The sequence below is a fragment of the Hesperophylax consimilis genome, chromosome 28 (genome assembly GCF_061612785.1).
Source record: "Hesperophylax consimilis isolate HC1 chromosome 28, BYU_Hcon_1.0, whole genome shotgun sequence".
NCBI lineage: Eukaryota > Metazoa > Arthropoda > Insecta > Trichoptera > Limnephilidae > Hesperophylax > Hesperophylax consimilis.
Genome location: NC_142863.1, coordinates 18,213,783 through 18,325,699, shown reverse-complemented (window position 1 = coordinate 18,325,699; position 111,917 = coordinate 18,213,783). Strand labels below are relative to the sequence as shown.

General features: G+C 35.8%; 2 protein-coding genes across 2 annotated transcripts; one reads left to right on the top strand and one right to left on the bottom strand.

The window, feature by feature from the left end:
* Positions 1-406: 406 nt before the first annotated feature.
* LOC149410294 (uncharacterized) lies at positions 407-57,585 on the top strand. The gene is made up of 16 exons (XM_089649026.1): positions 407-945; positions 1,905-2,048; positions 29,435-29,555; positions 31,415-31,522; positions 32,289-32,375; positions 33,622-33,788; positions 34,281-34,379; positions 35,596-35,718; positions 37,748-37,916; positions 38,647-38,825; positions 39,034-39,189; positions 39,755-39,934; positions 40,707-40,831; positions 44,529-44,657; positions 52,434-52,530; positions 53,237-57,585. Exons 2-16 carry the CDS (start codon positions 1,923-1,925, stop codon positions 53,318-53,320), a joined length of 1,950 nt encoding a protein of 649 aa, XP_089505152.1. The 5' UTR covers positions 407-945; positions 1,905-1,922; the 3' UTR covers positions 53,321-57,585.
* A 20,965-nt stretch (positions 57,586-78,550) lies between these two features.
* Positions 78,551-83,491, bottom strand: Sys1 (Sys1 golgi trafficking protein). Its single transcript, XM_089648894.1, has 3 exons — positions 83,063-83,491; positions 80,502-80,623; positions 78,551-79,880 (listed from the first exon to the last, which is right to left on the bottom strand). Exons 1-3 carry the CDS (start codon positions 83,231-83,233, stop codon positions 79,697-79,699), a joined length of 477 nt encoding a protein of 158 aa, XP_089505020.1. The 5' UTR covers positions 83,234-83,491; the 3' UTR covers positions 78,551-79,696.
* Between the last annotated feature and the right edge of the window lie 28,426 nt (positions 83,492-111,917).

Sequence of the window (111,917 nt, the reverse complement as noted above, 5' to 3'; positions counted from 1 at the left end):
CTTGAAAATGAACGTTGAAATTTGATGAATTGTTCAGATTCTCCGAAACAACCCGTCCTTATATTTATCCAATGCATTGAATTCTTCAAACCTAGATGACAAAGTAGAGGGAGAGACTGGCAATGAGTAAATACTGCTAAATACAATCAAAGGAGAGTGGCGATCATTAAATGGAGGGGGCGGAATTTTTTAATTCTAATAAATAAAAGGGATCATGATCATGGTGCATAAAATAATGACTAAAATTTCCATAAAAACAAGAACACAATAAAATTTATATAAGTACTTAGTACGTAACCAGAAAGTCTCTGTGAAACGATTTTTCTGATATGGGAAGTAAACTATATTCATATATATGGTAACACTATGTCTGTGTGGTAACATTATTTTTTGAATGACAGCGGCATTGTCAAATTCTCGCAATATAAATTTATTTTCGCTATTAGTGCAAATACTGCAAATTTGAGTGCGGGCGCTTGAATTTGAGAAAAAAGTTATATTTTTGAATAAGTATACGGCCGCTGTCAGTTTTTAATTATCTCGCAAGTGATAGAGATTGCGAGAAAACAAGTGATTTTAAATTTTTTGACGTTTTGATGTTCTAATTTTGTTTGTCCTTGTTCCAATTGCGCTTTGAAGGTTATGGATTAGCTACCTGAAAAGCAGAGTATTATGAAGGGTTGGATGAAGTAACGCGGGCTGATTATAATCTCAATTGGTCTGGGAAGCTCTGTACGTGTTTAAAACGCCGCGGCGAACGCGAATCATTAAATATACATCAGGTTGTACCCTAATTAAATTCAGTGTCGCAGTTCATCGTTTTACAACGTCTGTGTGATCGATACAAGCAACAAAAATCGAATAAAGTTTTTTTTAACGTTATTTACATACATTTTACATGAGTTTTGTGCAGTTATATAAATAAAACAGTGACTTTGTTTCAAGGTGAGTTCAAAATATAGTTTTTAATTGATTTCTTTAGGTTACTTTAAACGCCCCAATGAGTAAAAATTATTCTTATCTTTTACGGAAATTGTTGAGTTAAATTTTATATTTTTGTTCGGTTTATCAATGAAATACATAGTTTTGGCAATGTCACTTCGCTTGGTCCATTGGAAACAAATGTTATTTCTTTCGCATGAAATAATATTCCAGAATGTTTCAGAAAACTTGATAACTTTATTATTAAATATATTTATCTACAAAAAATATTCCTATGGTAATATATAAAGATTCGCTTTATGTTTTGTTTGAAGTTATTGTTCTTTTGCGGCTAAAAATGTTTATTTAGGCCTTAATTTAATTTGTTAGTAATCATTATCAACGCTATATCATGCAATTTTGACTAATAATGTCATTTTAACATTTAACATACTACACATTTTGATCATTTTAATTAAATTTTTTTTTTTGCAAATAATGCAATTTAGCGTGTTACTAAGGTTTCACTAATTATTGTTCCCAGAAGTAGTTAATAAATATCAAAAATAATAAATTAAACACTAAATTATTATCCCTTCCAAAATAAAATTAATACATGCTTACCACCTATTGACATGATAAACATTATATTTTGTAATCTTAATTTTTATAAATCACTCTATTGAAATTCTTTGTGTTTATAGAAATAACAACGTTTTAATAAGACAGCAGCAATATAATAAAAAATATGTTTGTGTTTGTATTTGAAAAGTATAAAAAAAATTTCTACATCTGAATAAAATTACAATGTAATAAAATATTATTAATTATTTTGATAAAATACTGGTAAAACAGAATTTCTGTATTTGAAAACAGTGTTTATATTATTTGAAACATAGAACACAAATCCTATATTTGAATATCTGAATTTCTATATATCAGTGTTCATATTTGAAAAAAGAAAAATATGATTTTCCTCGCAGTGTTGCCAGTCTTAAAAAATGGCGGGTTTTGCTGCCCAGGCGGCCATTCGCTCCAAATGGACTGATCTAATCGAGTCTTCCAGTATCGATGTGCCAGGAGAGGTTTCCGAGGGAGTCAGATCCGTCGTCGGATGGCTGAAGCAGGCAGGCCTAACCGTATCTTGATGTTGTCCCTTCTCTAGATTAAATACGCTATAATACATGTTAGCTTACACTTCTAAAGTATATAAGGCACCTACCTTCCTGCTTCATTTAAAAAAATTGTATGGCTGTCCATTATTATATTAGAGTTGGAGTGGGGTGTTTCCAACTACCTAACCTAACCATAATATCTTGATGTTGTCCCACCTCTAGATTAAAATACACTATAATATGTTATCTTACACGTGTAAAGTATTTGAGGCACCTACCTACCTGCTTCATTTAAAACAAAGTAATTGGTTTCATAACAAAATAGAACAGTGACAAACGAACATAAAAGAAAATTGTTAAATTGAATGAATTCCTCTTCATGCTTTATACATACAAATTATTAAAATAACAACAAGGTTTTCAATTTAATTACTACAAGAAACAACTATTTACATTGGGGGAGATGGTAAAAAGTTGCATTAAAGTAAAAAAATAAATTTCAATCAAAGTTCAAAATTAACTTACTTAACTATTAAACCTAACATAACTTACCCTAACTTAACCTAACCTCACTCAACCTAACCTAACTTAACCCCATTTAACCTTACCTATTCAATCATGTACTGACATTATTTAATCATGTGCTGATATTCTGCTTTGTCACACTGTTCTGTTTTATCTGGCCATCCAATTTATTCTACTAGAATTAGGTTAGTGTGTTTACAACTCAAGTCACATTTTATGACCATCGAATCGGCGATCAGCACCATTTTAATTTTTGATATTTGAACAGTTGCCTTTAAATGCTGATTTTCAACTCATTTTAGCTTTTTATTCAATTTTGGTCATCTGACAAGGACTACAACATATCTGTTAAGCTTGAAATCAGATCAAAATTTGATCAAAAGATGAAATGGGCCGAGAATCGGAGTTTAACCGGATCGTCATCTCAGCCACCGACCGGTCGGTTTTAATTTTCTCGTAAAATTATTTTGATAGCTAGTATGGAGGGTGTCATTAATACACTATAATAAATGTTAGCTTACATGTCAAAAGCATGTCTCGGATTAATTTTTATTTATTTTTTGAGTTTTTTACAGTTTATATTAATTATTGTGAATGCTAGAGCAGGGTGGATTATAATATAACATAGGGTTTTCCAATAAGAGGTGTTATTTTGAATAGCCCGCTATTTCGGTAGATGTTACTTTTGAAGCTGTCATTTTTTGACATTTGACAAGTAGAAACTACGCCTAAAGAACGATACACGCTTCAACAACGCATTGAAATTATTAAAATTCTCTTGAGTGAATCAAATGCAAATCATCTTGAGTGATGAGGCCCATTTTCACCTTGGTGGCTTCATCAACAAGCAAAATTGACGCATCTGGGGCTCGGAAAACCCAAGAGTTATTGTTGAAAAGCCTCTCTATCCTCAACGTGTGACTGTTTGGTGCGGTTTATAGTCCGGCGGAGTCTTTGGACCTTACTTTTTCGAAAATGAAACTGGAGCAACAGTTACGGTGATTGGATTGCGCTATCGAGATGATTAATGATTTTTATGGCTGGAATTGAATGGTATTGATCTGGAAAACGTTTACTTTCAACAAGACGGCACTATGTGCCACACAAGCAACTAAACCATTGATCTTTTACGATTGAATATCAAAATAACACCTCTTATTGGAAAACCCTGTATATTGATATTGTTCTCGCCGCTGAATGGAAAATCCCTAGAAGTGTTATCAACGCCGATTTGAACTTTGAAGGCCTGTCGATTCCTAGGCTCCAGAAAAAAGCCAATAACATTGATTATCGGTTTCAGAAAGAAATTCAGTATTTGAAAATCTTTGATCAATTTCACCTTGAATAAGAGAAAATCGACCTTACTTTAGGCATGTAGACATGCCCACAACACACTTCTATCGGTTAATCTCTTCAGTTGTGTTTTGCACTCAAAGTTAGATTAGTTTTATGTGCTTTTAGATTTATTTTATTTTTTATTACTGTGGATTATTGTGAGACTACAAATTAGGTATTTTATTACTGTGGATTATTGTGAGACTACAAATTAGGTATTTTATTACTGTGGATTATTTTGAGACTACAAATTAGGTATTTTATTACTGTGGATATTGTGAGACTACAAATTAGGTACGATATCAATCCATTTTATGTAATGTCTAAAATATATAATTACTAGCTTTTACCTGCGGCTTCGCTGGTGTGGTATTGGGGAGAAGTTACTGTATAAAGAATATTCCCACGGGAATAAAATGTTTTTCAAGGATGAAAAATAACCTACGTCACTTCCCAATTCCTTAATTATTTATTTATTTATTACACGCCCTAGTGGGCTTTTCTTTAAAAAAAAAATACAACCATTTTGTATCAGAGTAAACACTTAAAAATTAATACAATAAAGAAGAATGTAAACATAATGGCAAAAATGAATCCTCACGCATATAATTGAATTTAAAAGATTCAACAAAACAAAATAGTAGAAGCGGAGAAGTTATATGGGTACATAGGTCTATTTGTGTCTAGAAGAATAAAAGTGATAGAATATACAACATTTATACTGATTAGTTTTCAAATGAAATATATCACCCAGATCAGAATATTTGTTTCCGAGATTGTGAAGTCTCGGAATCGGAGAATTTCGTTAAGCTAGTGTCTTGGTGTTATTGAAGTAAAAAGGTAAGAAATGTCGGCATGATTTTTTGGGAACATGGATATTGATACATTGAAGTAATTCGGGACAGTATATTTTAAAATGTAGTATTCTTTGTAACAGTATTAAATCTGTGCTTATTCTTCTTTCTGAAAGTTTCAATATAAGAGACATTTTATTCAAGAGGTAGTTTTGTATAGGAATATGCAATTTATAATTTATAAACCTTAGAAACTTCCGTTGACACTTTTCAATGTTATCTGAATGAATATTGAAAAATGGAGACCATAACGTAGAGTTATACTCAATTTGGCATCTGACAAGGGTTTAATATAACATAATAAATGTTCCTAATTTATTGAAATCTTTTGCAGCTCTCAAAACAAAGCCAAGAGTCTTTAATTATCCCCATGCAAAAAATCTCTCGGTCACTCTCTGTTGCGACGTGAAATAAGAACAAACAAACAAACACTCCTTTGCATTTATAATATTACTTGGGGTTATACCCTGGCACTCCTGTTTATTATTATTTTTTTATGACTTTCATAATGTATGTTATGCTGAAGTTTGTGCACTCCGCCATTGTGAGATTAACCGCTGTGGAAAAAGGATTTCACTGTTGGCCGTCTTTTCGTGGTTATGACATTTTACAATTATTCATTAATACTGTTTACAATTTGGGAGGCGGTTTTGGGTACCACTGATTCCTAGATTCCTACCCAATCCTCATACCTTTTACCTTCCCAGAACTTCCTCTCCTTCCTTTCCTCAAAAAAGACACTCCACACAGCATCCCAAAAGATGACACAGGCCCTGAGGGAAATTATTTTCCTCGGGCCTTCCTGTGTGGGGTTAATGTAAATAAAAATGAGATTGGTTTGATGAATTTATTAAGAAAGCACTTTTGAGTAGGCCTATAATAATATTAAAATAAAATTAAAAATTTACTTAAAAAATTCACATACACACTTGACAAAATTGACAATTCACACAAATAACCATGTAAAATGTGACCTTAGAATGGGGTACCCCAGTAAGATCACATTCTTTTCAACAGTTTCAAAAACATCGAAATGTCACCTATTATTACCCAGTTTTATTAGCATAATTAATGATTTATTTAAATTTGTTTTAACCTTTCTCCCTATCTTTAATTGTACTGTTAAGTTTGTTCATAGCGACATTGTTGGGAAACAAACAGTTTTACAATTTTATATAAATATGTAATTATATTTTACAAGTTGCATTAACCAGCGAAGTTTCCACATAAAATTTATGTTACATATACAGAAAAAAACAAATAGACAGAAAATATAAAATCATCTCAATGAAAATAACTGAGATATCATAGATATCTTACACACCTTAATAAAAATAACTGAGAATCCTTAGATATCTTACACACCTTAATGATAATAACTGAGATATCTTAGATATCTTACACACCTCAATGAAAATAATAAGAAATAACTTCTTTGAAACATAATCAGGTAGAAATGCTAAGAACTTTTTTCCATAGGAAAGCTCATAGCTCAGAAATGCACAAAATAATTTGCAAGGCAGATATAAATATTACACCTTTAAATTTATACGATGAGAATGCCAACATTTTTATAAATCCCAACCAGGAATTATTAGATTCCTGGTCAAATAAAATTTTACACGCAAAACACTTCAATTATCTCAACCAAACGTATGTTGACAAAATTTCGTCAAACAAATGGTTGAGTATTGGAGAGTTGAGCCCAGAAATAGAAGGATTTATGCTTGCCATTCAGGATAGAGTCATTAATACTAAAAATTATAGAAAGCATATAATCAAAGATACAAATCAAATTGATGATTTATGTAGAAAATGTTTGGCTTTTCCGGAAACTATAGAACATATTATATCGGGATGTTCTATATTAGCACCGTCCGAGTATACATTTAGGCACAATCAAGTTTTAAAAATAATTCACCAAAATTTGGTAATTAAACATAACTTGATTGACTGCCGTAATATAGTACCATATTATGAATACGAACCAAATTCATTTTTAGAAAACGAATTTTATAAAATATGTTATGATAAAACTATACTAACAGACCGAGCGATTAATCATAATAGACCCGATATAGTTTTACATGACAAAATTAAAAAAATAACTTATATCATTGATGTCGCTATTCCAAATTCCTGTAATATTCAAAAATCTGTTAGTGAAAAAATAAGAAAATACACAGATTTAGGAAATGAAATAAAAAGAATTTGGCATTCTCAGACTATAAAAATATTACCATTCGTTATTTCGGCTACTGGCATTATACCTAGCTCTCTAATTAAAAATTTAGGCGTATTAGATCTATCAAAAAAATTATATATAAAGATGCAAAAGTCGGTCATTTTGAATACATGTAGGATAACAAAAGATTTTTTAAATATCTATGTTGAGGGATCAGTAGGATTTATAGGCCCTATTAGAAGTTCTACCGAGCCGAACCCTCTGATATGAAAATATCTGGAGTCGGTGAATTATTTTCCCATTTGATCTCTGGTGAGTTGACGTGTTGTTCTTGTATTGTTTTGTATTTATTTTGCTTATATAATGCACTTACATAATGTTGATTGACTAGATGATCATTTGTGGAAAAGTGAGTGGAAGGGTTAAGTTTTTCCTTTGGGGAAGATTTAACCCGGACAACTAAATCGGAAGTTTAAAAAAATAAGAAATCTTAGATATTTTACACACCTTAATAAAAATAACTGAGAAATCTTAGATATCTTACACACCTTAATGAAAATAACTGAGATATCTTAGATATCTTACACACCTTAATGAAAATAACTGAGATATCTTAGATATCTTACACACCTTAATGAAAATACCTAAGAAATCTTAGATATTTTACACACCTTAATGAAAATAACTGACCCTACTGTCGAATTTGGCAGCCATCTCTGGTCCGGAGCCCCTAAATACCTGGAAAAAACCCTTGACTCTGTGCAAAAACGGGCGGTCCGTTTGATAGATTCCCCAATCTTAACAAACGGACTGCAATCTTTAGAGCACAGGCGTCAGGTAGGTATGCTGTCCTTGTTCTATCGGTATTACAATGGAAGATGCTCTGAGGAACTAGCGTCATTGATCCCTTCGGCACCGGTGCGTAGTCGGGATACACGCCAAACGCGCGCCCAATATTTGTACACGGTTGACATTTGTCACATGAGAACGGGTCACTTCTACGATTCGTTCTTAAGTTCAACAGCTCGGCTGTGGAACGAGCTTCCGGCCTCTGTGTTTCCTCCCTCCTACAACATGGGACTCTTCAAGACCCATGTTCACTCCTTCCTCTCAACAAAAAGACCCTCCACACAGCATCCCCAAAGATGACATAGGCCCTGAGGGAAATTATTTTCTTCAGGGCCTCCTGTATGGAGTTAATATAAAAAAATAAAAAAAAGATATCTTACATACCTTAATGAAAATACCTAAGAAATCTTAGATATCTTACACACCTTAATGAAAATAACTGAGATATCTTAGATATCTTACACACCTTAATGAAAATACCTAAGAAATCTTAGATATCTTACACACCTTAATGAAAATAACTGAGATATCTTAGATATCTTACACACCTTAATGAAAATACCTAAGAAATCTTAGATATCTTACACACCTTAATGAAAATAACTGAGATATCTTAGATATCTTACACACCTTAATGAAAATACCTAAGAAATCTTAGATATCTTACACACCTTAATGAAAATAACTGAGATATCTTAGATATCTTACACACCTTAATGAAAATAACTGAGATATCTTAGATATCTTACACACCTTAATGAAAATACCTAAGAAATCTTAGATATCTTACACACCTTAATGAAAATACCTAAGAAATCTTAGATATCTTACACACCTTAATGAAAATAACTGAGATATCTTAGATATCTTACACACCTTAATGAAAATAACTGAGATATCTTAGATATCTTACACACCTTAATGAAAATACCTAAGAAATCTTAGATATCTTACACACCTTAATGAAAATAACTGAGATATCTTAGATATCTTACACACCTTAATGAAAATAACTGAGATATCTTAGATATCTTACACACCTTAATGAAAATACCTAAGAAATCTTAGATATCTTACACACCTTAATGAAAATAACTGAGATATCTTAGATATCTTACACACCTTAATGAAAATAACTGAGATATCTTAGATATCTTACACACCTTAATGAAAATACCTAAGAAATCTTAGATATCTTACACACCTTAATGAAAATACCTAAGAAATCTTAGATATCTTACACACCTTAATGAAAATAACTGAGATATCTTAGATATCTTACACACCTTAATGAAAATAACTGAGATATCTTAGATATCTTACACACCTTAATGAAAATACCTAAGAAATCTTAGATATTTTACACACCTTAATGAAAATAACTGACCCTACTGTCGAATTTGGCAGCCATCTCTGGTCCGGAGCCCCTAAATACCTGGAAAAAACCCTTGACTCTGTGCAAAAACGGGCGGTCCGTTTGATAGATTCCCCAATCTTAACAAACGGACTGCAATCTTTAGAGCACAGGCGTCAGGTAGGTATGCTGTCCTTGTTCTATCGGTATTACAATGGAAGATGCTCTGAGGAACTAGCGTCATTGATCCCTTCGGCACCGGTGCGTAGTCGGGATACACGCCAAACGCGCGCCCAATATTTGTACACGGTTGACATTTGTCACATGAGAACGGGTCACTTCTACGATTCGTTCTTAAGTTCAACAGCTCGGCTGTGGAACGAGCTTCCGGCCTCTGTGTTTCCTCCCTCCTACAACATGGGACTCTTCAAGACCCATGTTCACTCCTTCCTCTCAACAAAAAGACCCTCCACACAGCATCCCCAAAGATGACATAGGCCCTGAGGGAAATTATTTTCTTCAGGGCCTCCTGTATGGAGTTAATATAAAAAAATAAAAAAAAGATATCTTACATACCTTAATGAAAATACCTAAGAAATCTTAGATATCTTACACACCTTAATGAAAATAACTGAGATATCTTAGATATCTTACACACCTTAATGAAAATACCTAAGAAATCTTAGATATCTTACACACCTTAATGAAAATAACTGAGATATCTTAGATATCTTACACACCTTAATGAAAATACCTAAGAAATCTTAGATATCTTACACACCTTAATGAAAATAACTGAGATATCTTAGATATCTTACACACCTTAATGAAAATACCTAAGAAATCTTAGATATCTTACACACCTTAATGAAAATAACTGAGATATCTTAGATATCTTACACACCTTAATGAAAATAACTGAGATATCTTAGATATCTTACACACCTTAATGAAAATACCTAAGAAATCTTAGATATCTTACACACCTTAATGAAAATACCTAAGAAATCTTAGATATCTTACACACCTTAATGAAAATAACTGAGATATCTTAGATATCTTACACACCTTAATGAAAATAACTGAGATATCTTAGATATCTTACACACCTTAATGAAAATACCTAAGAAATCTTAGATATCTTACACACCTTAATGAAAATAACTGAGATATCTTAGATATCTTACACACCTTAATGAAAATAACTGAGATATCTTAGATATCTTACACACCTTAATGAAAATACCTAAGAAATCTTAGATATCTTACACACCTTAATGAAAATAACTGAGATATCTTAGATATCTTACACACCTTAATGAAAATAACTGAGATATCTTAGATATCTTACACACCTTAATGAAAATACCTAAGAAATCTTAGATATCTTACACACCTTAATGAAAATACCTAAGAAATCTTAGATATCTTACACACCTTAATGAAAATAACTGAGATATCTTAGATATCTTACACACCTTAATGAAAATAACTGAGATATCTTAGATATCTTACACACCTTAATGAAAATACCTAAGAAATCTTAGATATCTTACACACCTTAATGAAAATAACTGAGATATCTTAGATATCTTACACACCTTAATGAAAATAACTGAGATATCTTAGATATCTTACACACCTTAATGAAAATAACTGAGATATCTTAGATATCTTACACACCTTAATGAAAATACCTAAGAAATCTTAGATATCTTACACACCTTAATGAAAATAACTGAGATATCTTACACACCTTAATAAAAATACCTAAGAAATCTTAGATATCTTACACACTTAAATGAAAATAACTCAGATATCTAACACACAACAGTAATGCAAATGTTGTCATAAGTTATTATATTAGAGTTAAAACCTTCCTCAACCTCCCTCTTTCCCATCTCCTTCTCCTCCTATCCACTCTCTTCAGCCTCACAATATACCCCAATCGGTGATCCCATAGTCCCACTGGAACCGGGCAGTAGGGATTATTGTGTGGTATTCATATATTTTATTTAAGAAACAATCAGTTGTAAACATTGTTTGAAATAACATATTTTTAACCGATTAAGTTGCGTTAATCACTTTGCTAGAAGTAGTGGCTTTAGTTGCGTTTAGTGATCAGGTCTGAATAGAAGTGTACTTTTCAACCTTATCAACCCCACTTATCATTCCCCTCTTCACTCCCTTAAGCTTCACAACTTACCCCAATTGGTGATCCCCAATCCCACAATAGCCTCTGCATAGTAGATTATATGAAAAAGATAAAATTATTAAATTGTGCACTTGTAATAAGTAGTGAACTCAATGCTATTGACCTTCAGTTGTTTACCAATAAAAGATGAGCCAAGGGAACTCGGAAAGCCGTTGTCGTTGTCAATATCTATTTTTATGCCCTTTCCGGACCAACAACTCTGCCGAATGCCGAATGTCTGTTGTAACTGCCAAGTTATTCCGTCTGACGTGCCCTCATTGTGCTCGAATTTTTGGGTCAAGTTTAAATATGCTTCAATCTCGCAGCTGGACTGTTGTATGTCAAAACATTTCAAATGGACCCGTACGTTCTGCATTTTCGCTACAAATACTTTTAATTATTATTTTTTAAAGTTTTTATTTAACGTTAACTCCACACTGTAGGCCGTGAAGCAAATATTTACCCTCAGGGCCTATATCATCTTTGGGATGCTGCTGTGTGAGGGTCTCTTTAAGTAACGGAAAGAGAGGAAGTTCTCGGAAGGAAAATGGTGCGAGGGATGGTTGTGAATCTGGGGGTCAGTGTGTCCAGGAGTTTACAAGACAATTGGGTCCAGAGAGTCAGGCTGCAGAGGTAAAAGGGTCTCTCTCAATAGGCTTCTCCCGATCTGGCCCGCCACACAGCAGGAAAAACCTCGCCCCATGAACCCGAACGCCCCTGCTAAGTCACAAAACGTAGCGAACCACCTGGGGTAACCTATGGCAGAGATGTTGTCAATACTAAACAAGAGTCCCAATTGCTCCCGACTGTCCGGAGCCAGTGTGTCTATGGCACCCCCAATTGGGGCATATAAGAGGAAGGTTGGGAAGTGTCTAGGTATTCAGATATGGTCACCAAACATTTCAGCCACATTTATATCAGTTTCTGGGCAGTTAAGAGATCCTTGATTATGATTTGCTCTATCAATAAATATTTGATAACATTTCAATAAACATGCAACATTTATTGGTTATCGGCAATTAGATTGGCTGGGCCAAGGTCAAATAGATTACTTCTCCGTTGGTTCATTGACTCGCATGTAATGTGCTACACATTTTGATTGCCTATTAATTGGGCATTTATATTTGTCCGCTCATAAAATTCCCATGTGTAGGGAGTGGTGAAGGTCACCCGTGGTTAGGTCGTTACAACGACGAGATCAATTACAATATCAGTCTCCTCCGCACGGACCGCGCTTCAGTGGGGGGACCCAGAATATATTTAATGCCATGCATATCAATCTGTGACATTGTGTAACTTTTAACACCTAGAACAGCAGAGTAACACCCGCAAGCCTTTTAATACTGCCCACTTGCCTAAATAAAATATTGTGGGACTACTTTATTTCATCCCACATGTGGCAACACTAACTTAAATTAATCCGCCGCTAGACGCAAGCGGGCACCAGAAGAGAAATCTTCATTCCGGTTTCAACCTTCGATTCTACCGCCACTATCTCTACTTTGTCTGTCACCGTCTCCGCGTTCTATAAAATTGTAAATTCATCCTCACGAATAAATTTAATTAATATTGCAGATACTCATTTTTAATCTCCCATCTCCTGAACACGATTTACGGTTCCGGCAGCCACCTTAAATTACAAATACACACACACACACATTGCTGCCACAATATCAAAGAATTTGCAGATGTTTGCAGAAGACGGCCTCCATGGATGAGGGGTAAGGCTCTCGACTAGCAAGCTGTAAGTCGCAGCGTGCCGAAGTAAATTTTATTTGATTAAATTGTATTCAAATAAATAAATTGTAAAATTCACAATTTACTCAAATAAAATTAATGGAAGACACTCTTAGTATCGCCCTGGTTGCTTGAAATGTCTCTAGCCGTGTTTGTTGATCAGATCTGAATAGGAAGGCACTTCCCTACCTTCCTCTCCCCATCTCCTTCCCCTCGCTTACCACCTTCAGCCTCATAACAAACCCCAATTGGGGATGCTAAAGTCTTACTGGCTCCAAACGTTTGGGAGCAGTTGAGACTGCTGTGCCGTTTCACACATAAAAAAAAGATGTACAACGATTTGACCGGTCGGTAGCCGAGTTGACATCGCGTTTGGGTCCCACCCAGGCGTAGTGTGTTCAATTCCTTGGCTGGCTAAGTCCTCCATCACAACACAAGCAACATTTTCAGCTTACTGTGGTGGTAGTAGGAGATTTTCAAATATTGTCAGGTTATTCGTAACCCGGGAATGTTTGTCTTTCTTTTTAAAAAAAATTAAAATTTCTGTTCTGTTTTGCAAAAGGGTATAGCAGAAAACTTTAGTCTTTCTTCAATGTTTTGAATTAGCCTCTCAAAATATTAAGCTTTTTCTTACATATTCTTAAAAAAACATATTTTCGTATTTCAACCATAATCATAGAAAAAGTTTCACCTTCGCAACGGGTCGCTTTTTTTTAGCGTGCTGTGATTGATATTTTGCGTGGGATATGTTATTAATTATTTTTTTAAAGTATGACTCTACGTTATGTTTTGTACTATTTTTTTATTATTTTTATTATAGCGACTATTCAAACATTGTACATAAAAAATATGATGTTAAATATATGTATATTAAATTGTATTTCTTAGTCCTCCTCACTAGGGTGACCTGTGCTGAGGAAAACTAAAGTTATTCATTTCTGTTTTATTAGTTTTCTATGTCGTTTTTAATGTTTTTATTATTATAATGGCCTCATTATCGGTAAACTCAGTTCAGTTCGCAGCCTACTGTTATTATAATGTTTAATTGTATGTTCGTGATTTATTTTGTAACTATCTTCGAATACTTTATTTTTTTTTTCATTTATTCATAATATATGTACATGCTGGTAAATAATCATTTTTCTGTAATTAAATATTTTTTTCAGAAATTTTATAAAGTAATAACACATTCGAGAGAACTCGAATAAATGTTATCTGACGTACATTGTTTGCGTATAAAAAAGTTCAATAAATATATATATATATATATAATATTTTTTACCTGGGTTCCGTAAACTTTTATGTTTATTCTGGACAAAAAGTTTGGGCCCGATGTGTCTCAATTAAGCAGAATTGACAGTATTTAAAACTGCTTACGTAATCAATTTCATCAGTGGTAATTCTAAATTGGGCTTACTTCCAGCACATGGACACGCCCACAGCACATTTCTATCGGTTTATCTCTTCAGTGTCTCCCGCTGACTCGTGTAGGTAGATTTTAGTTTATGCAATGTCATTGTCACTTTCTTACGAGCTGTTTTAAAGGTACAGTATTACCCCGAATTTAGGTCAAAATGATGTCATTTGACACGAATAAAGTAATTGAGTGTGCCAATGTTAGTTCTTGGCGAAAAAAAAGCTAATGATTACGTAGGCCGGGATTTCAAGGGTTCTTTCGTCACTTATCCCATATTCGGATGTATTTTAAATCACGTTTGAATTCGTTGCGGTTAAGTTTTTTATTTTCTCTTATTATGGTTTCACGGGATTCTCGCTGTTTTTACAACCTCCATTATAAAGTCAATACGACAATTTTTTTTTTTTTTAATGAATACCGCACAGGAGTCTTAAACTGCTCCCAACCGTCTAGAGCCAGTGAGACTATGGCATCCCCAATTGGGGTATGTTGTGAGGCTGACGGTAGTGGGAAGGGAAAGGAGATGTGGGATAGGAAGGTGGGGGAGTACCTGGCTTTTTAGATCTGGTCACCGAACATGGCTAAAGCCATTTCAATTCTGAATGGTGGTCTTACACCAGGGCGATACTGAGAATATCTTCCACTCTGGAACGTGCCACAAGTGTACTGTATATTATTAAACTGAATAAATAGTGAAATAACACAAATTAATCAAATAAAATTTACTTGCGTATGTCGGGATTTGAACCTGTGACTTTCGGCTTGCTACTTGAGAGCCTTACCCCTCATCCACGGAGGCCAATAGGAAGAAGATGATACATTTGCACCTCATTACAGAGTTGAAGATGCTCTAGTGGAACCCTACCACTCAGAATCAAAATGCTTCTTGAAATGTCTCAATATTGCTATTTAGCAACTAGATCTTTTTAAATTTTTTTTAAATTATTTTTATGTTTTTTATTAAATAATTAATCAATTTACAGAGTATAATCATTAATGTTAACTAAAATAATTCATAAAATTAGTTTTCACTGCTTTTGATTTTTTACTGTTTCTCTTCTATAGAAGCTGGCGCTTGTGTCTAGAAGAGTGGTGAGCATCAAGATTAAGAATATTTAGTGTTTGTAATTATGAATATTAAAATTTATAATTAATTACAAAGATAGTTTCATCATTTTGGTATATTTACATTGAACTTCTCTTTAATTGCTTTTCGTAGGTGTTTATCGTTTTCTATTGTTCTGATATTTTCGGGTAGGCTGTTAAAGTATTTTTCCCTAGATATATGTAATGATGTTGAGCAAAAGTGCTGTTACATTTTTGTGTTGGAAATATATGTTTTTGACGAGTACGACTTTCAGTTAAAAAGCTTAATAGTCAGGTACTTCCCAATCTTCCCCGCATCTATCATCCTCACAACATTCTCCAAATGAAGATGCCGTAGTTCCACAGACTCCGAGCAGCGCAGTATAGCGTAAAATATTCTTGTAAACGCCATTGTTTGTTTGCACACCTACTAAAAGTGAATTCATTGTGTAACATCTGAAATGAAACACTAATATTTAAAAATAAATTACAAACATGTGTCGTTTTGTTCTAGATGCCAAACTGCATATTAATCAACTCTCTGCACCTCCGCTAGTCAATTACTCCGACAATATTTTCAAAATTGTTATTTTTGAGTACGAAAATGACTGGCCATATCAACAAGTGTAATATAATATTCCATTAACTCTATCTGTCAATTACGAGAGGTTATATTTTAATTTAAAACGAAAACTATTTCACGTGCAGCAGTAAACCAGGCGTCCCTGAACTTTGGAATGAAATTTTTACAATTTTTTTGCCTCAGCAAGTCAACGTTCAAGGTTTGGGCATGCCTTTGTTGGTCATTACATCACGGATCACGGATTCTCAAACTTTTCGATATTAAATCATTATTAATTTGCAGCGATACAACCCAATGACCATGTGTTTATAATGATATATATTTTTTAATTTTGCAATAATATTATTAATAATAATTTATTATTCTTGGTGGAATTTCATTATAATATAAATGAGTTCAGAAGAGAGAAAACATTACAATACAATAGTGGTATTGTCTTGTAAATGATGTTACATATTCACTGTTTTTTAGATTTTTATTTATTTTTTTTTTTTTTTTTCGCCAACTAAAGTTCTAAAAATAACTCTTAACCTGTTGAAAATTATTCTAACAAGGATAATATTAGAATTAAGATATCTCATGTTTCCACAAAATGGTATTTAACTCACCATTTTTGTAAGTTATATTTATGTTTTTTTTTTTATTCAGGGCGACACAGCCGTCACTTTATAATATATTAATATAAGCATTTTTCAGAGTGGTTTTATTCACAAAATGGGTGCTTTGGAATCTCATTACATAAAAATGTTCATAATAATTATTACTATGGCGAAACCAATCTATGCATTAATGGTTTTATCATGGTATTTTTATGCACTATATGTCCATCTCTCACTGAAAACCCATTAATAATAAACTTCATTCCATTGTTTTGGGTGATGGTGTACTCTTACTAATAATAATGTATAATTTTATCTTAAAATATGTATTTTTTTATTAAAGTTTTTAACTAATTTTAATAAATGTATTTTTAGTCACTTTGCAAAATTAATCATATTTTGGATGAATAATTCCACTGGCTTTGGGCATTTGGGTCTCTTGAGCAAGATTGCATCAAATAAATAATAAAAAAAATATGTGTTTCTTTAACTAACTTTGAAAATGATCAAATAAGTAATTTGGCAGGTACCGAAAATAATGCTTATTTGGAATTACCGTGTAGTTTGTTGCAGGTTCAATCTTCTGACCATATTTGAATAGGTAGGTGCTTCCCAACCTTCCTATTCCCCATCTCCTTCTCCTCCTCACTCACTTCAGCCTCGCAACATACCCCAATTGGGGATGCCATAGTCCCACTGGCTCTGTGCAGTTTTGTCGCTAGATCGGTATTGACATAATATTTACTATTAAGACATACCCTTAATATGCATAATTACTAAAAATAATTCTTTATTTCCAGTTAGGGGCCGTTCAAGTATTACGTAAGCAGATTTATTACAATTATTTACCCCCTCTTCCCCCTTGTCACCAAAAGTAAGCAAAGCTCTTACCCCCCCCCTACCATGCTTACGTAAAAATTGGTACCTATATGCATTTTTCTGTTAATGTATTCTGTTTTTTAAGCGAGTACCTAAACATATTAATTATTTGTGGGAATCCCCGAATATGTATTCGGTTTTCAAACATAAACAATGTGTGGGTTGCCAATGTGTAAAAAAAAAAAACTAGTGCTGAAGTAATCACTATCTCGACCCCCCCACCCCCCATGTCATCAAAAATAAGCAAAGCAAAGACCCCCCTGCCCCCCTATAGTGCTTACATAATACTTGAACGGCCCCTTAATTACTGTAAGAAAAAAATATTAAAATTACCGGAAATGGAAATTAATGGACTTCTACAAACAATCCATTATTATCTATTATTTTGAACTTTTCTTTACAATTTCATTCTATTTGACAGGATGTAATAGTTCTATGAATATTCAAAATGGCTGCAAATTAGATGTAAAATTAGCCACATAAATTTGAACGAAATTGCTATTTAAATGCATTATTTTCCATCCCTGGTAATATAAATATTTTTTCTTACTTACAGTAATTTAGTAGATTTGAAGTATTTTTTTTTTATTACTATATTTTTTTAAAGTATATTTTATTTTATATTTTATATCTATTCTAAAAATACTATAATAATATTCTACTACCTACTTATTAATATTTGAACTTCAAAAAATGCAAATTAAGAGTGTCAAAACAGTAAATATTAATTACTTTTCTCCGTTAAAAATATTATTGATAAGTCAATAAGTCAAAAATTTAGCAAGATAAAATGATCACAGTATAATTTTTTAATAGCCAAATCAAATCAATACATTTTGAGAAACACAGGCAAGCAATTTTCTCAGCTTACTATGTATGTATTGGTGGTGTGGATTTGAGAAAACTCTTCAGTCTGACATTGTGACAAGTTAGTTGGGTTCTACAGGAGAGGTGTCAACAACTGGGTCAGTTCTGTCACATTATGTGCCATGTTTTTAAAAAATCTTTAAAATAAAAATTATTATCTTTTTATCAATGAATTATACTGCGCATCTCTAAATAGTATAAAATAAAGTCGCTGTCTGCGTCTGTCTGTTTGTGCGCTTAGTTCTTCTAAACTACGGAAAGGATTTTGATAGGGTTTTCACTATCATTTAGAGATTTTTTTCCTGAAGGTTGACATATAGAATACATGCTTTTTTTATTTACAGAAAGTAGAAAGAAGTCGATGTTTTATAATAAAGTCGTAAAAATATATTTTCGGACATTACATTGTTAACGCTGGCTAAACCTTATAAGATACATCAAAATAATGTACTACGGAATTGTATATCTTAAAAAGGCCAACAGAAAAGTCTGCTATGGTATATGTCTATGTCTTAAGAATAACCCTCAGCAATGCCGGGTACACGTCAGCTAGTTATTAATATAAGTTATTGAAATGTTCACAGACATAGGAATTAATAGACGAGAAGATAATGGCGAGGGGTAAAATCAACTGTTGAAGAACGAAGGGAGTAAGGCTGACTGTGATTCGTCAATAAATCAATCTGACAGTAAATAGGCATCTCGCATTATAATATCACCATTTACTTCTTAAAAGTAAAATCTGCTTTTGAATGAATAGACATTTTTACATGGGAGCGCAAATTACTCGCCACGTTATGAACAAATTTGCGAAGTCCAAATTCGGCAAAAAAATTCGGTTCTATTTTCAGAGTCGAATATTTCATTTAAGTATTTAGTTAAGACACTTTTATAAATGTTCATAATTTACTTCCCAGCAACCAACCAGCTTTGTGTTTCGCGTCCAGACGTTTCTCGATGTGATAGTAACAACTGATTCATATTATACGATGTGAATATGCTTAAAATAAAGTAAAATAATGCTTATATATGGAATGTAATACGAAAATTGGGTTTATTCTCTTTTTCACATCTATTTTTACAAGTTTTCATAGTACAAGTCAACATTTTGCCGTGTTATTTCGTAAAATGAACCGATGATGCCTCGACCATAGTTCGCACAAGAATGATGACGTCACGTTTTCAAATTTCACTTGAGGCCATACGCGAGCACAGCCGGCTCCAATGGAACCGGTATGGGGAGTGGGGATAATACGCTTTTAATCACTTAGGGCAGGTCTACTAATATTCATATTCATCGTAACAATAATCGCAGTGACAGCAGTTCGTGTTTACACTTTGCTCTTGCAAAAAAACTAAAAAAAACCTCCGAATTCGTGTGTAAACAGTATTTATATGGAAAATTTAAGTGCCAAAAAAGTTTATTTGATAAAACAGTAATAAAATAATACTATTCTAGCGGATTCTAAACATTTTTATCGAAAGTTTTAAAACAACCTAAGATTGTGTGTTTGTTCTCATTGAAATGTCCATCCCACCGATGCCTGATGAATGCTGCCATCGGCGTAAAAAAAGAATGCTGGATAAGATGACGTCCCCATCACAAAAAAAGGCCTCGGAAATGATTTCTCCAGTGGTTGAAGATGAGGAATCTGACGGAGCATCGGACTATTCCGACGTGTCTGAAAATGAGAGTGAAATCCCAGTGTCCTCAGTCCAGATACTGAACGACACTGAAGCAAGTCTAAGAGCACTCCAAGATGTCCTTGCTGAAAAGCAGTCAAGAGTCTCAAAGGATCAACAACTGCGGATAAGCGCATATGTATCCGCTGTATTCAGATCAGTTTCACAGCTGTTATTGGAACGAGAGGGCTTCAAAGCTGATCTGGCAACAGTCAATGCCAAATTAATAGTGGCAAAGGGAGAGATCGCGATTGAAAAAGCAGAAAACCAACACAGGTTAGAAAAAATATTGCAGTTGGAGTCAGATCTAGGACCAGTGATGCGTAGAGTAGCCGATGCCACGGAAGCAAGCCTATCGTTTGCCGATATTGTGAAAAATGGCCCACAGAAGATGATACCATCAATCAACCGCTCAGGACTTAACGTTGGGACCCCCAAACCTGCTGTATGCATCTTCCCAAAGCTGGATTCTACAAAAGATAGCGACGATACGAAACAGCTACTAAAAGATACATTACGACCATCAGAACTTGGAATCCGTGTGACGGGCATTAGGAGTATCCGAAACAAAGGCGTTGTAATCCATACTGCAACACAAGAAGATCAGGATAAAATACTGAAAACCCCATGTCTAGCAAACTCGGACACTCTAAGCGCTCGATTACCAACAAAACGGCTTCCAAGGGTGATTTTCTTCAACGTTCCTCGTAACCTAACGGACGAGTGCTTCCTAAAAAATGCCTTAGCAGGAGCCCAGGACAAAGCAGGCCTAGATTTCGCAGTAAAAAGTTGCAAGCTAAGTCACCTTGCTGGCGCTCGAACTGGATCAACTTGCCACCGGGTCTTCGAGGTTCCTGCCCACATTCGTCACGTGCTGGTGGAGCAGGGGAAAGTCTTTGTGGACTGGAATGTGTGCCGTGTTCGTGACTTCATTGGACTTACAGTGTGCTCCAAGTGCCAAATGATCGGACATTCCTTCAAGTTTTGCAAGGACCAGCAAAGATGTGGACACTGCGCAGGCGAAGGTCACGCCCGGATAAACTGCCCAAATCCGCCGCCGAGCCTGTCTGCGCCACCTGTACAAGATTTGGGAAGCCCGCTGCACATCCGACTGGAGACAAGGACTCCTGCCCGGCCTACAAGGCTGCCCTTGCCAAGGACTTTGCAACCATTGATTATGGCGTCTAATTACATTGAAGAAGATGACGAGGTAGATTACGAAAATACTCATAATTTCTGTGATTGGCTAAAGTTTCATAGCAACTACAATATGGAAAATATTAATATTGTTCAGTTGAATGTTAGATCGATTTATAAATACTGGGATACTTTGAATGTCTACTTAAATACTTGTTGGAAGCATATTCATGTGTTAATGTTATGTGAAACGGCTATAACACCGAATCTTGTCTGTCTGTATAATATTCCTGGATTTAATTGTTACAACTATTGCCGAACTAAAAAATCTGGAGGAGGTATATTGCTATATGTTCGAAATGAATTCACATTTCAACAGAAAACAATAGAAACAAATCATTTTGAATGTGTGCTTGGCTCTATGACACTTCCAAACAAGAGTATTTTAAACATCATAGCAATATACCGCCCCCCCAACTCTAGCCAACCACAATTTCTTAATGAAATATCTGCCATTCTGCATACTATAAGCCCCAAAGAAAATGTTTTACTTATAGGAGATATTAATCTAGACTTGTTAAATTGTCAAAACCCTATTATTATGGCATATGAAAATATAATGTCGGATAATTATTTAATCAAATGTATTTGTGACGTAACTAGAGAAGCAGTTTTAGCAGGAAAAGTTACTCGTACTTGTTTAGACCACATATTTGTCCGATTTAACAGTGGATGTAAACAAAGCGATTCTCTTTCCTCATGTGTATGTAATAATATTACTATAGCGGATCACTTTTTAACTGCAGTTAATATTAAATATAGTGCAAGGAAAGAAGCCCCAGAACACGGGGAAAGAATTTCGTTTTTATCGCAAAACAAAATCGACAAAAACATTCATAATTTTAAGTGGCACTCCTTGCTTGAGGAACAAGATTGCAATATACTATATAGTAAAATTAAAAACAACTTTAAGAATTTGTATGAACAGAGTAAAATCGTTATGAATTATAAACCCAAAAAAAGACCTCTGTCAATAAAACCTTGGATAACTTCTAATATCTTAGAAAACATAAAAAAAAAGATTCATTGTACAGAAGGTGGAAGAATTTTCCTAGCAATCAATTCTTTGAATTGGAATATAAAACTTTCAGAAATAAGGTGACAAAAGAAATTATTAAATGTAAGTCTACCTTTTTTAACAATAAATTCAAAAATTATTTTGGAAATACAAAAAAAACTTGGGATGAAATAAATAAATTATTAGGACGCAAGTCCAAAAGTAGTTGTGACGAAATAATCTCGAAATATATGTTAAATACGAATAATGAAGAAACCGTAGCAGATAAGTTTGTTGAATATTTTACAAAATAAATAGTGTTAGCTCTATGATACATAAATGTGATTATTTAGCATCGACCGTCAGGCCGAATGAAGTGCAACATAGTATGTACCTACCCAGAGCTACCTGCCAAGAAATCAATATTATTGTTAGCAAATTAAACAATTCAAAGTCACCAGGGATTGACAACATTCGAATGTTTGACATTAAGACACATATTAATATTTTAGGGCCTGTTATAACGCACTTTATCAATTTAATTTTATCGCAAGCAGTAATACCAGATGAACTAAAAAGTAGCATCATTAGGCCAATTTACAAAGGGGGCAAACATACAGATATTCAAAATTATAGGCCAATAAGCATATTGCCAGCCCTAGAAAAAATACTTGAAAAATACATTTCCATAAAACTTAATAAATATCTAGAATCTTTCTCTTTGTTGGATCCCAACCAATATGGATTTCAAAAGAAAAAAAGTACGGAAATGCTGCTTCAGGAATTTTCAAATCACATAAATTATGAATTAAATCTAAAAAAACAAGTTTTGGTTTTATTCATAGATAACTCTAAGGCATTTGATACCATTGATACAAATAAACTATTAGAAACACTGGAGGCAATAGGAATTAGAGGAAAGCTGCTAGTTTTATTAAAAAATTTACTAACTGATCGACAAATAAGAGTAAAAATTCTTAAAAAATTTAGCAAAAGAAAATATATCTCAACAGGTGTTGCACAGGGGTCAATTCTAGGGCCAACCCTTTATATTATTTATGTCTCAATTATGAGAAAATTGTTTTCATTTGTTAAACATTTTGTATATGCAGACGATACGGCGCTCGTAATATCGCACGAAGATCTGGTTACTGCAATGAACCTTATGCAACATGATTTTATTGCCCTACTGAAATGGTCGCATGATGCAGGCCTCTTTATAAACGCCAAAAAAACTAAAATTATGCACATCAGATCTCCACACGCCAGATGTAATGTAATTCCTTCATTATATACACACACATTTGACTGCATACATAAAAATGTTGCACAGCCCTGTTCATGTGAAACCATTGATTTTGTCAAAAGTTATGTATATTTGGGTGTTACTATTGACTGCTACATGAAATGGGATGTACACATTGCTAATGTTTGTAAACGTCTACGAGCTATTGTGGGTAGGATTTATAAAATAAAATATTTCGTGCCTATAAGTACTTTAAAGTTAATCTACTTATCTCTGGCTGAATCCACTATACGTTATGGAATTACTTCTTGGGGACATTCTTGTAAAACTAATATAAGCTATATACAAACATTACAAAACTCCATTATAAAATTGTTAATCCATAAATATGACAATCAACACAGAAGTAACATTAAATTAATATACAAGTCTCTGAATATTTTACCTGTCAGAGGATTATTGTTTTATAATATTGTAAGTCAACATGTTATATTGTCTGATTCATTGTATAGGGAAAGAGTTTGCCATAAACATAACACAAGATTCACTCAAAATGAAGGACTGGTAGTTCCGAAATGTACTAATAAATATGGTGAAAGAACTTTAAACTATATAGTACCCAAAATGTTTAACTTATTACCAATGACAATTAAAAATAATAACATGTATACTGCTAATGTTAAATATAATCTAAGGAAATGGTTATTGGATAATAATGATCTATACTGATGCCCCTGAAATGGAATTCATATTCTTAGAAAATGGAAAAACAATTATTTTGTAATACCTGACTACCTACCTCTATTTATGAAACTATTGATGTACTTGTTGAAAATACTAATTTGTTCATACATTTATTTTTACTTGCTTATTTTATAAGGCTTTTATGTTTTATGTTGATAATACTAATTTGTTCATACATTTATTTTTACTTGCTTATTATATAAGGCTTTTATGCTGCTATTTAAACTTTTCTGCAATGTAACCAATTTATGTAATTATGTACCGTTCAAATTGTATCTTATGAATGTATAAATGTTGTCTCTATGTCCCTGCTGACAAACTACATAAGTAGTTTAGTGGGTTTAAATGTTAATAAATAAATAAAAAAAAAAATATGTCTATGGAAATGTTGTATTATTATTTTCTCTTTTATTATATATATTTGTGTTCGTAGGTTAACCTTTTTGACCTCTAACGTTTCAGTAAGAATAAATTTAAATATTTACAAATGCATTTATTTTGGTGTTAAGTTATTATCGAGGATTTTTGTTGTTGTTTTGTTTAATGATGTTCCTTTTGTCTTTTAAACATCAATTTGAATTATGAACATTTGCACCGACACAATTTTTTGTTTTTGTTTTTAATATGGATTGCTCGAGGCTTAGCAAAGTCAAGGTTAAGAGGGCGTTCAGTTTTTTTTGGTTTAATTAGTATGTAACATATCATATATAATAACCATAGACTAACTTACATCAATGATAATAACAGATCTGTGGTCAGTATAGCAAAATTCCTTTAAAAAGGTCAGGTAGTTTTGATTTTTGATATATATCATTTAGGTTGGCACATTGATGTAAAAACCAATTTTTCGACCTCGGCACACCCCGCAAAAACAGCAATATTTATGGACTTATTTTTGCCGTATATTTAAAAAAATAAATATCTGTCGTAATAGTAAATTTGCTACAGTGCACAATACAAGCTATAATTTCCGAGATAATTTTTTTTAATGATTAACTAATGTTTATAAGACAAGGTTTTTTTATGCAAAGCGCAAAGGATAACAAATTATTATAAGCAATAATTCCCGTCGGCGGCATTTATTTTTACTTTGGAGATATTTTTAATTTGTATTGATATTTCAGGCGACTAATTATTGCTTATAATTATTTGTAAATTTTTAAAAATTATCTATTTAAAAAAAAAATGCCAAAAAATTATCAAAGCCCATGAACTATGTTAAATATCTCTTAAACCAAGAGTTGTACATAAAATTTCATTATAATCACATTTAAATTACATCAAATTGGCAATACTTTGAACATATGATGACCTTTCTATGTCAAACCACTCCTGAGATATATAAAATTTCCCTGGCCGATAAGCGTGTGACGTCACATTAAATAAATGACTGGCTTGGCAGTATGCGTACTTCCATTCAATTTGTGAATTGTATCTTGTGACATCACTGGTATTTTGAGTTGTCATTTTACCTAAGTTCACTATGAAAGCTCATAACTTCGTCATTGTGTCTCGTGACATCACTGGTATTTTGAGCTGTCATTTTACCCAAGTTCACTTTGAAAGGTTCGAAATAACTTCATCATTGTGTCTCGTGACATCACTGGTATTTTAAGCTGTCATTTTACCTAAGTTCACTATGAAAGCTCATAACTTCGTCATTGTGTCTCATGACATCACTGGTATTTTGAGCTGTCATTTTACCCAACTTCACTTTGAAAGCTCATAACTTCGTCATTTTGGAGATATCGAAAAACTAATTTTAGCGTTGTTAATAACTCTTCAAATATAATACATTTTACAATAAGAGTTACCCTTATTAGATACTTAAATACTTAAAATTAACATTTTTGCACTTGACGTAAAAATTGACCAAAGACTACAGAGATAATCTCTAGATGTATTATAAATATCAATTAGAAAAAAGTAGTCGCCAGGGCCAGTGGTAAGGCTCTCAGAGAAACTTACTGTTGCAGATTACAATTAGCCAGCTTCTAGTTAGGTCGACTATCGAGTCACCATTATAATACGCGGAGTATTAATAAATCCCTGATTAATCTAAAAGAACCACTTATTTATTAACTCCTTCCAAGACGAGTTGGAGACCTGTTTGTACCAACACAACAGTATATGATGGCCTCCATGGTCAAGAGGTAAGGCTCACGACTGACAATTCGGAGGTCTTAAATTTTTTTTGATTAGTTATATTATTTCTCAATTAAATCATTAGAAATAATGTAAGCTTTATTTGCGGCACGTTCCAAAGTGGAAATACTTTCAGTATCGCCCTGGTGTAATACCATTCAGTATTGAAATGTTGCTTGAAATGGCTTTAGCCGGGTTTGGTGACCAAATCTGTATAGCCAGGTACTTCCCAACCCTTTTCTTTCCCATCTCCTTGCGCTCCCCAATACCTTCAGTCGCACAACATACCCCAATTGGGGATGTCATAGTCTCACTGGCTCCAGACGGTTGGGAGCAGTTGGGACTCTTATGTGGTATTCACATTAAAAAAAAATACATCACACTTCCGGGAATTTTCTGTTCAGTGTTGTGTACGCATTTGTTTTGCGGGTGGCGCTGGGGCCGAGGAGTTTATCATTACGTCCCTGCATTTGTACAAGACAATATTCTACAATATCTCTAAATAGTATAAAACAATATCGATATCCGCGTCTGTCTGTTTGTGCGTTTAGCTCTTCTAAAATACTCGACGGATTTTCACTATCATTTAGAGAATTTGTTCTGGAAAATTTATATACAGGGTGTATCGGCACGTACCCGACAAACTTTAACCAGCTATTCCTTAGCACATTTGGAGTAAAAAATGTTATTGGCACTTTGCTGTCCGGTAGCATTTTTTTTTCAATTAAAAACAAAAAAAATAAAAATTTCCACACTACATCACTGTCATTGGCATTGCTTTTCGTGTTCAACAGCTGTTATAAGCAAGTATGTCGAAAAGCGTCTTTGCTCTTTCGCACACACTAAATAATAATAGTTGAAAATGAGACGAATGGTGCCGTGCCATTTCGTTGTGATTGTAAAAGCGCGCCAATATAGGTACACACGTACATTATTCAACGGAATTCGAATAAAATATTGCCAGATGGGTTTTCAAACTTTGACAAAGGATAAAACAGTGGTGACATGTGGTGAAAATATGATTTTTTACTCCAAATATGCTAAGGAATAGCTGGTTAAAGTTTGTCGGGTACGTGCCGATACACCCTGTATATAATACATGCATATTATATTTATAGAAAATAGAGAAAAGTCGAACAACGTCGGGTACACGTCAGCTAGTGTTAATATAATATTTATTTTTGAAATATCTTATTTTATCATTACACATTGTGGATATCACCAAATCGTATTCATTATGTAGTTGCTTGATCAGCATGTGTATTGTGTAATGTGTGTACAGCAGAGCCCCGATTATCCTACCTTGGATTATCCAACCATTGTCAAAATGCAAAGAAATCGGTAATAACAACCGGTATATATAATGCAAAGTAAGAGATAAACGGGACACTATTGTTTTAGTTTTAGCAGCAATAAATTATTGTATTGTTTTATAATATGTACATTGATTTGTATTTGTCATACATTCTTCAAATTTGCTTTAATTTTACTGATTACTTACAATATTTTATTATCCCGGCTTTAGTGTTATAAGCAAATATCTCGGAGATCGTTTGAATGTTTTTTAAATTTGGTACAATTTTTAATTTAAATTTTAAAAAAATTACTAATGAATAATGTACAAGACAGTTATACGTCTGTACAGATACTGTATACTATAGGGGGGTGGACACAACTTGTCACGAAATCAGCCTCGGGGAGTGTGGTGAAAAATGGAGTGAGGCTACGTCAAAGTACAGAGAAGAATTTATTTCTAAATCTGTTTTGACATGAATCTACTAATTCTCTTCACTTATTATGTATGGCATATTATTTGATAGAGTTAATTATTTGAATTAAAAGATCTTATATGTGTCGGCGACACAATATCTGAAGATTTCGGAGTCAGAGTGTTCTTTCAATTTTACATAAATATGAATATGATTGAAAATGCAGTAAAAATAACATACAGCACTTTAGCACTAGTGCTGTATGTTTTCAGAATTAAAAAAAATTAATTCTTTAGAAAGTTTACAAGATTTGTCCATACTAATCACGTATACTTCCTACCCTCCATTGGTGCACTTGTATTTTGAATGTATACATGCCAAAAACGCACCATGTTTTTAAATGCTGTGTCTCAGAGTGTTTTGTATAGGGCTGTAATTAGCTGTAATTTACGGCGCCTGCCCAAACCGTAAATTGTGTTCAGGAGATGGGAGATTGAAACGAGTGTCTGCACAATTGATTTAGTTTATTCGTGAGGGCGAATATTATAATTTATACAGAACACAGTGACGGTGTCAGAAAGAGTGGTAGTACTGGCGGTTGGATCGAACGCTAAAACAGGAATGAAGATTCCTCTTCTCTTGCTCGCTTGCGTATAGCAGCGGATTAATTCGCGTTAGTATTGCCACATATGGGGGGAAATAAAATAGTCCCACAGCTGTATGGTTTTTATACACTCTGCGTTATAACACAATATACTTAAAAAATACAAAAAACATAATACGAATAAATTAACAGCCTTAGAACCTCGTTTTTGTTAAATAAAAACTAGTTTTTTAATTTGGGTTTATTTTTTTATGATATGTATTAATTATTATAATTAAATAAAAACTAGATTCTTAACCTTTTATCGTATGTTCTTAGAAAATATACACAATTGCCACCACAGTATGCTTGCCAACACTGCGACGTGCGATTTTAATGTTTTTACGATTTGTTCGAACGCACTTCTGTGTACTTTCAAAAGACGCAACCTCACCAATGGCGTCGGATTTTTTTAACCTTAATAATAAAACTTTAAATTATTATCACAGCTCCAATGTTTAGTCTTGACACTGTACAGTTGTACAGTCCAAGAAAATAATTTTGCTAGATTACACAATCTGTGATTGCACTCCACTAAGTAAAGATTTTAATGGATTTTTTGTGTATTAGGCATCTTTGGAGGTACGTCAGGCTGGCAGGCGTGCAGTTTCTTCCCTCGGCGGTAATATGACGCGTGACAAGGTTGTGATTCTCCACTTCAACGATGTGTACAACATTGAACAGGTCACACGTAAGTACAAACCTTCAAGTTATTTATTAATTCAATTTATTTTAACGATTTTGTGCTGATCTTATGCTTTATTGACTTTTGTAATGTCACTTAAATATCCATATGATTATTTTTAAGACATCCTTAAAGATGTAGTGTCACTTAGCGTACTGTTTTATTGTTGTGGACACTTCATTTTCACACGTTAAACTTGCGTACAAAGATCCGGAGATTGCAGGTTTGAATCCCGGCACACACAAACAAATTTATTTTTATTTAGGTTTGTTTTCGCATTTCATCAATATAATACATATGTAACAATTATTTTACAAGCAATAATTATTCGCCTGAAATACTCATCCACATTGAAAAATTTCCTGATAAAAGATACATGACGCCAACGGGACTCGAACCCGTGTCCCTTCGATTTCCGGTCGACAGCTCTGACCACTGAGCTATGGCGGCTTATCTCTTATCCGTGAAATAATTCAATATATACTAGTGTTTCATTCAACAATTACTGCTTGTTACATTTTTTCACCTGAAAACAACCAACTTTTATTTTACCTATTTATTATATTTATTTATCTTCACCAAAAATGTAGACAATTTGTCTCGACGCCATCTAGTGAGAGAGTTAGCACTGTGGTTATCGAGGTGTATAAATGAAAGAACTCTCCAACTCAGGTATAGCGTTTATTGATTAGTTGAAAGCTGATTTACAATCACAATATTTCACGTTTATTTATGCACAAATACTATGGAATGCTCGCGAAACTGGGTCGTAGTACAATAGGTAGGTGCAGCCGACGATAGTAAATACTGAACACTAATAATATGCTCGCTGCGTCGGGCTTATTTATATTGTTCGGTCGGTGGCAACAGCAGGTAGTTAAATTTCAACTAAATCGAGACCACTCGCTCGGTCTGGCCCTTTCCCGAAGTTTCGACGGCGTGGCAATTATGCCTAGGCCGTAGACGCGAACCTTCTGGCGAGTTCTCGTAATGTGTAAGACCGACTTGCGATATTATTGTCGTCGTTAGACAAGTAGGTGCTTGTAGTACGTAGATTACTTTGTTTACGATGCGATTTGGACTGCAGGTACATAATTCGGGAGTAGGTACTAAGTAGGTCGAGCGGTTTATTATTAATTAGTTAATCTAGATTTTTCTCGACGCTACAGCACTTACAATGCCTTTCTCATATAATAAATAAAATAATATTTATATCTTTGTAATACCTGCATCAACTGTAAAGCGCCCCTGAGGTGATATCTCACAAAAGCGGCGCTATAAAAATTGTCCAATAAATTCATAAATAAATATGCATAAAAAATCTTGTCTTAAACATTAGTTTACCAAAAAAAATAATAATTAATATAATATGTAGTATATTTGCGACACATTTCCAACGAAATACCACCATTCAGAATCAAAACGTTGTTTGATGTGGTTTTAGCCATGTTTAGTGACCATATCTGACTAGCCAGGTACATCCCAGCCTTCTTCTCCCATCTCCTTCCTCTCCCCACTTCCTTCAGCCTCACAACTTATTCAATTGGGAATCCTATAGACCCACTAGCTCAACGTATCGAAAACACGATGACACAATGTAATTTAAGATTTAACAAATAAGTGGTTTATATTTGACCGGTCGGTGGCTGAGTTGACATCACGTTTGGGTCCCACCCAGGCGTAGTGTGTTCAATTCCTCGGCTGGCTAAGTCCTCCATCACAACACAAGCAACATTTTCAGCTTACTGTGGTGGTAGTAGGAGATTTTCAAATATTGTCAAGTTATTCGTAACCCGGGAATGTTTGTCTTTCTTTTTAAAAAAATAAGTAAGCAAGTATATTAATGAAAAATAATAACATTTCAGAAACGGAACCAATTGGCGGCGCGGCGAGATTTTCAACAGCCGTCAAAAGTTTTGCTCACTTAAATCCTCTCGTCCTGTTCAGTGGGGATATTTTCTCCCCCAGCATGCGTAAGTACCATTCAAAAATATTACACACCATAAATGTTCTCTCTAATCGTCCACACACATGTTCACATCTACCGCACATATCTCGAAAAAAGGAGCTTGTCACCAGATCAAACATAATCGATAGTTTATGATAGATTCTCAGGATTCACACGATATGTTACGTATTTTGAACCAACCGTTTTTAAATTATACCTTGTTAGGTCTTTGTGTTATTTTATGTTTAAATTTTTTTACTTAAAAATAAGTATAAACAGAGGTACTCTCTTTTTTAATATAATAATGCATATCTCTAGTTAACAGATTACAAATTGGAAAGAAAAGAAAAATGTACTTTTCTCTGTGTATATGGTGTTGTTTTAATTGAATCTCGAGTCTAAATTTAAACGTAATTGATAAATGTCGCTACGCAACTTGTATCTTTGAGCATTTTAGGGGTAAGAAAGGACTGCGGGCGGATGTTCCAAACTTTCGATACTATCCGTGTGCACAAAGACATTAAAACGTGTTAAAATGATTTACTGTACATACATTTTTTATTTTTTTAATTTTTTTTTTTATTTTTTTATTTATTTTTTATTTTTTTTTTTATTTTTTTTATTTTTATTTTTTTTTAATTTTTTTTTTTTTTTTTTTTTTTTTTTTTTTTTTTTTTTTTTTTTTATTTTTTTTTTTTTTTTTTAGTAAAAGATTATACATTATGAAATGTTTTGACTGCCAAACTTGGAGGATTCCCGTTTTAGGACAGTAACATATATTTTGTTTTCAGTAAGTACATATACCAAAGGAGAACAGATGGTTCCCGTTTTGAATGAAGTTGGAACACATTGTGCCGTATTTGGAAATCATGATTTTGGTAAGCAATTATTTTTATTATGACATCAGCTTTTATTTTGTATATCTTCGTGGTTGTTTGGTATCTAAAACAAAAACATAGCCATCAAAAGAACTAGAGTTTTTAAAAAATATTGTCAGTTAAGACTCTTAGGATGGGTGGGTTCGGAGAATTTGAACAATTCATCGAATTTCAATGTTCATTTTCGGGTTCTGTGAAAGTCCTATTCAAGTTCTGTTATTATATCATTATAGGCCAGTTACTTGACAGAACTGAAATAAAAGCAGAACTTGAAAAAGTCTTTCAGAGAACTTGAAAATGAACGTTGAAATTTGATGAATTGTTCAAATTCTCCGAAACAACCTGTCCTTAAGAATGATTAGTCTATTTCACTTTTATCATTCTGAGATATTAAATTAAATCAAAACATAAATGTTATAAAGACTTGTGCCATGTCTTCCTGAGGCATCCCCGACTCATCCTACTATTCACTTTCACGTCTTATCATATTCTCCTTACACTCCTTTCTCCGTTGATCCGCTCTACATGTTTAACTCTTATATTAACCCCTTTAGCTTCAGAGCGCCGATTTATGGGCGCACTTAGACTGCACTAAAAGCCTCACAGTGCCGCAGGCACTAACTTTGACGTGTTACCCATTATCTTCGAATTAAACCAATGAAAATCGTTAGGATGTAGGCGAAGTCTCTATATATTCTCTATATATCTCTAATTCGTCGCTCTCAATATAAACATACATATTTTTATATGTTTAGATATTTATTAAGAGAGTCAAAAAATTAAATAATTGTTTCGCTAATGGGATAGAAAAAATGCACAATTAAAACCTTGTTATTGAAACTAAATAACAAAATGTATAAGAATCCGACAAAAAAAAAACTGTTGGCTCTACTAAAAAAATTCCAAATATGAGATACGCCTGATTGTATTGAGAGCGATGAATAATTAATTTCTTGTATTGTTTATTACTGTCTATGTGTGTTTCTCTTGAATGATTAACCCATCGGCATTATCCAGCGCCAAGATTGGGCGGCTGCATTTCTTTCGCATCGGCATATTGAGGCTGCTAAAACTCCTCCCTCTTATTTGCGTAGATCATGGTAAATTTATAATTTTTATGAAATCTATAAGTACATAAAGTGTTTTGCTTGGTATTCAATACTGCACAGTTAGAATCCTTCTAAAGTATGCACAGATGTCACAAATAAATATCAGTACGCCGATTTAGTTTTGATGTTGATTACAGACCACGGTCTGGAGATCCTGTCCAAGTGGGTGTCGCAGAGCAACTTCCCGTGGCTGATGTCCAACGTGATCGACAACGAGACGGGTCGCCCGCTCGGCGACGGTAAAATCACGCACGTGGTGGACTGGGGCGGCCGGAGAATCGGACTGCTGGGATTGGTGGAACAGGTGAGATGGTTTCCATTTGATTGATTATAAATATGGTGTAGCCAGAGTAAATCTAGAGAAATATGAGTGTCCCATAATAAATTTAGAGAAATGTAAATGTAGGTGTCCCGGGGTAAATTCCCATGATTGATAAGAAATATGGGTGATACAGAGAAAATTCCCGTGATTGTTTCGAATTATGGTTGCGTCACAGTAAATTCCCACAATTGTTTTGAATTATGGTTGTTTCAAGGTAAATTCTCATGATTGATAGGAAATATGGGTGTTCCGGGGTAAATTCCCATGATTGATTAGAAATATGTGTGATACAGAGAAAATTCCCATGATTGTTTCGAATTATGGCTGTGTCAAGGTAAATTCCCATGATTGGTTAGATTAAATGTGGGTATTACATACAGCCAGAGAAAGTAACCTTCTCTACCAATCTAACAATCCATAACAATGCTTAAATTAATATATTTTGTATAAAGTACTTATTTATACTATTTGCAGGAATGGCTGGAGACCTTGGCTACCATAAACCCTGAAGAAGTGACATTCCTAGACTATGTGCAGGCCGGTACCAAACTTGGAGCACAACTCAAAGCTGAGGTAAGACTATACACATTACACTTTCTATAATAATATATTTCTACATTTGTGAAAAGATTAATGATAATATATTTGGATATGTCCCAAACTGTTACCTATGCGATATGTTGTGTTGAAAATTCATCACAATTGTTGTGTTCCCACAAACAGTTCTCCAACTCGTTGTGGAAGGATTTTATTAAGAATAAGTTCTTAATCTTAATCAGTTCTGTGTTAAATCAGGGATTTATTATATACTTCGCGTATTACAAGGTGACTTGATAGTCGACCTAACTAGGAGCTGGCTAAATGAGATCTGAAAACACCAAGTTTGTCTGGCAGCATTCTAACTGGCCCTGGCGACTACTGGCTACTAACTGCCATCTTGCGAACATCCAAGCAAGCTCTTTGCACTGCCCTCTATGAGTGCAACTGTGAAGCTTTTAGCTAACTCACTTCCCAACAACAATGATAAACCAATAGATGTGTTTTTTGGGCGTGTTTGTGTTCCCGAAGTAAGCTAAATTTTAGTCAAAATTGATCAAATTTACTTAAGGTGATGATTGATATTATTTCTTGAATATTATCAATCATAATTCAATGATCAATGATCAGCCGAAAGATCTCTCATATATTTGCAATACGTCACAGGCAGGCCAGATTTGGAGAGACTGGTTGAGGAAGATTTTTTTTATCTCTAGCAGACCCATCTCCTTGCACCAAAGTGGGAGGGATGAATTCAAACCACCGTCACTCCTGATCACAATGACCCCCAGATTCCTACGCACCCTCATACATTTTTCCTTCTCAGATCTTCATCTCCTTCCTTTTATTAAAAAAAACCTTTACACATAATCCTTAAAGATGACATAGGCTCTGATAGGCAAAGATAACATGTGGAGCTAATGTAAAAAACTAAATTGTTTTCTTTCTATTGATTTCCGGTTTATTAATTCCATACATTTAGACAGCCACAAAATGTAATCTATCTATATAAATAAAAATGTAAATGTTCATTTGCTCAAAATCTTAAATCTCCAAAAGTTCTTCACCGATTGCTTTGAAATTTTGACACAACTTTGCGTTCAAATACTCATGTGTTTCAAAAATACAGGCTTTTTTTTGAAAAACAGCTCCATCTGTTGGACATAAAAGCAAAACGCGCTATTGTTTCACAGACAGACTGAGTTACAGCAATGCGTATAGTAAATAAATATATACGTCGTTAATGTTCTAGGGCTGCGATTACGTCATAGCTCTGACGCACATGAGGACTCCAAATGACATGAAACTAGCGGAACAGTGTGAGGAGATAGACCTCATCCTGGGCGGGCACGACCATGTCTACGAAACCATCCTGGTAAGTCACCGCAACACCTGAATTTATCCACTGTTACTAACAATCACTGAAGTATACATACACTGTCTGCCATCCATGTATATAAATGGAAACTTTTAATAAATGTAGGTACAATCTACTACTTGTCACCTAAGTTGGACAGGGTTCTGAGATATGAGATGTCAAAGTGTGCAAAGACAATTTCTCATAATCTATTTACCTAATTTTGATTTTGAGGTTGAATACAAGTGGTGGACTTGATCTGAGGATCGACACTGCATTGGTGGATGTAGTCAGTGGCAAATCCTCCAGGTCGATGGTCAACACCAGATGAAGCGGAGATGAACAGAGTGGAGAGGTCGAGGCGTTGAAGTTGGTGGAGATCTGACGTGTTCAGCACTGGGGAAGATGTTGAGTCTTCCTGGTACCAGTGTGATGTAAGAGAGCCGAAGATGCTGTGGATCTTGACAGCTTGATGCGAGCGAGAATGGGCTCGCTGTGGCAAGGGCAACTACGGCAGTGTACCCGTGGCCCGAGAGACGCGATGCGGGGGGCGGTGTGGAGAGGCAGAGCGCGGTGCCAGAGCCAGCTTATCGGCCGCCCGCCTCAGTGTCGGCTGGAAAGTTGCAGAGGAAACGCTCCCTGGCTGTTTAAAGGCTGCCCTAGGTACCGCGACGTAGCCACTTTATATAGGTTACACTCGTTCGAGAACAAACCGGAAAATCGCGAGTAGAAGCAGCGTACATTCGCTGTATTACTAGTAGTTTCCAATGCCATGCGGGTTGCATGCATCGATGTTCTAAAACCTTGTAGCTGCTGCTACAGTTTGATGAATAACACATAAGGACGGGTTGTTTCACAGAATTTTAACAATTCATCAACTTTCATTGTCAAATTGTAGTTTTGTGAAAATTCAAGTTTCGTCAAAATTCAAGTTTTGTGAAAATTCAAGTTTTGTGAAAACACAAGTTTTGTGAAAAATGTGTTATTATTTCACTATGAGCCGGTTGTTTCACAGTACTTGATTAGGACTTTCACGGAACTTGAATATTAACTTTGAAATTTAATTAGTTTTTTCAAATTCTGTGAAACATCCTAGGATGCTCCAAAAGTAAAAGAGTGTAACATTTATATTTTTGCATGCAAGTATATTATGTAGGTACACACTGTGTCCGGAAATTAGTGGTACTTTCCGAAAATTATGCATTGTATTGTTCAAATTCTATGAAACAATCCGTCCTTAGATAAGAACTAAATATACAAACTAACGCTGTGTAAGATAAAAAATAATTGCATGATTATTTTTTTGTGTTTTTGAAAAGAAAGTAATGTCTGAGAAGCAATGTATTAGATTTTAAATCAAAATAAATAAAAAAAATGGAACGGACCTGCACTTTTAAAGATAGAAACATAAAAAATGGAACGGACCTACACTTTTAAAAATAGAAACATAAAAAATGGAACGGACATATACTTTTAAAAATAGAAACATATAAAAAATGGAACAGACCTACACTTTTAAAAATAGAAACATATAAAAAATGGAACAGACCTGCACTTTTAAAAATAGAAACATATAAAAAATGGAACAGACCTACACTTTTAAAAATAGAAACATATAAAAAATGGAACAGACCTACACTTTTAAAAATAGAAACATATAAAAAATGGAACGGACCTGCACTTTTAAAAATAGAAACATAAAAAATGGAACAGACCTACACTTTTAAAAATAGAAACATATAAAAAATGGAACGGACCTGCACTTTTAAAAGTAGAAACATTTTCCTGAAAGAGTTCCTGTCAAATTCTGGAGTTAAACATATCCTCTTTAATTTGTTTCAAAACCACTATCACTTGATGTTTATAGGTTGCCATCGTAAGCAAAAATGCAACTGAAAATTTTCTATGGTCACATTCTGATGTACGAGACCTTTTATGTTTATCAACTTTTATAATAAATAGTATATCTGAATGTGACCATTTTATTGTCTTGGAAAGAAGTATCGGATTGACCATGAAATAAATAGGTAAAATTATTGTTCTCCAGCTAAACGGAAAGTACATCATAAAGAGTGGCAGTGACTTCCGCAACCTGTCCAAGATCACCCTGAACTTCGACAAGAACAACCGCGTGGATCTGGACATCGAGGAGATCCAGGTCACTTCCGCCTACGCCGAGGATCCGGTGCTCAAGGAGAAGCTGGAACATTACTCCTGTTCGTATATACTATTTGTATTAACTCCATCGTCCTATGCCTCTGATATGACATAAGATTTTCACTGCCTCTTTTTGACGACTAGCAAGCCGAAGGTCGCGGGTTCAAATCAGGCGTGAGCGAGTAAATTTTATTTGATTAATTTGTGTTATTTCACAATTTTTACATTTAAAATAATATATAGTATACTTGCGGCACTTTCCAGAGTGGAAGATATTCTCAGTATTGCCATGGTGTAATTGAATTGAAACGAGTTGCTTGAAATGGCTTTAGCTGTTTTTGGTGACCAGATCTGACTATGGCGGGGCCTTCACATAGATGACAGAAACTAGGGAGATGGGTCATGAACCGTTATTAGTGTGAAAGGCGTGTCGTCAATATCCTTCACTCACAGTACTGCAAAATAGAACTTTGTACAGCGGCATCCCGCCTTTATTTCTACCTGTCTAGGTACCGTTTGGTGTGTATCAAACGCGTAACTTTCATTAACTCCGTGCAGTTTACTCGGCGACAGTCAGCCCGCTTCCATGCCATTATTGCTATTCTGGGGTGTGAGTTATATATTAAGACAATAACATTATGTAAAGTGTTCAGTTATAAATATGTATATCATAAATCGAAGCTGGAATTATCAATTTACTTGATAAGTCAAGGATGTCACACTATAATCTATTCCATCCCTTTGTTTCTATTGTCTATGGTCCTTCATGTGCGAAATTTGCATTTAAAGCCGTTGTGGAAGGAAAGATGGACGAGGTGCTGGGCACGTTCACCGTGCCGCTAGAGGGGCGCTTTACGGCCATCCGCACCAGTGAATCTAACCTCGGAAACTGGATCTGCGACGTGGTGCTGGCTGCCACCAGCGCCGATTTGGTCATCATCAACTCCGGCACCTTCAGGAGTGACCAGGTAACAAACAACGCTCTACTTCATACCATGATAACTTACAAATTAATCTGATTACCGTAGTAATCGGGAACGAACCAAACCTGGCCCCTGTTCTGGAACCCCTTCAAGTCGTTGCTCATTATATGATAATTTATTAGTAAATAACTGATTCTATGATAATTTGCTATCATAATGTAACTGATTCTATGGTGATTTAATGGCAACACAGGTTCACGCAGCAGGAGACTTTACGATGCGCGACCTGTCCAGCATAATCCCCATGCAGGATCCCCTGGTGGTCATTTCCTGCAGCGGAGAAACAGTGCTGGCTGCCCTGGAGAACGGGGTCAGCAACTATCCCAAGCTTGAAGGTCGCTTCCCCCAGGTAATAATAATATGATATGTTGGCACTGTTGAATACATAATCCCAACAATTCTGAACTCTGATTTACTTACAACCTTTTGACCCCCAGGCCTCAGATAGCCAAATTAAATTGATTGCCTGCTCAAGAAAGAATGTCGATATTTGAAAATCTTGTTTTATCAATTTTGTGTTATCCTAGATGGTATTTAAGAGTTTATTCATAGATGGCACTGGTAACAGTAGAGCTGTCTGATAATGCAGGGATTGGTACATAGATAAATACGATTTCTAGCCCAAGGCAGGGCCCAGAATCATTCTTGCTGCCTGCTAAAATGAATTGGACAGGCAGCCTACTTCAGATTTCAATTATCTACCTTCTCTAGTTCTCTGTCTCGAGAAGGTGATACTCGGTCTACAAACTTTATACATCTATGGTTGCTCGCCACACGATCGAATCTTTTTTGAAAAAGTGACCCTATAGATCGCTGGCGATTCATGATAAGGTCAAAATGATTGACCCGATCATGATTGACCCAGGACTTGTTTGAGCGATGTTTACTTAAGTGGTTATGTATTTGGTTCCCAGGTGGCAGGCGTGTCATTTGCCTTCGACCCGTCGCAGCCAAGCGGGCGCCGCGTGCACTTGCAGACGGTACGCGTGGGAGATGAGTACCTGCAGCCGCAGCAGATGTACCGCCTGGCTGTCAAGAAGTACCTTTTCCAGGGGCGGGACGGATACACCATGTTCAATGGCTGCCAAGTGCTGGTATTAAACTCGTTATTTTATATATTGTATAGAGAGTGAGAGACAGGAGAAGCAGAGGAAGATCACCGATGCATAGAACTCGTGAAGTTTCAGAGGCTTTGATAATGTCGGTATCCTGGGCTTTCCATGCAGCGCAGGACCGTGAGGAGCGGAGGAGTCTGGTTCACCATGGAAATTGGAGTGAGAATCACGATCTTCAGCAATAAGGAATCGACTCAAGAAGATTATAAATTTCATTTTCCCGCCCTGAGCACACCTCTGTTAGCATGGGATATTTCAAAGTCCATCACATTTGATGACCATCAATTTAACAATCACCATTTTGAGTTTTGTTATTGAATAGGTTGTTTCACAAGTGGATTCATTTTGATGCCAAAAAGTTTCTCTCATGGAACTTTCCGTGTTACCATATTTCCTGTGCCGTTGTCTGTTACATATATATCATCATTCGGCATGCAATACTATGAATGTGACATAAAGACATAAATTAAAAATTAAAAACCATAACACATATTGTCCTTGAAAGTGGCGTTATATATTGTTAAAAAAAAAATTTACATTCTGTAGATAAAGATGCTACGAGAAAATGGTTATGAATCAAATGACATTAAAATTTCACTTTTTGAAACCTCGTCCCTTTCGCAGTATTGAATGCCGAACGATGTAAACATAATATACGTTTAAATAAGGGTCAGAGAGGGGTGCTGTGAGGCATTTAGCACATTTTATGTATACCTATTTGTTACACAATACAATTTTTGTAACGTTTCAGTTGGACGACGACATGTGCCCCGAGATTGGCATGGCCGTGCAGAACCACTTCAATGCTATCAACATGCGAACCGGCAAGGCCAAGCACTCCAAGCATCGCCAGTCCCTCATCACCCTCAGCCGGAGGTAAGTTTAACGACGACATGTGCCCCGAGATCGGCACGGCCGTGCAGAAGTTAGCTGCACTCAACAGTTACAATGCTATCTCTAAAAAAAATTGAACTGCATTTGAATATGCTTGTACTGGACACTCACACCAGTGACATCGTAAATTATTGGCTCCCTCTTGAGGGGATTTGCAAATGAAACACGGACTTCACGAATGTCGTCAACGACTGACTGTTTGGGCCAATTGCTTCCCTATTTATTGGGCTAAAATTATACAGTATCTACACGTGTTGAAAAGGAATACAAGGGTCATAGCGCCGAAAATTAATTACTCAAGTTACACGATTGCGGGTAACAGCACACGTGTAGGGTTATAAGAATAATTTCAATGGTGAGTTATCTTATAAATATGTGACATTACACAGTTATTTTTTGTAAAAATCCTTGCTGCCCGATACAATGCTTACACCATTTTATTTAAAATTATGATCAATTTTATAACGTTAACGAAAACGTAAAAAATCACAACTTACTCTGGACAAAAGTAATATCTACGCAGTATTTATGTGTAAATGGGCAAACAGAACCAATGGAAACATTCATTTACTCTTCTTAACTCCAATGCCTATATATTATACAATCATTTTTGTGTTAATTAATTCCAATCAAAATGGTACACACTGAGGACGGGTGGTTTCACAGAATTTTGAACAATTCAAGTTCCGTGATGAAATAATATACAGGACTAAGATACTTCATGTTGGGTACCTATGATATGTTTCCTTGTAAAGTCTGCTAAGTGGTATGTTTATTCCTTAATTACCAGGTGACGTGTGTAGTATATAGGTGTGTGTGTGACGTGTGTAATGTATGTGTGAGTGTTTGTGTGTGTGTGTGTCTGTATGTATGCGCATTGAACAGTTTATATTATTGACATGATGCTACATTTGAATTTGGGCAGTGAATCTGAAAAAATGTCAATGTTAGAGTTTAGACAAATATTATTTAGAGTATGAAGAGCTCGGTTAGTCCTCTAATAGTCCTATTAAAGTTCTGTTACTATCCAAGTAGTGTAAAACAACCAGCACACGATTAAATAATAACAGAACTTGAATTTTTACTTCTAAGTCGCTCCTAAATTTTATATTGACATTGCTTATTCAAAATTTCGCTGTGATCAAGTTATTTTCAGTTTATTCCATTCAAAGAGATCAAAATTTCAGCTTGAGCAAAAATACCAACAAAAAACTATATAGAAATCTATATAAATAAAATTGTAAATGTTTGTTTTTTCAAAAGTTCTTCACAGATTGCTTTGAAATTTTGACACAACGTTGCATTCGAATACGTGTGTGTTTTTATATACCTATATTATATAGATGTCACCTGTGACAGGTAAAAACACAATAAAAAAAATAAAAAAAAACAGCGCCATCTGTTGGACATAAAAGCAACATGCGCTATTGTTTCTCTATCTGCACAGACAAACTAAGCCACAGCAACGCATGGTGGGGTACAGCAAGTAGTTGTATAAATCTCCACTACACCTTGTCGTTGAATAGCTTATCATTCCGAGCACTTCTCGATCTTTTCTCATCTTTCTCCTCCCATTTATTTTTCATCTCAACATTTCCCCATAAATCACGGTCAAACACAATATAGTAAATTTTTTTATTTTTTATTCCACCCCTAAAATGCAGATACTGTGTGAACAGCTTCATGCCGTACATAAAGTTTTTCTCATGCAATGCCAACATAGCACCATCTACTGGCACTTTGGAGAACCTGTGTTGCTTAACTCGGGGATCGAACCCTCGTCCCCACACTCCCACCCTCCCCTGGACGCTAACCAGGATGTTCAGACCCAGTCGGTAATAAAACTATAATGTATTATAGTGAATGTTGTTTCAATGTTGTAATAACAAACATCATCCTTTTTGGCAGCTTTCAAATCGTTTTCGTGGTGTTCATCAGTAAAAATTTATAATCCTCAAAATGTGTATATATTTTTGCAATTAAATTTAAATCTAATCCACCATCTGTAGAACCAAGTCATGCATCGTTACAGCACAATACAGAAACCAGTTAATTTATAAAAAAAACTCTAAAGCATTCATACCTTTTCCTACCGGTATTTCAATTGAAGATACTCTGAGGAACTAGCATCATTGATTACTTCGGCACAGGAAAACATGCCAAATGCTCGCCCGACATTTGTATGATTTGACCTCAGCTATGGCACGATTTGCCAGTCTCTGGGTTTCTTCCCTCCTACAACATGGGTCACTTTAAGACTCCTTCCTCTCCTCTCAAAATCCCTCCTCACAGCATCCCCAAAGTCCCTGGGGGAAATTGTTTTCCCCAGAACGTCCTGTGTAGAGTTAATGTAAAAAAATAAAAAAAACGTATAATACAAGGATAATATATGAAATACTAGGTTTCCTTAAATATGTTTTTAAAATATATTAAAAGTGTTTCAATCAATGTATTCATTTTTACTGATTACGTATGACTGACTTTAAAATTAAAAATCCTAACACAAGTTTTTAAATTTGTAAAAAAATGGAAAATACATCCAAAATGCGGTCATACAATAACTACATTTTGTAAGCAGTGGCGGCTCTTGGGTGACTTTTGGGTGCACTAGAGTGCTAATATTACAATAAAACTGCATTATCGATGTTGTTGTAGCTGAAAACGTCTTTTTTTTTTTTTTAGAAAATTCGTTATTTTGTATGAAAATTTTCAGGAAAACCGTGCGACCAAACTGAAACTTCCTGAAAATCTTCATGCAAAAAATCAATTTTCGAAAAAAAAAAAAATAGTTTTTGACTAAAAAAATCAATAATGTTGAATTTTTCAAACCTGGCACTCTAATCACATGTCACAATCAAGTTGGTGTCATAATACTTTTTTTTTAAATGAAAATGATCACGGGGGGAAAACAAGGAATGTCAATTTAAGACAACTTTGGATAAATTAAAGTCTATTTTTGTCTACTTGTGCGCGAACCCTCATGGTTCTTGCCTGCCATAAATAACCAAAAAAACTGACCTAGTTTTTGACGGCGATGGTTGTTGATAGAAAAAAATTGCTATGTAAAAGATACACAATAATGCCACTAGATGGCATTGTTACTTCAAATTGAGAAAAACATTTTTAACCTCATCAGAAGCAAGTAATATTCTTTAGTATATACCTCATGAAACATTGTTCATGAAACATGTAGAGGTTATATATATTGAAGTGATGTAAACAAAGTTATTCAAATTGAGATTTTAACTGATATTCCTTGTTTTTTCCCTGTGGTCTTCATTTGCAGAAGGTGTGTTACAAACTAACAACGCATGATTTTTGATATTATAAGTTCATCTGACAGTGAATAACTTTTTTAAGATAAGATTTTATTTTACAATGTACACTTATTTTTTATAATTTATGATACGGACATAATAAAAAACATATCAATAAAGTCTATTTAACAAATCAAATATCTACTTGAGTTGATATAACAGCAGATTATATTATATATGCAGTATAAAAACAATCATTTTGTTTTGAATGTACATTTGAAAAGCTTCCGTTTACGTCCAGAGATGGCAGCCTTCAATTTGAGTATATAGTTGAGCAGTATGAGTTGATTTTTCACAAAAACCACGCTATACAATTCATCCAAATGTTATTATTATTGAAATGATTTATTTTATATCCATAGACACAGCCTAGTCAAGATGCTTGATGGTAGCGAACTGGACGGGCCGCCCCCGCTCCGTCGATCTTCTTCCATAGACACCGCCCCCCTCCTGTCACCACACGCTGCCCCGCCCACATCCGGCCACCACAGGTAAACAAACTTATCCCACAATACCGTTGATACCTCCCTGGTAACCAACCTGTCCCTTTTTTCATTAACAAAGCACGTAGAAAGAGAGTTTACGAACATACTCTGTTGTAACCAACATATCCCTCTATCTCATGAATAAAGCACGTAACAGAAAGGGAATTTACAAACATATATGTTTGTGTGTTCCACGGTACTGCTGATAACTGCGTTGTAACCAACATAACCGTAATCTAATTAACAAAGCACGTAACAGAAAGGGAGTTTACAAACATATATGTAATACTCTCCTATTTTCCTATGTATTTATTATGCACGGTATTTTTTAGATCCATCGATCATTTAACCTCTCAGACAAAGACATTTATTTACTATGTGTTCCTTTGAGAACTGTCAAAACGTGATAATTTTTGTGTTATTTACGAGTTTTGCTAAAAGCTTCATAACTCACGTTTTGGGAAACGTAGCCTCATTCTAAAAAATGTTTTGGAAAGATTATGAAATCCACTATCGCATTGTGTTGTTATAAGTAAATATTTGCGTTTCTAAATATACATTTTATGAAAACGTCAAAAATATGTAAGAATCGCTTACATTATTTCAAAGCCGTGAAAAATGTACTTTTTTCTGAGTATCATAAAGAAATAACACTTTACATATTGAAGAAATATAATTAAAAACTATTAGTCACCTCAAAATATTAACCGTCCAAACAAAAATATTTTTAATAAATTATTTAGAAACGCAATAAATTATGAACGAACAAGATGACAGATCCAATCAGCTTAGATAATGCACCTCTACGTTCCATAGATATTCTTGAATATAGACGCGTAGCGTTATTCATTATCGATACTCGGTTTTTTAAATCATGGCAATCCGTATACTAGTGATGGAAATAAATCGATTTTTGTAAAATCTCGCGCGTTTACTTGAAAAGACGTTCTAATGTCTTGACCGCTATTATCATATTTACGTCTTTTGACGTTCTAATGTTCTGAGTGGTTAAATACATCGTGTTATGTGGAACATATCCCCGTGTAAAACAGAATGAAGTGTAATGGTTACAACGGAGCTCTCAGCATCAGGGGCGTATCTTCCATCGCATCGTAATAAGATTAGTTAGTTTGTCCATTGACATAAATCTTAAGCCCCAAGTAGTCACATTTATTTAAGATACACGATTTTACCTGACACCCACCACTGTATGTACAACGCTAGTTAGACGAAATGTAATAGTAAGGCACTTATTTCACAGGGATACGCAAGTATCCGATTCTTGTTCTTGCACAGGCACACGTCGTCAACATTTTGTAAACTCGTCTGTGATGCCAGTCTCCCACGAACAGCCCGCAAGATCTCTGTACCTCGCGTCGTCGAGACTTTAAACATGGCGTCACTTGCGTCCCGACGTTTTGTAACAGTGCTTTAGACCGATGCTAAAACCAAAACAGTCGACAAAGAATGACAGAATATAAAATTGACGGCTACAGTAGTTTTGATGTTTCGAAAATTCAACAATGATTGCGATGCGTGTCTCGTGATTACAATATCGGGTACTTGCGCATCTCTATCGAAGAAGGACCTTAATTGCGCAACTAGAAAGGACCGGTTATAATTAGTATTTAGAATAATGTTTTTTTCTTTTTAATGTGAAGCTTAATGCTAAATCACTATTTTGATTAATCTTTATAACAAATTGGTGTACATTATGAATACCAAAAAATATGCTTTAGATAAATTGAAGATTTTCCTATCTTTTCGTTTGAGTAGAATACAAATAAAATAATAAATTACTCAATAAAAAATATAAATGTAAACTACTAAAAAATATTTTTTTTCAATAGAAATGTATGAACGCGTAAAGGAAACAACTTTAAAAAAATACAGTATTATAGCTAAGATTATCTGTGACAGTTTCATTTGATCAACTTTTTTTGCTTTCTAATAAAATTATTTACAAAATAAATAAAAACTAGTTTTGTGCTTGAAATCGAACATTTCTTGACTCCGTTTGTCAAGCGATTTTAATGCCTATTACCTACAATGTAAGGTATACCAAGATTATACACATTTTTGGCTTTTAGCTTCCTCTTAAATCACTGCATCTTTGAAAATACAATGAAAAAGTTTTAAACATTATACTGAATACCATAGAAATCCTTTCTGAACCGATTTTTTTTAAACATGCAAGCATTCATTAACTCTCTAACTTGAAGTAGATTCTAGAGTTACAAAAACACATACATATTGCACTTCCCTCACTAAAGCACGCGCCCCATTGAACAGGTAACCCTTAGAAGTGTGATCTATGTATATAGATTTAAAAGAAAACTTATGTCGCCAATTTACATTAGAAACTTTCTAGTCCTAGGCCCCAGACAGGCTGAAGAAATTGATCTGACCACATATGACCAGATCTGAATAGTCAGGCACTTCCCCACCTTCATCTTACTGTCTCCTTCATCTCTCCACCCCTTTCAACCTGACATACCCCGATTGGGGATGCCTTAATCTCACTTGCTCCAGACATTTGAGAATCTTTGTGAAAAATTGAGCTTACTTTGGTCACACTTCTATCGGTTTATCTCTTCATTGTGAGGTCCACATCCCTGCATAGTGGCTCATCACCTCGCCATTTTGTGTTTGTTTCCCCCAATCAGACACAGTGTCTCCAAGATGGACGGCACGCCGCCCTTGCGCCGTTCCTCTTCGGTGGATGTCACCCCGCATCCCCCCCCTTCCAGCCAGCCGCTCGGGAATTCTACGAGACACAGGTAAGGATGCCGCCGTTGTTTCGCTGTTGTAACATCACAACAGTGAAACTCTCTTATAAAGTTTTCTAAGGCACACAAAAAACTTCTTATGCAGGAAAACTTTATATGTTGGATAAATCGGGTTATTTTTAATTTCAGTCTTCAAGGGACCTAAAAATTACTTACTAATCAATGTAAACGCAGAATCAAGTTACGCAACAAACAAACTGACTATTTAGCCACTTTCTATTGGCTTATTCATGAGTTGTTTTTTCTGCCGACAAAATGAAAATGCTACAAAAAGCGTTTTAAATAAATATGTGGCGTCGAGAAGAATCCAGATTAACTAATTAATAATAAACCGCTCGACCTACTTAGTACCTACTACCGAGTACCTACCTTCAGCCCGGATCGTAAACAACGCGGCCTACCTATGACAAATACGTCGCAGTCGGTCTGGCACACTACGAGAACTCGTCAGAAGGTTCAAGTCTGCCGCCTATGCATAATTGCCGCGCGGCCGAAGATTCCCGAAACACACAGACTGTGCGAGTGTCTCGGATTTAGTTACAATATCACCTACCTACTACCGTCGTTAGCTGTACTATATAAACAAGCCCGACGCAGGGAGCAGCCAGTATTCAGTCTCTGTTACCGCCGGCTACTACTACGTACAACCGTACTACGGAAACTTTGACCCAGTTTCGCGAGCATTCCATAGTATTGTGAATAATAAACGTTTAATATCGCTACTGTAAAATCACTTTTAATTTATCAATAAACGCTGTACCTGAGTTGGGAAGATCTTTTATTTGTACACCTCGATAACCACAAATATATGTGTACGTATATAATTATAAATCAAACCCATCAATTTTTTTTAAATCTTGTGAATATCACTGTAAGAAAATTAGGTATGTATCTTATTTGTTATGTTCTTTTTTATTTATTTTTAACATAGCAACCGCTTTTCACGGCCACAAGTATTATAGTGATTTATTTTTGGGGTATTAATCTAATACCCCAAAAATCTAGTGCTGCGCACTTGTTGTGATCTTTCTGCAGTATCAAGGTTGTTGAAAAATTTATAGAGAGCCTTGTATTATGTGAGCAGCGTCCTCGATCGTGACTTCCAGAAGCCTCCAGTCAGGTTGTAAGGCTGATCGGCTTCCTTCATTTTCACGCCAAGGATTGGCTTGCCGTTTTGAGAGAGATTGAGGTGTTGAGAGGTTCTCTTTCTAAGTAAAACACTTGTGTTTTGGCTTGATATGGTTGCTACTTAGTTTATTCAAGGAATAATTCACAAACAAGAGGGTAGACTTAAAACTCAGAAAGAGAAGCGAGAGTTGATTGATAATGAATGATAATGTAGAATTGAATCCTAATTTGGAATCACCACGCTATTTATAAACAAAACAATATTTGAAGTGACCACAGACACAAGATATTATAGACGCGAAATTCATGACAATAGTACACTATGACGTGCCATAGACAAAAATATTTAATATAAAAGGTGGCATAGACAGAAAAAGATAATGTAAAAGGCTCTACTTATTGAGATTATAACATGATAAAGTGAAAGAGTTTAGGCTTGACTGAATTTGAATATAAAACAGGACAATCACAAGATACAACACGCAACACTATGTACAAAACTGTTTTACTGATATCATTTTTACTTTCACTATATAATAACTGTGCCAAATCCAAAAACCTTTCTTATACATTATTTTTTAAATTAATTTTTGTGCAACATTTAAAGGCTCTAGGGTAGTCTTGTGACAAGAACCACAACATACAACATTAAATGAAAGCATTGATTGAACAAGCGCATAGTATACAGTTTTTGATGTAACTATGTCCAATATATTTCTTAGAGTCTTGTTTGTTAATATAGTAACTGATGATGGACACTGTAATGCTGTCCGAAACGTTGGCTAAAGAAGGATGTAGCACAACATGACATAATACCACGAAAATAAATCATTATAATAGCAACACTGGATCGAAACTTGAACTCACAACTTTAGCAATAACAATTTATAGCAAATAATATATAAACAATAACAATTTTAACTTCCGTTCATTTATTTCTACAATCTTGAACCCTCTGATTGTTAGTAAAAGTCATGTCATTACATCATGCTCGTGATACTAGAACCAAAGGACATAATCTCTTACAAATCCCTTTCGCTAAAACAACTTTTGGCCAGAGAAATTTTAGATATTTTGCAACAAGGCTATATGATGCTCTCCCACTAGAAATTAGACTGAACGAATTTTTTTTGAAATATAAAACAGACATCAAGTCTTGGATCATCAGCCAAGACAGATCCAAGATAAATTTTGTAAAAATCCCCTCGTAAGTATGTACTAGATGCTGATTAACCAATTTATCATTTATTATTATTTTTTTTTATCATTTTCACATTGTCATTTAATGTTATGAAATATTATATGTATCAAATAATATGTAAACATTAATTTATGTACTCAATAAGTCTGTCTCGACACAGGTTTATCCTAGTGAGACAGACATTGAAAAAAAACCTGTAAAAAAACTTTATATTGTTAATAAAAAAATAAAAAAATATTCTAAATTATTCATATCTTTAAAATGGCTGTTCAAATTCCAATAAAGGTTACTTTTATTTATTTATTATTGGACAATTTGTATAGCGCCGCTTTTGTGAGATATCACCTCAGGGGCGCTTTACAGTTGATGGAGGTATTACAAAACTTATAAATATAACAAAAATAAAGTGAAGTTAAGTTAAGTAAAATGAAGTACAGGAACAGGTGGCAAGAAGATAGAAGATGGATCATTTGGAAAATGCTGATTAATTTATGTATTAACTATTTATTATTATTATGTAGTTACTAGAAAAAATTTTAGAAAAATATATTTCGATAAATTTAGATAAATATTTGAATAATTTGAATATTATAGATGAATGCCAGTACGGGTTCCAGAAAAAAAAAAGTTGTGATAAATTGCTGGAAAAATTTTCTGATTTTATAAATTCTCAACTTAATTCTAAAAAACATGTACTGGTGCTTTTTATTGACTACTCAAAAGCTTTTGACACTCTCAGCCATATACAATTAATTAAGGTTCTTGAAAACATTGGAATCCGGGGTAAACTCCTCTCATTCTTTAAAAACTACTTAACTAATAGAAAAATGAACGTAAAGATTTTAAATGATATGAGTAAAGGAAGACATATTAAATCAGGAGTACCGCAAGGATCAATTTTAGGTCCAAAATTGTACATTATATATGTTATTGTTATGTCAAAACTCTTTAAAAAGGCCTTTAGATTCATTTTTGCTGACGATACTGCACTTGTAGTATCCAATGAAAATCCTATCATAGCTATTCAACAATTGCAAAGTGACTTTAACGAGCTACTTAAATGGGCTCATGATGTTGGTTTAATTATTAATGTTAAAAAAACAAAATGTATGTATGTAAAATCACCAAGCCTGGGAATATGGAATATACCCAAAATAATTGCTCATAATTCTGAATGTATTCATAGAAAAATTGAAAATATTTGCCACTGTGAAACAATTGACTTTACTAACGAATATACTTATCTGGGACTAATAGTAGACAATAAATTTAAATGGGATAAACAAGTGGCTAAAATCTGTAACCAGCTCCGATCTTTTGCAAGTAATTTTTATAAACTGAAATTTGTTTTGCCTCATTGTACTCTTAAAATAATTTATTTTTCTATGGTCGAATCCATACTCAGATATGGCATACGAACTTGGGGGCACTCAAGCAATATTTATATTAAATATATACAAAACTTACAAATTGCTATAATAAAAAAAATTGTACCACCGAATATCTACAGACAAAGAAGTAATCTAAAACTACTGTATGGTTCTGAGGGCCTACTTCCAATAAAGGGTCTTCTTTGGTACATTATTATAATGGATAATGAGGGAGATAGCAAATATAAAAAGCAACCGGTGCATAATCACACAACAAGATTCACTGAAAATAAGGGCCTCATTATTCCAAGAGTAACAAATAAGTATGGAAGCCGAACGCTTAAATATTTAATACCAGAGATTTTCAATAAATTTAATAATTATTTTAAACCTCAGAATAATGAGAGACCCTGCCCCAAAAACACTAAGCGTTGGCTAATAAGCGACGAATCAATGTATCTCTGAACATTATTATTGATGTATTCCTGAACATCTCAACGTACCTGCCTAAATAATTTGTATATAGGTAGGTACTTTGATATATATTATTTTGTGATATTGTTTATTGTATAATTTTGTGTCATACATGTATTAAAAATTAAAAATGTTTTATATATATTATTTGTAGAACCTACAGACAAGCCGTCATGTGTGACAGCTTTGTGGGACTGCATATACCTGTATCTTTAAAAATTTATAATAAATAAAAAAAAAAAAAAAAAAAAAAATAAAAAATGTAATGAGCAGGCAGCATTCTGCTGATGCGCTCATATCTGATTTCACAACAAGTTTGCCAGTAATTGAGTTGTTTTAAGTTTGAACTAAGTCCTTTCTTCTCTCCAAATGTGAATCCAATAGAGCTTTGAATTGATTTATATTTGTTGCATCAATGACATGTTGTGGGAGTTTGTTCCAAGCATCCACTACTCTATTTGCAAGGAAGTGTTTTCTAGGATTAGATGCAAAAGGCGTTTTGGTAATTTTTTTTGAGTGTCCACGGAGATTTATATTTTTATTAGTAGTGAAGATTTCTTGGATGCTAGGGCAACTGTAATGTCCAGATAAAAGTCTCGATCAAGTCACCCCTTTCTCTTCTTTCTTGTAAGGTTGGTAATCTTAGTTCCTTGAGTCTATCTTCGTATCGTAGATCTTTCAGAGCTCTTGGTATTTTAGTGAAACGTCTCTGTACTCTCTCTAACAGATTTATATCCATTTGTATAATATGTCACGTATATTGGTGAGTTTGGCAAGGTGTGTGATGTATAACTTATCTTCTGTGTTTGGTGTCTATCAGGTTAACGAGGCGGGCGTCTCTGGATGATCTGGAGCAGCAGTCGTGTCAGCTGACCCCCAAAATCGAACAGCGGATCATCATCATCAATTCCCCTCAGGTCTTTTTCTACCCACTGTTTAGTAGACTCGGTTTATCTGAGGATATTGTTAAATCTGGTATAATGGCAATATAAAAACAAAAGGTTTGTGGCACTGTCCATTTAAAAAGTTTTATTTTTATTTTTTAATCCATGGCTAATATATATTTATAACTGGGCTATTGACTATGTGCCAATGTCACTTAGGACTATATTTTTGCCGAATGCCGATTTAGTAGCTCTTAACTCTTTGTGTGCGAACACTAAATTTTCGTGGTGCGCCAGCTGATTCCAATTATTTTTTTTTGTAAATTGTACTGTCTTACCAGATATTTTTTTTTACATAATCTACCATAAGTAGTTACCCCAAAATAGCTGCATACTTAAATTCAAAGAAATGATTTTTTTACTGTCTATCAGCAAAAGCGGCGCATGAGCGGTTAAGGATGTTAGATAAGATGTCATTTTATGTTGATTGGCACTTAAGACTGTCGTCGTCAGTGGCAAGCTTATTTGCAATGGAACTTTAACTTATTGAGATCAGTTGTAACTATAGTTTCAATGCCGCCGAGAAGTTTATGTCAAAACATGATTTACTCCGTATATGTATCACTTACGACGGTGGAGACCAAAAGCCAACATATTTCCAATCGCACTTAAGTCTTGTGCTAATTTGTTAAATTTCACAAGTTGGCATTACTTAATAAAGTTGAATTCCTGTTTCCAGAAACTAAACGATCTCCTGGCGCAGCGGAGTCGCTGGGAATCGGACACCATCATCAAGGAAGTGGACGATGAAACATCACCTTAGTCACCAGGACCATTATACAACATCCCTACCACTACTCCACCACATGAAATTACAATCACAGCCGTCTCCTGGCGTGATGGAGTCACTGGGAATCGGACAACTTCATCAAAGAAATGGACGATGAAACATCGCCTTCATCACATGGATTCACATTACGCCACATCTCTACTCCAAAACATGACATTGCATACTCAGCCGTCTTGCGTACGACACAGCAAGGCGTGCCAGGCACAGGTTGTGTCAACTCCAAAGACGTGTCACATGACATTACATTAACAACAGATTTGTTGTAATTTTTTTTTTATCGCTTTTTCGATTAAAATTCAGCTGACTTGTTATCTATTTAAAATGATTATTAATTATGTATAGAAAACAGTATTAGTTGCATTTTATCAATACTCAAACGACGATTAAGCAGCGAAGCTAATTTATAAACAATAAGTATTCTGCCATACATGTTACTCTTAAGCAAAAATGTTTAGATTTGAAGAAAAAAAAATATTTTTCTTTCTTGTTCGGAGTATCCTATTCTTTAAACCTCTTAGTCTCCAAGCACCAATCTATCGGCGCACCTTTACTTAGACTGTGCTGCTGATGGTCTATCACGAAAACTTTGATGTATCTTGTTAAAGACAATGACGTCAGAAACAATGTGAAAATAAGAAATTCCATTAAAGAAATCTTTTTTTCATCTGAATAAATTCATTTGTGAAACATTATTCTTAGAAATTTTAGTTAAAATGTGGCTGAGACCAAATGGGTTAAAGAATGTTGGCAAATATCCTGTTACACTTCTCCCTGTCGTCAGCCAATTGGAAAAGCTTCTTATAACTTGAATATTATACATTTCCAATGACGGAAGCCCCCTAACTGTAAAAATCACCTTAGTTCTACACCTTTCGGTCTTCCACTACTTTTCTCACAATCAATTTGTAAATATGGCACTTGTTGTCTCGTAGCACTTGTGCTATGCCTTTTTTGTCTCCTAGTTATGTTATCTTGACACCTCTACTCATTTGTGAATTCCTGAGGATCATGACCTCACTCAAATAGATGAACCAGGCCCCTTCGCCCCTCACGTCGACACGGTCCTGTGCCACATAGACAGCCGTGGGCACAGACATTACAGACGCCTGTGCTGTAATGCTGTCCGCTATCAGTAATGCATCTGTCCGTGTCTGTTTTGTCATGCTGTCCACCGTTAGTCATGCTTCCGTTCATGTCTGTTCAATCATGCTGTCCACTGTCCATGATATATTCAGCAATCTCCGAACATATTTATAAAGCTTCGCTCTTTTTCATAGAGCTTGCTTCAATGTCCAAAATTTGCTAGCGTACGGAAGAAAATCAAAACACAATGTAATGGATTTTAGTTGTTTAAGACAGAGTTGATTAATATCTTGTCCAGATAATTTAACGAAACATTTTATGTATAATTTCTTGAGTCCTTATTGTTATATAATCATAACGTGATCGAGCTCATGCTATTAGCGTAAGACACTGATATGTGTTACAAAAATTGATCAGTGTCTTCTTCAGATAATTAGACGAGACATATATGTATAATTTCGTCGAGTCCTTATAGTAATATAATCGTAACATGACCAGGGCTGGCCCCAGATGAGTTGGCATGACTAAGCTCATGCGTCAGATACTGACACAACTGATACGTGTTAGAAAATATGTGGATGTGAAAGAAACGAAACGGGTTTTTAAACAACTGCTTAACTTATTTTGTATTTGTTCCGGTTATAATTTTGAATTAACGAATTTCCTCACTGGATTGCATTTAGTATCCTACGTAGTTTTAACGTATTATTATTTTATGGCTCAGCGATATTCAATATCAAATGATAGATTTCTTCGTTACTTTAGATTATATAGTGTACATATTAATTGACATCCAGAGGTCTTTATTCTGAATATAAATGACGCCGTATTAATATGATTCTTTGTAACTTTGTTCTACTTATTAATTTCTGAACGGACGGGTTTCACCGTGCTACAACCATCTACAGACGAGATCAGAAGTTCTTAAGCGTTTCAATTATAATATTATAATAAGAAATTCCACCACGAATTTAAATTTTATAAACTGTTACCTTTTATTTAATCATTCATTGTGGTATTTACACTCTCTTCATTTTAACGAATCTGTAACTTCCAGAATTAAAGTCTCGAGAATATATACGATCTTATTCTAATATAACAAAGCAGCAGGTGTTTAAGGCCCAGTTGTTTCGCAGAAATTCAAATGTAACATTGTCATCAAATGGCCATTCGGCGCCATTTTGTATTATTGACATTTGAAAGATCCGTTATACGCTGATTCTAGATGCGTTTCAGCTTTCTTTCAAATTGTAATAAGCTGACAAGCTTTACAACATGATAGTTATCCTCTTCTACTGATCTCAATTTGTTCAATAGCTGAAACAGACTTAGAATTGGGGTTTAACGGGAACCTTTCAACTGTCGAACAAACAATTTGATGACTTTATCACACGTGGATTTCTGAGAAACAACTGGGCCTTAAAGTATGTCTTATTTGCCAGTAACCTTTAACTGACAATACTATTGTCATATTCACTTTTGATTGAAAACTTTATTTGGGACTAGAACACCAGGGACTAAGGACTAGGGACCTGATAAATTTTGCAATGTTTGTTGATGATCCACGCCTTATTTTTGGCAAAATTCGCATTAATATGTGTGTTTTTTTTTTAAATTTAATTTTTTTAGATATGTAGCGATGCTACTAGAATATTCCGGAACGTTCGCCCATTCAAAACGCATTGTAACTAGAACTCTCTAGATACGATGCTAGCATTCAGCTCACCTACCTACAAGTCTGAATATTCTTGACACGCCGGGCAGTTATAAAATGGGGCGCATCACGTCGGGGTCACCTTTGGTTAATGTGAATACTGCACAAGAATCCCAACCTTCTGAAGCGAGTGAGACTATGGCATCTCCAATTATGAGGGTATGTTGTGAGGCAGGGAGGGGATTGATATGGGGAAGAGGAAGGTGGGAAAGCACCTAGATTCAGATCAGGTCACCAAACATGGCTAAGTTTCATTTCTGAATGGTGATCTTACATCAGGACGATACTGAGAGTATATTCCACGTCACTACTAATGACTTATCGGTTGTTGATCTTTCTAGGTATAGAAAAAGATAAGCAACATTAAAAAAGACTTGTTTGTATTCAGTTTAAAACCCCTGCAATTGTGTGATAGTATAATGTTTAATCATTAAATGATTATATTTTTACGAATGTTCGCTATTTGATAACGCAGCAATATGAATGTTGTTTAATGTCCTTGTAAAATATATATTACACGTGGATTGTGAAGTCCTAAACGAAAATATCTGTAAAAATAATATTTATTTATATTATATGTTATGACACTCGAGCCAGAGGGTCTTGTAATAAAATTGACTCATTTTTCAGCCGAGCGTTTATGTCTTGTATTATGAAGTCATTATGTTAAATCCTTGTTATATGTTGTTTAGCTTAAAGCTTTTTGAAAAGTGAGATATTTATTTAAACATAAATTTTAAATACATATAATTAATATTGTTGGCTTGAAAAGCATATTTTTTAAGGTAGATACAATTGTATTTTTTTTTTGCTTAATTTTTCCTTATCAATAATAATCAATGTGTGCTATATAAAATGACTAAGGACGGGTTATTTCACAGAATTTGAACAATTCATCAATTTTCAAAGTTGATTTTCAAGTTCTGTGAAGGTTTTATTCAAGTTCTGTTATTATTTTAGTTTTTTAAAGCAACTGGCCAATCTCTGAATAGTATAAAACAAAGTCACGTGGCTGTCTGTTTGTGCGCTTAGTTCTTCTAAACTATGCAACTGAGTTTGATAGAGAAATTATATATAATACATGGATATTACATTTATTAAAAGTAGAGAAAAGTTGAACAACGTCGGGTACACATCAGCTCGTAATGATATAATAACAGAACTTGAATAGAACCTTTTCACAGAACTTGAAAATCAACTTTGAAATTTGATTCATTGTTCAAATATGTACTGTGAAAAACCGTCCTAAGCCATCCAAAGCTATCTAAAAAATAATTTTTTTCATGTTTTAGTTATTCCTTTTATGTGAATACTATCTTAACCCCTTAGGCCTCTATCATATTAACCGTTATATTTCTTAAAGATGCTGTCAGAAGGTCGGAGAATTTGTGTGCACTTCTGCTTTGCAATAAAATTCAAATAATTTGAATATTCATGAATGTATCTGAAAACTGCTTTTGGAAGTTAAAGAAATGTGCTTTAAAGTTTTATTATTAGAAATAAACATTTAATTTTTGAAATATCAAAGTTTTTAATGCAAACATAAAAAAGGTCACCTTTTTTTTTGTCTCAACATTGACCTAAAAAAAACACATATTAGACAAACTAATGTATTATAAACATTAGTTACTGCCACCTCACTTAAAAAAAAAATCACAAAGTTTCATTAATTAGAGATGTAAATTTCAATTATTTTGTGGTTAGCTTCTAGATTTGAATATAAAGCGTAATGTTTTCTCTTTCTAACACCGTTTAGATGATATTTCTCACCATGATAATAAGGGAGACACAATAATGTCTTTGCCCTGTTCCCAAAAGCAAACAAATTAACTCCACGGGTAGTAAATGTTTGTTCGCAAAACTGAATAAATATTCGTGAGGGGTAAAAGTCAAGATCATTTTCTTCTAATATTGTTAAAAAATCTCCTAAAATCATTTATTTACATGACCTATATATGAAACATGGGCGTTGTCATTTGGATTTCTCATATGTGATTCATGATGTTTCACTAAAATTCTTTCTTTCATTGTGTCAAAACGTGTCGCGTGACAGGATAGATTGCTTTGAAAAGTCCAGCTTTGTATCGCTTAACATTGTTTCGATTATAAAAAGAATTTCGTACATGCGTATATACAGGGTGTCCGGAAACTCGTAGTACAAACGGGAAACTGGTGAATCTACATCACATTTGGAGTCGATTTTGTAGTATATTTTTTTTTGATTTGAGCTTTCGTTATCGAGTAAATCGAGTTAGAAGTTGATTTTTTATTTTTTTTTTTTCAAATTCTTATAAATTATTACTGAAGATCAAAGTACCCAACTAATTAAAACTATTTGAAAGTAAAACAAATGAAGAAACTCGGATTTGAAGCATTATTTTGAAATCACCCTTCATTTAATCCGGTGTAATCATAAAATATTTCTGCTCTGCAGGGTTAAAACATCTGTTGTTCAACCCTAAACACCAGAAAAAACTTTAACCCTAAAATAGCAGAAAAATATTTTTTTTTGGTTTTTTTTTTTTTTTTTGTGAAAATGTTCAAAAAAAAAAACTTTATGTTTTTTTGGGTTCCCCATGTGGTGTAGATTCTCCAGTTTCCCGCTTGTACTACGAGTTTCCGGACACCGTGTATATATATAATACATGGATATTACATTTACTGAAAGTAGAGAAAAGTCGAACAACGCCGGGTACACATCAGCTAGTAATGATATAATAACAGAACTTGAATAGAACCTTTTCACAGAACTTGAAAATCAACTTTGAAATTTGATTCATTGTTCAAATATGTGCTGTGAAAAACCGTCCTGAGCCATCCAAAGCTATCTAAAAAATAATTTTCTTCATGTTTTAGTTATTCCTTTTATGTGAATACTATCTTAACCCCTATCTTAAGCCTCTGGCATATTAACCGTTTTATTTTTTTAAAGATGCTGTCAGAAGGTCGGAGAATTTGTGTGCACTTCTGCTTTGAAATAAAATTCATATAATTTAAATATTCATGAATGTATCTGAAAACTGTTTTTGGAAGTTAAAGCAATGCGCTTTAAAATTTTATTATTAGAAATAAACATTTAATATTTGAAATATCAAAATTTTTAATGCAAACATAAAAAAAGTCACCTTTTTTTTTTGTCTCAACATTGACCTAAAAAAAACACATTTTGGACAAACTAATGTAACGGGTGATTTTTTAAGAGCTTGATAACTTTTTTTTAAAAAAAAACGCATAAAATTTGCAAAATCTCATCGGTTCTTTATTTGAAACGTTAGATTGGTCCATGACATTTACTTTTTGAAGATAATTTCATTTAAATGTTGACCGCGGCTGCGTCTTAGGTGGTCCATTCGGAAAGTCCAATTTTGGGCAACTTTTTCGAGCATTTCGGCCGGAATAGCCCGAATTTCTTCGGAAATGTTGTCTTCCAAAGCTGGAATAGTTGCTGGCTTATTTCTGTAGACTTTAGACTTGACGTAGCCCCACAAAAAATAGTCTAAAGGCGTCAAATCGCATGATCTTGGTGGCCAACTTACCGGTCCATTTCTTGAGATGAATTGTTCTCCGAAGTTTTCCCTCAAAATGGCCATAGAATCGCGAGCTGTGTGGCATGTAGCGCCATCTTGTTGAAACCACATGTCAACCAAGTTCAGTTCTCCCATTTTTGGTAACAAAAAGTTTGTTAGCATCGAACGATAGCGATCGCCATTCACCGTAACGTTGCGTCCAACAGCATCTTTGAAAAAATACGGTCCAATGATTCCACCAGCGTACAAACCACACCAAACAGTGCATTTTTCGGGATGCATGGGCAGTTCTTGAACGGCTTCTGGTTGCTCTTCACTCCAAATGCGGCAATTTTGCTTATTTACGTAGCCATTCAACCAGAAATGAGCCTCATCGCTGAACAAAATTTGTCGATAAAAAAGCGGATTTTCTGCCAACTTTTCTAGGGCCCATTCACTGAAAATTCGACGTTGTGGCAGATCGTTCGGCTTCAGTTCTTGCACGAGCTGTATTTTATACGGTTTTACACCAAGATCTTTGCGTAAAATCTTCCATGTGGTCGAATAACACAAACCCAATTGCTGCGAACGGCGACGAATCGACATTTCACGGTCTTCAGCAACACTCTCAGAAACAGACGCAATATTCTCTTCTGTACGCACTGTACGCATTCGTGTGGTTGGTTTAATGTCCAATAAAGTAAACTGAGTGCGAAACTTGGTCACAATCGTATTAATTGTTTGCTCACTTGGTCGATTATGTAGACCATAAATCGGACGTAAAGCGCGAAACACATTTCGAACCGAACACTGATTTTGGTAATAAAATTCAATGATTTGCAAGCGTTGCTCGTTAGTAAGTCTATTCATGATGAAATGTCAAAGCATACTGAGCATCTTTCTCTTTGACACCATGTCTGAAATCCCACGTGATCTGTCAAATACTAATGCATGAAAATCCTAACCTCAAAAAAATCACGCGTTATTATAAACATTAGTTACTATCACCTCACTTTAAAAAAAAAAAAATAGATTGCTTTGAAAAGTCCAGCTTTGTATCGCTTAACATTGTTTCGATTATAAAAAGAGTTTCGTACATGCGTATATATAGATAGATATACATTTTTTTTTACAAAATATTTCAAACTAATGAAAATTTTGATTTAACATGTCGAACGATGGCTACCCATATTTAGGTCTCATCGCTCCAAGTCTTGAGCGATGGCTGCCTAAATATAGGTAGACGATTTTATTTGAATTTATTTCTAAATTCCCGCAAAAGGCTCAGTTATAAAATCTCACAGATATGGAATAATCAATGAAATGTAGGTGGATTAATTAGCTTCAAACCACAGTAAATCAATTCATATGTTTTCATATGAATCGAACCCCATCGCTTGAGTGGTTAATAGTATGTTTTTAGTGCTTGACTTAGTCATTATTTTGTTTATTTTTTAATGATGAACTAATGTTTATAAGACAAGGTTTTTTATGCATGGCACAAAGGATAACAAATTATTATAAGCAATAAAAAAAAAATCGTAAAAACATAAAATTGGTTGTTTACAGGTGAAAAAAATATAATAAGCATTAATTGTTGATTAAAGTACTAGTACATATTGAATGATTTGGCGGGTTGCGAATAAGTTGACGTGGCTCAGTGGCCCAGAGCACCTGACCGGACATCAGAAGGCGCAGGTTCAATTCCATATATTTATAGATATTTTCAATTTGTATGGATATTTCAGGTGACTAATTATTGCGTATAATAATTTGTTATTATTTTGTTTGATTAATTTCAAGCTTCTAAAGTATTATATGTACAGTACCGATCACCTTCGTAAAATCTCGATGAAATTATTTTAGCGTAATTTAATTAATTAATTAATTAACAATTAATTATCACGAGCTTATGCGAATCTGCCACTGGGTAAATGCCTCGTTGCGACGCTTGATAAATTATATAATATTGTTAAGTACCTACCTTTAAATTTACCAAACGGAAATAATATTTTTGATATTTGGAAAATATGTACCAAATATTTCAGAAAGTTAAAATTATAATTTTTAGCTTTTTTTATATTTGTTCATTTAACAGTATTAAATTTAACAATCGAAAATTTTTATTTCTAGTGAAACAAATTCTGCTACCCTATTGAATTAGAAAAAACCGAAATCAAGAATCAAGCAATCGAATAGTTAATAACGTAATATGCATTCCTTTTTAGGTTGTTTAGGACTGTGTGTATTGGTGCATATTTATGATCCACAATGACGTCTTCGAAGCATCACTGAGCAACAGCCTTCTGTTTTGCTTATATGCCTACTTATATTGATTTAGGTGAAAAAGGGACAACAAATTTGAATATTTAAATTTTTACCGTGTGTTCTTTTTGTTATGTAAAAAATGAAATTGTTCAATAATACGTTTGACGCGTGCTGTACGCAAGCAATGCATCTGTGTAGGTACTGTGTTTTCATCAGCATTCTCTTCGATACTTGTGATTCCTACGAATCGTTGAATTTTTACTACGTTATAATTTCTTAACCTTGCGCGTATTTGTACAAATATTTCTGCAGCAACAAATAATTTCAAAGCAACACTTATCACCATCTCTCTTTCTCACAATTTGAGTTTACTCTCAAGTTAAATATTATAAAATAAATAATACTGTATTTGCTATCTGGGTTGTGATATTTTTTATTTTAAAACATCTGCACGGTTTCACGAAATCATGACAAAATTAACTAGAATATATTTGAAAAGTTCATATCAATTTAATCCTCTTAAAATTAACAACAATTAGATTTTATTTATTTATCGTTAAAGATCTATGTGGTTTCAATTCTTCGTTTTCAAAATATTGTCAATGCGAATCCATCTCTTCATAAACAATGCCGCCTCTAATGAAAGATGCGCAGAAATCTTGTTTAAATTTTATAAACTTCGCTGCAATTGTATTAGACCATACAGCTGCGATGAAGAGAGTTTGAGCTTTTTTGAAGTAGATGGGGAAGAGGAATGTAGGAAGTTATCTGGACATTAAACACGGCTATTGCTGTTTCAAGCTGTGTTGATTCCGAATGACGGTGATCTTGGGAATCTAAGGGGGTATTTCACTATGTCGGGCTAAATATCTGACTAGCTAGCCGTTGGCTGGCTTTAAAGATCAGAATAACTTCGTTATTCAACGGCGACCGTTTCACCATTGTTGCCGAGCTTCCGGATAGATAACACTCGAAATAGTCTGGCAACATCGCAAAATGTTTGCAGTTACCCAATCTACTACAACGGCTGTCATGTTTTGCCGCAATGTCTATGGAATGCTAACGTTAACGCCAATTGACAAGTTTCCCGCCACAGTCCGCACACCGCAAAGTGTGCATTTTTTTGGTTATTTTATGTTGATTATCAGGTCATTTTAGATAGATTCGTGTCGAATTAATACATTGTTTCTTATTTTGAACACAATCAAATAATTCAGGATGGATCATACAAGCATTCAAATTCATTCGAGCTCTTAAAACTCGCGGCCTTCGCATCGCCGCCCTTTCACCTGCTTCTGTAAATCAAAAACCTCGGTATCCATAATAATTCGCAACAAAATTCGACTCACTTCTGCGCACTCGGAATGTTTTGACGCCATCTTTGATTCGAGGAATAGCGCCTAACGTGAGGTTCGAGCACTGATTAGTCAAATCGAACTTAAACCCGAGCGTTAGCGTTATTCAGATATAGTGAAAACGAAAAAATGACTAATCCGCGGATTAGTGCTTAGTCAGAACATAATCAGAGATAGTGAAATACCCCCTAAGTATCAGTGTGTCCAGGAGTGACAGACTTATGAATGTATCCCTCCTGCTGCGGCGCAAGGCGATGGGTCAAGAGACCATTTGGAGAGGTGAAAGGGTCTCCCCAATCCGGCATCTCCCGATCTGGCACACCACGCAGCTTGTGGGCAGGCGCATCCTGAACACACCTCACCCGATGAAAACCAAACTTAGTGAACCACTTGGGGTGACCTATAGCAGTGGTGTTGGTTATCCAGTAAATGTTCCTGGGGCGGCGGTACCCTAACCCGCCTCCCAAAGTGAAATTTACTACTTATCAGCTTATCAAAAGATATATATACAGGGTGTATCGGCACTAACCCGACAAACTTTAACCAGCTATTCCTTAGCACATTTGGAGTAAAAAATGTTATGGGCACTTTGCTGTCCGGTAACATTTTTTTTCCATTAAAAACAAAAAATAAATAAAAAATCCACACTCCGTCACTGTCATTTGCATTGTTTCTCGTGTTCAACAGCTGTTATTAGCAAGTGTGTCAAAAAGTGTCTTCGCTCTTTCGTACACACTACTACTACACTATTACTATTCATATTTCCACCACATGTAACCAATGTTTTATCCTTTGTCATAGTTTGAAAACCCGTCTGGCAATATTTTATTCGAATTCTGTTGAATAATGCACGTGTGTACCTATATTGGCGCATTTTTACAATCACAACAAAATGGCACGGCACCATTCGTCTCATTTTTAACTATTATTATTTAGTGTGTGCGAAAGAGCAAAGACGCTTTTCGACATACTTGCTTATAACAGCTGTTGAACACGAAAAGCAATGCCAATGACAGTGATGTAGTGTGGAAATTTTTAATTTTTTTGTTTTTAATTGAAAAAAAAATGTTACCGGACAGCAAAGTGCCCATAACATTTTTTACTCCAAATGTGCTAAGGAATAGTTTGTCGGGTTAGTGCCGATACACCCTGTATATATATATTTTTTTTTTTTATGTTTTCATTTTAGATATTTCACAGCTTATGGAAATGGATTCGTAGTGACTTTTTCAATGAAAACAATAAATAATTTATACATTGACCTAAGCACACACGATTTTAAACTACTTATTGCTATTGTTTGACTGCACTATTTGGAAGTCTGAAGAAATTTTGGCTAATTTTATACATTGCACTTATGACGAACACACCTAAACTATCTAGGAATATTAAAACCTAGGCACTATTACTGAAAAACACCACTTTACATAATATTTATAGGGACATAGTGTTTATATTTAAGAAATATAGATTTATTACTTACCACGAGACAATTCCAATAGATGGTTCTTATTGGATTAATAAAATTTCCATTCTGCTTACAAAGTATCATTTTTTTAAAATCATTATTGTCGCGTATAAATATAATATTAATGTCTATAATATCCGTCTAATTATTGTGCTTATGAACAAAACTATGAGATTTATGTATAACAGTATTGAATCATATAATTTTTACATATTGTGGTATTTTTTGTAATAAATTAAGGGTTTGATTCTTATGTTCCAACAAACATACAGGACAAATGAATAGATAGCGGTGTTATGAACATTGTTTTGTACCTTACTTGAAGTTTACTTAAGCGTACAGAAGTTACTTAAGCGTACTAAAGTTTACTTTAGCGTACTGAAGTTTACTTAAGCATACTGAAGTTTACTTAAGCGTACTGAAGTTTACTTAAGCATACTGAAGTTTACTTAAGCATACTGAAGTTTACTTAAGCGTACTGAAGTTTATTCAAGTATTGAAATTTACTTGTATTGGAGTTTACTAAGTGTACTGAAGTTTACTTAGTGTACTGAAGAGATAAACCAATAGACGTGTGTTGTGGTCATGTCCATGCGCCGGAAGTAAGCTCAATTTTCGCTTACTTCTAATGAAATGATTGAAAAATGTCAAATATCGAAATTCTTACTTGAAAATCAGTTTTCATTCAAATTGGTATGTGGCCAGTTTACACAGCCGATGATATTGTTTATTTACTCAAGATTTTTTTTTTTGCAAGAGTAAGGATAAATTGAGCTTACTTTAGGCGTACGGACACGCCCACAATACACTTCTATCGGTTAATCTCTTCAGTGGTCAAAACAATTTTCACATTAAGGAGGAGTACATGATATTTTAACAACAGTGGCATTGAATGGAATTTTTACATATTATTTACACTTTGCCATAGATCTTATTATTAATAAACTATAAAATTATCATACCAATGAATTATTATTGTTAAATTTATCGTCGACGAATAAACAATACTGCCTAAACTCCAAAAATTTAATCGTGCAGAAGAAACAAAAAATTTTTAAGGAGTTTCTGCAGCATTCCAAAACTATTTTGTGGCGGAAGTATTGGAGCAGAATATCGTATCATAACCGATGTCGGTCGTCTGGTATTGTGCGCGATATCTAGGTAGCATTACGAACTAAGAATACGGACATCGACAGAATCGACTTTTCTATCGAATTTCATTAAAAGTTTTCAGACCGTATGTCGCTTAAGTATTGTTTCTTCTTCGACGGTATCATTTTTTCATATACAAATAATGCTGTGATGTTTTGCTATTTGAAATATATATTATTTATGTTAATGGTTCCATGATATTTCATCAAAATAACAGTTAAACACACCTTTAAAAAGTGATATAGAGTCATTAAAAGTAATGAAACAAAAACTAGGTTAAATAGTTACCTATGTAACCTAGTTAAAGTAATGAAACAAAAACTAGGTTAAATAGTTACCTATGTAACCTATTTAACCTAGTTTTTGTTTCATCACTTTTTGTAGGTGTGTTGAACTGCCACTTCAATGAGATACCCGGTCACCTATTTTAATATGTGCTCAATTTTTTGACAAACTCTGAAAAATTACTACCTTTTTCGAATTTTCTTTTCTTATTGAACTGTTGAAATGTATAGAAAAACTGATTATTTTTTACATTTAATGAATATTTTAAAAACTCCTAAGCTCATGATGTAAATGACATTTAATGATCAAATTTGTTGTGTCGACCAATAAATCTGCAATTCACATCAGAAAGAAAATCTGCAAATTTATAACGCCAGAGCTCGCCATTGGAGAGTTTTTCTTCTTCATTCGCACAGATTTAGAGAATTGAGCACAAATTTCACAGTTATCGAACATCAGACGGGTTTTCTCGGCAGTCAGTTTATCAAGCCCGAACTCTATTCCAAATCAGTACTAATAAAATAAAATACTAACAAAAAATATATTTTTATTATTTTATTTTTATTTTGTATGATATGCCCTTGAATATTTTTATTTAATGATTTTTTTTTAAAATATTTATCATAAGTAGAAAGCTAGAAAATAGCTGCTGTTGAATTGTTTTTCTTATTATGCAATAAAAAATTCATCTTCCAATTATATTTATATTACTTCAAAGTATTTTAGCTAATTTAATATAGATTGTTAATTATTGTAGCATATTTAAAATATTTGTGTGTGATATTAAAACATAATATTTTAACAACAAAGTTTACTCAATGTTTTATAATATAAACTCACCATAAATTGGTTATTTTATTAGAGGTGATTTACTAATCGAATTAAAAATATTTTCCATGTTTTGAATGTGTATAATATTATGTTTTATAACAGTAGGAGCTGGATATTGTGATCACATTGTCTGTTTTGATTCTAATAAGCAGTTTTAATTTTAGCATCTTAAATATAGTATAAATTTTCATACTGCGATAAGTAAATTTTAAAACTTTTTCCTGAATAAATTCGGAATCAAAACATTGTTTAAAATGGATCTAGTAATGTTTATTTATTTATAGAGCGGAGACGGTTTACACGTAGTTCCCGTGAGCACTTAGGCCATAGGTCCATTGTGCTCTCTCCCATTTTACCTCATTCCTTTAACAACAACCCAGTCCCTTTAATAAAGTTCACCAGGGTTGTCATTGGATATGAGGCTATATCTTCTGGTTCTACTGTATGTCTTCCCAGGTATCATCTCTCCTCTCCACTCCCCTGGGGTTCCCTGAAGGCTCTACAATTGAAAAGTTCACAGAGGTGACCTCATCTCTCCTAGTAATGTTTAGTAACCAGATATTTATTAATCTTCTTCTTCTTGGATATCTAGCACGGTCGATGGATGAAGGATTTATTTATCGTACCCGAGCACCTCTGCAGATTGCTAATGTTGTGAACTGTTGATTGATCATCGATTATCTGCAGTATCGATCGACTGTGCTGGATACCCAGATGTATATTGTATTTTATCATCTTTTAAAAGAAATATGTGAATAACGCACAAGAGTTTCAACTGGTCGGAGCCAATACGCCTATGGCACCACCGATTGGAATAAGTTATGAGGCTGAAGGGAGGGGAAAGGAAGGAGATGGAATGATGAAGTAATTTCAAGCAATGGTTCGATTCCGAATGGTTGTCTTTTTCCAAGACAGTATTGAGGAACTCTGCAACATGCTGCAAATATACCATAAAAATATTAATAGTGAATAAATAAATATACACACATAATATATAAATACAATTAAATTTAATAAAGTATTCCATGATTTGAACCCGCAACCTCTGAATTCATATTATGTATATTTTATCATTGTTGATTCTGTAAAAGTATCTGATTGTAATAACCAATGATTATAATATCCAGCACCTATATACTTTTTCCTGTAAAATTCTCTTCCTAATTTCTGCCATAACTCTGTTAGTAAAAATTTTATCTTTTCTAAAGGCTTGTAAACCTTTGGTATTCGTTTTTTGCATTTGATATTTGTTGCTCAAGATGTCAACTTTCAGAGACTCGGAAACAGAAGCTATTAACTAGACTCTGATTCCTGGTGTATTCCAACTATTTAACTAACCATTGGACCATTTTGCGAAGGCAGAGAGGACAGACAACCACAAAACTTTGTCCTTCATTCACATTCTAGTCTCACACATACTCTTCTGTTATTCTGAACCTTGACATGGCCCAATCATGCTCTGTCTTCCTCGACCGTCCCATTCGTACAGATTCAAAAGATATATCGATGCCTTAAAGCCGACACACTGTATCACGACAGTTGGCGAACTAGACATTACTGTATCGCTAGAAATTACAAATTTGTACATAAGTGTTAAAATATGACATCTCTAACTCGCGCCATTCCAAAGATATTTATATATTTCAACAAATTGAATTCATATTTTTAACTTTGTTTCTGTTCAAAATAGCGGTTTTCGAGATACAATATTTTACTTTAAGCCATCAATAGTAAATATGTTATTATTATTGAGAATTTTACATGCGATTGATTATCATTATTTATTATGTTTGTTTATTTATAATGAACCATTGGAACTGGTTATAAAAAATATTCTTAGCACAATTATAATTTTCAAATTTATTTAGGAATGAGGTTTAGGAGCTCATGGGTTAGTAAATATTTTTAAATATGTAATTATATTTTTATTATTCTCGTCAAAAATGTTTTTCTTTGTAATATTTATTAAACATCTCTCTCTCTTAATTTTTTTTGGTAAAACAATTGTGAAAATTATTTAATTTCATTAATAAAATATAACGCAAATATAAAATTGTTTTATTTTTGATTTCATTGGTTTATTGGAAATAATCTCAGACTGCTGATGGAGCTCTGGACCAGTGGTGGCAGGATTGAAGTGTTGGCCGGGGTCGGCGACAGGCTGGTCCCGGGTATGGCAAGATGTGTTGGTTGGAGTTTCAGTGGGGGCCGAGGCGGATAAGTCTGGGGTCTGATGAAGCGGCGCAGGCATATTCAGGCTGGTCTCGGGTGATGTTGAGGCCTTGCGGACGCTGTGAAGCGCATCTCCACTGGGTGAGACTGAAGGCGTGTGTGTAGATCCGGCTCGAAGGACCAAAATGTACAAGACAGACAGACAAGTCTGTACAGATACTGTATATACAATAGGGGACCCACGGACACAATTTGTCACATAATCAGCCTCGGGGAGCGTAGCAAAAAATGGAGTGAAGCTACGTCAAAGTACAGAGAGGAATTGATTTCTAAATCTGTTTTGACACATGAATCTACTACTAGGTAAAACTGATTTTAAACTGGGAAAGGAACTGATTTTAAACTGAATAAAACACTTGAAAATGTTAGTTGGAGATGGTTTTGGTTTTTCAGACGAATTGTTTCTTCTTCAGAGGTGGTTGTTGAACTGACTTGACATTGAAACTGGCTCTATATTTATAGGGCAAACTCGAGTCCGGTCTTTACTGACGGGAACCTCCCCTTTCATGGGTGAATGAGTGAATTAGTTAGGTATTTTTCCTTTCGGCTATTGGCCGGCCAAGAAGGATGCAACTTTGTGGGGCAATACTTCTAACTAGGTCAGTTCAATGCTAGTTATGCTTCTTTGCTGTGATTGGCTGTAGGTTTCGGCTATTGAGAATCCAAATTCCATCCGGTGAATAATGGTGGGAGAGCAAAGTTCAGTGTTTGTGAGGCGGTTCTTTGGCGGCGGTCATTTCCTCGTCTGGTGGCTTCGGGTGAAGAGATAGAGGTGTTTCGTGATCTGTTATTACGTCAGCACGTAATTCTCTTTACTAATTACATATTATTTGATAGAGTTAATTGAATTAAATATCTTTTATGTGTCGACGAAACGGTATCTAAAGATTTCGCAGTCAGAGTGTTCTTTCAATTACGTAAATATGAATTTTATTGAAAATGCTGGCATAATTCTGGACACGTATTATACATTAGCTACATATTGCTTGTTTTTGGATTGGGTCCAGAGTCAGGCTGGTGCATAGGGGGCTCGAGTGGCATTATGACTTTAAGTATCCGCTGCCCGCCATAGTATCAGGGCAGATGAAGAGGACCAACAAACCAGATGATAATAATAATCATGTAATCAATCGACGCCAACACATCACTTTATAAATAAAATGAATGAACTGACTTAAGACTAGATGCTAAATAAACGCACAAGCACAAAGGCCACAGGCAGAGATTAAAGAAAAATAAACAACGGGGAACGAGCAATTCCCGATCCAGAGCAGACTTTTTTTTTAAGTTTTCTCACCTGTCACGCAGCATAGTGGTTTTTACCTGATAATGTATTCGATTCTCTGGATTTGCCCGAGGTAAAATTTGAACACAATTATGCGCAACGGAATCAACTACTCAAATAGTAGAATGATTGCTTTGAACCGAAATCTATATATATGCAAAAATTATGTTACTTTGTCACCTATAGACTCAAAAACTACTGGACAGATTTCGTTGAAAATTTCAAAGTTTATTTTTATTAGTTTCAGAAGTGTTTAGATAGTGGTTTTTAATGAACAAGGAAGACTTAACGCATTATCTCTGCACTGGAATGAGGCACGGAGCCGAATAAATGTCGTAATAATGTAGTTTTTTTAATAGTAAAAATGTGGTATACAGTAGCGAATGGTGGAAGGTAACTGAGGAAGATGTTGAATGATCAAGTGAAAAAAATAATATTATTTCTACATTAAAAATGGCCCCAGTTTTCAGGTATAGTAGAATTCATAACCTCAAAACTTTACTCCAAACCATTCATAACCCAGAGCAACGCCGGCGTTGTACCCGGTACACTGCAGGTCAACTTTTTGTTTAGATCTGTTTCTGATCAGCTGAACAATTCTTTTTTAAGCTATTCGTTTGTATGCTATATGCACTATTTTTCATGTAGGTTAGTAAGTTTGAGTACTGGCCGTGGCCAGAGATGTGCAAAATGGGTACCCAAAACCATTTGAAATGCAAAATGGAAATGGGTCAAAACTTTTCCATTTGAAAATGCAAAATGGTTTTTAAAAAAGCATTTCAAATGCAAAATACCTATTTTCAAAATGCATTGAAAATGCAAAATGGTTTCTCAGGTCAAACAATTAAAATAATTATAGAGTTTTTAAACAATTTTGTCATTTAATAATGGAAATCAATGTAGAACAAACATATTACATGATGGTAAATCCAAAAACACCACGAATACAGATTATGAAACCACAAAAAATTTGCGCGGGACATGTTGCCAACGTAAAAACATAGAAACTGCTATCTAACATTTAATATTACAGCGTCATGGCCACATGTTCAGTATTTGAATCAGTATGTGTTGTAATGGTATCACTCAATTACCAGGGCTCCTACCAGGGAGCAACTTGACAAATGTAAATTATCTCTCATAGCGAGGTTGAGGACCGACTGATATTTGGGGCTTATGAAAAAAGATGAATGGAGATAGTAGGAAGAATGTTGCAAAAAAGTATTTAAAATGGAAAATGCATAGAGAAAAGCATTTAAAATGCAAAATGGAAAATACCCATTTTGCATTTCCATTTGAAATGGATTTATTTAAAATAAAGCACATCTCTGGCCGTGGCAAAGGCCACCCTAACTATATGGCCAGTCCGACGCTGTTTAATTTGTACTGCCAGGGGGGCTCTTTTAAAATATACCTACATAATATGACAGATAATTTGCAGTTTTATCTGGGTCTGAACAACATAACCTGAGAATAAAATAATATTTTAATTTCTTTATTAATTATAAATATGTAGTTTATTTCAATAATCTCTAAATGCAATAAGCATTTAATATGATTAAGGTTGAGGTATTTCAAACTGTCGTCACATTGGATGATCATTGAATCAAAGACCATTCTGTTTAAATTTTTACTTTAATAAAAACAAACAAAATGTTATTATTTACACAATAATTAATACAAACATAATCAATAGGAAACGGAAATTATAGAAAACGTATCCACTGCCATCTTTATTAACCTTTCCCTTACTGTGCTAAAAAAATCCACGCATTCCGGTGCTGTGTAGTCAATACACATCTCAAAATAAGCGATTTAATATCGGAAATATGTGAATATTCATAGCTAATCGCTTATGTTTATTATATTTTATATCAAAAGAAATAATAATTGTAATTTAATTGCTGAAAGCATGAAAAAACCATCGGCAGATGCTAAAAAAACGTGCGAGGGGCCCACAACTAAAGACGGTCCGCGACCGACTGGCTGGCGGCTGGCACACACACAACTTATTTTGGTCGTAGGTATCGATGGTCTAAATCAAAATACAACTGCGGACGTGTGGATTTCTCATGTTCCCGCATAGCGAACTAAAGCGGGACATCAATAGCGTGTCATTTCCTCGCACACTCTTCGTGTAGCAGTGTCACACGGTTGATTGTATTGGTGTATTTGTTTCCGATTTTTAACAAAAATCTGATTTTTAATTGAATTTGAAAACTATGTAAAATTTTATTTTTTAATTCAGTGCATAAATGTATAACGGAGGAATACCTAAAATCTGAACCCAGAATTCATTATATTTATAGAGTTATTAAAGTTATTAGAAGCAATGTGTAGTAAATACACACCACAGATAAGGAAAGGTTAATACAGGCCGTGCTGTAAAAAATGAACTGACAGTTCAAGAGATCCGTTTTCGGACTTTTGCACCGGGTTAGTATATATATAGTAGTAGAGTAAGTATAGGTTAATAGCAGGAATTAGTAACAAACTCTGCTAAACCCAGTGCAAATGTCCGAAAACAGGTCTCTTTAACTGTCATTTTATTTTCTACAGCACGGTCTGTATTAATAAAAGATGGCGGTGGTTTATCCCTTCAGTGCTTAACATGAACGTCATTAATAATTATTACCTAATTCAGTCGGCAGAGATGTTTATTATAAGAAATTTAGTAAATATAAATTAGAAATGAATGCATGGAAATCAATAGAAAAATGTATTTATGTTAGGGTGGTAAAGCTGCATTTAAATGTATGGCGATACGGTAAGGTACACGATTTGTACCTTAGCCTGTTGCATATGTGATACATCGATAGCTATCTCTGTACACGGATGTTGCATATACGATTGTGTGAGTGCGTGGTGGGTTAGATTGCATTGTAAAGGTTAAATTTTTATTCATTTATTTCAAAATTAACGACTCTAAGATGTAAAACAGAAAAGACAGAAAAACTGACAGAACCCAGGACGTCTTCCTTGCCGGGGAAATGCTCTGACTGCTGAGCTAATTCGACCATGTCAACTTATGTCATTTTTAACTGTATCATACTTTGACTGAGAGCTACCAAAATTATCTTCATTTTCTTAATGCATATTTTTTGGCTGCTATCTTATGTTGCAAGTTATTAAGCTATGTATGGTTGCAAGATTCTACCCGAACTAAATGCAATCTAGTTAGTTGAATCTTTGGTTGAATGATACGTTTGGCAACGCTTTTACATTGATTTGGTCGTTATCCTGTTGTACGTGGACGTCACAACAGTTAGGTTAGGTTAGGTTATGGACACTCTATCCATTTCCTGTTTTACAAGTCAAAACATTTCACTATTATCATTTTAATTATCTCTTTGAGACAAAATGCGAAAAAAGGCAAATGTTTTCTACTATTTCATCTGCAATTGATAAATCTGTAATCAAAGTTAACATTTTGATATAACTTACATCAATTAATTTAAATAAAGTTAACAATAAGGATTCTGTATTAATATTGAATCACAATCAAACTTTAATGATAGTAAGTATGTACATATGTATTATTATTTTATTTTCAATGAAATATCATTAATATTATAAATTAATAGTTTATTTGTTCTGCAATAATAACAAACAAAACGATACACCAATGACACCTCAGGAAATTGTGTAGAAAATTAAAAATTTAAAATAATAGTAATTTCACTCGAGCGAAGCTACCCAAATTTGGGTAATACCACATATCGTCGCATTAATTCGTAGAATGCGTAACCACCAAATGTAAAATTTTACAGGAGGCACAAAAAACCTCGTAGTGAAAAAAAATGAATGACGGCTCATTCTTTTTATTTATGTTTCGAACATATAATATATTTCGAAATTTATTTTCAATCATTAAACTTTTGTAAGTTAAGGCTTTCTATTTCAAATCGGAGTTAGGAAGTTTACATAAAAACCGAGAATGGAGATACGTATTTTACAAAAGATACATACTTTTCTGCGAACAGTTTTATGAACAACCTAGCGGAAAATTTGTGAGATAGGAATTTTACATTCACAAAATAAAACACAACAATGTATGTATATGTCGAGGCAGTCTATTTAGATGCATTTTAATGATTTTAATGATGCGGAAGGTTATCGTAAAAGGAGTGGTAATCCTTTTCTAATGTCTGTTTTAAGTCTTGTAAATGCTGGTACTTTTCCTTCCTTAAGGGATTAAATCTGACTCTCAAGTGAAATCTTCAAACTCTGGAGATCATTACAGATTCGGCGACGGTTTTGTGCTGGGCGAGATCTACACTGACCGGGAGTAGTCGTGTCAGAGATGCTCGTTAAGTGACGCTTGGGGTTGATGAAGGAGATTGTAGAAGAATTTGATCTGACATTGTCGATCACCCTTGTTGTCCTGTAGAAATAAAACTGATGTACTTACTAGGGTTTGCAAGACCCGGGCAAAGAGTAGCCATGACAGGAAACGTTGTGAAAGAGACTCCTCAGAGTGTGAAGATAGGTGGGAGAGACTTGAAAGTGGAACTGGTGAGCAAACATGTGCTTTAAGCGTAGAAACTCTTCATGCTCAGCATCACTTTGGAGTAAAGTGAACGCTTCATCTTGCCCGGCTGGTCAATCCCGAGGCGAGAAGAAAGGACGTCGATAGATGCGTGCGTTCCTGCGTACAATGCAGGACAATTGACCCTCCACCATCATCCCATGAAGCGGGTAATCTTAATGTTGTGACAACCTGGAGTCACTTGGCAGTTGATGTTACTCATTTCGGTAGGAAATGTTTACTCACATTTATCGATTGCGGTCCAAGTAGATTTGCCGTGTGGCGGGAAATCGAGTCAGATAATGCAGCTTCGATTATCAGACATTTGGAAGAAGTGTTTCGGGAAAGAGGCCCGCCCAAAGTAGTTCTCATGGACAATGGTACTGCATTTTGTTCCTACAGTGTTACAGATAAGTGTAAGAGATGGAATGTTCGTCAAAGATTTTGCGCGGCATACCGACCAGCTGGAAACGGTATAGTTGAACGACATCATCAAACAATAAAGAGAACTGCAACCATAAGTGGAAGCGATCCCCTGCAGGCAGTGTTTTGGTACAATCTTTGGCTGCAAAAAGTCAGGATGATCAAGGTGTTGCGCTGTCTAGTATAGTTCACACTTACTCGTGGAGACACCCTTCTGCGCAAGTGAATATAGAAGAGGAAGTATTGACTGAGTTCTAAGTGGGCGATCTTCTTGCGGTTAAGCCAGTAGATGGGAGATGCACATCGTGCATGGAAGGGTGACAGGACTTACTTCAGTCAACAACATCGAAGTAGATGGCATACCAAGACATGTGCTTGACCCGCGGAAGATGCCTTACAGAGAACGGACTGTGTCTGAGGAGAGACGAGATGAAATTGCCGCACGTTCCACCGTCAATATTTTGGGTTTGTTTGAAGAGGACAGTGAAGAACCGGATCCGGATATGCATCAGGAGGAGATCCATTTGCAAAGAGATGGTGACCTTGAAGAAAAGATAATCACAGAACAACGACCTATTAGGTAGGACGCGAAGGGCTCCGGGTTAGTTAAATCAATTCGTGCAGTGATGTTGACATCAGGAGGGCGTGTGGTGATAAGCAGGTACCACTGTAAAAGCGGTGAACGCAACCGCAGAGGCACATAAAACAAGAGAGCTACGGCAGAGCGTCACACGGTGCAGAAGACGTCAGTTTAGACTACAGATACAAAACACTATTCGTGACTTCACAATTAAAATTAAGGTTATAAAATGTTCAAAATTGATTAATCAACTTATCAACAAGCGTGCACGGCTCACCGGCCAATACTGAATTAAGGAGTTTCGAAGTATTCGCGAGTAAAAATGGCACCATGATTTTACGCAGTTTCCTAATTTGTGTTTATCTAAAAGGTTAATTTTTTTTTTAATTTTCGAGTTTTACTAGTCGATGCGGGACTAATTTTTAACACCAGATGGCATTAAAAACGTATTTTCGAAAAATTTGGAGTTACGCAGTCTACGAATTAATGCGACGATATGCCTTTGAGTTATGTAGTGTAGGTAATTTTTATGAATTAAAATAATGAATATATTTTTTTATAAATCCTTAAAATATGGGCTTCCGTATTATGTAATATTTTTGGAACCAATGCGGCCGTTTTTTTTTTAAATTGGGTCAATTATGTTATAATTGGGAAATTTGCTTTTGAAAAAGCAGCCTGAAATTTGAAACTATGAATGGAAAAATAATACATTTCCCGTTTTTTTTTTTTTTTTGGTTTGTTTGACCATTTGTGTATGAGATTATGCAACTTCATGAATTAAAATTTTAATATGTATGTTACAGTGAAAACCCGTTTTTAGTTAGATCGCGTTCTAACGAGTTAAAACTAGATTATATCGGATACCTTTGTTGCAACTAGCATTTACTCGTCAATAAAGATGGTGACAAGTGTCAGGCAACCAATTACCGTCCTATAGCAATTCTTTCCGCACCTGCCAAGTTATTCGAAATAATTATTCATAAATATGTATATGCCAAGGTTGAACCATTCTTGATCGAACAACAACACGGATTTCGACGTGGCCGTTCAACCACTACAAACTTGATGGCATATACTGATTACGTGGCGAGAGCGCTCGATAATAATGAGCAAGTTGACACGTCATACCATGACTTTGCGAAAGCTTTCGATAAGGTTGATCACTTAGTGCTCTTAAGTAGGCTTGAAGAAATTGGTTTTTCCGAAAACTTAATTAAACTCTTTGCTAACTATTTAAAAGAAAGGGAACAATTCGTTTCCTATGGTGGTTTTAACTCTAACGCGTATCCTACAAACTCTGGTGTGCCGCAGGGTTCCAATTTAGGACCCTTATTGTTTCTAATTTTTATAAATAATATTCGGGGAAAAATCAAATTCGTCCGTTTTTTACTTTTTGCAGATGATATTAAACTGTTCTTAAGAATAAGATCATTAGAAGACTGTAAAAAGCTCCAGGAAGATATAAATGCAATTATTGACTGGAGTATTGACAGCAAACTCGGTTTCAACTTCCAAAAATGCTCAGTTATGTGTTTTACGAGGTCACAAAAGATCGTATATTTTAATTACAAAATGAAAGATACATCACTAAAGCATACGGTGACTTATAAGGACTTAGGAATTGTGTATGACGCTCGCTTAACATTTCACGCTCACATTGAAAAGATCTGTAAATCAGCTACAAGAATGTTAGGTTTTGTCATACACAATTCAAAGGAACTGACAAACCTTGCAGTCATTAGGCTGCTTTACTTTAGCTTAGTGCGTAGCATTCTCGAGAGTGGATCTCAGGTATGGGGGCCAGAGGACACTGTCTATGTACTAATGGTCGAGAAAATTCAAAAGAAATTTTTACGATACCTCTATATGAGAGAGTTTGGTTTTTACCCATGGCTGTTTCCAACAGCATTTATCTCGGGAATGCTGAATATCTGCAGCCTTAGTTCCAGACGGGACGTCGCATTATTGATGATGGCTTACAAGCTTCTGAATGGTTTAGTATCAATTCCAGACATTCTGTCAAAAATAGGACTTTATGTTCCGGATAATTTCACGAGAGGCCGCCAACACAGGCTTTTAATTCTTCCCAGGTCCAGAACTAACTTACCAATGGTGATGCCCCTGGGAAGACTCACTAGGTTAATTAACTCCCTTCCAGCTAACTTGGATATTTTCCATATGTCCTACAACGACTTTAAGCGCGAAATATTGTATTTGTTTTAACTGTATACTTATGTATAATTTTTTTTCCATATTTTGTTTACCGCTTTTGCATATGTTTTAACTGTATACTTATGTATAAAATTTTATTCAATAATTTGTTTACCGCTTTTGCAATGTATTGGTTTTTGTACTGTTTTTGCAAATAAATAAAATAAATTATTAAAAAAAAAAAAAAAAAAAAAAAAAAAAAAAAAAAAAAAAAATGAATGACAGTTAAAACTGGTTTTAACTAGACTAAACGCGTTTTCACAAAATGACTCGGTTAAAACTGTTTCGACATATGTCTAGATTCATTTAGCTTACATGTGACGTTTTAGATCGATTCCGATTGGTCAAGCGGCAAAAATTTTATGTAAAATTTCCATTTTTGGTTTAAAGTTAATGTGTTATGTTTAAGTTTGCGAGAAGACTCCATTTTAAATATTCAAACAAAAGATGGCAGAACGAAATGAACAAATACACATTGGACAGTTGCTAGAATGCACAGAAGGTTAACCGAAATATAATAAAACAACAACAACGAACCCTGATAAAATAGTCAGCTAGTCGGCGGTACATAGTTCCTGAGTGGATAAGTGTAAGATAACCCAATCTATCAGTAAACAGAGAGTAAAGAGAGAGAGAATCTAGGAATTTAACTTACGAATACCGGCTTTGAATAGTGAATTGATTGAGGTGTTTGATATTGTGCTTTCAACTAGTAAAAATAACAACAGATTATAGAAGTTGTCGGAGTGACGGATTACCAAGACAGAACTGTATACATTATACATATTAACTTATGACATCTTTGGGGATGCTTGTTTTGATGCTATATACAATACACTTGACAGATTCATTATCGTTATAATATGCATATTATTTTAAATAAAATCACATTTTCATGTTACATATTTATTTTCTAATTTATTTGTAATACCTCACATACTCCGGCTTCGATCGTTCTGATTTCGCTACAGTCCGGTTACAAGTCACCTGACAATATTTGAAAAACTCCTACTACCATTGTTAATGTGGGAAAATATTGCTTGTGCAATGATGGAGGACTTGGCTAGCAGAGGAATTGAACCCATGCCAACTAGTCAACCTGTTGGAGAAACCAAATTAGCCGGTCTATGTGAGGTATTACCGTAGTGCCTTATTAGTGAGATTTTACACTACTTATCACAAAATTACACATGTTTGCACTTATCACAATGTGCATATCAGAGCACAGTTTACGTAACATTTCAGCGTGACCACTGTTTCTGAATCACACGTAGAGTGCAGATAAGTGGACGTGTAAATGACATGACATGGCATTTACACGTCAACTTTGCCTACTCCGGAAGGAATGCTCATGAACATGGCCATTGTCTCTGAATCACAAGTAGAGCACAGACAAGTGTACATGTAAATAGCGTGATGCGGTATTTACACGTCCACCTTGCCCACCCCGAGGGGGATGTCCCTCATCTCTTGGCGCATGCACATGAACTCTCCGAAGAGGCAGGTGACGGCTGCGCAGCACACCTGCAGAGTCCACCAGGACAGCGAGGAAGGGAAGAGGCCGCTGTAGAGCCAGCAGGTGATCAGGTGAATGAAGTGATATGTAAAACTGGAACCAAAACGTAAACTTCTTTTAGACAAATACATAAAAGCGCAAGACGAAAGTTTTTTTGGTGTAATTGTTATAAAAACATACATTTTTTTTTAACGTTAACTCCACACAGTAACATAATTAACCTTAGGGCATATATCATGAAGAAGTGATTTTTGAGGAGAGGAACGAGTGAACACACATGTTGTAGGAATGGGGAAACACAGAGGCAGACAACTCATCGTAGAAACGACCCGTTATCATGCGACAAATGTCAATCGTGTTCAAAGGTTTAGGCACGCGTTTGCCATGTTACCCAACTATTCACCGGTGATGAAGGGATCAATAACGCTACCGGTAGAACAAGGACAGCTTTAGCTCAGGATTATTTATTTTTATCATTTTGAGTTTTAAGAAACATAATAGACAATGTTTGTGCGTAAAACCTTACAAGTGGGTTTTACCGTTTCTGTTGATGTCTTGGGCACATTTTGTCACCCTAAAAACTTAAACTGAATGGTATATATTTTTCTTTTCAGTTAATTTTCCAGAAATACATCTCGGCCATTAAGCAAAGGTATTTAGTGCATTATAAATGCAGTGGTACAAACAAAATAATTGTGATTTTAGAAATCTTACCTAAAGTCTAGACATAGTTTAGTCCTCTGCACGATCATGCTGAGGGCAAAGCTGCCAATCACTGAGTTCATCACAAACCCCGTCACCATTATCTGACCCTCAAAGTCCCGCACATGTATCGCCTGGAACATAAGACACCTTCGTTAATATCACGGACAATAATACAAGGTGGCGCAAAAGTTCTCACTCCATTTCCTAAGGCACTGTGTCTGTAAATAAAATGAATTGGTTTTGCTTGTTGATTATATTTATCAAACTTTTTTGCCCCGTAGACCATTTTTTCCGTTGACCCCCTGCCTGCCGAATATTGAACTATTAACTTCCCACGTGATAATCATTTATTTTTTTTATTAAAAATACTGCCCAACAACCGGGTGGCGGTATAGTTGCTCTGTATTTGCATTGTGCAGACAGTGGCACCCTTGTGAGGTAAAACACCAAATGAAAATGAAGCAGGATAAGCAACGGGAATTTCTTCCTGTAGCTAGCCCTACAGAACTGCCCCTTAAGTTCTTTGTCAGTGCTTATTCCGGTCAGTTCTTCTTGTCACATGATATCCGATTCTTCAACGTTGCATTTTCATAGCCAAAATGTCCTCAAACGTAGTTTTGAATATATTAATTCTGACGAGAAAAGGAACGTAGACTCTATTTATATACCTCAATTAACAACTTTACGAAATATAAAAATGCAAATATCAAATAAGTAATTTCTCAGTCTATTATATTTGTGTTAGGTCTATTGTGTCATTTACGGAACTCCTAAATGTTGATTTATTTATTGTTATCAAGTTTAATTTGTAGAACTCCATTTTAATTTTTTATATATTCAATAATATTGTTATTGGGTTTATAAAAACAGTTATCAAACTGTCACGCGTAATAATAATTACACATCAGAACTTGTTTAAAAATAAACTGTTTTTATAAACCCAATAACAATATCCTAAATGTTGACTTGAGGTAAATGGGGGTCGGCTCGTATGTACCCCCATTTGAATCTTGTGGACCCCTAAACTTTTTTCTCGCTGACATAGACCCCCAGCATGCCGATATCGACCCCTGGGGGTCTATATAGACCACTTTGGGAACCTCTGATTTAGATAGTCGCAAAGATAATATCGGTCGAGTGACTGCTGCCTAAGTTGATGAGTTTCACAACATTTTCAATGGCTTTCTCAATCTGGCAAATAAATTCTGCACTTCTTGTAGGATGTCCTCCTATAAGACCGTCAAGATTTTTGGCTTGTTCGCATAGACCGGTGACTTAACAAACCAGAAAGAAAAATGTCTGGAACGGTCAACTGGGGCGATCTTGTGGGCCAGTACAAATTTCCAAAACTAGAGATTAAGCGGCGGGGAAATACTTTATTCAGAATATCCACTGTCGCTTAAGCTGTGTGTGAGGTTGTACCGCGCCGCTGGAATGACATGTTTTCCAGACCCAATTTGTGTCAGCAAGAAGTCGTTGATCATAGTTCCGTAGCGTCCACCAGTTACGACAGTGTTGCTGAAGAAATCCTTGCAAAAATGTGACACTTTCCTCATCTGATATCTGCAGTCACAGCAAAGATTTGAATCATTGGTTTTACATAAATTTGAAATGAGTTTGAACTTACTCATTTTTACAAAAACGTTAAATTGGCATGTAGGTGATTTTAGTCGCGGTCGCGCTAGTTGTTTGAGTTGCATTATATAAATTTATATATATTTTTTATTATGGTGACTATTTAAACATTGTACATACAAAATATGATATTAAATATATGTATAGTAAATTGTATTTCTTAGTCCTCCTCACTAGGGTGTCCTGTGCTGAGGCAAAATAAAGTTATTCCTTTCTGTTTTATTAGTTTTCTATGCCGTTTTTAATGTTTTTATTTCAGAGTTTTTTCATTAATCTCTTTTTCAGCTAGATTTTCATTCTTGATTTGTAACAATACAAATTTTCTATTCGCTTTATATCAGGGGGAAGGATTTTGTGGAGTTTCGTCACAAAATAAATATAATTTCTCTGTCCGAATGTGGTTTTATGACCTTCAATATTATCGAATAGCTTCAATTTGACCGCTTTGAATTTAACAAAACTTTCTCTTATGTCAGGAGATAGTACGATGCAAGTTAAAACAATCGATCAAAATAAAAAAACACAAATCATCTCAAAAACTTAGATTAACAAACCTAATTACACAATTCAAAACTGTATAGCGACCTCTCCCTCTTATTATTAAAGTACACATGTAACAGAAAGAGATGTTTAATTATTACGTGGTACAAACTTAACGCGGAGTACATTTGACATCAGATTTCATTCGACCAATCATGGAGCATATACACAGTACAGATTTTAAATCATTTTTCAAGAACGATTTATTAATTCTCCGAGTAAAAATATAGAAATATATAAGTATATTCAGAATCGGTGTTATAATATATTTTTTACAAGTCTAAATATTTTTACTCAAATTCCTTATCGTGGCTCTCAATTATTTCAGTTTTAGAATGTCTGTTTTCAAATTAATATTCAATATTGAGTTGTTCAGATTGATAAGGAAGCCTTACTTGGTATTTGAACATGTGATCCAGCGTCCTCGTAGACTTGGATATATCCTGAAATATGGCCGTCAGTAGCCCCAAGGAAACGTAGAGAACACACTGCATGGCCACAATTTGCGACACCAACAACAATGGGTCCCATTGGGAATATCGAAAAGTCCCCGTGAATTTCTTCATCGTGTCGATCGAATCGCACCAGATCAACAATCATGTAAATTCCAACACAATTCGTCAAAAAACTTTACCAAAAATATCGAGTGTTATTCGTACGGCACCGTATGACGTACGCATTTCTATTTTTTATGTGAAATTGAATTTTTAATGAATTGTTCACTTTAATTGCACGATTATGTGTTAATAATGCGTCAGATAAAAAAGGATTTGCAAGGAAAACACAAATAATAAATTGGCGCAAGATTGCACAAAAATGACAGCAGAATCTGACGTTTCAAATTAGTTGCCAGAAGATAATTTTTGAGCAACTAAAGGGGCCATCACACGAAGAATTTATTATAAAACCTCTTTCATCCTGATGTACACCGTACTGCACCCGTATTATTATTTTTTTCCTGACAATATTACAGTATCTATTGCTGTCCACACATTTCATAGAAAAAAAGAATACTCCACTGCCCAACACAAACACTCCATTGTATTTATGTATAATGTGGGGGAAATCTAAATCCCCCCTTATATACTTTACTAACTAGAACCTAAAGGTACTAAGTAAGTGGCGAGTGGCAAGTCACTTCTAGTTTTTTCTTTACTGTATTTTTAAATACAATCTTCCTGGATTTCGCATAATAAAAGCCGACTTTACTCGTACAATTTGTTAGCATCTTTCTTGTTGATTTAGCTTTCCTTTAGCTTTAAATTGTAAATCTATTTGAATTAATGCAAATCTTCGAAGCGTAAATTAACCTTCTTTGCAATAAGCTGAAACTCGCCAGATAGACTCGCTGACGATGACAATGCATTTTATCAACTTTTGGTATCAATAACGTACACAAACGCGGACATATAAGCATTTTTCTAAAATTTTATGACGTTACAGCAGTTAATACACGAAATAAATGTTGATTCTACCCGTTCGTCATTTGGCGAGGTTGGTATTTCTCCTTCTCCTTTGTGTCTCTATTAATTATTAGTACAATGTCATAAGTTCTCTTTTTGTGTCTCTTTTAATTCTTTATACAATGTCGTAAATTCTCCTTTCGTGTATCTTTTAATTATTTGTACAATGTAATAAGTTCTCTTTTCGAGAATGATTTTCTGTTTTTTCCTTGACGCAGCACCTCTTCTTCATCTAAAGTTATTGTTAACATTACACTTTCTGTACTAATAAATAGAACCGTAGAAACTAACCAACAAAACTAATCTCTTACCTATTGAAATTGTACAACGTCTGATTGTTAAAATAATATTGAAAAAATCGAGAGATTATCCAACTCAACTTATATTTGAAAAATTTAAAGTAGGTACTAAAATTTAATGATCTTATCCGAAAAAACATAATAATTCAAATAATAAAAGAAAAACAAAGAAAGACGTACTCGTCAAAAACATATATTTCCAATACAAAAATGTAACACCTCATTTGCGCAACATCATTACACATTTCTAAGCAAAAAAATATTTTATTAACCTACCTGATAATATCAGAAAAATCGAAGACGACAAAACCCTACTCAAAGCAATCAAAGAACATTTCAATGTAAAAAAATCAAAATAACGAAATTCGTCAAATAAATAATGTAACGTTATAAATCGTTAAATTGTACATTGTTGATATACATTTATATTTTTAATGATCTTAACTCCTTAAATTATTAATAAGAATACTTACATAAATAATATTCATCTCGATACTCAGCATCTCTTTTAAACACAAGCGTCTGCTTCCATAAAAGAGTAACATCAAAAAATTAAAAAAAAATATATAGAAAACTAATTTTTATATATCATTATTGTTAGCAAATATTATTATACATTGTCAACTGTTTAATTATTAAATAAAAAGTAAACTTTCAAGTTTTCAATCTACGAAAACTGTTTTATAACTCCAAATAAAATAATATAAAGTATATCTGATTACTCCACTGTCCAACATATACACTCAATCATATTAATGTATAATCTCTGTTTTTCTCCGTCCGTGTGATTGAACAATTTGTCCGTACTAATAAAATAATTAATAAATACATTAAAAAATGAAATTTCTTTCTCAAATGATTTACCTAATACCTTTTTCCGAATTACTTGCAATTGTCTGTGTCCACTGAAGAAATAAACCGACATAAGCATGCCAGAAGTAAGTAAATATAATTAATATAATAGTAAATAACATAAAAATAACATAACATGAACATTAACAAAATATAAACAAAACATAACATAAACATATTTTACCTAGTTTTTGTCGCTTTTCATAACTTTATAACACTTTATATAGGTGTGTTGAATTGTTATGTTGATGAGTTATCATGGAACAGGTTTATTTATGAACTAGCGAACAGATTAGCTGATAATGCCAATATTTTACTGGACGCATTATTAATATTCTACGGTATTTACTCTGAGTCTGAGGCCTTGGGAATCTGTAAGAAAGGTTCTTATGTAAATTGGTGACATTCATTGTTTATTTTCAAATCTGCATATTTGACGTTTCTAATGAGATTGCGAATTGCGTCAAGTAATGAAATAACATTTTATTTTGTCACGGTTCGTGATGACGTCACAATGTATGATGAATCGTTACCAAAATACACAAGCCAATAAATTTTTTGCGCTATTGTAACAACAAAGTGCTATCTAATACAGTTGTGTCATACGATAGTGGGCTCTAGAGAACACTACATTAGAGTTCAATATCGTATAATATTGCTGAGTCAGATGAAACCTTTTACAATTTCTACTATCTATTTATTATCAGTGTGTTTTTATAATATTTCTAGATAACTTACCTACATTTTTTTTATATACGTGTATCATGACTAGCCAATGAAAAGAACTGATAAAATATATAAATAATGTTTGTAATCCCAACAAACGGGGACTCCCGTGATCTTACGATCCTCAAACTGTTATGACAAAACAAAGATATATTAAAATTATAATTTAAGATTTACGAGAATTTTATAAGGATGTATTTGTGTTTTGTTATACATTTTCTAGCGGCGGTTCTTCACAGAGGGATAGCGGGGACAGTCCCCGCCAGATAATCCCGAAATCTGTAAATGATTAAAAAAAAAACAGAATAAAAGTAATTGTATAAACATAAAAAAATTACATTCGCAGAAGTATATTATAAAAATTATGGCGCATAATTTTGGCGCCAAATTAATACTGTAAGGCTAAGGACTCACGGAGCGATTTTTACCCGCGCCCGCTGCGGTGGCGGAATGTAGTTTTATTTTCAAAACTCACGAGACCGCTCTTTTTTGCGGTGACGCAGCCTCCGCGGTTGCGGTTATCGCCCGCAATCTTGGCGGTTGATTATCGCAAGACGGGCGGTTGCAAGACGGGCAGTTAAACGATCAGTTGAGTTCCACTAACTCGCCCGCCAACTGATCGCAGATCGCGCGGGTGCAACCCGCCTAGGGTTGCCATATTCGGCCAGGGTCTCGTCGGGACGTTTCAGGATGGAGCAAATAATTTTTTTTAATACTTAAACAATAAGTAAGTAAATATGTTTGTTTTATAGGTTACTTTAATTGGTACTAGCAGAAGTACTTGGCTGGCCATACTTTTCAGAAGATTTCGCTTTTCTCAACAATTCTGGATACCTTTCAACATAATTGTAGAACTCTGTACAAGTCATGTTATAATTGACTTGACACTGTAAAATCGACTCCACAGTCTCTGGGCTATGGGACGCACGGAAAATTAAAATTTGCATTGCGTAATTTCAATCGGGACATTTAAGGCTTTTGTCGGGACGTCGGGACAGATAGCTCAATAAAGGTGACAGTCCCGATATATCGGGACGGATGGCAACCCTAAACCCGTACAAGATAACCGCCGCACAGTGGGCTGAAAATCGGCTTTCATAGACATAGAGACTTGAATTTTTAAGGGTATTTTTTTTGCTAGAAATGGATTCTGCTGATCATTACTATGCTATAAAATGTCGTACGAAGAAATTGCGTGTACAAATGAAGGAGTTATAATTTTTTTAAGAAAAATTTGTATGGCGCTGACATTAAAAATGAGGCTTTCTCTGGAATCATAAGGTTGGCCGTTCTATCTTTACACACAGATAATACTACTATTTATTTGTATTTTTTTGACATACTTCATATTGTGGCGCAAGGTGCGATTATTTTTTTTAAAATCCTCAAAGTTGAAAAAAACCCTTTTTATTGTTGATGATTCATTTTAATGCTTAAATGCTTTTAGGCTTGCAGTGTAAATAAAATATTGTAAACTAGACAAAGCATACTCATATGTAAAGCATTTAAGCATTAAAATGAATCTTCAACATAAAAAAGTTTTTTTTTCAACTTTGAGGGTTTTTAAAAAAAAAATCACAAGTTTCGCCACAATACAAAGTATGTCAAAAAAATACAAATAAATAGTAGTATATTTGTGTGTAAGGATATAATGGTCAACCTTATGATTTCAGAGATAGCCTCATTTTTAATGTCAGCGCCATACAAATTTTTCTTAAAAAAATTATAACTCCTTCATTTGTACACGCAATTGCTTCGTACGACATTTTATAGCATAGTAATGATCAGCAGAATCCATTTCTAGCCAAAAAAAATACCCTTGAAAATTCAAGTCTCTATGTCTATGAAAGGCGATTTTCAGCCCACTGTGCGCCGGTGCAGCGGGCCCCGCAAACAATCGCACACGCCGCGGGCGTAAAACGCGTCGTGAAATGTGCTTTAATTTTTTACATAAATATCTGCATTCTACAAAGGCTGCGGGCCCGCAACCGCGGCGGGCGCGTGTAAAAATCGCTCCGTGAGTCCTTAGCCTAAATACTATCAATATACCTACCTATTTAGTTGGCTGAGTTACGAATATAAATTAGAAATTACAACATGGAAATAGAATGTTTTTACTATTTGGAGAAAATAATTTCCCTCGAGGCCTATTTCATCTTTTGGATGCTATGTGGAGGGTCTTTTTAAGGAAAGGTAAGAAAGAAAATCAGAACACAGATGAAGGAAAAAGTTTCAAGGTGGGTAGAAATCTGAGGCCTAAAGTGTCCAGTAGTGATGGGTGCAAGTGCAAAGCGATGGGTTGAGAGTCCAGCGGTTTTCATATTATTATTTTTTTGTCAGGGTGTTTGTAAGAAAATACTCTTTCAGCGTTGGTCAGTTTCTTTCTCTTACATATAGGGTTCACAGCTTTTAGTAAAAAAACAGAGTAGGTACATGAAAGTAGTAGCACAAAGTAATTTCATGTCATTTAGAGTTTAAACAATGATCACTAACGTTGTCACTAAACACTTAGCGTAATAACCTCAACAGAGGACCCCTGATCTCTTAGTTGGGTTGAGGTTTGAGAAGTAATGTCCCCGAGGGAGCTGTTACTTGAATTCCCAAGGAGGACCCGGGGGGATCTCTCGACTTGGTATTGGGGAGATATTGGATTGATATTGATAGGATATTGATAGGATAGATAGTTTTCTGTGGTTTGTGACATAACCACGAAAGTCTTTTTGTCTGGCTTGTGAGCTCACAGCCAGGCCCCGCTACTTTTGCCGGCCGGAGGAATCCCGCCGGCCCCCCCGAGCAGGCGCTCGCGCCCCCAACTGCCTTTTTCAAGGCAACACTTTTCACGCAAAAAACACTCAACCAACGCAGATCCACGCTGGCCCCCGCAAACCGCCCGCAAGCACCCGAGACGTGCTCCCTTTTTAAAAGGAGGCACCGACTACCACCAATCAAGATGTTCCCGACGAGGATGCTCCCCGCTGACCACGAGGACTCCCCGGTCGTGGTACCGCCCGGCGCCCATCAAATTGCGCTGCGTAAGAAGACCGGGACCGTGCGCTATACGGTCCCCGCACCACAGCCCCGCCCCGAGGACCCAAGGACCCGGAGACCATCCACCACCACGACTGCCACCACGCCCGATGAAACGGAGATGACGGAGCCCGTAGCAGGCCCCTCTAGGGCAGCAGGACCCAGTCCTGCCCCCACGCGCCCCCCGATAGGCCCAGCGTCGGCCTACGTGGCGCCCCCGAGACCGCAGCAGCCGATGGAGACGGCTGCCCCCCAGGATGGAGGCTGGACGAGGCCGTCCAACCCCGTGAAGAGGCCCATGTCCCCACGGGGACCACAACCGCTCCAGTGTGGCAACCGATTTAATGAGTTGCCCGAGGTAAGCGAAGGCGCCGGCGCGCCGCGTATAAAGCGTGCCAATACTAATAATAATTTCTCTCCCGCAGGTACCGGCAGGAGAGACCGCGTTCCCCCGGTTGTGATGACCCTGGGGAACATGACGCACGCGCAGATCACAGCTGCGGTGCAAGGACATCTGGGGGCTGGTAAGCATTTTACTTTCAGGTATAACAGGGGCGGCACGGCCAACATCTTCGTGCGCACGATGGAGGACCATCGCGCCCTCACCAATGGACTGCGGGCGGAGGCTCGCGGCTTCCATACATTCACGGCCGAAGCAGAAAAGATGAAAAAGGCCGTCATCAAGGGCCTGCCGCTCGTCGAAGTGGAAGACATCGCGGCGGATCTGGAGTCGCAGGGATTCCCAGCTGTGAAGGTGGTCAAGATGACAGCCTCAATCGAGTATCCCTTATACTTAGCACACTTCAACAAGGAAGTTAACATGGGACAGCTGCGCGCGGCCGTCAAATACCTGTGCCACTGCCGCATTCGCCTCCAGAAGCACAGGAGCAACCATTTACAGCACGGCACCCAGTGCTACAGGTGCCAAGACTTCGGGCATGGGTCCCGAAACTGCTCGCACACAGCAAGGTGCGTAAAATGCTTACTGGAGCATGCTTCGGCAGAATGCCCCAAGAAGACGAGAGATGAGCCCGCCGCATGCTGCAACTGCTCAGGCCCGCATCCCGCCAACTACAGAGGCTGCCCCAAGCGGGTAGCGTACGTCGCCTCAATACAGCAGCGACCTGCCAGAAGGGCCCAACGACCGCCGGCAGAACAGAACCCGAGCAGGCCACCTCCTCAGCCGAGGACGGATGGACGCACATGGGCCAACGTAGCCGGAGGCACCGCCCCCGCCCAAGAGCAGCGCGAGACCGCGCCGCCCCCACAACCCCGCCCACAGCAGGAGCCCGTGCGCGCGTCCACCTCTTCTGAAGATAACCTGGACTTGATGGCCCTACTCCAAGGCCTCCTGAGGATGCGATCACAGCTCGCCCGCTGCGCAACAAGAGCAGACAAGCTCGTCATCCTGATTGAGCTCCTAGACACCCTCGATGCCTAATACCGAGACGGTGAAAGTCCTCGTATGGAACGCATTTAGCGTGCGCAACAAGACAGACGAACTGCTCGCTTTGGCAAACGAATTACACACCGACATTATTCTCCTATCAGAATCTCACTTGAATCCAAGCGTACCGCTGAGAGTGCAAGGTTTCGAGATTTATCGTGACGATCGACAAGGAAGATCAGGCGGAGGAACCGCAATATTCGTTCGGCAATCTATGACGTCCACAAGAATACCTACTCCGAAGTTGAAGCACGCTGAAGCCACGATTATCGAAGTCACCATAGAGGGTAGAGCGCATACCATCATCTCCGTATACTGCACCCAAAGTAACCTAGTGAGAGAAGATCTCAATAAATTGCTCAATCTGGGACCGATTGTTGTGATGGGAGGCGACTTGAACGCCAAACACAACTATTGGAATAACTACAGAGGAAATGCGAACGGAAATACGCTCTTTACACACATGCAGACAAATACCTATTCGATAATGGCGCCCGACAGACCTACGTACTACTCGCAACGATCTAGATATCCGAGTACACTGGACATAGTACTCGAGAAAAATGTCAAGACAATATCTCCACTGCGCACACTAGACGAACTGTCTTCGGACCACCTGCCCGTGAGCTTTACTATAGGCGGCACAACTTCAAGGACCCCCAGAAAACAGCGCAATTACAAGGATGCGAACTGGGAAGGATTCAAAAAAGAAGTCAACGAACGAATTCATCTCACTTCGGGAACTCTGCGCACGCCACAAGAAATCGACGCAGCTACAAGCACTCTCACAGAGATTCTTCAAACAGCACAAGATACACACATTCCTCTCAAAGAAATACACCCATACACGATCAAGCTTCCCGAGTACGTTCTATCGCTCATCAAGGAGAAAAATCGCCTGCGACGCATGTTTCACCGCACACGCGACGAATATTTCAAGACAGCGTATAACTGCCTGCAGAGGGAAATCAAGACCGAAATCGCAGAACTCAAGCGCGAACTTTGGGACAAAAAAGTCGCATCACTCACGCCGAAGGATAATTCCCTATGGAAAATGGCAAGCGCGCTGCGACATAAAGACTTCACAATCCCCCCGCTACAGAAATTGAACGGCCCCGGGACGGCGCTTTCGCTACAAGAAAAAGCTGAAACACTCGCCGACGGGTTCGAGAGAGCCTACGCCGCTACAGACGGCCTTTCCGACCCGGCTACAGACCGGATCGTAGAAGACTCTCTACGAGACTTGAGGGAAGCAGAGCAAACAAACGCTGAAGATATTCACTTTGCTACGCCAAGCGAGATTGCAGTCACAATCAGGCGATTGAGAACAAACAAGGCGCCGGGAAGCGATCAAATTCATAACATTTTACTCAAACATCTCCCTCAAAAAGCCATCATCTACACAACAAAATTGTTCAATGCCTGCCTCATGACCGGGCATTTCCCCCAGATTTGGAAATCGGCGACCGTGCTGCCTTTCGCAAAGCCGAATAAAGATAGAACGCAGCCGACAAGTTACCGGCCGATTAGCCTATTATCTACGCTGAGCAAGGTATTTGAACAAATTATACTCAACAGGCTTGTACCACACCACGACGACAACAAAACGTTGCCAGACGAGCAGTTCGGCTTCAGAAAGAGGCACTCCACGACCCATCAACTCACCAGAGTAGCGGAATTTATCGCAAGAAAATTTAACGAACATCGCTTCACCGCCGCTGCGCTCATCGACCTAGAGAAGGCATTCGACACAGTATGGATTGACGGGCTCGTGCATAAACTGCACCGCACTAACACGCCCATATACCTAACGAGACTGATACAGGAATACCTAAAGAATAGATCGTTCAGAGTGTTCATAAGGAACGTGCTATCTTCAATGCGTGAGATTCCAAAAGGCGTGCCGCAAGGAAGTTTACTTGGACCATTTCTCTTCATTCTGTTTACCTTCGACATCCCCCGAGACGAGAGATGCAATCTGTCTATCTACGCTGATGACGTCAAACTATACGCTTCCTCGCTGAAAGCGAATATGGCCGCTATTTACCTACAGAGGGCGCTCGATGCGCTCGTAGAATACTACAAAAAATGGCGCCTGAAACTGAACGAGGCGAAAACTGAAGCCATCATGTTCACGAGAAAACGTGTAAACAGAACACCTGACTTTAACATCGAAATGGGAGGACACAGCATAGAATGGAAAGATGAAGTGACATATCTGGGCCTGACCATGGACTCCCGCCTCAACTGGAAATCTCACCAAGCGAAGATACACACGCGCACGCGACAAGCGATCGGCATGATGAAGCCAATTTTCAATAGACGGAGTCCGCTACTTCCCAAAACCAAACTCCTCGTCTACTACTCGCTCATTCGTCCAGTACTCTCTTATGCGATTCCCGTATGGAGCAGCATCTCACACTCAGACCACAAGAATCTACAGACACTTCAAAATCTCTGCATTAAATTCACATACAACACAAGACTCAGAACAAACTTGAAGAGATTACACGAACGAGAACAAATTCCAACTCTATACGAATTCACACACAGACTGACTGAACGCTTTTACAAATCACTCACACTTAGTAAAAATCAACTTATACGAGACATAGGACAATACAATGCTCCGAGCGACTTGACATTCAGATACACACATAGACTACCGAAACACATCCTCATGGACCATGACCACATATGGCACATACCAGAATTAGACGCGGACGAATAGCGAGCAGTAGGTATTTCCTGAACTCCCGACTCCCTTCCTAAATATATAACGTTTATATATCTATTTATATATTTATATAATATTTTATAATTTGTATGTATATGTATGTTTATTTTCTATCTTCCCATAAGTATATATTTACATAAAAACAGACACACACACACACATCTCAAAAATGCAGGACATCATATACCGATGTTACTGAAGGCCGCAAACGTTTCAAGTTGACGTTCGGCCGCTCCTTCCTGGGTAAGGTTTTCTGCGATTTTCCTTACTCCCAACGGCAAATGCGGAAGGATTCCAACAAAAGGGCGCAGCCAAAATTTCCTCCCCCTTCCCAACACAACACAAACAGACACGTATGTAGTATATGGCCGCTGTAGGTCGCTGCTGGTGCTGATGCTGGATGATGATACATGCAATTTTAGTAGGGTTTTTAGGTAACAAATTTTTTCCCTACCGAGAAAATACAAGGCCTCTAAGTCTATAAAAGCCAGGTAATATTTGAATAAACCCATATGAGGTAAAAATTGTGAGGCGCATATGACGCCGTTCTATTTGTATAAAGAACATTAACTTTAAATTCAGTAAATTTAAATGATTCACCACTTCATGGAATATAAGAATCTAGAAAATGAAAAATGAAAAAAACTTGGTATTGGGGAGGTTTTAACTGGACAATGACCACTAGGATTCTGTTGCTCATATAGGCCTGCACGGTGTTATATACCCTTTGGGCAGGGTAGTGCAGGCCGATGACGGAGGGGTGGGGGTAGCTCGGCCAATGGGGTGTCTTCCTGTACGGGTGGTGAGCTGAAAGTTGCCGAGCGAGACGGCGCTATGCGTGTTAGGGAGAAAGTATTCGGATCCGTGCATCGGACCAAATACCGCGCGCTACAATTTTTAATTAGTAATTTTAAAATGAATTCATCGTAAAACCTTTTGAGAGTCTTGGGTTTTGTTATAATCTGTCAAAAACGCAAATATTTAACCTTTTCAAACCGTGTATATATTTAAAAAAAACATAGATTTCAGAATTTTTCCTCACTAGAACACTAGAGCAAATAAAAATGGCGGCCTTCGCTTTCCAATTGCTGGTATAACTGACTTTGCGAGCTATTTTTTTATTAGATTTTAGCTACTATTTCAGGCGGTAGCTACTTTTGTATTAGGTTTTTTTTTTAATGTTTAAGTTTTATGTAATTATTTAATATTTTTGGTATACCCACAGTGCACAATTTCTTATTTTATGTGAAACAATCCTTCGTGTTTCACATAACCCACACCGTCAATCTAATGTTTAATCGTGGAATCCCGCCAGAGTCCAGACTCCAATCATCGCAACACGCTGGAGAAAGGTGTTGGCCCCGTCAACCGCCCCGCCCTCGTAAGTGTGCGATTGCACAAACCTCCCCACATTCCGGATTAAACTCGATATGAAGACAGAGGAATGCACTTAATTTCTGCACAGAGTCAAGGGTTTTTTCTGGTATTTTCGGGCATATAAGCCGCATGCCTCTTGGAGTATGTACTAAGCTAAAATCCTGTACCTACAATCTTATCTGTGACTTTTATGATGTATTAAATTGTTATCTAATCTTAGTTATCTTTGTGAATCTAATTTACATTCTGTTGAGTTCAATAATAATGTATTATTGTTATATTATACTTTCGGATTTGACACAAAGTTTCGGCGCTAACGAATAAAACATTACAACTACCTACATATATATTTATAAAACATTAGAAGTGTGACATTGTGTGCAATGTTTGTTGGTGGCAGTAGGCAGCATAGTGTGAATGTGTTGAAGTGTACTCGAAACGTTACTGACAATGGAAGCAGATAGGTGTCTTCAATTGTCAGTTCTCCTGGCCTGCCGGTCCCGAGCAGACCTGAGACGGCTCCGGGGGATGGACTCTCCCTCCTTTCCCTTCATCACCTTGGCTTGCAAGCACAACAGGGCTGACTTATTGGAGTTGCTATTGAAGGACGACACCTCTGATGGTGCAGTTATTATTGTTCCTCGCTGGTTTTCAGTGGAGCAGAAAGATGAAGGACACGATGGCGTGTATTACGCCATCCGTTCCAGCAATGTGGAGCTCCTCCGCACAGTCCTCGGGTCAGTAACTCATGAACTCTCAGAGCGACTCATCTCCGAGTCTTACGATGAATTGCTTTTGAACAATGTACTCTTATCAGAGGAAATGCATCTGTTTGTCCAATACAAGTTGCTCGATCTCCGTTTTTTCTCCAAAGGCGACGGAGTGCTTCCTGTCACTTCCATAGCTGATATCCAAGAACGTATCGAACTGCTTCTTGAAAATATAACGCAAGTTAATACTTATACAGAAGTGGACAGTCACTTTTTATACACGGTCAAGTTTATAGCTCAGAATATCCACATACTGAAACATCAGTTGAAGTCGACGTACAACATTTTGCCCTGGGAAGAAATGGAGTTCTGCTTGGTGTGTTTTGTGTCCGCCCACATTCGGCGACAAGAGCTGAATTTATTCTATCTATCGGTACTGAAGAAAGAGAGATTACTGAAGGAATTGGACAAGTTTGCCTCTGCCCTGCAAGAGTTGGAGGAACACATCAGATGTACAGATACCTGGGAACTTCGGAAATCGGTGATTCTCAGCCGAGAAAAGGCTGCAATTGCCATAAGCCGCAGATATCCACACTTGTACGCTGACTTTGAAGAGGTAAGAGACATATCTTCGCTCCACATCATAAAGACATATCTAGAAGCGGCCTTGCTGGCAGACTCTGATTCTAGACTCGGTCAGTTGACTATCAAGAGAGCTCTCCAGGTGACGGGAGAGCATCTGAAGAACACATTGGACAGCCCCAAGCTCTCCCCAGCCGTGAGTGATCTTCTCCTCCTCTCTGCACCCAAAGAAACTAGACAAGTCCTGCAAGACTTGCGCAACTCTCTATCTCATCCACATCTAGATTTAAAAGACTCTAAACTATATTCTAACATCCAAAATGACATAAAAAAGATTGCATCTCTTATTACTGACATCATAAATACAAAAAAAGTTGACAAATTGAAGTGTATGCTGACCACGCTCAAAAATAGTGACAGCGTAGATGAATTTCATGAAATTGTAAATGTCTTACGTAATGTTTACATTGCGGATGTATATGAAACAGATACAGTTACAAAAGACCACAGAAACATTATAGATCTTATTACCAACATCCAAAATCAAACTCCATATGAGAAGAAACTGTTTGCTGAAATAAAAGATATCCTCGAAAAATCCAAAACACCCAATAATTTAACAAAGAAAGACTATTCCCTTTTGAAAGAGCTAGTTAAAATTCCTTCTCATTTTGATGGTAACAGCAAAAAAACTATTAGCAATATCATAAGGGAGAAGAATATTAATACTATACAAGCCATAGCAAACTTACCATCATATCACGAAAATGCTTCAGATAAACGATACCTTTTGCTGGGTAGCCTATTATCGAAATTTTATAACAGCGTATCTTCTAGAATTAAACCAGAGACTGCTTTTCAAATAATGTATGTGATATACAGAATTAGTTATACTGGATCAATTGACAAGGCTAACATCAATAGTATTGATGAATATAGTAGACAATTATTATTGGATAAATTCATTAAAAATGACAAAGGGCACGAAAAATACAAAAATGTTAAAAACAACAGGGAGATAATTGGTAAACAGCTCAATCTCATATTAACTGAGCTGGGCAATATCATTGGCACTGATAGAATGTTTGGTCAGTTATATGAGCATCTTTCATTACTCTATAAAGATGAGACAATAGATAGATTTGTGATAGAAGGCCTCGTGCTGGATACTATGTCCCTTTTAGATAGTACCAAAAGTGTTCCCAACAATGGGCTGTATCTAGATGGGGACATGCCTCTGTTGAGCGGCAAGTGCTTACGCAACCACTTGGCTCACGGGAACGCCTTGGTAGACATTCTGCCAACTGATGCTTGGTCCGCTGTGCTCCTAAATGCCGTGAAACTTACTGAAAGCAAAGACCTTTTACTGAACTGTAAAATAGGGACCATTTCCAAACACAATATTAAACAATTGAGACAGAGATACGAGCGGGGCTTATCTATTCTTGACAAACAGAAGGAAATGTGGAAGTCTCTGCTTGACGGGAACTTTGACATATTATCATCGGGAATCGCGGAAGGAGCTGACATATGTTCAAGAACGAAAGATTTTGCAACTACGCTACACTACGCTGCGCGAGGACCAAATATTGAAATTATCAAGTTTTTGACTAAACAAAAAATGATAAACACTGAATCGAGAGACATTGACGGTCACACTGCCCTGCACATAGCCGCAACCTTTGGAAGGGATTTCACGGTGAAATTCTTAGTAGCAGATATGGGAAAGGCAATTAATCAAGCTGATCATTCGGGAAAGACACCGTTACACCTAGCTTCCAAAAATGGCCACAAAAAAACTGCCATGACTTTGCTTTCACTGGGAGCCAAAAAAACTATGAAAGATACTGGAGGAAATTCTCCTTTGTATTACGCCGTGTTGAACAATCACTTAGATGTGGTCAAAATTCTCTGGTTGAAAGATGATACTGTGGATGAAAATTCTCTTATTGGGGGCTATACGTCCCTTCACACAGCCGCAGAATTCGGTCATGTTGAAATGGTACAGTACTTGCTGCTACGTGAAGCTGATGTCAATGCTAAGGATGTCCTAGGATCCTATCCATTACATCTAGCAGCATATAATGGTCACCAGGAGGTTGTCAAATCTCTGATAGAGTATGGGGCGCATGTGAACCTTAGAGACTCCAAGGGTATTTCCCCTTTACACGGTGCAGTGGAAATAAACGATGAAGAAATCGTCAAGATCCTCTTGGAAAAGGGTGCTTTTATTAATAACGGAGATGTGACATACAATCACACCCCCTTTCACACAGCTGTTTTAAAAGGCAATGCATTAATCGTACGTCTACTGCTGCAATGGAAAGCAAATGTAAACGCCCAAAGAAATGACTACCGCACCCCGCTTCTTTGCGCGGCCGAGGGTGGACATGCAGATATAGTTGACCTCCTGTTGCAGAATGGCGCTCTGGTGGATAGCAGAGAAGTCACCGGATTAACGGCATTACACATTGCTGCTTTTCTTGGCCATGCTTCTGTTGTAGAGACTTTAGTCCGAACGGGGGTTGACATCCAAGCCCCATCTTCATGTCAAATGACGGCATTGCACATGGTTGCACAAGAAGGTCACCAACAAGTGGTGGACATTTTACTAGCTGCAGGAGCGAATGTACATTCTGTAAATGATAAGGTTTTGACTGCTCTGCATCTCAGTGCCCAACATGGTCATGAAGCAATTTCAGAGGCATTGATTAAACATGGAGCAGAAGTAAACTGTACAGACAGCAGTGATACAACACCTTTACATATAGCTGCTTCAAGACCTTGTAATCACAAAACTGTTCAGATGTTGCTAAAATATGGAGCCAAAGTTGACGAGAAAGAAGAGCTTGGTAAAACAGCATTGCATTTTGCATCGTTTGGTGGAGAAAGTCTAACAGTAAAAGCATTACTCCAAGGAAAGGCTGATGTTAACGCCGAGATCAATGGTGGTGGTACCGCGTTGCTTATGGCTGTCAGTGGGAATCACAAGGCAACTGTTGCAATCTTGTTAAAGTACGGGGCAATTGTTAACCACTTGGATTCTCTAGATTTTCCAGCATTATGCTATGCAGCAAGGAATAACAATAAGGACCTGTTGGACATTTTGATTGCCAAAGGAGCGGATGTTAATATTGGAGGAGGTCAACTTCTTTTAACTGCAATCAAAGCAGGGCATAGACTTATAGTTGAAGCTTTGTTGAAAAATAAAGATATTGACGTCAATATTACAGATCGAGATGGATCAAAACTCTTACACACGGCTGCTATAAGTGGTGACGCGTTAATAGCCAAGGCGCTTATAAAGAGAGGTATTAAAGTTGCCGATTGCATAGAACACCCGTCACCATTATTTGAAGCAATGTCGTACGGACATACAGAGTTTGTTGAAGTTTTACTAGAAAATGGAGCAAATGTCAATCCCACGGATCCCAATCAATCGCCACTGTATCACGCAATCTACTCGAATAAACCTGATGCAATGGAAAGGTTACTTCACTGGGGAGCGAACCCTAATATCAGAAATTCGGAGAATAGAACGCCATTAGAGCTGGCAGTTAGTAATGCCCAATTTCAAAATACCTTAATACTGCTACAGCAAGAGGGTGCTAGGATTAATGAGAGAGACACTGATAACTGGACATTACTGCATATGGCGGCTCAAACGGGTAATCTTGAAATAACGAAACTCTTAGTAGACCAAGGTGCGGACGTAAATGCTAGAAACCTAGATTATAAACCAATCCACATGGCCGCTATGCATGGCAACCAGAACATCTTGGCCTTCTTCCTGGATCGTGGGATGAGCATTCATGATCCGGGATACGCTGGCTGTACCCTGATGCATTGCGCCACCGTAGGAAAGCACCTCGCTGTGGCTCAATTCTTGATAGACAAAAAAGTCAATATTAATTCCACTAATATAAAAGGATCCATACCTATTCACTGCTCTGCCGAACTGGGACACACAGAGATGGTCAAGTTATTATTACATAGTGGTGCAGTGTATGATGCCACGGACAACATTGGAAGAACCCCTTCAGATTTGACTAAAAGTCGAGATATAAAAGAAGTGTTAGCGTCAATTGGAAAACTGTTTAAGGCTGTTGAAAATAATGATTCCACAGTTGACATGTTGATTGAAGATTTGGCACAATTTGTAGATGCGAAGAGTTCTGAAAATTCAACACTATTACATATCGCCTCCCGGGGGGGCTTTCAGGAGGCATGTGACATTTTGTTAAAGAGCAAAGCCAATCCCAATGCTGTTGGGAAGGGCGGCAATTCTCCTCTGCATTACGCATCCAAATACTCTCATCCAGCAATAGTTGAATCCTTGTTGAAAAATGGCACAGTACATAACCTCAAGGCTGATAATATGAAGACTCCATTGGATTTTGCTACACAAAAAGATATTAAATATTTACTGCAATTTGTTGCACTTTGTTTCCGGAAAGTACGAACCCACAATGTTAAGGTAATTAAAAATATAACCAAAATAAGGGATGTAGAAATCATAAAGGCGGTGATGAAATGTCGTGACGCAGATGGCAGAACGCTTGTGGTTGTTGCAATGAAATATGATTTCCCCTACGTAGACCAGTTAAAGAATGTTGCACAGGAAAATGTTCACGACATTTTATTGAGGTATACATTAATGTCTCAGTGTGAAAGATTCACAGAGTCCATAAATATTTTAAAACAGTTGCAAAATAATAGAATTGAAATATTGGGAGAAGATAATCCAGGAACGCTGGACGTGCAATGTGAAATAGCACTAGTATTGTATAAACAGTGTAAATATTTTGAAGCCATGTCCATGTTGCAAGATATCTATCGGAAGAGAGTGGAAGCATTTGGACCTCACCACCCCGTCTCCCTGGAGACCAGGAAAACTCTGGCTTTATTATTGCACCGTCTGGGAAGTACAAAAGAGTCCTGGGATATATTAGAGGAAGTTATGCCGAAGCAACGGGAATTGCTGGGCGAGGGGAATGAGATGTTTTTACAGACTAAAAACATCGCAGGGGCTATTCTTGTTGCCCTGGGGAAGCACGAAGAGGGCTTGCGCTTATACACGCAAGTCTACAAAAGATATAAAAGCACACTAGGTGCTCTGCACCCTCACACTCTTGACCTACAAAATAATATTGCCGCAGTGTTGCATGCTCAGGGTAAGCCCCATGAAGCATTTGATTTGTTACAAAATGTTTATGAAATCAGAAAAAAAGTTTTTTGTTTAAATCATTCAGAGACACTCAAAGCTAGGTGCAATATGGCAACTGTTCTTATCAACCAACAAAAACTTGATGAAGCTTTGCAAATCTATCAGGAAACATTAGATATTCAGGAGAATGTGTTGGGGCTGAATCACGAGGATACTGTTCGTACCCAAAGCTGTATGGCGAGTCTTTATCTCTCTCAGAATAATATGCTGGAAGCCCTGAGGGTTCACAAGGCGGGGCTTAGTGGGAGGAATACCATTCTTGGTCCCAATCACCCAGATTTCGCAGATATAGATGAACATTTAGATAATCTGAGAAAATCATTTAAATCAGCATTCAATGTAGATGTCGGCTATGTTCCTCCTTGTGATTTTAAGTTACTAAAAGCAGCCAGTGTAGGGGATGTGTGTGAGGTTCGTAGTTTGATTGAGAATGGATCGGATGTGAACACTGCGGATACCGAGGGTAGAACGGCGCTGCACTTTGCCGCCACGCTGGAGGTTATGGAGCTGTTGCTCAGCGGCGGAGCCGACGCTACTGCCATGTCGCAGACAGGGAACACCTCCCTGCACCTCGCCACGTCCCGAGCTTGCGGACACATGGTCCGTCTCTTGTTGCAGAATGTGAAGAAGACCAAACCCAGGGCCTTCTATAAGTTTATCAACGCTAAAACTGACGTGGAAGGTTTCACAGCTCTACACATTGCTGCTAAGATGGGAGCCACTGATATTGTAAGTTGCCTATTGGAGCATGGTGCGTGTTACAACAGTCGAGACAGAAGCGACGATTGCACGCCTCTGCAATGTTCTTGCAGTCCCTCTGTCACCCGACTGCTGCGTTTTGCCGAGGATGTGTTTGAGATGGCGGGGCGGGACGGCACTGTGCTTCCTCAGGGAGACAAAAGGCATTTGGCGGCAGTGATGAACTCGAGAGATACAGAACACAGGACTCCCCTTCAAGTGGCTTTGGTTAATGGCCACACTGGCACTGCCAGACTTATTGTCGGGCTTTTAAAAACTCAAACTCACTCTGACTCGTAGGGTAGCTGTAGACATTATCTTGTAGTCCCTTTTTGATACAGTATAATTTGACTGTAGTTCTTTGTATTCAGTGAAAACTTCTCAGTCATTATCTTCGTCCAGCATCCGTGGCAGTTCCCTAAAAACAAATAAATAATTTTCCAGTCAAAAGGAAGAAACGAAACGATTAAAATTTGATTGCGACATAAATAGTTATTCGGTCCTTTCCATTAATGTTCATAAATTGATTGATACTCGTTCGTACTATTTATTTCATGCGACCACTCCGCAGTGTATGTACGAAGCTTTTACCAATAAATCACAAAAGCCCTGTTACCCGGTGGTTTATTTATATACCTGAACTACATTCGCTTAAATCCACTTTCCTGTCTATCTATAACTATCTTATAATTTAAAGATAGGCACCGAATGAAAATATCTCATTTCATTCTTCTGAGGTAGCCAGTAGTTATTACCTTACTAGGGCTGATATTTCAGAATGTTCGGGAATGGTAACTAACCCGATAACAGCTCGACGAACCTGAATATCTCTCAATCCGAGCTTAAAAAGCAACTGAAATTCTTGTTCTTCATATTTCTTTAAATCATTTAGTACACCATTGTGTTAAACTTTTTTTTAATATTGTATCTTTGTATAATATTGTATTGCTGTCATTATATAGTGATATTCAGTAATATACTAAAGTTACTTTATACATTATAATCAATTACACATAATAGCCATTATTTTAGAGTACGTACGTATTTACAAAAGGTTTTAAATAATATGTTTAAGTTCTGTCTAATACTTCAGAAAATGCTGTAGTCATTTATATGGTCATATTATAAGTATTATTAGTCATTATTTTACACTAGGCATATGAATGTGATTTTGCCTATCGTCCTACGGGTCGGTACGCAATCGACATAAACCGAATGCTGTAAAACCCTACGCAGAAAATTAAGTTCGCTATATTAAGGTCAACGGTCTGCAGCGCAGTTCAGTTAGGAACTTTTCTGCGCAAGGTCTTGCAGCATTCGGTTTATGTCAATTGCTTACCGACCCGAAGGATTACTTTGTATTATATTATGCTGCTGTCATTATATTGTGATTTTAAGATTTATTTTAAGGTAATTAGTTTGGTATCTCCAAACTAATTGATGTATTTACTGACGCCATTATTTAAAGAATTGAGCGTAATCTGTATCAGCACTTTGCCGAATCCTACACACCAAAGTAGCGTATGTAATGTACTTGTCTTATGATGTTTTTTAGCTTCCTTTTTAACTATATGTTATTCTAATTTCTGTTGATCTCTATTATCTTAACTATAGACAAATAATAAAAATAATTGTATTAAAATATTTTGGTGGAAAGGAGTCACTTTGTGGTTTAAAATATTAATGGAAATTTATTTATAACCACGAATTTGTATTTAAGAAAACCGGTTGGTCATAGAAAATTAAATAAATCAAATTTCGTAGTTATAAACAAATTAATTGTTTTATTTTTATTGACATAATATTCTTTATCAGTTGTACCCACTCGAACGATTTATGGCAAGTTTGAAAAACGTCTTGAGCGATCACTTGCCATAATATGACTAATTTATAGAACCTAAAATCTAGATGGATTCATTACCTTTAAACTGCAGTAAGCAGTTCATATGTTTCAATATTAATGTTTCCATTAAATTGAATAGCCAAATCGAAAACCGAACACTTATCGCTCGAGTGCCTACACTACTTAGCTCGTGTTAGGTATAATCTTCTTATTATCTTTGTAATAGCCCAGCTTGGTATCAAATCAACTACTTTAATAAATTATTTTTCAGTAGGTAACGCAGCAAACGTAAAATATTGTATTACTGTATTAATTTATATTTATAAATAGTAATGTTAATTATTCTGTAATAGTGGCTATGTATAATGTAGCTATGATTACCCTTGTAAAAATAAATTGTGTTCAATCCTTACCCATACATCCGAGCACCAAATCGTAACACAGACTTCCTGAGTTGTTCTTTGTTTACTCGTCTATTATGTTATTAATTCCCCAGTCCAAAGGATACATATAAATTTGAATTTGTATTTGTTTATTATTTGTGATTTTTACAATCAATATACAATGTTTACAGGTCACACTGTTTAATTTATACTACACTTCCATTAAAATCATTTGCTTGTGGATGGAAGAGGGGTTTACAAAGGTACTAGGTTAAAAAAAAATTACAAAATTAAAATTCATACAAATTATTGTATTTGGAAGGAAGAAAAAAATATTTATTATGGAGGATAAATAGAGTATAGTAGGATAATTTGTGAGATTTTCAAGTGAAACTAGGGGAATCAGTTTTTTTGTTAACGATTTCCTTAAAATATTTTTTTATATAGTTCAATATTTGTTTTTTATCATTAATGCTTCTAATTTCTTCTGGTAATTTATTAAAGAAATGTATTCCTTGGTGGGTATAATGGTGCTGGGCAAAAGAAGTGTGTATTTTTGGGCATGCAAATATATATTTAAGTCTGGTTCGATTTTCAGTAATGAATGAGTGACACTAATAATAATAACACTAATAATCTTTTTCTTTTATAATTTGAATAATAGATTTTTTTATAAATAAGTCTTTAAATGTAGGAACTTTGAATTGTTTGAATACGAGTTCAGTGGGGAAGTCTGGAGGTTTTTTGTAGTATTATTTTTATTATGACTTTTTGAACAATTTCTATGGGTTTCAGGCTAGTTTTGTAAGCTGCTCCCCAACTGATAATGGCATATTGCATAACAGACTGTACTAATGCATAATATATTGAGTATTGATTTTTCATTGATAAGAAATTTCTGATTCGTAAGTATTAATTTCCTAATTTTCTTTATTGTATGGCAGATGTGATCTGTCCATTTTAGGTTTTTCATCAATGATTATTCCTAGATATGTAATTTTATCCGCTGTTTTCAGAAATGAGCATGTTTGTCGACAGAAGATATGATTCATTTCTTTTCCTATCTTATTTTTAATATTCTATTGTTTTAATACTGTTAATGTGAATAAACTGAATTACAAATCCCATTAATTCAGTGAGAATGAAAATATTATTATTTCTTTTATTTATTTATTTTTTATGTGAATACCGCACAAGAGTTCTAATTGCTCCCGACCATCTGGAGCCAGTGAGACTATGGGTATCCTCAAAATGGGGTATGTTGTGAGGAAGGAAAGGAGATGAGGAAGAGAATGGTGGGTAAGTACCTGGCTATTCAGATCTTGGCACCAAACACAAATCAATCAAATAAAATTAGCGCACGCCGAGATTTGAACCCGCGACCTTCGGCTTGGTAGTCTAGAGCCTTACCACTCGACCATGAAGGTCAGCATAAATACGGTTAAAAGTTTGTACAAACATTGGTTACACTATAGTTTTACTGGTCGGTGGCCGAGTTGACATCGCGCTTGGGTCCCACCCAGGCGTAGTGTGTTCAATTCCTCGACTGGCTAAGTCCTCCATCACAACACAAGCAATATTTTCCGCTTACTGTGGTGGTAGTAGGAGATTTTCAAATATTGTCAGGTTATTCGTAACTCGGGAATGTTTGTCTTTCTTAAAAAAAAAACATTATAAAATATAATGTGTTTATTTTTGCACTAATACATTTTAATGCGTTTTTATTTTTTATTTCTTTTCCTGGTTATCACCTCAAGGGTGCTTTAATTATTTTGTTGCCAGCAACTCTGGTTTTGTGTATTTAAATTATCCGCCTTACTATCGAAGATTGCGATGAATTAATAATAACGATGACGAAACAACATGGCGATGATCAACAACACGGCTCACGATGACGTCACGAAGTATGACGGGTCTGTTACCAAAATAATACACTGTAAACAAACATTTTGTGCCACAAATATTTTATCTGATACAGCATCGTCATGCGATATTGAGCTCTTGAGAAAATAATTGTAGAGCTTAATATCGCATGACATTACCGAGTCAGATGGGACATTGTTCAAAAGGCACGATTTTCAACTATTTATATCAGGTTTGCCAACTCGTGGGGTATTTTCCAAACTGCGGGGAAAATGCGGGGTTCTACAATATGAGAACTGAAGTTAATTATTTCTTGATTATCCAACCACATTCAAAAATAATATTAACCAATACAAATGAAAATGTACTGCAAACAATTTCGTTTTCTTTCACAAAAATTTATAGAACAAAGATTTTTAAGTATGTACATAAATAAAAAATCTCATGTCAATAAAATTTTGTTTCATTTATAGTCCAAGCGATGACCGTAAAAATCCCATCCCATAGGCCACATGAACCAAATTAATACTGGGCTTTAACCCCAAATAAGATTAGTTAAAAAAACGCATTCATCCAGATTTCAGCCCGGGAGGAGTCCTGGAAAGCGACGACTTCCGGTGTCATTTTTGGGATGAAAATATCCGACGTGCCACATTACCAGAACTAACGGCAAAAGTTGATTGCAAATTTGACATTGTAGGTATCCTCCAGATGCGGCAAAATATCTCATCGGCCACAAGAATGAAATTGATGTCAGAATTTAGATAAAAAATCCCTGTTTACGAATATGTCGTTCGGCCGAGGAGAACTTTGTGGTCTACGCGATTATTCGAGCGAAAAATACCTTTCTTCTAGCGACATTTTTAAATAGAATCATAAAAGGAACTTGTCTGCAATCGTCATTTGGTTCTCCCCAATTTGAGGATTTCGACCATCTATTGTGGGTATTTAAGAACATATGTATTGGCAACCCTGACCATAATATTATCTGCCTCTCTAAATAATGGTGAGTTCATACGATTCGATTTTAGTTGAAAAACTTTTATTGAACGACAAAATTAGAACAAGATTTAATTCAGACGTTTCAGTTTGACTCAAACCGATATTGACAATCAAGATGGCGTCAACAAAAATTATTCGTGTGTGCATCTCTCGTTCTCAAGTTTGTTTGTTTCTCATAGAACGAACTTGAGAACATGAAAAAAGTGAAAAGGCACAAAAACGTCACATGTGGGATAGAAAACGGATTCTAAGAAGAAATTAATTCGGTGCATGTAATACTCACGGTTTTTCCAATAAGAGGTGTTATTTTGATATTCAATCGTAAAAGATCAATGGTTTCGTTGCTTGTGTGGCACGTAGCGCCGTCTTGTTGAAAACAAACGTTGTCCAGATCAATTCAATCCAATTCCGGCCATAAAAAATCATAAATCATCTCTCGATAGCGCAATCCATTCACCGTAACTGTTGCTCCAGCCTCATTTTCGAAAAAGTAAGGTCCAATGACTCCGCCGGACCATAAACCGCACCAAACAGTCACACGCTGAGAATAGAGAGGCTTTTCAACAATAACTCTTGGGTTTTCCGAGCCCCAGATGCGACAATTTTGCTTGTTGACGAAGCCACCGAGGTGGAAATGGGCTTGATCACTCAAGATGATTTGCATTTGATTCACTCAAGTGAATTTTAATAATTTCAATGCGTTGTTGAAGCGTGTATCGTTCCATTTTTATTAATGGCGTAGTTTCTACCTGTCAAATGTCTAAAAATGACAGCTTCGAAAGTAACATCTACTGAAATAGCGGGCTATTAAAAATAACACCTCTTATTGGAAAACCCTGTATTTTGAGAGAGATAGCATTACAATATTAGAAGATACCGAAATCGAAATCATTTACGAAATTCGCACAAACAATTTGTCTAAGTTGTCAAATTCTGCTGCACGTATAATACGCATTTGTTTATAAAAAACTAGCCGTACCCCGCCATGCGTTGCCAGGGCTCAGTCTGTCTGTGCATAAAGAGAAACAATACCGCGCTTTGCTTTTACGTACAACAGATGGCACTGTTTTTCAAAAAAGTTTGTTTTTACCTGTAACAGGTGAAATCCATATACTATAGGCATATAAAACACGAGCGTTTTCTAATACTACGCTGTGTCAAAAATTTAAGGCAATTGGTGAAGAACTTTTGGAGATTTAATATTTTAAACAGACGAACATTTACATTTTTATGTATATAGTAACATTATTTGATTTCAACTTGAATACTTCTGGAAACAATAATTTAGGTAGGGGATATGGAATGCGTTCACAAAGCAGGTTATTAGGTTATTTGTTTTGGTTATTTGAAGAATTTGAGCGTATTATATAACCTTCATGGTAAACCCAGAACGCGATTGAGAAAAATCGATCTTATGCATCTTTACCTCCCTTGAAATAAATATTTGTTTCTTGTAGTAGGTAATTTAGTTGAAACTTAGTGTTTTTTTCACATTAAGCGGAATTCGATAATTTTACCTCCGTCAAAAATTAAATAAAAAAATAAAAAAAATAGTAGTAACATTGAGATATCTGACACATTCTTTTTCATGTCTCCACTCTTTATTGATTTAATTACATTTTTATTTGTTTATGTGAAACCGCACAAAAGCCCCAACTGCTCTCAACCGTCTGGAGCCAATGAGAGTTGGGAAGTAGTACGTGCCTATTCAGATCTGGCCAAAGCCATTTCAAGTAACGTTTCAGTTCTGAAACCATCACCAGGGTGATACTAAGAGTATCTTCGACTCTGGAAATACTAATACTAATTTTAAATCCTTCTTGCATATGGTTCTGATTGTTTTCATTTTATTTTTTATGACTTGATCAACTTTATTGAAAGAATTTTTATACTTGTTTATTGGCTTTCTAGTGTAATTCAAAAGAGAGTTGATTGACTAAAATCGCCACGTCTGAACGGGACATAACTGTGTATCATGAATCACACATTCTAACCAGCCGTCATGCCAATATTTTATCCCTATATCGGGGACTCCCGCGATTTTACGATCCTCAAACTGTTATGACGATAAATAAAATATGTATACCAAAAAAATTAATTGTGGTTTTGCAATAAAATATATGTTATTTGTATTCGCAATCTAACTTAACCGCCCTCCACTCTAACGACCAAAATCAGGTCAAAGAGCAGCGTAAGAAATCGTCACTGTCAATCAATCAATTGAAATTAAACATGAAATTTAAAAAATGTTTGAAAAGAATCGCACGTAAGGTTGGCAAAGCTGAATTTTCATGCTTACTTAATCAATCCAAAATAATGTTTTACATGTAAAATAATATTTTAATGTACATATTTATCAAGTTTATAAAGTAGATCCAAAGATTCTATTAATAAATAAAGATTTACATTAACATAAAAAATATTTTGTTAACACCTTGATGGCTTTTACATGTACATATTATTATAGGTAAATCGTAGGAAGAAGTACAATAATAAGTGTACAGTGCGTAACGTAATACACTGAAAAAAACATTCCTACGTAGGTAGATACAATACAAGTATATAGTTTGACTATCATAGAAAGTTGTAAAATAAGTGATTAGATTACAAATGAATTTAAGTAGGAACAATGAAAATTGTTACAGCGGAATGTACAATCATAATAATAATTTCTTAATTTCGTCGGCTGATATATTATTTTTAAGAAACTTAGCAAATATAAATTAGAATATGGAACGGCCTCTGTGTTTCCGGGATAAGTTCCTAGACTAGGAATTTACTACTTCCCCACCTTCATTTACATCATCTTCTTCCCCTCACCATAGCCTCAAAACATTCTCCGATTGGGGGTGCCATAGTCCCACTGGCTTTACCAATTGGAACTCAAGTGCGGTATTCACATTCTATTTATAATTCTTTCTTAAATTATAATAAATAAAAACAAATCAAATAAATAATTAGTAGGAAATTGAAAAATTGAATCATGAAATGGTTGAACTGTTTGAGAGTTTTGCGTTTTTACATCCGTCAACAGCGCTAACCTATAAAACCAGAAAAAAAAACAAAACTTTTGACAGTCCGATTTTACTCTTTGGCGTGAAGTTTTTATCGCGTTTAGTTTTCGATGTTTTAAACTCTCCTTTACTAACCTTACTACAACTTACTCTGCTTTAAGATCTCCAAGAATCTAATCGAGGTTCAGTTGAGTCATTTTGGATTTGAACAAAGAACAGGTTAAAACGAAGTGTAATTTCCATAATCTGTGCCTATTAAAAGTGCAGCGGTCAGGTAAATATTTACCATTTTGTTGAAGTGTATTCGTAGTGTGACTGACAATGGAAGTAGAAAAAAATCATCAATTAGAGTCAGTTCTTCTGGCCTGCCGGTCCCGCGCAGACCTGAAACGGCTCCGGGGGATGGACTCTCCCTCCTTCCCTTTCATCACCTTGGCTTGCAAGCACAACAGGGCTGACTTATTGAAGTTGCTATTGAAGGACAACATCTCTGATGGTGCAGTTATTGTTGTTCCCCGCTGGTGTTCAGTGGAGCAGAAAGATGATGGACACGATGCCGTGTATTACGCCATCCGCTCAAGCAATGTGGAGCTCCTTCGCACACTCCTCGGGTCAGTAACTCCTGAACTCTCGGAGCGACTCCTCTCCGAGTCTTACGAGGAATTACTTTTGATCAATGTACTCTTATCAGAGGAAATGCATCTGTTTGTCCGATACAAGTTGCTCGATCTACGATTCTTTTCCAAAGGCGACGGAGCGCTTCCTACCACTTCCAAAGCTGATATCCAAGAACGCGTCCAACTGCTTCTGGAAAATATAGCTCAAGTTAATGCTTATACAGAAGTGGACAGTCACTTTTTATACACGGCCAAGTTTATAGCTCAGAATATCCACATACTGAAACAGCAATTGAAGTCGACTTACAACATTTTGCCCTGGGAAGAAATGGAGTTCTGCTTGGTAAGCTTTGTGTCCGCCCACATTCGGCGTCAAGAATTAAATTTATTTTATCTGTCCATACTGAGGAAAGAGAAGTTACTAAAGGAATTGAACACGTTCGCTTCTGCTTTGCAAGAGTTGAAGGAACACATTGGGTCTACAGATCTCCGGGAACTTCGGAAATCGGTGATCCTTAGTCGCGAGAAGACTGCCGATGCCATCAGCAGCAGATTCCTACACTTGTACGCTGACTATAAGGAGGTGAGAGACATTTCTTCGCTCCACATCATAAAGACATATCTAGACGCGGCCTTGCTGGCAGACTCTGCTACTAGACTTGGCCAGTTGACTATGAAGAGAGCCCTCCAGGTGACGGGAGAACATCTGAAGAACACATTGGACAGCCCCAAGCTCTCCCCAGCCATGAGTGATCTTCTCCTCCTCTCTGCACCCAAAGAAACCAGAAAAGTCCTGCAAGACTTGCGCAACTCTCTATCTCATCCACATCTAGATTTAAAAGACTCTAAACTATATTCTAATATTCAAAATGACATTAAAAAGATAGCATCTCTTATTAATGACATCACAAATACCATCAAAGTTGAAAAATTAAAGTGTATACTGACCACTCTCAAAAATAGTGACAGTGTAGATGAATTTCATGAAATTGTAAATGTCTTACGTAATGTTTACATTGCGGATTTCCATGAAACGGATACAGTTACAAAAGACCACCGAAACCTTATAGATCTTATTAACAACATAGAAGATCAAACTCCATATGAGAAGAAATTGTTTGCAGAAATCAAAAATCTCCTTGAAAAATCTAAAAGACAACATAATTTAACAAAGGAAGACTATTTCTCGTTAAAAACAATAGTTCGAATTTCTTCCTATTTTGATGGTAACAGCAGAAAATTTTCTTCCAACACGATGTATGCCAAGAATATTCACGCTAAAATAGCCTTAAAAAACCTACCACATCAAAAAAAATATGTTAATAAAAGATGCTTTTTGCTTG

Coding starts and splice junctions, on each gene's coding strand:
- LOC149410294 (XM_089649026.1), top strand. CDS start 1,923: ATGGCGGGTTTTGCTGCCCAGGCGGCCATTCGCTCCAAATGGACTGAT. Junction 34,380..35,595: donor GAGCACAACTCAAAGCTGAG/GTAAGACTATAC, acceptor TTAATGTTCTAG/GGCTGCGATTACGTCATAGC. Junction 39,935..40,706: donor TCAATGGCTGCCAAGTGCTG/GTATTAAACTCG, acceptor GTAACGTTTCAG/TTGGACGACGACATGTGCCC.
- Sys1 (XM_089648894.1), bottom strand. CDS start 83,233: ATGAAGAAATTCACGGGGACTTTTCGATATTCCCAATGGGACCCATTG. Junction 80,624..83,062: donor ATCACATGTTCAAATACCAA/GTAAGGCTTCCT, acceptor CTTATGTTCCAG/GCGATACATGTGCGGGACTT. Junction 79,881..80,501: donor AAACTATGTCTAGACTTTAG/GTAAGATTTCTA, acceptor TTTTGGTTCCAG/TTTTACATATCACTTCATTC.